General features: G+C 39.3%; 1 protein-coding gene and 1 pseudogene across 7 annotated transcripts; one reads left to right on the top strand and one right to left on the bottom strand.

Moving 5' to 3' along the window:
• The first annotated feature begins 750 nt into the window (after window positions 1–750).
• ERCC6 (ERCC excision repair 6, chromatin remodeling factor) lies at window positions 751–111,917 on the top strand. Of its 7 annotated transcripts, XR_008426581.2 has the most exons (24): window positions 755–1,241; window positions 6,073–6,508; window positions 8,334–8,454; window positions 10,380–10,491; window positions 13,295–14,015; window positions 34,709–34,837; window positions 39,519–39,677; window positions 47,458–47,593; window positions 59,917–60,087; window positions 60,560–60,736; window positions 67,099–67,215; window positions 70,751–70,846; window positions 73,725–73,940; window positions 74,365–74,475; window positions 74,848–74,967; window positions 75,694–75,788; window positions 77,090–77,235; window positions 77,321–78,022; window positions 79,519–79,723; window positions 80,272–80,350; window positions 101,515–101,649; window positions 106,593–106,697; window positions 109,854–110,029; window positions 110,989–111,917. XR_008426581.2 is itself a non-coding variant. In XM_053922052.2 (22 exons), exons 2-22 carry the CDS (start codon window positions 6,087–6,089, stop codon window positions 106,725–106,727), a joined length of 4,305 nt encoding a protein of 1,434 aa, XP_053778027.1. In that variant the 5' UTR covers window positions 755–1,241; window positions 6,073–6,086; the 3' UTR covers window positions 106,728–107,666. The 7 variants fall into 7 exon arrangements, 6 of the variants coding, with proteins under 6 accessions (XP_053778026.1, XP_053778027.1, XP_045051884.2 ...); XM_053922052.2 differs by lacking the exons at window positions 109,854–110,029; window positions 110,989–111,917 and having other exon boundaries at window positions 106,593–107,666; XM_053922051.2 differs by lacking the exons at window positions 106,593–106,697; window positions 109,854–110,029; window positions 110,989–111,917 and having other exon boundaries at window positions 751–1,241; window positions 101,515–104,642.
• LOC112305616 (microtubule-associated protein RP/EB family member 1 pseudogene) lies at window positions 14,024–22,324 on the bottom strand (annotated as a pseudogene).
• Window positions 111,918–121,896: the final 9,979 nt, after the last annotated feature.

Raw genomic sequence — 121,896 nt, 5'->3', positions numbered from 1 at the left:
GTTTTTTTAAATCCAATGAACTTTTCCCTTAATTCCAAACTCCTTACCTACATTTTGTTCTTATGAAAAGGGCCATTTTAAAATGGCATTTAAGACGTTGTTAGCATACAAACCGGCCGTTGAATAAAGTGCCCATAAAAGTTCAACCCATGTTTCTGCATATTGGGTCTGGTAGGTGACAGGCAGTAGGAACACTGGCTTTTCCGGTTTCAATATGGTGATATTACTGAGCATTTTCAAGTTCGCTTTCCAATTCCCTTTCCTATTGTAAGACTTCAGTCTTCAAAATGAGTAAGGCACTTTCCTACTCAGGCCCCAGAGGTCTTTTCCATAGACCCCTGTCATTCCCAAAGGACTTTCTGGTTCTGGATGCTAGAAGATCCACCCTCTCCTAGCGGTGGAATCCCTGGGCCAACCGCTGCCACTTGGTAGGGCTCCCACAATCAAGGCTACTCCTTCCTCAGGTGAATCTCAATTTCCTCCGTTTCTTCTGAACCTATGAGTGGACATTTTATTTCTTCAGATGCTCCACGCTAAAATTCTCATCTGGCTTAAAATCTTCCTTACCTTTTTGACATGAGAGCAAATATTAAATGATTGATTCACTAATGCAATCAAAACATTCATGTAGGCCCGCTGAGTACACACCGCTCTGGGTCAGGGTGAAGGGGTGCGGGTGTGCGTGAGCCTGCGAGACGGAACCCAGATAAGTAAGTCCTCCCCCTATTTTTCACGTGCTCTCAGGTGTACCAGGTGACCAAGGGAGATCACAACGCCTGCGCCTGTTACTGAAGCCGGCGGCGCTGCAGCCAGCTCCCTTCCCCAAGCTTACTTTCCCTTTGGGGTTCACGCTTGTAAGCATTTACATTCGTACAGTCTCCTCAAATACTTCTCTCTCCGAAACCTGTCTTTAAATGCTTGCAACTGCCTTACTACAGAGGCACTTCGCCAGGAGTGAAGCGCCGATGAGATACACGCCCGACCGGAATCCGAGTCCTCATTCACATCCGGGTCAAAGCTGGAAAGGCGGAGCTGCAACCTGCCCTCAAGCCAAGTGATCTTGCCGGCTTTCCCAATCAACTTCGGGGCTGGACGCGGGCGCCATTGGCTCCACCCCCGTCAGCAGGTCTGATCACTTTTTGGGGGCGGGCCCAAGACGCCTGCGCCTTTGCAGCTGCCGGTAGAGGTCCTCGGCTGCTGCTGTGCTGGCGTTTCTCTACAGTCTACTTCTTGGCCCTGTGGTGAGTGTCGGCGCGGCCTGGTTGAACGTCGGGCGGGTAGTGTTTGGGTCTCGCTCGGTGCCCCAGGCAGTCCTTGGTCTCCGGTCTCTATCACGGAACCCGGCTGCGCCGGAGGCCGGGACCCGGCCCTCCGGTCCTGCGCGCGCCCTCCAGGCCTGCTCACCTGCGGTCGGAAGTGACGTTGAGGCGAGCGCTCACCCTGGCAGCGGGGGCCGCAAACTCTGGCCGGGCTTGGGGTGGGTAAGCCAGCGAGGAGGCATCAACTTCTTGGCTTTGTGTCAGGACCCCGCGCGCAGGGGGTCAGCTTGGCCCAGTCTGATCTCGATTTAATACTAGAGTGGTAACTCTAGAAATTCTTGAAAAATAAAATAGGGCTAACTACAAGTCAGGTTTTGGGCATTGATGGTAGTCAATGTTGTGAAGGAGGATTGAATAGTCTGTTTGTTAGTGCTGTAACAGTGATTTCTTATGTAGCATCCATCTTCACTGCTGTCACCCTGTACCACGCTGCTGTCCCTTTTCACCCGTGTTTCCCATCATCATCTTGTTGCACTGTTTCCTCCAATCCATTATCGATGCAGTAGCCCGCAAACATCAGTTGGGTCGTGCTATCATCACCGTCTTTAAAACTCTTCAAAGTCACATACCATAGCACTTGTAGTAAAATTCAAGCTCACTTTTAACCCAAGCCCCCTGGACCTTGTCCTCACCTGCCCCTCGTTTTCACTTACTTCCGGCCCCTCAGCTTTGTGTATGCGCAGCCAAACCTCCAAACCAGAATCCAAGTCGTTCCACAGAAACCCCAGTGCTCAAAGGGGACCACAATGAAGATACTGTTTTTCCAGATGATTTAAGCCTTGCAGAACATTAGAAGATTTGCAGATGAATGAAGTCTTTATCAGGTTCTTTAATTCAGTATTTATGTAAAATAAATTCTCACTGTGCTCACTTCTTCCATTCTCCCAAATGCACCAGTTTTTACCAGCCTTAGAAATTACACATATTGTTTCTTTGCAAAAAACGTTCACTCTACTTGTGCCCTGATTAACTCTTACTCATTCTTCAGATACTGGCTTAAATATCACTTTATCAGAGAGGCCTCCCTGACCTCACACCCATCTTCACAGTGTTAATTAATTAGGTTCCTCTGTTGTTTTGTCATAAGGAATCTTGTGCTCTCCTTTTATAGCAGTTACCACAATGACATTTGTGTGGGTGTGTGTACAGGATGGGGCAAAAGTAGGCTTATAGTTGTGAGTGCATGAAATAGTTTATTCATGTATTATATATTTTTCCATATGAACAACTGTAAACCTACTTTTGCCACCCTTGTATATTTTTTATATATAATTCTTAACGTATGTGTCTTCTCCTAGAGACTAAGCCCTATGGGGACTGAAACTAGCACATTGCCTGGTGTAGTTGACCTCAGTAAATATTTGTTGAATGGATGATTTATTTCACTTCTGAATCTCTTAACCTTCTAATGAGAATCTTCTGGTTTTTAACTCTCACTCTAGGAATTGTGTTCTTTGGTCCACAGACTCCCACCAAGTAGCTTTTTGATGTCTTCTTTTAGTTCTTCATTCTTCCTTCCTCCCTGTCTTCCTGGTTTTTTTGCCCTTCCTCCTCTAGTCCATTCTGGCTTTTTTTTTTTTTTTTTTTTTTTAAATCTACCCAGCTTGGATCCCAGGGTCAGTAACTTGAAATGTTCTCTTCCTTAGCATCTTTCTCACACACCCATCTGTCCTTTTGCTACTTCTGCTCTGAAAACCCCAAACAGTGGTATCTCCCCTGGGATTGTTAATTACTGAAGAAAGAAATTTTACAGCCTTGACAATTGTTAACAGTGGTTAGTGATCTATGGTTTTGGGTGTCCAACATTAGATAGGCCCTCCACACCTGTCACCATTGTGTGTTTCCAATCAGCTTTTCTCTTCTACAGGACATTTATTCCAGATTCTTACTCTTCTTCATCCCCGATCCCAAGTCTGTCGCCTGACTCATGAGATGCCCAAACTTCTACCTGATTTAAGGTTCACCTCAGCTTCTCTCCTCTGTACTCCAATTTAAGTACATCAGAAGCCAGAATCGGAGAAAGCCGTGCTGTGCCTTTTGTTTAATTCTACTTTTATCTTTTCCTGTTTCTGACTTTTGCACAATCTTCTGTGTAGGGTATCTCCCTACTCCCTCTCCAGTTATTACATTTTATAGTTTTTCTTGACCTAATTTTCCTCTCCCAACCCATTATTTTATCATTCCAGATGTTTCTCTTCCATAGGAAAGATCCTTAGAGGGTAGGCTACCCACTTGTGGCCTCTGTTTCCTCACCTACTCATTTCTTCATTCACTATATTTGGTTTGTGTACCCGTTGCTCCACTGAAACTTTTTTTTTACTGAGATAACTAGGGATCTGCTAATTCCAAATTCTCTGGACTCTTAGTTTCTTTATGTGAACTTGCCATATTCTTTTCTTTTCTTTTTTAAAAGATTTTATTTATTTATTTTTAGAGAGGGGCAGGCTGGGGGAGAAAGAGAGGGAGAGAAATATTAATGTGTGGTTGCCTCTCATACACCCCCTGCTGGAGACCTGGCCCACAACCCAGGCATGTGCCCTAGACTAGGAATCGAACCAGTGACCCTTTGGTTCTTAGGCGGGCACTCAATCCTCTGAGCCATACCAGCCATGGATATTTTCCACTTTTAACTATTCCCTCTTCCTTTTCTGTTAGAAGTTTTTTGCAAACATCATTATTTTAACCTCCTCTTTATTCTACAATATTATTACTTAGTATATTTGGTTGAATTAATGTCTTTTTAGCTGAAAAAGAAATCCTAGCATACATACAAATAAGAAAAATGAAGATGATTGTTAAGTTCCAGCTAGTATTAAGAATCTGAGGCAGAATCCTGCCTTCTCTGTTGAAAGGGGAGACTAGTTAATGATGGTGCGCTAAGCTAATTCTTTCTCCTGAAAATATTCAGAAGGACAAAAAAAGGAGGAACTTTCTTACTCAGTTGTTCACTTTTAATAACCATTTCAGTGTTAGTTTCCTCTTACCCTCTGAAAGGATCTCTGGTACTTGTCATATCTTTAGGGTTTCTGGCTGTTCACTCTAGTGATGTGTCCACATTTCTTTCTCCTGAGTCCAGATTTGCACTTGTGACTGCATCCTGGAATGTTGCTGGCAGTTTGTAAGCTCCTTACCAGCCCATCTGCCTGGTCTGTCTGCTTTCTTTTCAGAAATTTCATTTTTGTGATTGTATTCACCAGTGACTCAGTTGTCCAGGCCAGATTTGTTATTTCAGACTCCTCTGTGAATCTTTCTTTCAGCATATATTGAGCACTTCCTGTGTATTAGACCCTGGGCCAGGTGTCCAAATCTTAGCCTGTACATGTTTTTTGAGCTCCGCACCCAATGCTGTCTCATCTTCTGTTTTCACGTGGCCTCTTGCCCATGTCTCTTCTACAGATTTGTCCCACTGTGTTGTTTTTGACACTCTCCTTCTCTAGAGAGTGAGCCTTTCAGGGCAGGGTGATGCTAAAAGTTCTGGCATCTTTCCCAGTGCATGGCCTCTGAGATCTTTTTGTTTAATGAGGAATGAGTGGGGCTTAGTGGGGGAACTTGTGGTCATTTCATAGAAACAAAGTTTCATTGCTGAAGGAAACCTTAGTTTATTCAAGTTAAATTAAAAGCAGGGCTATCTCTTGGTCATTGTGTTGCTTAATAATCTATTTATTATAATTAGGCAGGCAATATAGTGAATACTTTTTCATTCAGGAGTTCCTGACTACTTGAAATGTGAAAGTTTCTCTTTATTCTTCCTTGTGCTTTCTGCTTCCCACTCCCACCTATTGTAGGTTTAGTGTGTATCTCTAGATCATTTTCAACGCATTCTGTACATACAGATACAAATAAACAGTTTTTTTCAACATGAATGTGTTTAGACTATGTGGCTTTTTTCAGTTTACAAGACTTATATCAGTACCACCAAATGTGCTTAATACCTACATTAAACTATTCAACATGCCACAATAAACATGCTTGTACATAGGTATTTCTCTGGAATAAACACCCAGTCGTGTACATTTTAAACCTTAATAGGTATTGCTAAGTTGCCCTCCAAAGGAGCTTTACTAATTTATAATCTCACTAGCATTGTGTGAGGGTGTATCTTTTTTGTCTATAATGGGTAGTATCCGATTTTATGTTTTTGCCAACCTGCTGGTTGAGAAATTATATCGCACATTGAAATGGAGTTATTTTTTTAGGATATTTAAATTTTTCTGAGATTCTGATTTGGGTGGAGCTATGATTATCTCTTGTTCAGAGTTTTCTGTTTATTAGAGTGCATGTTCAAGCTGAAAGTTTCTAGTGTCAGATTCATATAAAAGCTCTCTTATATCACTAAATCTATATATTACAGTTGATCATACACTGTAATGTAAATCATTTGTGCCATAATGCAATGAAGATGCTAACTTGGAGAACATCAGTCAGATGACTTCAATTGATTTGGGGCAGACTCTAGGTGTCACTCAGGATTTTGGTTACCAACTTTTTTAGCTGGCTACCCAAATGTCCTCTGTTGATGATGCTGCATTTTTTCTTCTGGGTTTTCCTTTTGGTCAGTTTTTCTTATTATGAGAACTCAAGAAGATATATAGCTTTAAAGAAAAATCATACTTTGAAACTTCAATTTGTATGATTGAAGGATTGTTACTTGATCTTTTGAGAAATCAGTCTGCTTCATAAAATATTTAAGAAACTATATAACTATCAATTCTATATAACCAAAAGGCTTATTGAAAAAATATTTTCCTTTTAGGTAGTCTGAGGAGGATGTCAAATGAGAGAAGCCCCCACTCAAGTCAAACTCAGGAGCAAGACTGTTCACAGAGTCAGTATGTTGGTGATAATGAAGAAATGCCAATCAAGCAAAAAAATGAAGGTGATGCACAGATGGAAGACAGCCTCCCTTCCTGTTCCTCTCCAACTGAGCCACCCACTTCTGCTGGGAGGTGTCCATCAGAAGTTCCGAAGAGAAGGCCTGCCTTGCTGCACATCGACAGACGTCAGATCCAGGCAGTGGAGCCAAGTGCGCAGGCCTTTGAACTGCAGGGGTTGGGTGTGGACGTCTATGACCAGGACGTGCTGGAGCAAGGTGTGCTTCAGCAGGTGGACAGTGCCATTCATGAGGCCAGCCATGCTGCCCAGCTTGTTGATGCAGAGAGGGAGTATCAGTCAGTCCTAGATGACCTCACGTGAGTTGGACTGTCTTCTCTCTAATTGCAGACCTGTGTTTACATATGATGGAGAAATTCAGGTAATAGCTGTAGTATTCCAGAAATATTAGGAGATTTATAGGATTTCTTATTTGGGGGATAGAGTTAGTAAGGGCCATCATTGACCTTGTGTTTGAACCTTAGTCCCTTCCCTCTAGAGCAGCATTGTACATTGTAGTTAGGGTCTCAGTCCAGCTTACAATAGTCTGTTTATGCATAAGGTCTTGGGGAGAAGTGACCCAGAATGACCCAGAACTCACAAGCATATGCACAAAATTGTTCTCAGGTGAAGTATACCTACAGTTCTCATGTGTCCTACTCTAGATATCGGAACACATCTGTCCCTTCACATTTTTCTCTGTCCTATAATTTCTTTCCAGTGTCTTGTCTCTAAACCAAATATCAGTCTTTTGGTAATTTTTCAGATTTTGCATTTCTAGAAATGAGAAACATCTTTCTGCTTTTTCTTTTTTCTCTCCTACTTTTGACTTTGAGGGAAGATGGAGTCTCATGGAGATTTCATTTTTGTTTTAGAGGAAACACCGACTTGGGCTCTGTTGAGCATAGCACATTGGTAGAGATGGGACAGGCCCTGGACCTGGACTAAATGGAGGGTGGAGGGTGTGAAGGACTAGGTTCGTTCTCCATTGCCAGTCTTCCTTCCCTTGGCCATGTTTTAGGCAGTGTCAGGCAAGCAAGAAAGATGATTGAGTGGAGGGATGACTCAGTCTTAAATGGGGGTGGATGGGGGAGGGGAGAGGAAGGAGGAACATGGAACTGTTGGCAAGTCCCTGTGGAAGGCTGTAGTACAGGTGGCTATTGGCACTTAAAAGACATGTTTTCTGGTGTGTTCTCAAATAGGTGTAGTCTGACCTTAGGTGTGAAGACCTTGACCCTTTGTAATGAACATACCTTTTACATTTGACCTTAGAAATGTGTCCAACTGCTTACTGAAGTGACAGTGCTGCAGAGTCACAAGGCAGGTTAACACTAGACGGATGGTGACATGTCGTGTTTAGTCTGACAGTAACTTGCATTGATAACATCCTTTTATGCTGAGATCCATAAAGGATGCAGCAGCAAATTACACAAGTGTCAAGACTGAATTTGTGTTTTGAAAATTGGGAGCTATAATTCAATGGTGTAAAATAATCCTATTTTAGGAACAGTGTATTATAAATTAATTTTTTCCCCTTTGCTCCACATAGGGTAGTACTATAGCAAATATGTCTTCTAGTCTCATGTAAAAGAAAAATATTGTCATAGATGTCTGACTTATATAAGAAATGTTTAAGCATTTTTAGTACTTTTCCAAACTTTGGAAGATTTCCATAATGGGCTTGTTGATAATGGGGATAGGCTGTGCATGCTTAAGGCAGGGGTTATGGGAAATCTTTATACTTTTCTCCAATTTTGCTGTGAGCCTAGAACTGCTCTAAAAAATAGTCTTAAAAAAACCATATGTGCATTTTTTTCATATTAAAAGACAATTTATTGCACATTATTTTTAGCACAGTCTCTGGAATAAAACAGACACTTAAAATGCTTATGGAATAAACTAATCTGATTATAAAGCAAGATGAACTGATTTAAATAAGTCAGATAAAACACTAGTAGTCATCTTAAACTTCTAACAGCCCTTCAAGTTCTATTTGTGGCCAAGAAGAATATTCATTCTGGTTTAGTTTCTTTTATCTTAGTTAATAAGAAGTAAAAGGGACATGTTTTTCATATTTTTCTCTTTATATTATATTACTAAAAATGTTACCAGTGTGGAAAATAGATATTTTGTCTTTTTTTTCAGGTCATGTACGACATCCCTAAGGCAAATCAATAAAATTATTGAACAACTTAGCCCTCAAGCTGCCACCAACAGAGACATCAACAGGAAACTAGATTCTGTAAAACGACAAAAATATAATAAGGTGATTTGAAATAACCCTTGGAAATGTCACTTAAAATTTAGACATCATTTAGACTCATTTAATATTTAGAAAGTATTCTGAGAAGTACTTATAAGATGTGAAGCAAATATGTATAGTAGGAAATTTTGAGGTTTATTTTTTGTTTAATTTTTCAGCTGTTTCTCTTTAATATCCTCTGTTAAAGAATATTTTTAAAAACACACACAGACATACATGTATACATATATACATATTTTAGAGAAGGTTCTGCTTTTATTTTGCATGACTCCTCACTCGTGTACTTTCATAGTCTTTGCTCCACCCTTTTCTTTTACCTAGCTCAGGCTTCTGTTTCGTATGCTGGCCTCTGGTCAGTCTCCTTGTTTTGTATGAACTTTTTTTTTTTTCCTGCTTGGCTCCTGCTTAGCTTAAGCACTGATTGTTTACACTTTATTTCATATTGATACAGTCATCAGCCCTCGCACACTCAGGCTCACTGTTCTGAGAGGCTGGCCTTAGGTATTACATTCATCACCCAGCCACATTGTGTCTGCATTTAGAGTTGTAAAACTTAAGGGTAGGGAATACATGTTACTTACGACATTGTTTTTATAAGATTTGAAACACTTTTTAGAATTTACATACAGTTTATTGAAATAACATTGCAGAAAATAGGAATGACTAGTTTTGATCATTTTTTTCCTACCATTCAAAATGACTAACATGTCCTCGAGCTTGCAGTTGATTCACTGGAGTGAGTAGAGTCTGTGCATCTTTCATTTAAACTATGCTAGTGGGGATGTGTATAGATTTAGTTCTTCCTTTTGCTTTCCACTCACCACTCCATTATCTTTACCACCCATATTCTCTCACTTCCAGAATAGTAACCCATAAGTCACAGTTAGGAGTGGCTTGAGGTATCTGTTGGTATTCCCAAATCAGAGAGGGAGCTCCTGGCCTCTTGTGGGAGCATGTGAATTAATGTGTAGAGACCGTCTCTGACCTTGGGCCTCTGGTAGGCTGGAGTTTCAAGGAAAGGAGAGCATCATACTTTAGGCTGCTTTAGGTAATAGTCCAACTCAATTATATATTCCTGTCTTTCTTTAGCAGCTCTTTGATATTTAGACATAGACTATTCAGAGAGAAAGGCTGTTTTAAATTAGATTGTGCTGAGAAAGACTGCAAGAGAATCCAAATTACAAGTCATTCTAACATGACCTTTATATGCAGGATTTCCCCTTTCCTCACATTTGTATTTGGTATTTAAACCTTCTTGACCTTGGGAGGAATCAGGTACTAGAGGCCTAGTTAATTGGTGAGGCCCTAAGAATGACCTTATCTGAGCTTTGGTGATATAGAGAGTGATAAGACAAAGAGGAGTCTGGGGTGAGTGGGGTAAAAGGATATGTCAAAATATATTTTCCTTTTAAAATTTTGTGATTGGGTAGAATACTATAATGGACAATCATAAATAATGGTAGGTTATCAAAGGAGACTGACTTTTTCAACTTTTGAACATTCATTTTTATGTTTCTTATCTCTGTAGCCTATTGATTGAATAGCCCATTGGCTAATAAGGTCCAGAACACAAAGAAGTATGGTGATTTACCCAGTTGTGATGGGGGAACCAAGAGGAGCAGTTCCACCTCCCAAATCAAGGAGAGTCAGTACATGTGAACATCAGTACTCGGCACATAGAAAGTTGTGTCAGGAGAGAGGGTAGGGACAGGGATGCCTGCCTGTTAAAAATGCTTTGAGGTCTACTTCCTGCTAGGAAAATGGCAGTTGCTCAAATAAGGTTCTCTGTAGTAATAGTAATGTATGGAATTTGTTTTATTTTTATTTTGCTCTTGATTAAAGTTTTTAAATTTTATAATGCTGTTTTATATTTACCAATAAATCACTACATTGCTGTTTTGTGTATTATTCAATATTTACCATTTAAGGAACAACAGCTAAAGAAAATCACAGCAAAACAAAAACGTCTCCAGGCCATCCTTGGAGGAGCGGAAGTAAAAGTTAAAATAGATCGTGCCAGTCTGGAGGAGGAGGACACAGGTGACGATACTGGGCATGGTGTCTCTGTGTTGTTGAATTGATGTGTGATGCCTGTAGTTAGTCCTGACCTAGGTTTTGCGAAAAATATATTGCTTTGCCGTAGTGTCAAAACTGATTTAGGAAAATTTTATTCTTTACATCTGCAGAACCAAATCTCTTAATTTAGGGAGTGAAAGTAAAATTTTAAGTCAGTCAAATGTTGACTGCTGGTGCACATTTAGTATTATGTTTAATAAATTAGATATCTTAAAATTTCTATATAGTTAATTTCATAAAGATGACTAACATCTTGATTGAATTACATTTTGTAAGCCCAGCATCATGGATCAGCATTTATAGAATTGCTTTCTTTCTGAGACATATTTGACAGGTTTTACAAACATCAGTTCTGTTGTTTAAGAAGAGACGCCTTCATTCCAGTTATACCATGGCCATGATTTTACTTAAATCACTGCCTTGGATGGCCATCTTTAGGAATACCTTTTGAAAAAATGAAGTATCTCTGTAGTCAGTGGGTGTATATGTGTGTTTAGAAATTATTGGTAGCTGTTCATTCATTTACTACTCAAAGTAAAGGTGAAGGCTTCTTAGCATTTAAGCTCTTCCAGCAAATGTTTTCTACTAGCTCCAGAAATTTATTCAATAAGACAAAATTATGAAGAATTAATTGAGGCAGTAGAGGAAATATTAGATACGCTTCTAAAGCTGTTGTTGAGGTACCATATTTCTCATTGGTAACAAATAAATGGGGGGCACAAACTGTGATAGTGGATCAGAAGACTTGGTATTGTAATAATGTCAGTTTTATCCATCTATAGTTTCAGTGCTGCCCCAATATAAATTTCTAGGGGGCCGGTTGAGGAAGAGGATATGAGGTGGGAAGTATAGGGTATAACATAGGAAAATATTTTCATGACCTTGAGGCAAAGACTTTATGAGACACAAAAATGCTCACTGTGAAAGAAAAGTTCTGGTAAATTAATTATGTTACAACTAAGTTCTGGTAAATTAATTATGTTACAACTAAGAACTTCTGTACGTGAAAAGGTAACATTAAGAGACTGAAAAGTGGCAGAGTGGGAGAAGATATTGCCAATACATGTATCAGTCAGAGGACTTGAATCCAGAATGTAAAAAGAACTAGAAGTCTATGTTTTTTTAAAGGCAGACCACCTATGAGAGAAGTGGACAAAAGACTTGAACATATTTTTCAAAAGAGGTTATCCAAAAGATCAATAAATCTATGAAAAGTTACCATAGTTCAGTAGTCATCAGGGAAATAAAAATTATGACTTAAAGTGGTACTACTATGTGTCAAACAGAGCAGATAAAATGGAATGGCAAGAATGTGGACCAGTTGAGATTCACAAACACTATTGGTGGAATGTAAAATTGGTGGGCTCATTTTGGAGAACTGTTTGGTAGTATCTACTAAAGCTTAACATAACCAAAGAATTGTAAGCATAGTACCAAAGGATATGTGCCACAGTATTCATAGCAACATTATTCCTAGTAGCCAAAACTTGGAAACTACCCACCTGTCCGTTAATTGTGGAATGGAAAGACTGTAGTATGGGTATGTAATTGAATTCTAACAGCAGTGAGAATCAACAAACTGCAACTATATTCAACAAGTGTAAATCTTATAAGCGTAATGTTTAGTAAAAGAAGCCAGACATAAGAGTATGAACTTTTCCATTTACATAAAGTTCAAAGTCAGGTATACTTGTCTTTACTATTGATAGGTCATTATCTTGAGGTGGGGTAAAGGCTTGGAGGCGTCAAGAAGGGCACATTTTAGGGTGTTAGTAATGTCTGTTTCTTGATCTGGATGCTGGTGTATGTGTATGTCTTTTCCTGAAAATTCATTGAGCTGTACATTTAGGATTTGTGCACTTTGTGATTTTTTTTTTCTTTTTAGTGCAGATCTAATGAGAAACTGGCCATGGTATTATTGGCCTATAAGAAATGTAGAGTTTAGAATATGGACTTCTACTGTTAAGCCTTACTTCTTTTGGTATTTTGGTGATGGGTAAAGTGATCTTGCCAGAGATTATTAATTTCAATTAACAAAGAAGGATGATTTCTAGGTCACCTTATAATTGTTATGGCATAGCTTCCAATTTTAGTCCATCCCTTTAGTCAGTTAACTTCATATATATAGCCCAGTGCTGTCCAGTAGATTTTTCTGCAATGATGGAAAAGGAGTCTGTGTTGTCCAGCCATATGTGGCTATTGAGCACTTGAAATATGGCAAGTGCAACTGAGGAACTGAATTTTGAACTTAAATTTAAATAGCCATACAATGACTATTATATTGGGCAGTGCAGATCTAACATTTATATTTCACCTTTAGGTGATTCTTTAGATGTCTGTTTTCAGTTTTATTGTGTCTTGAATTTAGGTCCACCTGAATGCTGGTTTAGCGATCACATGGCAGTTTGGGAGATTGCTTCCTCCTGGGTTACTCTTTAACTGATAAGGAAACATAGCTAAATGTATCTATCTATTTTATGTTACAAATGACTAGTTCTGTCTTTGGATGCACAAGATTATAGTTATAATGCAATATTCTGGAAAAAGTTACTGAGAGATCTCCTTTTTGAACAGGAGTATATTGAAGGTGGCATGATGAATGCTATAATAAATTTTACTCTGTTCTTCATAGATAATATGCTTTAGTACATTAATGATATATTTTTTAAAATGAGTTATTTGTAGGTACCTACTATTTATTGAATAAGTGAATATATTCCTGGGAAGTGTTACGCTAGTGCCCAGTGTATTGTTATCCCTCTTTCAGAAGCGGGGCCATCCTGTCTCAGCAGCATGTTCATGCCTGCTCAGGAGATTGTTTGGGAAGAACTCATCCGCACCGGCCAGATGACACCTTTTGGTACCCAGATTCCTCAGAAACAGGAGAAAAAGCCTAGGAAACTAATGCTCAATGAAGCATCAGACTTTGAAAAGTATTTGGCAGATCAAGCAAAACTGTCTTTTGAAAGGAAGAAGCAAGCTCGTAATAAAAGGGCAGCTAGAAAAACTCCAGCCATGGTCACTTCTGAGCTCAGTCCAATGGTCAGTGAAAACAAACCAAACAGTAGAAGCAGCATTCTCTCGAAAACAGACAAGCGCTTGAAAAAACACATAAGGAAACTCCAGAAGAGGGCTCTTCAGTTCCAGGGGAGAGTGGGATTGCTGAAGGGAAAGAGACACTTGGAGTCTGATGTGAGGCCAAAAGAAGAGGGAGACTCTGAGGGTGAAGAGTCAGAGTACTTCTTACCCACTGAGGAGGAGCCGGAGGAGGCAGCAGGGGTTGACCTGTCTGCAGAAGGCACTGACTCTGAACTGGGGCCTGTGCTCAAGCGCCGGAAATGGCAGAAAAGAGTCACAGTGCAGGAGACTGATGATGACTTTTTTCCAAGTTTTGGGGAAGAATCTGAAGCTACCAAAGGAGGAGGAGGTTGGAAAGTAGTGAGATGCCGAGACGATGGAGATGAAGATTATTACAAACAGCGGTTAAGGTCAGTCTGCAGAGATTATTATAAACAGATTGTAATTCTTGATTTATCTTAGGCAGCAGGTGTATTAGTAAATGAGAGTTCTAGATCCAGCTTAATATATTACACCGTCATGTATTCAAAGGTTGGACTTCTGCAGCCTTAGCCTTTTAGAATCATCAAAGCCCCTGAGTTCTTGATGGAGATGATCCAAAATGCTTCTATTTCTGGATCTTCACTCAGATTTGGGGGCAAGTCTACAAGAAAAGCCTTGGGGGAAGGGCTTGGACAAGAGGGAATGCAGAGGCCTTATCCATGAACTGTGTAAGGGGTTGTGCTGAGACAGGGTTAGGAGAAGGAAAAGGTTGACTTAGGCAGTGTTTGCTAGATGGTTGGTTTTTTCTTTTGAAGCACTAAAGTAATTTTAGAGAATTTTCCTTCAAATAAGAGGCAAAATGCAAGCTTTAGCATGTGAAAGAAATGAGCTTGGTTTCTAAAAGTAGTTATCTATAGGATTATAAACCACTGTTGTGCTAGAAATGTACTTTGTATGCACAGCATACCTTTCCTGTTCACTATCATTTTTAATATTAGAGACATAGCTTGGCTTTTATTTCCCTGACTTTGTTAGTATATGATGCAAATAAGATACAAAATAAAAGGGAAGGTGAATGTGTTCCTTCTAAAGTCAATTGCATGTTGCCACACATTTTCTGTGAGCCAATGACAGTGTATGCTGCAGGTTTCTCCACTATTTCTCCCTGAGCATAGCACTGCCGCCTCTCCAGTCTCTCCAGTCTCTCAGTGTAGCTTACTAAGAGCACCAAGAAACTCACAGTGTAGAAGAATCAGATTAACAGATTACTTTTTAAATATTTGCTCTCAGGGTGGCTTTTTTCCCAGTCATCAACAGGTTTTTCTTATTTCTCAAGGTAGGGAGACCTAGTTTATTGTATTTATTTGTAGCTTTCCACTGACCTGATAGCTTTTCTTTTTTTATTTAAAAATGCTGATGATTCACATCCAGACTGCTACATCCTCTTAAAAGAGGATGCAACATAGTTCTTTTCACAAATAATTTGAGGATCTAGACCTCAATCCAATTGTGTAGAGCTGTTACACTCACATTGTAGTAGTGCCTCCAGTAGTATCATAATACATAGTTGAGTGGTTTAAATTTGTCATTTCTCTCTGCAATTTTAAACCTATTTTGCATATTTGATATCTGAAATTTTTGAGGGGTATTGCTCAATACTCTTGAACAGTGAGCAGTGTCAGTCTTTTTCTTAACTAGTATAGAGAATTAATAAAAGTGTTAATGTCAACATATTGATTAAATGGAACAATATATTCTTCCCATTAAATTGGATCAATATTAAGTATATTTTAAATAATCAGTATTTTGATCAAGAGAAATTTGTTTTAATTGAATTTTAAATAATGGGTTTAAATTCTGACTTTTTCTTAATAATGTTAAGATTGTAAAACAATATTTTCCAAAGCCGTAGTCAGTTTTTTGCTAAAGTTACTGTAAAACCTCAAATGAATTTCAAAAATGTCAATAACTTAATTGCCACCAAAATACTATAGCTCTTAAAACTGTGTGGGTGTAGTTAAACTGTTAAAGGCCGTTACCGTTAAGGCTGTTAAACTGCAGATGTCCACATTGACATGTTTGTACATCTCCCTTGGTATTCTTCGAATTGAGGATGTTAAAAATAAAATACTCAGGATTTAGAAGCATATTGAGAACATTTTAGAACTGCCAATCGCTATATTTTGTTGCTGCTTCTTGATCTTTGTAGACAGATTGAAGTCATAATGGTATTCCCTTGAGTAAAGAAAAAGACTGTAGGATTTCTTATTTTAGTAATGGTATGATGGTAGGTGATCAGAAAAAGCCGCATATAGTTTGCAGCATAGGAAATGGGGTTTTTTTTAATGCTTAAAATTTAGGAATATGTACCAAGGATAGTCACGCCCCCACCATTTTTTTAAAATACAGAATTTTATGTAGAAACTGCTTAATATAGAAAAAAAACCCTGTCTTGAAAGACCAGATGGAAAACGGGTCTCCAATAAAATGGAATTTTAGGACAACAAAAGTCTAAACATAGCACCACTGTTCTTGAACAATGGCTAGTTACTTGCATTTTTGGCATTGTTAGTCACTGAATCTGGGTTTCCTCTGAATTCCACGCAGAGCATGCGCTACACAACAATTTATCTTAAAATACCCGCTTTCTACGCACATTTTTGGACATGCTAGCACCAGAAACAAATACATCAGGGGCCGAACAGTCTCAGTAGTGGGTGACACATTTTGCAGAATTCCGCCAAATGAACTGAATAGGCTGTGGGCAAAGCAAATGAGAGAGTGTAAAGGAGTGGAATATTTTAAATATAATAATTCAGATACGGAACTGTATTTTCTGTAAAAGAAACTTAACATTTAGTAACATGCTAATGAATTTTATCTCCAAAGAGATTAGTGCATTGGTAAAGTATTCCTATAGCAGTGGAGAGCTGTGGAAATAGGTACCAAAACACCAGCCTTGCAGATCCCAAGGTAGCGACAGCCTTCACTTAACACTCCTTTTGTCAAAGGTCCAGAAAGAACTTGCAGAATGATCACCTGCCTGCTGAACTTCCACTCTATGCAGCAAACTTTAAGGAGCCAAAGAGGAATCCCCTGTGGCTAAGGGGAGCAAGAAAGAGAAACATGTTAAATGTAAACTTAGAAGACATTAAAATGGGACACAACCCTATTCAGATCCTAGAGTTAAAGCAGATACATACACAATAAATAGAAATTTCAAGGGTAATTGGAAAGGTTTTCACAGAAATGCTCAATGAAAATCAAGCTATTGAACTCAAATATCTCGGGGCTGAATCACCCTCTTTTCATTCAGGCAACAATGCCTCTTGCTTCATAGTAGAGATGCAGTTGCTCAAGGACACCAAATGGCTTTCCAGAACAAGCTTTTAAACTTTCCTTCTGGGCCAAGGTTAAGTCTATGAAGATTCAGGCAGCCCTGCAAGTCCTGTGAATAGCAGGTTCCAAAGTTCCAAGGTCTGGCCCTTCCTTCACAGATACAAGAGCAACATACTAACTCTCCTTTCAGGTTACATTTTATGTTTGGAAATATGGAAGCATATTTTAAAAGGTATTTATTTATTAAAATGTTCTCTGCCATGATTATGTATTAGTTCAAAATTCAGGTTAGTCTTTATGTTTCCCTACTAAAGTCTCCACCTCAGCGTATCAGATAAACAACTTCTTCAGCAGTCAGTGTTACCAGCGTCCCTACCGTAAGCCCCGTGGTCAGCCTTTTTGTTTCCAGGCTGAACCAGCTGGATGTTCATAATGCTCTGCTGCAAGGGGAAAGCTCCTAACTCAAACTTACTGGAAAAGGAATGAAACTTCTGCAAAGTGCACTTGAAGAAAAGGTACTTTTTTTCTTTTGAAACCAGTGAATCTTCTAAGAGTACCGAGAGGATATTTCACAGTTAAGTGCATGATGTAGAGTGAAGAGTTTGGATGTTCTCCTGGTCCAGGCTGCTAATACTCTTCTTGTGTCTTCTATGGGCCCCCTTCGTCAGGTATCACAAAGCCTTCATCTGTGGCATAGAGAGTGTCGACAATCCTTTGCAATACAAGGTTGTTTCCCCTCTCCTTGCACATCAATTTTACATTCCTCAGCTTTCCAAGGTAGAAATTGCTGTCCTCCTCCAAGTCTTTGATGGTAAGTTTCAACACATTGAGCTGCATCGGTTTGGCTGCTTTGTCATCCCCGTTGCCCACACCAGGATTCCTTGGCACCACACCTGGGCCAGCCGTGGGGGCTGCAGTAGTTCTGTTTGTCTCAGTGGGCCTCTGTGGAGGCAGCTGCAGTGCTGCAACTGAGAGGTTTCTTGGGTTTGTTCAGAGCTGGAGCAACAAGGGAGGGAGCCACTGCTGTTATTTGACCTTATCTGGCAGCTACAGGACTTTTCCATCATACTTTACATCCAAACCTTCTTGAACCACTGAAGGAATTCAAAATTTTCCTGAAACTATCCTTTTACTAATTTGTCCACAGGAATTACTTGTCAGTACCCATCCTCTTAAAAACTGCTTGTATTTTGAAGTTGTCGATGTATTCATGTCCTAACTTAGCTTGCAATACCACTTTTTTAAGGCAGTGGAGTCAGGGAACAGCATGTTCATAAGCTGACAGTAGGCAGCCCCTGAGCACAACTGTTGGATCTTCGTCAGGTTCAACTGCACAGGCTCATTGATCCAGGCCAGCATGTCACGTCCACTTAGGTTATTGTTCATGACTGATGCTGAGTATGTGTTCACTGCCATCTTCATTCTTGGCAGAACCGTGCTGCCGGTGCCTGGCTGCAGTTCCGTCTTGGTCTTGTTTTAACGACCCAACCCTGCTCGATGACCTCACACACACCCGCCTTCTCCCCATTACATGCCAACTTCTAGGCACATTTTTGAACTTAAGTATGTATTATAGCCCTGTTAATTATAATGTTCTTTTAAATTCTTAAAAGTGAAAGTGGGTGACTCTAGACATCTTTATTCCCTCAGATTGTATCATAGGTCTCATTAGCTCTGGGTTAATCCTAGCTAGCTACCTTTGTTTTTAGCCGATGCTTAGTGGGAATTTGCTAGCAGCTCTCCTCTACAGTTTAACCTTTTCTGGGACTGGATATTAGCACTTAACGATCCAACTTTCTGATTCAGCCCAAGACCTTAGATCAATCAGTCTTTGTAGTTTTAACCATTTCTTAAACTGCCCATGTATTTTGCCTTTCCCACATTTTTAGCCTGCTTCCTTTGCTGCACTAAATTGCTCTCAGAGGCTGTCTCTTCAGTGGTCTTCACTGATTTTCCTATCTCGTAATGTGTCAGGATGGATGAGCATTTCTTAGAAGTAAATATTCGGTCAGTTCTTTCAAAACATCCATTATTTCCTAATTTTAATTTTGTGGTACCAAAGTTTCCATGAAGGTGTGGTTCTTAGTAGTGAAATTTAGCTCTTAAAATTTACTGCTGTTTTGGAAAGCTTGAGTCTGGGAGCTCCAGGAGCCAAAAAAAGACTTAATACAAGTAACACATTTTCAGCATTTGAGTGACATGTGTCCCTGATGTACACGTACATGTCTCTTATCTAGTCCAGTTTGTATAGCCAGGACAGCCCTTTAGCGGCCTAGAAAACCACATGTTCCAAGGTGTGCATTTCTCCTCAAGGTGATCAAAGATCAGGGGTCCTTGTGACTTCTGTTGTTGACTCAGTTCAGGTCAGCCGCCGCTGCTTTGTATTTGCTCTCAATGCATGAATGCATGTCTGCATTGGAGGACTAGCTTCTAGGGTTTTCAGCAAAGAACTTGGAGTATTTTAGGGAACGTGTGTATAGATAGGACCTAACCATTGCGAGGGAAATAATGAATTCAGACCAGGTATTTGGGGAAGAGTTGGTTGGCAGGTTCATCCCAGCACAGGGCCTTGTCTGATGGCTACTTCAGATACTCTGATATGGACCTTAGGATGCAGGTCAAATCCTTGCACATTTGCCCATAACTTCAAGTGCATCATTGGAAAGGAAAATGCTTTCTTTGCTTGGAGGCACATTCTTTCCTTAGGACTCTCATTAGATTGCCTTGGATATTGGTGTGGTCATGGTCTGCAGAGGCTCAGTTTCTAAGCTGTCTGCTTAGAACAGGGAGGGCAGGGAGGGCAGAAGCCCTCACCTTAGTGTATGGAAGCAGCAGCATTCATTGCAGCTGTTTGCCAACCTTGAGATAGAACACAAGAAATGTCACCAAGTCTTGTCTCTTTCCCAGTAGCAGTCAGCACTACATGGGTCAGACTTGGGGCATAGGTCAGGTTACATCTTGAGTGAGAGGACGCACTTTCAAATGAGTTTTGTCTTGTGTTGGTGCTACTAGAGTTAGTGTTTATCATTTGGCTTAAACCCATACTCTGAAGCTCTTGTTACTATTTCCATTTGTCAGCGATTATTGTTTAACTTGCTAACCTAACAGCCTGTATTTCCTTGGCAGTGAGCATAGACCAAAGCAAAGGTTCCCAGTCCATAGGCTGACTCTGCAGAATCACCTGCGAGCCCCACCCTTGGCGGTGTGGATTCAAGAAGTCTAGTGTTGAGCTTCCAGGCAATAGTTTTCAAAAGCTTTCCCAGGTGATTCTAATGCAGTGTCAAGTTTGGGAACCAGTTGATGTATGTAAGTAGATTTATGTGTTATTTTCTTTTTTGAGGCTGTAGCTTCTGGCAGATTCAGTTTGTACATCAGTTTTTCTAAAATTCTTTTATGTACCCTGAAAATTGTGTCTATATAGGAGAGGTTTTGGAGAGGACCTTTGGGGCAATTCATTCAGTTAAATGCCGTACATAGTAGATCATCTGGTTCTTATTAGGGTGTTTGCTTCAGAATCACCTGAGGAGCATCATCAGGGCTCAGCCTGGAGCATCTGAGGTAGCAGGTCAGGGACAGGAGGAGCTGGGCCCTGCTCTTGCACTTTGACTGAGTTACCACTAATTCTGAGGTGAGGTTGGTGTCATTCTTCATTATCATAGGCCCTTAATGTTCCCAATTAGGAAACCTTTGAGGCAATTGGACTGAATTGTTAAGGATGTTGCAGTTTGAGAATGTAATGGTCTCAACTCTAGCACCACTCCCTTTCCCTTCACCCCCTCCAGTCACTGAAACTCAGTAGATCATAGAATCAACTCTTTTGTAGGTGGTGCCTGAGTCTCCTCAGGTTATTTGGTACTTTGGGCCAAGCTGCTGAGATCACAGCTTGAAATTAATTTGAGTTGGTACCTTCAAATGGTTTGAAGGCTTCCCTGCCGTCCCTGCCTTTCACTTTTGATGATTCCTTGTTTTTTGAATAATAAAATTATAAGAGGAAAAAAACTACCTACACCTTTTAAAAAAAATTTCAATGACAGTTTATATTTAATATTATATTACTATAGTTTAGGCATAGAATATAGTGGCCAATCATATACTCCACAGAGTGGTTCCCCAATACTTCAAGTACCTAACCCATACACAGTTATTACAGTATTAATGATCACATTCGCCGTGCTGCTATGTACATCTTGGTGACTGTTCTGTAACTACTAACTTGTACTTCTTAATCCCCTTGCTTTTTTTACGCAATCCTCTACCCCTCTGGCAACCATCAGTTTGTTCTCTGTACCTGAGTCTGTTTCTGCTTTGTTAGTTTATTTTGTTCTTTAATTCCACGTAGGAAATCATGTGGTATTTGTCTTTCTCTGACTTATTTGACTTCGTGTAATATCCTCTAGGTCCGTCCATATTGTGGCAAAGAGTTAAGATTTCATTCTTTCTTAACAAGCTATAGAAATGATCCCTGAAAGTATAGTCTTTCATTCTTTTTTATGGCCAAGTAGTATACATCACAACTTTTTTTATCCATTCAGCTATTGATGGGTACTTAAGCTGCTTCCAAATCTTAGCTACTGCAAATAACTCTGCAATGAACATAGGGGTGCATATATTCTTTTAAAGTAGTGTTTTGGTTTTCTTTGGCTATATACCCAGTAGTGGAATTGCTGTGTCATAAGGCAGTTCCATTTTTAGTTTTTTGAGGAACCTCCACACTGTTTTTCAAGTGGTTGCACCAGTCTTTATTCCCACCAACAGTGCACAAGGGTTCTCTTTTCTCCACAATCTTGCCAACACTTGTTATTTGTTGATGTATTGATGATAGCCATTCTGACAACCTATACCTCTTTTTCTACGTTTTATTCTAGTCTTTGATTCAATATATACAAAGCTTTCAGTTGCTATAATTGTTGTAGGAAGTACAAACACTTTATCTTGGCCCTTTCAAGTTGATCAGCTTGCCCATGATCTCACTGTTAGGAGGTAGAACTGGGATTGGGAGCCAGGACAGTATTGTGTAAATAGCAGTTTCCTTCCACTTGTGAAATTATGTGGAATGTGCAATATCTAGATGTGACCACAAGGTGGTGCCAAGAGTCAGCACATAGCTGCCTTCACCTTCCTGTCTAGAAAGCAAACTAAACTGTGTTGGATGGGCATTTGGGGAAAGTACTAGAGTCTAGACCTGACAGGTTTGGTGTGGAGATGGATAGAATTTGCCTCATGGTCTGGTGTAACCTGAATCTGTAGCTTTGATGCCTGCTGATGTAACTGATTTTTGATACATTTTTGCCTTAAAGATATTTCTTTTCTTCTGCCCTACTTTTCACTTTATTTTACAAGAATAACTTTGAGCTAAAAAGGACCGATGACTCCATTATGTAAATCTTACAGAATACCTTCTAATACTCTGTAAGCCTTAATCATTTAGGAAAACAATGTTTTCATTGTCCTCCCCCTTGAGCATTGGGGCTTTTGTGATCAGGGGTGAGTCAGATCCTGGTTTAGAGGGCTGTACTATATACATGCCTAATTCTAGAAGGGGAACACTCAGCATTTTCAGATGCTGAGAGGGGTCATGCTAAGTAGGATAAATGTTGAAAAAAGTCCTTTGGATTTGGAAATTTGGAGGACTCAACGGCCTGAGCAAGGGTGGTGTCACTGGGGGATGAGAGAAGGTTGTACGAGAACAACAGTGATAGCTGACATTATTGAATGTTTGCCACTAGGCAGTGCTGCATGTTATGTGAGTTCATTGGTTTAATCCTCACACCTCCCTAGGAGATAACAATCTGAGTCCAAAAAGTGGAAGTGATTCGGGGTCTGAAGGTAGTTTGGGTCAGGTGGAAGGTATGCATCAACTTGGTCTGGTGTGGTGCACTCAGAAGAGCATTGCCTCAGCAGCCGGTTCTCCCACCCCTTCATGGAGGCAAAGGGCACACCTGCCCATTCCCCTCAGCAATGCTGCTAAGACCATGGTCCCAAGAACCACTCTCCCAGCTGCTCTCTCCATTTTATTGTCTTCTTGGAGCCTCTTTCTCCTTCTCCTTTTCTTCTCTTGCCTAGAAGTGCCTCCCTTTGCACTGGGGTTGCCCTGTTTGTCCTTCAGTTGGAGTTTTGTTTGCACTAGATGAAGATTCAGCACCTTCAGGTGGCACTTAGACAAAGGCCAAATTACATAGTGGAGCATGATTTGCTTGTACCTTTAAACACACACAAACACACACACAACTGAACCTGATTTTTAAAAAATATATTTTATTGATTATGCTATGACAGTGGTCCCATTTCCCCCCTTCACTCCCCTCCACCCTGCATACCCCCACCCACCCACATTCTCCCCCTATAGTTCATGTCCATGGGTCATACATATAAGTTCTTTGCCTTCTACATTTCCTATACTATTCTTAACCTCCCCTTGTCTATTTTCTACCTACCATTTATGCTACTTAGTCCCTGTACCTTTTCCCTCCTCTCTCTCCATCCCACTCCCCTGTTGATAACCCTCCATGTGATACCATTTCTGTGATTCTGTTCCTGTTCTAGTTGTTTGCTTATCACTTTTGTTTTTGTTTTAGGTGTGGTTGTTAATAACTGTGAGTTTGCTGTCATTTTACTGTTCATATTTTTAATTTTCTTTTTCTTAGATAAATCCCTTTAACATTTCATATAATAAGGGCTTGGTGATGATGAACTCCTTTAACTTGACCTTATCTGAGAAGCACTTTATCTGCCCTTCCATTCTAAATGATAGCTTTGCTGGATACAATAATCTTGGATGTAGGTCCTTGCCTTTCATGACTTGGAATACTTCTTGCCAGCCCCTTCTTGCCTGTAAGGTCTCTTTTGAGAAATCAGCTGACAGTCTTATGGGAACTCCTTTGTAGGTAACTGTCTCCTTTTCTCTTGCTACTTCTAAGATTCTTTCCTTATTTTTAATCTTGGGTAATGCAGTTATGACGTGCCTTGGTGTGTTCCTCCTTGGGTCCAACTTCTTTGGGACTCTCTGAGCTTCCTGGACTTCCTGGAATTCTGTTTCCTTTGCCAGGTTGGGGAAGTTCTCCTTCATTATTTGTTCAAATAAGTTTTTAATGTTTTGATCCTCCTCTTCTCTTTCTGGTACCCCTATGATTCAGATGTTGGAACGTTTAAAGATGTCCTGGAGGTTCCTAAACCTCTCCTTATTTTTTTGAATTCTTGTTGCTTCATTCCTTTCTGGTTGGATGTTTCTTTCTTCCTTCTGGTCCACACTGTTGATTTGAGTCCCAGTTTCCTTCGCATCACTATTGGTTCCCTGTACATTTTCCTTTGTTTCTCTTAGCATAGCCTTCACTTTTTCATCTAATTTGTGACCAAATTCAACCAATTCTGTGAGCATCCTGATTACCAGAGTTTTGATTTGTGCATCTGATAGTTTGGCTGTCTCTTAATTATTTAGTTGTATTTTTTCTGGAGCTTTGATCTGTTCTTTCTTTTGGGCCATTTGTTTTGTCTTGGTATGCCTGTTACAAAAAGGGGTGGAGCCTTAGGTATTTACCAGGGCAGGGCAACCCACATCGGTTGGTCGGTCGCTGCACTGTGATGCTGTATGTGGGGGAAGGGGTCCGAGAGGGAACAATGGCGCTTCTCTCTCTGCCAGATTTCAGTCACTTCCCCCACTACCCACAAGCAAATTTGGCCTTTCTGGTGCTGATTCCCCCGGGTGGGTGGGTTTGTGTACCTTCTAGGCCCCTGAGGGTCTCTCCAACGAGCTTTCCTGTGAGGCTGGGAGTTTCTCCTGCTGCTGCCTCAACCCCCACAGGTGTTTTCAATCAGAGGTTTGAGGCTTTATTTCCCCACGCTGGAACCCTGGGTAGTGACCTCCATCCCCGGGTCCTTCAGCTGCAGCCTTGCCTGCCCCACTCCACATTCCACTGCCTCACTGGGTCCGCCAGCCACCATCTTGCAGCTAGTCCTCTCTGCCGGGCTGCCTGTGTCTGCCCCTCCTACTGATCTGGATTAATGTTTCTTCTTTAACTCCTTGGTTGTTGGACTTTCATACAGTTCGATTTTCTGTCAGTTCTGGGTGTTTTTTGTTTTTAAATTGTTGCTGTTCTTTTGGTTGTGCGAGGAGGCACAGTGTGTCTGCCTACTCCTCCTCTTGGCGGGAGGTCTCCTGATTGATTTCTAAAAGCCTGAATTTAGTGAAAGTTTAACCTAGACTTGATCCAGAAATATAAATATAATCAGTTTTGGGAGTTAATTTCTTTCTCAAGAAATAAAACTATGTCCTTTTTTTTTGTTTTGTTCTAAGAATCTGCGTTTTAAAGAGAAGAAAAAGTTACTCCCTTAAGGAATTTTCTTAGAGTGTGTCTTGGCTGCTTTTAAATGTCGAAGCTAAGACACAAATGAAGACTAATTTTGCTTTGTTCTCTGCACACACCTCTCTTTCTCAGCTCCAGTGCATAATTGTCTGCATCAGTCTTAATTTACTCTGTGAGATCTGGACTCCTAACTGAGGGTATTTCATCTACTTACATGTGCCAATTAAGTCCACCCAGATAGACCATAAAAAGGCAGATAAGAAAAGTAAGATACCAAGTACCTCAATTTAGCAAATTAGACTAATCTGTAAGGAATTCTTAGCTGTCTGAAATAGGAAACCTGGTGCACTACAGAAATGCAAACTATATTAAATACCCAGCTTGGTGCCTTGAATATGTTTTTAAAAATCAAATTGAACTTATTGTGCTTCTGTTGTAGAATTTCTTTCATGGATATTGCAGTAAGTGGAGAATGATCTGCAGATTGAAATTTTATCCTCTATTAAGAATGACTTAACTGTATGATGTGTGACTTTTTCTCGTAGTCAGTGTAGAGCTGAACTGCTCTGGGCCTGGTGGCCCTTGCGGTGTAAAAATGAGGACAGAACAGTAAGGCAAATTTTGAATTTTAAGCTGCTCAGTAGTGACCTCCTTGAGTTTTTGGAGAGTGCATATTCATTGTGTTAATACATGATCTCAGGTTACTGATATTTAACAATTCCAGTTAATAGGTACATTACATTTTTGCAGGTTGGTATAGGCAGTTGAGTATACTAGTTTGCTGATGTTAAGTGTATCTTAAGTGTTTGTTCACCAGATCATCTGTAGTCAAAACAACTAAACCGATTTTGCTGTTCCTTGTCAAAGACCCAGGGATACAGTGAAAAGTGAGTTTGGACTCATCTGTACAGTACTGAGGTAAGGAAGAAATCATGTTATTGTTCAAACATGAAGGCCATCTTTCCTTAAGCTTTAGCACTTGACATTTTTTTGTGACAAATTTAAATGGAAGTTTTAGAATTTGGTTTGCTCTTATGTAGTTCTGTCCATTTTAAGGTCAGTGTTCCAGATCCTTCTGTTGTACCTTGTAAGGCTTGATTTCTACACTATTTCTATCCTAGGTGTGTAGGATGACATGCCCAGAGTGGTCTATAATAATCTAGATTTTGGCTGACAGTAGGGATGGGGTAGTATGATGTCCTTTAGACTTCAGGACTCCAATTAACTAAAATTTCTTAATTTTACCTTTTTTGTGTAATCTCCTGCCAATAATTATAGGACCATCTGACATGTATGTTGTGGTAAAAAAAGAAACAAAGGGTATAATACTTATGTGATTGTGTTTAGTTCTATTAGAACCTAGTATTTGGCTCATTTTGTGGTGAAGGAAGCAAATGCAGCAATTGTTAAATGATGTTTTAACTTTTCATTTATTTAATTTATTTTTATTGTATTTTTTTCCCCATTACCATTTACCCCCTTACACCCTCTTTCACCTCCACCCTTAAATGATGTTTTTAAAATTCAGATATCTCTGCCCTGGTTGGGTGGCCCAGTTGGTTGGAACACTGTACCTTGCACCAAAAGGTTGCAGTTCAAATCCCTGTTTGGGGCATATATTGAGATTTCTGTCTCACATTGATGTTTCTCTTCTCTCTCTTCCCCCCACCCCTTTCCGTTCCCTTCCCCCCACCCCTTTCCGTTCCCTTCCTCCCACCCCTTTCCGTTCCCCTCCCCCCTTCTTCCCTTTCCTACTTCTCTCAAATCAATAAAGTGTATCCACCTGTTATAGACATATAATACAACTCTCTGCCTACATCTAGCTTTCACTCAGTGGATATCTTAAATCTGTGTTTTTTGCTGGGTTCTCCTCTGGTGACTGCCACTGGAGGGTACTATAGGAGTTAGACTACCACCCCCAAGAAGTGAATAACACACTCATTTTATTTGCTTGCAGATGTGACTGTTATATGTATGGATTAAAAAGATGAAGGTTGGAACATCAAAAACTCTTATTTCCTTTTTACTAAAGTAAATATATTGTACTCTAGGGCTAGTCAAACATCTTTTTTCCTCTATCAGAAGACAAATTCCTTCATAAAAAGTTTAATCTTTTGCCCAGCCTTTCTGACTGGTCCTAGGGAAGCTTGAACCCTAACTTGGAGTTTATGGTTCTTCCCATCAGCTGGTATGGAAAACCCAGTTGCAAAGTGAATCCATTGGGAAAACCTAAAAACAGAACTCTGGACTTGAAAATAACTTACAACATTTTTATATTCAGTATAAATTTCTTTCATTATAAAATTCTAAATTAATAATTTCTGTGACTTTGCAGTTGCTGTTTGCCATGGCTGACTCTTTGTAGTGGACCTTAACCCTCTTTATCCTGTGGCTACAGCCAGGAGTAGTACCTTAAAGTCATATGTGTAGAAGGAGTAAGAAATGCATCAGGAGGTAGGCTGTAAATGAGATAGAGCTGGAAGTTTCTTCATCCATTTCTGAGTGATTCACTTTGACCATTTTAACACATGCTTCTCATTCCCTGATGTTTTCTTTATCCCTGGCCCAATTCTTAACCTTATTCATTCATTCATTTGGCAGTCAGCATTTTTTGAGTGTCTGTGGTGAGGTAGGAATTTATACTAGCTTCTAGGGATATAAAAATGATTAAGACAGTCTCTAATTCCAAGTGGCTCCCACTCTTAGAGGTAGGCAGATAAGGATTTCAAAAGATGCTAAACTTGATGAGTGTTCTAGTAGAGATACCAGGTTCCCCAGGACTGGGGAAGGAACATAGAGGACAGGGTGGCTAACTGGCTGGTCAGAAAAAGGTTTTCTTCGCTGGAGGCACTGCTTGGGCAGAGGTCTGTAGGATCCATGGAGTGTGTTGGGTGTGTGTGTTGGAGGGAGGGAGGTTGGGGACAGTGCAGGAATGCAGATGCACAGATGTGAGGAAGCCACAAGGTATAACATAATGCCAGCTAGGTGTGTTTTTCTGCTTGAACATCTTTAACATGCTGGAAATCCTCTTTTGAAAATAAGTTAAATGTAAGTGGTGGCAGCTAGCTCTCAGATGCATTAGTTTCATTGCCAGGGTACCCCAGTAAGTTACAACTGGAGGAAGTATTTATTGTGTCTGGTGCTGTTTCAACTGGTTATGCAGTGTCGTGTTGCTTACTGTCTGGCCCTGGGTCCGAGTTACTTCTGATAGATTGTTATTGTATTGTAGTATCAGCCCCAGGCCCCACAGCCTGAGCCAGGTTCTCGTTCTTGCATGAATGTAGGGAAGTAAGGGAGTGTTTTCTCTGCCTGCATATGATTGGAATTGCAGTTTATGTTTATTACTGGGTTCTCACTAAGTGGCTACCAGTGGAGTCAACAGCGGGCTGACTATGGTAGTTGTGTGAGGAGTTAGAGACACTGCCAGAAACACCATGCCCGCTTGGTTTTATGTGGCTGCAGCTGTGACTATTACATGTGTGGATTTTTTAAAATGAGAGAATATAAAACAGAAAAAAAGTTACTTTTCCAAAAATGTAAATGTGGAATGCTTACTGTCTCCTTCTACTTTAAATCAGTTATCTAGCTTATTTATTGAAGTAACAGAATATAGACATTTTGGAGCCATTTTTAATTTTTAAGATTTCAGATCACTTGGACCTGGATAATATTTTCCCACCATCAACTAATTTTAAGTCTTTTTGTGTCCTTTTTTTGTTACATTATATAAAAGATGGCCATTCTTTATGACAATTCACTGTTTACAAATCTGAGCATTACACACTTGTATTCCAGCAGGTACCCTGTGATGGCTAGAGGTCTTTATTCATGGTGATCATGTTATTCATAGTAATTTACTTAGCATTCATTTGATAAACTATTTTAGTTTTTAGTTCAAATATACACGTTCAGGGAGTTTTGTCAAACTTTGTGGTGCTTTGCATTATCACATGGGATTGTACTTGGCTATGTGTTGCCTTTGTTTTTCCCTCTGTAAGTGAACACAGTAATAGCTCCTGCCTCAGGGTTGTGTGAGGGTTTTGCCCATGTAGGTAGCATTATATATTGAGTATAATAGCATATTAATTCATTTAGCATTACTTTATTTTAGGCTTATGCTACTAAATTTGACACCTCATTTAATCCTCCCCCAAATCTAGTGAAGGGGATGCTATTCTCTCCATCTCACAGTTGAGGTAACTTAGATGCTGAAGAGGTTAATTTACTTGCAGTGGGTTAAGGAGCTAATAAACTGCAGTCAGGATTTGATTCTAGACTGCCTGAGTCCCAGATTTTATGTTTTGGCCTGTGCTTACAGCATTTGTCCAACTCAGCTTTTTCATAGCACAGAATCCCCCTTGACATCTGCTGGCCAGACAGATCACTCAGCTTCAGGCTGTAGGAGAGGCGGGTTAAGCACTCTAAAAAGAGCATGTGATCCTTGATGGCATTTAGGATGGGAAAAGCCCGCTCTGTTTCTCTCAGAATCTGGCTCTCCTCTACCTGTACAGTGTGCCTTGTACTTGTCAGCTAGCACTTGGTGCTGCTCTGCTTTAGTGGCACTAGTGAGATGGTCAGGTCTGTTCTGACTACAGACCACATGAGAAATTGCTCTTTTATGTAACAGAAGAATCTCTTAGTCTGAGTCACATATGCTTGTGGTTTATAGCTGGTATTTTCTGTCTTTAATAATATGTATGTGACTCTACTGGGATGATTTGTCTTCACAATGATACAAATATTTGTAGGCAATAATGATTTTTCCTTACCACCTTTAGTTATCCCTTAGCCAGACTGAATAAATGATTGTTTCTTTTCATCTTTCTTTGTAAAGCAGAAGATGCTGGGATGCAGTCATTTCTGTAATGGCTCATGGGGTTTCCCAGGTGCTGTGTGTTCTGTGGGGACATGATGCTTGTATTTGAGGAGGGAGAGAGGGAGGAGGAGGAGGTGGAGGAAGCTGAAACCCTCTTAATACTGAGTGATGGGGTGGGAAATTTAACAGCCATAGAGAATTCCTGGCTATGTCTGAGGAAATAATGATTATCTATCAATGAAGTTTATTTTGTGATCCTCTTATATGTAAAATAGTTAATGACCTGTTGTGCCGTACTTCTAAAGCCAGTAACTTCTGGTGTTTTTCTTTTTCTTCTTATAAAATTGTCTTAAGTAGCTGTGATAGGTTTTGTGATTTTCCCTCAAATTTTGTATTGTCCACAAATTTACTAAATAGAAGTATCTTTTGTTATGCAAATGTTTGGTTCTGAGCTCTGATAAGTTTGGGTACTGAGGAATATCTCATCTGAATTTGCTTGCTTGCTAAATTTCAGGTAGTGAGTAGCAAGAATTCATACACACACACACACACACACATATATGTATATACACACCCATACATGCATATCAGGGAAATGATTAAACATTTCAGTTCCACTTTGTAAGGGATACCTGTATACCAGGGTTCCTTATCCTTGGCACTATTGACATTTGAGATCAGATAACATTTTGTTGTAGAGGACTGTCCTGTACATCATAGGATGATTAGCAGCATCCCTGGCCTCAGCTGGCTAGATGCTAGTCGGATATCTTCCCCTCCCCCAGCAATTATAACAACCAAATATATCTGTAGGCATTGTCAAATGGCTCTGGGGGCCAAGGAGAGGGCAGCATAAGATGGTCAGCTTGCCCCTAGTTGAGAACCACTGCCATATGCCATTGCTTGTAAGTAAATTTCTAGATTATGTGAAACTCAGAAGAATAGCAAAGACTAATAAAGCCATAGAGAGGTACTTCATTTTGTCAATTGTATGGAAATGATTTTAAGGAAGAAAAATACAAATAAAAGAGAGGAAGAGATTTCCTTTACAAGGTAAGCACAAAAAGGTCTATTTTTTTTTTTTACATGAAAAGACTATCACATATTAAACCTTACATGATAGCAATTTCCTTATACTTGACCATTTACTGCCTCTTCCATTTGCTGTTCTTTAGAATTACCAGCAGTGCTGATTCGTAGATTCTCTTAGTGCCCTGGGAGGCAGTTTCACATCACCGGTTGGTTCTTCCTTACCGGTTAGCTGAAGTTCAACTTCAGCTAACCCTTTTTGTTACTTTGAGGGGTTGAAATTTCATTAAGGCAAACATTTATCAGAGGATGTGCTTTAAGCAGCAATCTGGATGGGGTGGCCTGTCAGTCTTTTCAGCCTCTGCTGGTTTAGTAATTGGTACTGGCAAATATACCATTCCTCTAACCCGGCAGTGTATGCAGTGTTATCCTTCCATTTTCTTTTTTCTGCTTCCCTTTTATTTTTAAAAATTATATCTTATTAATTATGCTATTATATTTGTCCCAGTTTTTCCACATTTGCCCCCCTGCATCCAAACCACCTTTCTTATCCCCCAAGCAATCCTCACACTGTTGTTCATGTCCATGGGTCATGCATATGTGTTCTTTGCCTGCTCTATTCCCTATACTGTACTTTACATCCCCATGGCTATTCTGTAACTACCAATTTGTACTACTTTATCCCTTCACCTCTTTCACCCATCCTGCTGATGCCCTCCCATCTGGCAACCAACAAAATGTTCTCGTGTTTATGATTCCATTTCTCTTCTTCTTTTTAAAAATTTTGTTTTTAGATTCAGTTGTTAACAGATATGTATTTTTTTGCCATTTTGTTCATATTTTTGATCTTCTTAAAGAAGACCCTTGAACATTTTATGTAATGCTGGTTTGGTGGTGATGTAGTCCTTTACCTTCTTCTTGTCTGGGAAGCTCTTTATCTGTCCTTCAATTCTAAATGATAGCTTGATGGATAGAGTAATCTTGGTTGTAGGTCCTTGCTTTTCATCACTTTGAATATTTCTTGCCAACTCCTTCTAGCCTGTAAAGTTTCTGTTGAGAAATCAGCTGACGGTCCTATGTAAGCTCCCTTGTAGATAACTGCTTTTCTCTTGCTGCTTTTAAGATTCTCTCTTTGTCTTTAACATTTGGCATTTTAATGATGTGTCTTAGGGTGGACCTCTTTGTGTTCATCTTGTTTGGGACTGTCTGCACATCCTGGACTTGAATGTCTGTTTCCTTAACCAAGATAGGTAAGTTTCTGTCAGTATTTTTTCAAATAGGTTTCCAATTTCTTGTGCTCTCTCTTCTCCTTTTGGCACCCACATGACATGAAATGTTGGTTCGCCTGAAGTTGTCCCAGGGCTTCCTTACATTATCCTCATTTCTTTTGGATTCTTTTTTCTTCTTGCTATTCTGATTGGGTGTTTTTTGCTTTCTTATATTTTAAATTACTAATTTGATTCTTGGCTTTATCCACTCTACTGTTGATTCCCTGTAAATTGTTCTTTATTTCGATTAGTATATTCTTTGTTTGTGATTGGATCTTTTTTATGTTTTCCATGTCCTTTTTTATGCTGTGGAAGCTCTTACTATGTTCCCTGAGCATCCTTATAACCAATGTTTTGAGCTTTGCATCTGGAAGCTTGCTTGTCTCCATTTTGTTTAGTTCTTTTTCTGGAGTTTTGTTCTGTTCTTTCATTTGGGCCATGTTTCTTTGTCTCCTCATTTTGGGAGCCTTTGTTTGTTTCTGTGTACTAGGTAGGGCTGCTACGTTTCCCAGGCTTGGTAGTATGGCCTAACATAGTAAGTCCTGTAGGGTCTAGTGGCACAGCCTCCCATGTAACCCAAGCTGGGTACTTGAGGTACACCCACTGTGGGCACTGTGTACACCCTCCTCTTGTAGTTGAGCCTTGGTTGCTATTGGCACATCCAAGGTCAGCCACCACCTGTATTCTGTCCTGGGTCACACAGCATAATTTACAAAGCAGTCTGCAGGTGGCTGTTACTTGTACTGGGGCTTAGAGGTGACCAGGTGAGGCTAAGCAGTGAACCAAAGCTGGCTACTGCTGGTGCCAGGCCTGGGGCCACTTAGCAAGAGGTACGAGGCTTGCTGAGGCTACATGCTGCTTTTTTGAGAGGATTTAGGAAAATCTGAAGCATGAGCCAGGACAAGCCATTCATATGGAAAAGCCACTGGAAACAGCTTGTGTTATCCTTCCATTTTCCCCTTTAACTTTCCTCATGTGTTCTCTATTATTCTTGCATAATAAATGGCAGATAAGTGCCTTCTTATATATGTTGCTGTTCTCATTCCCTTCCTGTTAGCTTTTTGCTTCAAAGGCATTTATCTATATTGCCTTCATTAATTTCCACCATTTTGTGAAATTCAAAATGTCACTCGCATGCATAAAGAAAAAAGTCATCCATTTTGGAAGTGAATAGAGTGTGAGGCTGTTGACTTTTTTTTTTTTTTTAAACTCATGACACCAGTGTCTGTTATAGTTATATGAATACAGAATTAGAATGGCTAAATGGCTACCCCTTCCCAACAACCTTGGTGTATTGCTAAGACTTTTAGATCTTTAGACATTTTTTCTTTTATGCATACTTGGGATTACCCTTCTGAAATATAAATACTTATTTTATTTTATATGTGAAAAGCATCATATTACTAAATTTGTAACTTAGGTTTTGGTTAACATGCTTTTTCTCAGTGGTGCAGTTGTCAGTACTTTTATATTGATTTTTCTACTTTTTATTGAATTTATTGGGGTGATGCTGGTTAACAAAATTATACAGGTTTCAGGTGCACAATTTACAACACATCACGTGTACACTGTATTGTGTTTTCACCACCCCAAGTCAAGTCTCCTTCCATCACCATGTATTCCCCCCTTTACCCTCTTCCACCTCTCTCCACACCACCACCCCGCTCTGCATTCACCACACCGTTGTCTGTGCCCGTGAGTTTTTTCTTTTTCTCTCTTTTGCTCTATTCCTACACCCTGACCCACCCCTCCAACAGTCCCCCATAGCTGTCATCCTGCTCTCTGTCTGTGAGTCTGTCTCTATTTTGCTTAGTACTTTTATATTATTAATGCCCTGCCCCAATTAAGTAATCAATATATGAATGAGATGTACAGTAATTTTGACCAAAAATTTGCTTTGTGTTCAAGATACTGTGCTGTTTTATACTATTACTAGCATATTTTTAGCACAGAAATAGTAATTATAAATAAAGTCTATTTTTTTTATATTACCATTTTGGTGATACTTCTTATATTGAAATTTTCACTGAATTAAGTTCATATATTTCTCTTCTTAGGAACTAGAAGAGAAGTTTTCCCTATGTGTATGCCAGAAGGGGAGCACGTAGTTTTGATAATGAAATGGGACCTTACAAAACTATCTCTGGTGCAGCTATAATAATTAAATAAGAATTGATTTTAGAAGGAAGGAAAAGAACACTAGTTGCTTTTCTTCTTTGAATATTGGTGTTTTGGGTAATGATGGCAGCAGAAAGCTACAGGATTATTCTAATTTGCCTGTTTTTTTTTCTGTGCATTATCTAGAACTATTTATTTTAATTTGTCCTATAATCAAAATAATGGCAATATGATTTTTATTTTCATGGTAGGAGATGGAATAAACAGAGACTGCAGGACAAAGAGAAGTGTCCGAAGCTTGAAGATGATTCTGAGGAAAGTGATGCTGAATTTGATGAAGGTTTTAAAATACCAGGTTTTCTGTTCAAAAAGCTTTTTAAGTATGTGCCATGTGTTTTTTCCTTTATCTCTGTCATCAAGCCATTGTGTGATGATTAATATTTTAGGAATTACACAGTAGTTACCTGGGGGCCCTTAGGTACTTGCAGCAGTTTATTGAAAATGCAGATACTGTCAAATGAAATTTTAGCTACATGCTGTTCATTAAAATTAGATGATAATAAATTGACTAAAGTGCGCATTGGGTGTGTTTGTAAACTGATGAATCTATATGGACCTACCTTAGCAGACTAAAAGCAACGTATTTAAAAGCCATCAACATTGAGTTACTTCTTTTGTTCTTAGTAATTTTAAGGAACCAAACTTCTAATTTCTTCAATAAGATTAATTATGAGGAGTTGTATATTAAAATCAATATTGAGAGGTTTTCTACTGTTTAGATTATTTTCTGAGTGCCCTATATTTTACCTAAGGGTGTAATACTGAGCTGACCGAATGTGCATCTAAATATTTTATGTCTACGTTCTAGTGTCAAAAAAGATGTAGGCAAACACCTTCAGGATTAAGTTGTTATTTGAAACTGACTGTGTTTCATATGTGAGGTGGCCGCAGCACTATAGATAACCAGATGCTGCAAGACAGATGCGTGCCTAAAGACTACAAGGTCTGGGCAAGTCTCCCGTGATGAATGTAAATACTGAGGCACATTTTCAATCTCATCACTCTTGAGACTTACTTAACCAAGGTACTTTAGGAAGGCTTTTTAGGTGCATATAGGAAGTTAAATGATTAAATAGCTTCTTTTTGTCTGTTGTGTCATCACTTGGTAGTTGGGTGCAGAGTGCAAACTTCCTTCTTCAAGATGGTTATGTTTAATCTTGTTCATAGATTTACCTGTCAGCCATGCTTAAAACTTTTGCAAGATGTCTATTTAAAAAGCATGCTTTTTATATTTCAACTGAAAGAGTTTTTATTTATTTTTTGAAGGTTTTACTTATTTTTTTTTATAGCGGGGAAGGGAGGAAGAAAGAGAGGGAGAGAAACATCAATGTGTGGTTGCCTCTCACACGCCCCCTACTGGCGACCTGGCTTGCAGCCCAGGCACATGACCTAGACTGGGAATCGAACCACGGACCCATTGATTTGCAGGCTGGCACTCAATCCACTGAGCCATGCCAGCCCAAAATAAAATAAGAGTTTTTATTTATAGTTTTAATTTTTATTGAGTGTGGGGGAGAAAACAAGGATGGGGAGAGTTAATTTAACCCACCAAACATATAGGAAAGCTGATTAAGATGTGAAGTGTCTTGGTTGGGTTGCCAAACTAGATGGAGGAACTGTAAAGGAATTAAAATCTGATTCTCTCTAGTAATTTTTATAGATATAGCTTGGAGAGGTGGCTACTTTGTTTATTGCTTTTCCCAAATGAAAATTAACTATGGAAAGGTAAATACATTTATTTGCAATTCTTTTCATCTTAGCTTTCTTCTCCACAGCAGCTGCTTATTAGTAATAGGCTAGATAATATCAGTGTTTTACTAGCAAAAGGAATACCTCAATTACAGATTAAATTGACTTACCAAAGACAAGATAATTCTGCATGTATAGTAAATGATTTGGCAAATATCCTCAACACTAAAGTTGAATGTTCATTTTTTAAATACATGTGACATTTTCTAGACAAAAAATTTCAGTTAGTACAACCAAACTTTGCTTACCAAGAGTATATGTGAATCAGTGATTTGACTCTTAACCTTATTGTAGTTAATTTAAACACATATTTGTTAGTTTTTTAATTTATCTTGATTGCACATTCCTGGAAAGTATTTTGTTTTTGTCTTTCATCTCTCAAAAACAAGATTTAAATATTTCATAAATGTTATACAACTTCTTCTGTTCTGTTTCTTCTGCTGTATGAGAAAATTGATAGGATTGATTGTCTATTTTTCTTTTATGATTAAATTTTAGGTAGGCCAATTTAATTTTAAACTGTAGATATATATTTTTACTGTATTTACTGCACTCTGTGGAATTAAATTAACAGGATATTGTACATAAGGGAGTCAGAAGTTACAGTTATCCACTTAAGTGCTATTTTCTGCAAGATCATGTTTAACTTTTAAAATTCTGTTTTTGAAAGTTTGCCCAGCAAATGAATTCATCTGTGTAATCGAGCAATTGAATGACAAACCTCACTCTTTTGACCTTTTAGCCACACTAGTAAATGCAATCTTGGATTAGTGTGACAATGCCAAAATATACCAATTATCTATGGTTATTTTGTGATGTTTTGGTCTCATGGGAGAAGTAGTGCATAGTAATTTCTTTGCTGTTGTACAGTAGTTCATAGAAATGTTTAACTTGCCCTGAAGACTCCCACTAGATGCCTGAAACTGTGGATAATACCAGACTTTTACCTTTTCTCATCTCTTTGGCATATCTGAATTGCCAGCATCACTACTCTTGTGCTTAGGAGCCATTGTTAAGTAAAATAAGGGTAACCTGAACACAAGCACTATGAGATATTTCTCAACAGTACATGTGGTGACTGAGAGAGCTAAGTGACCAGTGGGAGGGGAGCGCTTATAGTGTGTGTACACTGGACAAGGGGATGATTTATGTCCCTGGAAGAACAGAGTGGGAAGACCTTAGATTTCATCATGCTAATTAGAATGGTATGCCAATTTAAAACTTATAAATTGTTTCTTTCTGGAATTTTCCATTTAATATTTTTGCACTATGATTAACTGCAAGTAATTGAAACTGTGGAAAGCAAAACCGCAGGTAAGGGGGGACTACTATACATCAGGGGTTTTTTTGGAGAGTTTTTTGAATACATCTTTTTCCAAAACTGGGAGTAGTGTATTTTAGCCAGTTCACAGCCAGCTTTTTTCCTAGATCTGAATTTCTCACCTTCAACACAATTTATATTTTGGGCTGTGAATAATTCCTTGTCATCCGCAGCATTCCTTTGCATTGTAGGATGTTGACCAGCATCTTCGTTTTTACCACTAGATAACAATGGCACTTCCCCAGTTTGTAGCAACCAAAAGTGTCTCTAGGTAGTGCCAGATGTCCCCTAGGGGGGAGCAAAATATCCCCCTCCTTGAGAACCATTGGTCAAGATTGTCTCTAAAGTGGTTTGGAATCTGAGGTTCTAGATTTCAACCTGGCTTGCTCATTTTTTTCCTATCAGTGTGACCTTTGGCAAGTTATTAACCTCTCTGTGCGTTCATTTCCTAACTGTAAAATGGATTGGTCATCTATCTCCCTGCAGGGTGGTTTTGAGACTATATCCAAACCACATGGCCTGGTGCCTCCCTGACAGTAGGCTCTAGGCTTCTGAAGTGGTTGCCGCCATTCACTGGTTATGTATGACATGTTAATGGAACTTGCACTTCTTCCCAAATTAAATGATCTTTTATCTATATTGCACATACTGTGTTTTGATTTGTAATCCTGTTTTTCCAGGATGCAAGCAGCAAAATTATCCTTCAAAGGTTTTCTTACATGATAGATAATTGTGGCAACAGTTAGAGTCAAATTTTTGGAATTGATTTGCAGAATACTGGGGGGAAGTTAATTATAAGATATTTACTCAAAGAAGATTAAGTAAAATTGTTAAACTAAAGTTCATAGTGAGGTTTTAGGTAGACATACTATGTGCCAAATACATAGTAAACATTTGGGCAGTACCACAGTAAAATCATTTTCTTTTGAGGTGGGAGGCTCATTAGTCTTAGTGTTTTCCTTGAAAACAAAAATCCTTTGGATTTCATTGTTTTTTTTTTAACTCAGGTGTGTTTTGCTTTAGATTTTTTTTTAACTTGGCATATAATCTTTATACCATTCTATGTTGTTAAATCTTTCACTCCCCCCAGAATTTTTTTTGCCTTATTTCTTTTTTAAACTTCATCTTTACATTGTAGATTAAGCATGCCATTGAGAAAGGAAAATACCAACTTTTTTTTTTAAGAGGGGACTATGTTATTCTCTTTGGCCTGTACTCCTTATTTGTAAATTTTAATAGCTCAGATGTCTTTGTAGCTATGAAAAGGTCCCTGAATCAAGTTTTGCTTTAAAATATCAAAAAGCCCTTTTGTATTGTTGAGTAAAAGAACAAAAAACTGTTCTTTTTGCATCTGCTAGTAACATGACAGAATAATCTTTTATGTATTAATTTTGTGAGGAGCCCTATTATTCAGACTTGTTTATGGCCTTAAAATTTAATTGTTTTATAAAAAATGATATGACTACCAAGTGACTTTTTAACAGTATATGCTGTAAATTATGGCTTTCTCTGCCCTGCTTTGTGATGCTGTTCATGCCTGTTTGTATCATAGAAAAATTATTGGAACTTAAAAAACTAATTATATTTAAGATATTTTCCAGAAGGATACTGAATAAAAGATAGTGAGTTTATGCTTGTTTACCAAGCTATTTTTAATGTTGTAAAAGAAATAAAATAGTCACTAATTTCCCTTTCTGTCAGTTTAATTAGAAATGTGTTAACATTCTGTAAAGAAAAAAATGTGCTTTTATGCCTAGGTAATCAAAAATGTATGACCTTATAAATATAATACTCATGTAAAACACACATCCGGCGTGTTCCTCTGACTGTTACTAGAACTTAGTGAAATGATTAATTCATGAGTACTTTCTGTTATGATCTGTATCATCCACCATTTGCCATTTTCTTTTTCTTCTTGGTGTTTGTTGTAGGTACCAGCAGACAGGTGTTAGGTGGCTGTGGGAATTGCACTGCCAGCAGGCAGGAGGAATTCTGGGAGACGAAATGGGATTGGGCAAGACCATCCAGATAATTGCCTTCTTGGCAGGTCTGAGCTACAGCAAGATCAGAACTCGTGGTTCAAATTACAGGCAAGTGCTCCACTGCAGACTGTCAGTCTGTGGAGCTCAATTAATATTTCATCAGATGTATTGCTGTGGAGGAGGGTCTTGTGAATTATTGATGACATTTCAATTACAATATTCCTTTAATTCTTTTAGTGGGGGACATCAAAGGAAAATTTTTACGAGACAATGGAGCTGTAGGGCAGGGGAAATTAAACATGTAACACTTTTAATGAATTCCAGGCATTGAGCCTTCATTTTGCAGATGAGCCCCACTAGATATTTTGGGTCAATACAGTTGTCTAAGGTTAGCTTCTACAAATGGATTATTTACAAACTCAATTATGTTAATATCAATAGTTTACACAATATGGAATTTTAAATTAGACATGATACTTTTAGTTCCACTTATTAAATTTTATATTAAAATATTTGTTTTGGCAGGAGACCAGGTGAACATTACAGTAAGTACCAAGTCTATTCATGGGGAAAGTTGGAGCTTTGGAGAAGCCATTTTCCTGAATTTCTTTTATAATCAGTATGCATGAGAGCATTTGTAGAGTGATTTCTTTTTAATGAAGTTACTTATGTGCTCACTATGCTTTCTATCCCCTCTCCAAATCTTTAAGAATTTTATATAAATTCTAAGGCCAAAACCTAAATGACTGTCTAAAATCCTAAAATGGTAGAAAACTATGTTGAGATTTTAGTTTTTAATTTCTTTAGGAGTTTAAATAAACTATTATAGTTACAGTATTCTGAAAGAAGCATTTTAAACTGTTAACTCAGCATGGTTGGACTGAAATACTTTATCTTGTAATCAATGCAGTGACTGTTTCCATATTTAAGCTTTAAATTTATGTGATTCAGTATTGGTAAAAATAATTCTGGGTAAATTATGTGGGTTATTTAATCTTGAACCCAGTTTAGTCTGAGAGCTTCTTAGATTCCAGTAGGTTTTTCTAAGGAGTAACAGCAAGATATTTACCAGATTGTTATGCTGTACAAGCCTCAGGCACTCTCTGGATAAGATTTGGAGACACCTTCAAAACCGCATCTGTGTGCCTGAAGTCAGTGACTGCAGGAGGCTCCTGTGCTGTAATCTGGTTCACCAGCAGACAGATGTTTACCAGCGACTCAAATACAAATCACAAGTTATTGAGTGAAGAGCTTTTTATTTTAATTTTCAGAGTTTAGTGGTTTGTTTTTAATCCCTTACTCTTGTATTAATTTAGCAGATGAACACTTCTCATGAGGCATATTTAAAGTTTTAGAATATTTTAGAAATATTTATATACATGCGGGAAAGGGGGAAAGACATTTGGAAATTTTAAAATACTAAATATTTTGTTGTTATTACAAGTAGTTTGCATGGAAGCAGAGGTTTTTCTTCAAATATTAGAATTCTATTACATTTTGCCTGGAAATGTGTGAAGTCATTGCAGCCTAAGGGAAAGTCAAGATGAAGATGTACATTTCATGTTTTTTTCCTATGACTGCCATTAATTAGCTCATTATTTATAAAAACACATTTTCTGTTCTAAATAAGTTCTTAGGTGAGCTTGATTCTGTAACTCTACTCATTTTTTATTTTAATAAGTAGAATGCCCTGAGCTGTCCCAAATGTTTTCTAGCACCGTCTTTTTTTTTTTTTTTTTTCCTTAAATGATTTCTGGGATTTTCTTATTTCCCTTGTCTTTTCTTCCTTTCCTTTTCTATTATCATGAAACTTGTGTGGAATCTAGTATTTTGGGCCTAGGAAACCTGAAATCATCCCTGCAGTGTAATTTTGATCTAAAAATTAAAACATGCTCTCTTGAGTAGTGACAGTCTTACTAGGAGTGAAGTCAGGGCTAATAATGAGCAACAGCTGTAATCAATTAACTATCGATGCTCATATCCTCTTTTTCCATAATGAAATAGTGTGGCGTGTTGGACTGTAGCCCAGATCGTCTTCATTAAAATAGTAGAAGTGACTGCCCAGACTGTGGTTATAATATATATCACGAAAACAACTGGGCTTTTTATGGGGAGAGGTGTACTGAGGTGTCCCCTCCACTTTGTGTGCCAGAGCAAATTGTTTAGCAATATTATAACATGTCCTCCTTAGAAGCTAAATGAATTTGGAGTTTTCCTCTATGTTTATGTCCTAAAGAAAAAGAGTCAGATGAATAGTCAAATGAAGTTCAGATAAAATTGAATTGTCAAGTGCTGTGAGTTGGCATTACTTCATTGGCTGTGTACATTTCCTGTGAACCCATACAAGCTATAGGTTTTTGGGCTCTAATTTGAGATGGTCTTAGTGTTGAAATTTTAAGGTCTATGATCATTAAAATAGTGTAAGTCTCTGGGATACCAAGAAGAAACTTTATGGCGAAAGAAGTTTTTGGGTTTTTTTAAGTGTGTTTTGTATGTGTGTTTTTAAGAAGGACATGCGTATTGCATGCAGTTATTAAAAATATATCCTGGGAAATATATTTCCCCATTCATAATGTTCATACTGTCTCATTTTCACTTTGCTGTTCATACTATGGTAGACTGCCCCACCCCCAAATTTTATGATGGAGAGGAAATAAATTATTTATCTTTCAAACTTTAGTTAATACTTTAAAGTCTTGGATATCATTTAGTAAATTCCTAATTACAAATAAATGGCCTAAAAAAGTTAATAAACTTTCAATGGTAAATATTGTACTTTGTAATTTCTGGAAAGCTCTAGGCTATGAATAGCAGATTTCCGTCCTGCAGGTTGAAATATTTGACCCTTGGATTATTGGCTTGCCCTAAATTCATTAGGTGTAAACAGTGGTAATGAGAGATGAAATGAATTGTAGCCAGTTTGGTAATTGATGCTCTAATCACTCTAGTACATTTAGCCATTTCTAATGGTCATCTCACCAGTGTTGAGGGTTCGAAAAGGGTGGTATAGTTGACATGACTGTTAATGGATTTGATGCCCCTTCTGTGGTTCAGGAACAATGTACGTCTGCTCCTAGGTGTCCACTTAGCCTGAAACCTCCATCGTCTTCTAATAATGGGAAAACAGAAATTAAAGGGCATAATAATACTGGATAGATGTTTGGCCAGAATAAAATACTGGCCTTAAATGACAAAATGTGAGTCATCATTGTAGCATTTTGCAGAAAGCATGTTATAAAAAGAAAAAAAGGCTGTATAACCTTTTAAAAAAAAAAGGCATATGTGTGTATTTATTCTTATTTGAAAGTGAGTTTGTTTTTAACTATTTTAGACAGGCTTTGATCGGTTGTTTCCTAATCCCTACTAAGTACATATTGATGATAACTCTTTTGTTTCCTTTGGAGAATAATGCTGGTGTATTTAATCCTTTTAAAAAGGAATATTATCTTGGAAAGTGCCAGGGTAGAGTCATGTTCTCCCCAGGAAGCCTGCACAGGACCTGTCTTGGTTAGAAGCAGAGAAATTCTTGGGAATTCTGCAGGAAGTGTCAGAGTCTGTTGCTTCTGCACTCTCAGCCTATAGTCAGGGGGGCCACTGACTGTAGCTGGAAGGAGGTTCAAGGGATTTAGGAGTAGGTGGAGGCATTTTGTCATATTGGAGTGTAAGAGTAAGCCTCATTTAAGTTACGGATTGTTTTTCTATTAGAACTACAAGGTATTTTCAGTTTGGCAGAAGATTTAAAAAAGGTATTTCAAGCACTCTGTGATTTAACTTATAATTTTTTTTTAAAGTTTAGGTATCATTTATTGAGATGTAGCAAGAAAATAAAGACGACCCATGATCCCCCAATTCAGAAATCATCTCTTTGAACATTTCAGCATATTATAACCTTCTGAAAATATTTTCATTTATTAAAACCAGTATTCATTAATTACCTCCTGTGGTTTAGGCATTGAGATCATTTAAAGAAACTGTCTCTCTCTACCTTCAAGGAGCTTAGGAAGGCTCTAATACACAATTATAATAGGAGATATAGTAGGGTTACTCTGGGGTTGTAATTAGTGTGGATACACTGAGGAAGGGTCCTTAGCCCTCTAGGAGAGAAAAGGACAGGGGAGATGCTATAGAAGAAGCTGATGTTTGAAGGAGAAATAGAACAGTAGCTAGGATGAAGGGTAAGAAGGGACAGGGCAAAAGGTGAGAGATCAGGATTATGCTCTTTGTATTAACTGAAGACAGTGCTGGCAGGTAGAGTGCTGAACCTCAGGGGCAAATATTGGGATGGGGGCTGTGAGAGGTAATGCTGAAGAGGTAGATGAACAGAGGTCAGATCCTCATGGGCTCACAGGCCAGGCTACAGTGTTTAAACGATCCCAAGAACAACAGGCAAACATTAAAAGACTTTTAAAGCAAAGGGATGAAGCATTCAGATTTTGCTTTTGGAAATGATCATCCTGGAATGTGCAATAATCCAGGTAGGAGATGATAGTGGCCCAAACTATAGTATCAACAATGCAGGTGGAGAGACAGGGTGGCTTTGAGAGGGATTTAGGAGTCAGATATTACAGGCACTCTGTAGATGGTTGGATATGGTAGAGAACAAGAGGGGCTGACCAGGGATGAGGCCAGGATTTCCAATTTGGGCACCTGGAGAATAGGCGACAGTTCTTTTGTTTGGATTAGGAACCATGGAAGGAGGGCAAGGTGGAGGAGGATGACACCGTGGGGACAGCCAGCAGTTAGACTTCCAAGTATGTGGTACTTTGTTCAGGAAAGAGACCTGGGCTGGCCTGGAGACCTAGATTTGGCATCGTTAGTGTAGCGAGAGTAATTGAAACTGTGGGAATTGAGATAACATGGGGGAGGTATGTGCAGTGTGCATCTAACTTCAGATAGTCAACATCTATGTTGGACAGAAGAAGGTGGGGAGGGGAATAATGACAGTTTAAAAAATGGCAGTGACTGTTTTAGAATGAGGGAGAGATGGGCCGTTTGGATCTGTAGTGTCCCTCAACCAGTCTTGGGTCCCAGTTGACTCTTGTAACAGGAGTTGAGTGAGTCCAGTGTTGAAGAGATTCCCATAGTTAGTTTGACTTGCTTAATATTCATCTTATGCATTTAGATGAAGCAGCCACAGTAAGGGGAGTGTTGCTGTAGTGGGGCACAGGCTCACAGCAAGGCAGAGTGATTGGTTTCAGACAAGAGAAGGGACACTTGTTTCATTGTAAGGAGAGAAGAGGAGGGCAGGACGGTATAGATTGAGTCAGGTACCTACAATGTACAATGCATCAGGATATTTTGACTGTAATTAAATAAAACCTGGTCTCAAATGGGGTTAAATGTTCACAATATGTGTGATATATCTAGACACCACAGGAGTGGGCTATACACACAGCATGATCAATACATTGGAGATGTCATCAGGGACCCAGGTACTTAAATTTTCTCCTCAGGCCAGTTCTCCTTGTGGCCATAGATCTCCTTGCACTGTAGCCCAACTGCTCAGTGGCCTTTGGGCTTCTTCAGCCTGAAATATTCTTTGTGATATTCCATCTCATTTAATAAGCCCTTATATTATTTACTGTGTAGTATTGTTGTAAGCACTTTATAGATATTAACTGATTTAATTTTTATATAACCTTATATGATCAGTATATTATTATTCCCACTTTAAGATGAGAAATTGAGTTTCAGAGAGATTAAATAATGTTTCCTTATTCACAAGCAGCAGGAGAGACCAACAGAGAAAACTCTCCTTTAAACCTAGAAGGTACAGTAGTCCCTCCTCATCAGAGGAGATTATGTTCCGAGACTCCAGTAGATGGCTGAAAGCTTGGATAGTACCGAACCCTATATATACTGTTTTTCCTGTATATACATACTTATGATAAAGTTTAACTTATAAATTAGGCCCAGTAAGCAACTAATAATAACTAATAGTAAAATAAAATAATTATAACAGTATATTCTAATAAAAGTTATGTGAATGTGGCCTCACTCAAAATACCTTATTGTACTGTACTTACCCTTCTTTTTCTTGTAATGATGTAAGATGGTACAGTGCGTACGTGATAGGATCAAGTGAGGTGAATGACGTAGGTATTGTGTAGGCTACTGTAAGTGTTACTTGAACTCAAGTACTGAAATACCATCACAGTCGATCTGATAACCCAGAAGGCTACTAAGTGACTAATGGGTGGGGAGTGTATACAGTGTGTATACAAGGGACAAAGCGGTGATTCACAGATAAGCCAGACTGAGTGAGATTTCATCATGTTATTCATAACAGCATGCCATTTAAAACTTATGAATTGTTTATTTCTGGAACTTTCCATTTATTTTCAGACTGAAAGCATGGAAAGCAAAACCACATATAAGGAGGGGACTGCTCTTAAGTCCTTCCTTACACTGAGTGAGCCAGTCTTCTCAGGCCCCTTAGTGAACTGGTGAACATTGCCAGGGGAATGGTGTGTGCTGACAGTCTGTAGAGGAACCAGGATTCCTGCTTCTCCCCTCTTCGCTATAGCCAGACAGTGATCAGAGGCCCATCAGTTACATGCCTGGGAAGGAAGAGCAGACATCTGCACAAATCGTGGTTCTGTTAGGAAGGAGAGATAGGAGAAAGCGGTCACGACAAGTCTGTTGACTACCCATGCATAAATGAATTGTGGTTATTCCATAAATAATTTTGTGTTTTAAAAGACTTAACTGTGAACATTTTCCTGGTTTTTAAATATTCTTCAAAAGGAATATTAATGGTTATGTGATATTCCGTCTTATTTAACAAGCCCTTATATTATTTACTGTGTAGTATTGTAAGCACTTTATAGATATTTACTGATTTAATCTTTATGTAACCCTATATGATCAGTATATTATTATTCCCACTTTAAGATGAGAGGTTGAGGTTCAGAGAGATTAAATAATGTGCCCATGATCACGGAGTTAGTATGTACAGAGCTGGGATTCAGGCCCAGGCAGTACTCCTAACCACTAGCCTGTGCTATATTAAAGAATGGGATGGTTTAGTCAACCCTTCTCTTTCTTGTGGATGTTTAGGTAGAAATAGGAAATAGGGAAAATAGGGCCACTTTTTCCACAGTGCAAATAATGCTGCAATGTGTATTTCAGTACATAAGTGTTTCTTTGGGGTTGCTGGGTGAACATGTGACTATTGTGTTAAAGCTCTTGCTATGTAGTGCTCAGTGTTTCCTACAAGAACAGAGAAGGCTGCAGTTGACTGGCATGGGCTTGTTGCTAGAAATGAGGCTGTGATGTTCTTCCACTTGTTCTTTACCATATATATAGAGGAGCAAGCAGCGTGATGTTGTAGAATAACACTCTGCAGCCTTCAGAAGAATGATTTGTAGGTATTTCCCCCATCTCCTGGTAACCATACTACATTGGACACATCAACCTTCTGGGCTCCAAACACTGGAACATTTCTTTCCTGCTTATTTCCCAGGGCTGTGAGATTGGTTGAAATTCTGGTGGTGAAAACTTTTGGTAGGCTTTAAAGGGTCAAACAAATGGAAGATACTCTTATGTGCATTTAGTTGACGATACATTGTGTAATACCTTCACTAATTTGGAATAGAGGAGGAAAGAAAAGTTTTTATTACATAATTTTTGTTTGAAATTGTTTTACTTTAGATGTTACCTTTTTAATGTATTAGCTTGTTTTTAATGCCTGCATTCATTAATTGATGAATGGGATTGTAGAGATTTCACTTACTGGGTTTTAACTTCAATTATCAATAAATTTCCATAGTAGCATTGTCTTTTTAAAACTTGAAGTTTTTGTGCGTTTCTTTTTTGTTTTTTGGCATTTGATCATTCATATGCTGTCATTTATGGCTGTATTTTCTTCTTGGATGTTTGGATGCAGGTTTCAGGGTTTGGGTCCAACTGTAATTGTCTGTCCAACGACAGTGATGCATCAGTGGGTGAAGGAATTTCACACGTGGTGGCCTCCATTCAGAGTGGCAGTTCTACACGAAACCGGCTCCTCTACCCACAAAAAGGTAACATTATAGCACTTCAGTATATTTTTGTTTGTTTTGTCCTGAAACCTTCCATTTTACATACTTGTTTTTTCTTTGATTCATTTGTTTCTCAAATGTGTGTTTTTATGTTTCTTTTCATGCATTTAAACTTGTTACAGGTTTAATTTGGAGTTCTGTATTTGATAGTCACTAGTGGTGTTGAGACATGTTGTCCAGGGAAACAACTGGGCACAGGCAGTGTGCACAGCCTGAGAGCACAAGTGGGACCATAAGTCAGGGACCTATGGGACAATTAACTGGCTGGATTGAGGGGCATTAACAGCTTTAAACAGTTTTAGGAAGGTAGGTATAAAATGTCATAACAACTGGTAAATGCATTTGTTGATATGCTTTTAAAACATGTTTTTAATGAACAAAGGAACAACCTGCCACTTTGAGAATTTAAAGGTTTCCATTGTTGCTTTTTAGTTGTCTTTTGTTTTTTGAATCCTTGATCATTATATAAGCATTATCACTATGTTTTGATAGTTTTATTTCCCCACTTATTCATAGTTTTAGCCATATTATCTAAAAGGAGGTTTATCTGTGCTCCTGTGGGTGGCATAGGTAAGTTGTATTATGCTTTTTTTATTTTCATCTGTCTCATGATCTGTAAGCTCTGTATAGTAGGGACTGTGTCTTCCTCATGTTTGTATCCCAAGTACCCTCTACGTGTTTGCTGAGTAAATAATAATTACATTTTCACTGTTGGTTTGCAGGTTGTTTTATTGACAGGAAGTGGCAATTTACGATAGACTTTCTTTCCTGAGCCTTGGGAGCTTTGAGTGAGCGCTCGTGCACCCTGTGAAAGAGCTAGTGAAGGTTGGCCTTGCTGAGTTAGACACGTGAGCCACTAAGCTCCAGTGTTTCTGTGATTTTGCCAATACCCCTTCTTTCCAAATGGCCATCTTGTTTGTTATTATGAGTAAGCAGAACTTTTGACAGAAGTGAATCAGGAATATCTATAGTTTGGTAACTCAAGTTTGGTGGGATGGAATCTTGTACTAGTTGTTGTTAAAACCACCTGACTTTGCCTTGAATTTTAAGTGATAAATGGAAAACAAACTGAGTTAAAATATAATGCTGTGATTAAAAAAGTGATTTTTTTAGAAGCATGGTAATAACAGTTTATATTGTTTTTTAGTCAAAATAAATTGTGACCATCCTGTTATCAGCTTTGTAAACATTTTTATTCCTTTTTTTTCACTTCCATTGTCTATTGACATCTCTTCGCGTTTTGTATTACAAAATTCTGTAGGAGGATATTTTCGTTGATGTTTGTCTTTAAAAGGCAAATTTTTCATATGCTCATTTTTATCCTTTTATTTCCTTTGGGCTATTGAAGTATATATATTTTTCACCTTCACCTGGATCATGGCTCACCTGCATTTTCTCTGTAATTATAACCTGAAGAACTACCTTCATGTAAATAAAATGCATTGACTCATACTGGAAATAGAATTGACATTGGTCAGTGTTTCTTGGAAAGGTTAGCTTCCTCGTTCAGAGGACAAAACTTTACAGAGTAGGTATTTCACTTCTGTTTACAATGATGCCACCTTCTGAGGTTGTTTTGCACACACAGACACATGCATACATATGATTTTTAAATTTTTTCAGTGCTTTACAGTCCACCAAGGACTTGAAGTTTGTTGCTTAGCTTTTGAGCAAAAGCAGTAGACTTGTGCTTTTCCTGACCCTTAACTCTTTCTACTGTTCCTTTTTTGTTGTAAAATATCTCAGACCTCTGAAGATGTAAGTTGTCAAACAAAAGATCAAAATGATGTTCTCTTGCATCTTTCAAACCATACCTCTTGATTTAGATATACAGTTTATTATTTGTTATTAATGCTAATATTTTATTATTTGTGATGATGACACATCAAATGTGTTAATTCCCTGCAGAGACCTTATTAGTAACACTTCCAAGGTCAGAACTCCTGCTTCTGGATTCAAGCACCCTCTGCTCTGTCCCTTTGTACTTATATATACAGATCTTTGCCACCCCATGCACACCTGTTAGCTTACAAGTGTGTTAAATTGCAATAGCATTTATGTTTCTTAATCATATTTCAGATATTCCGTCAATGCTGGTCTGATCTATAACCTAGTATCTATTGTCTGACCTTCTTTCCTTCCTATTGACTGAGATTCCTTCACTCCATGTGGAGCTTTCTGTGCCCACTGGCTATCCTATCTAAATGTAATAGTGGTGCTCTGGCATATGAACATTCAGTGCTGGGGAAATAGGGGAGAGGAGAGAAATTCTCCTTAAAAATACTTCAAAGAGTAACAATGCCAGAATTGTTCTGTTTATCATCCAAATAGATTATTTCCTAACGGTTTTTATAGTCAGTATGACATAAAATTTTGAAATGTTTGCACTTAGAGGACACATTAAATAATCAAACAGTTTCTGAATGGAGCACATCTATCCTTTTTCTTCCCTAAGTAGCCTTTTACAGTAGCTTCCCATATCTCTCACTGTTTTATCTTATATTATCTTTGTTAATATTCTCTTTGACAGAATAATTGAGAATTATCAAATAAACACCCAGCAACCATGCAAAAAAAATGCGGCTAATATTTTCAACCAAACGAGCCAATAAAGACATTTTAGTCCCTTGAATCTCCTTCAATGGTCAGTTGAAATCTTATTTAACAGGAGTCAGAGATTTTCCCTTCTCATTATGTTTATGATCCCTTTTTTCTAACGTGGAGAAACTTAATGTGTTAGTCAGTTAGTATTTATTTTTTGAATAACTGTAAACACAATATTCCAGGTTTTTGATACTGTTAGAGCTCCCCAAAATGGATGTGTTGTTTTTAACAACCCTGAAAAACTAACCATTTTTTAAAAGATTTTATTTATTTTTTAGAAAGGGGAAAAGAGGGAGAAAGAGAGGGAGGGAAACATCAATGTGTGGTTGCCTCTCAACTGCCCCCAAATGGGGACCAGGCCCTGCAACCCAGGCATGTGCCCCAGACTGGGAATTGTACCGTTGACCCTTTGGTTCACAGGCCATAATTCAATCCACTGAGCCACACTAGCCAGGGCAAAAAAGCTAACCATTTTTATGGGGAAAGAAAATATTGGGTTGGCCAAAAAGTTTGTTTGTTTTTCTCTAAGGGCTTTAATAGTACTTAGTTGTCTTTACCTTCATTTGAAACAATTTTGTTAGATTGTATTGTGACAGCTATCATATCAGCATGCATTTAAAAAAAACACCTTACATCAAAATTGGTGAATTTTTGTGTAGCCATTTTAATATTGAAGATGGAAGAAATATGCAACATTTTCAGCATATTATGCTTTACTATTTCAAGAAAGATAAAAATAACTGAATGTAAGAAAATATTTGTGCAGTGCATGAAGAAGGTGTTGTGACTGATTGTACATGTCAAAACTGGTTTGCGAAGTTTCATGCTGGAGATTTCTCACTGGATGATGCTCCACAGTTGGGTAGATCGGTTGAAGTTGATAGCAGTCAAATCAAGACACTAATTGAGAACAATCAATGTTATACCATGTGGGAGGTAGCTGACATACTCAAAATATCCAAATTAATAAAGTTATTAGTGAAAAAGAAAAATGCATCTTTTATTTTATGGAAAAACCATACAGACTTTTTGGCCAACCCAATGTATGAAAAGATAATAAAAGAGGACATTTTTGTGATACTAATGCAATAACTTACAGTAGGTATTGGTATCTTTAATATTCTGTTGCAAAGTTTATTTAATTATTAAGGACCCCTTTTTCCAATTTGTTGGAAGATGTGTAATGAGAAATTTCTTGCTTATATTCTGCAACAGTTGTCACTTTATGTCTCTCCCACCTTCTTATTCTGTGTAAGATACAGTAATTCTATAGAATATTTTAGATAATTCAGATCAATTCATGGCATTTATTTTGATCAATTCCTGGCACTTAGAGGCTTAAGAATGAGAAATACAACAATGGCATAAAGGGCTTAAAGCATAGATTTTGTAATTACCAGGGTTTGAATCTTGGATCTGTCATTTTATAATGTTGTTTGTGATCTTGGGCAAGTCACTCAGCTTCTGTGAGACCAGTTTGATCTCCTGTAAAATGGGATTTTTTAGTAATTTTGTGAGGATTTGTTGGGTTATACTATGTGTTCATAAAAAGCTTACATTTACTATACAAAGTGTGTCCAGAAAAAGTCCAGTCATTGTTAATATAACAAGAACAGTTAGGGTAACATTGATGTAACCTGGCAGCCAAGGAGAGTGGACTGGAGTGCGCATGTGTGAACAATGATGACTTCACTGTACTAGTCGGGGGCGGGGGGGGGGGGGGGGGTAGATGCCATTGAGTGAGCATGTGCACTGTGTGGCCTTAACATTCAAAATGACTGAGTGAGTAGAGCAACGAATCTGCATCACATTTTGCGTTAAGCTTGAATATTCCTCCATGGAAACTATTCAGATGATTCAGAAGGCCAGAGCTATGGGCAGCCGGTGATTGGCAGCTTCATCACAACAACATGACTGCTCATGCATCACATCTCATGCAGAGCTTTTTGGCAAAACATCAAATCACCCAGGTGACTCAGCCCCCCTACAGCCCAGATTTGGTGCCCTGTGCCTTCTGGATTTTCCCAAAACTAAAATCACCTTTGAAAGGGAAGAGATTTCAGACCGTTGATAAGATATAGGAAAATACGATGGGGCAGCTGATGGTGATTGGGAGAACTGTGTGAGGTGCCTACCTTGAAGGGGACTGAGGTGTCATTGTCCTATGTACAGTGTTTCTTGTATCTTGTATCTTCAATAAATGTCTCAATTTTTCATATTACATGGCTGGATACCTTCTGGACAGACCTTATATATTAGAAACAAAGACTATTATAGACCTCCTTATCTCAGTGTTTGGGACAAAAAAGATGCTCTGGCATTTCTTATTGATTCCCTATAAATACATCAAAAATGTTCATGCTTATTTATGGATGGACCTTTTCCCCTTGCGTCCAGACACATTTCACTCCAAATAGAAACAATGAAATAGAATATTAAAATTTTGGTGGGGAGTGGGGGCAACTACAAGGTGTGATTAAGGAAAAGACCACACAAAAACATGGACATTTGATGAACCTATTTCGGCATGTTCTTTAAAAGGGCCTGTTTTCTAAAACAATGGAGTAAAAAGACTTGGCTTTTTAAAAAGCTGGGAATAAAAACATAAAGAAAAGAGCCACAGTCCCTCAATTATTCTAAATATTTCAGACCCATTCTGAGTACACATTATTACGCAAAGTGATGTAATTTCTATTAACTTTAGAGATGGTATATTCACCTGGTATAAGAAATGATAGATGTTATGCTTGTTCTGTGAGGTATATTGTAAAATTATGTTGCTGGAGTCCCTTTTTCTTCATTGTCAGCACAAATCCTTGTTTATTAAAGATTTAGCTTGAAGGAAATTTTAATTAATTACAGGTGCAGTAAGTCCTGCCTGGGAAGCTGCCATGCTGCGTTTACCGTGAATGGCCTTCATGTGCCGGTGCTCCACTCGCTCTCCCACTGCCTGACAGTGTGATTTATGGCTGTTGTTTTCTACCAGTCCACTGTTTGCCCTCTAGGAGCGATTGGTCTCCTGAGCCTCTGTAATAACAGTAGTACTTTCACAGACATCTTTTAATGACAACAGCTCTGCATTCAGTAAGTCTGGCTAATTGCAGACATACCCTATTAATTGCAAAAACTAGGAGAGAGGTTACATATTTTACAAGCTTTTAATTTGAAACCGCCCGAGATAATTTGTCTTAAGTATTTGGATAGAGACGTCCATAATATTCAACAATTCACCATTATTGAAACTCCTGTCTAAGCAGTTACAGAATTCTGTGATTGAATCAGGACACAACAGTCTTAGATGTGTTTTTACCCAGTGGCTATTTAGTAAGTGGAGGTTATCTTTTCAATGGGGACATTTTCAAAATATTATTTTTATAAAAGTGTTTTCTTAATTCTTATTTATTATTACACCTCTATAAGCTAACATTACAGAATTTTAAAAATAAACTTCAATCCTTAAACATACAAAAGAAGCTGAACATGGTTCCAGTGATATATATTCGAGAGGCCTGGCATCTCATTTGTTTAATTTGGAGAAGCGATGTCCAGAATCCGGCTCACGGCGGTGATCCTTGGAGGCCAATCAAATGACCATGGTGATTCTGTGCATCCAGCAGTTAGGAGCTTCAGGGTCCACATTTGTAGAGTTTGGCTATGACCCAGTGGTAATTTTAACTTTTGTGTTTCAGACTCGAAGCAGTTGTAGTTGTTTTCATCTCCCTTTTCTCTGTGTATACACACAGTTCTGTGCCTGGAGTTAAATGGGTCATGGAACACTCTGGGTTTCAGTTTGCTGTCATCTCTGTCATGACTTCTAGCAGATGGTGCGCTTCTGGAGGGAAGAATGGGGGCAGAGTCATGATATTTGCCCGCACAGATTCTCCATGGAAAAATTAGATGTGGAGGGACTATTGAAATCATCACTGGCTTCTAAAGGTCCTGGGACTGGTGGGATGTGGTGGTGCCTGCTGCTTTGACAGCAGCTGTGGCAGGGCAGGTGGCAGGGCAGGTGGCAGTGTGGTCAGGGGGAGGTCAATGAAGGCAAATCCTGGGAGAACTGGTATGTATGTTTGTAAGGCTGTGAGCCCTCAGGTATTTACTGCTGTATTCATCATTAGGTAGAAAGTCAGGAAAGTCATTAAAGGCGTGGCCTTTAATGTAGTATTGTGCAGGCACTGAAAATTGTGAATAGGAAGATGGGAAAATAATAGTCATCATAATAGTAGCTCTCACCTCTTGAACCTTCAGTAGGAGCCAGGTGTTATACTTATTCTCTAAAGCAGATGTTATTGACTCTGACATGTTAAGTGTATTATGACATATAAGAAGATAATTTCTTCATCTTCATTTTTATCTATCAAAATTTTCTTGGCCCATTTAATACCCTTTTGTACTTTATTTAATTAAAAATATTCTAATCCTAGTTTATTAAGATCATTTTTGAAGATGTTAAACTTTATAAAGTTTTTATGATTGTGATTATATGTATTAGATTTCCTGGTATTCTTATATTCCTGCAATAGACTTACTAGGTTAATATATTATTAAATTTTATTTATAAAGTAATGGATTTCTAATGTGTTGAGTCTATCAGTTTTGAAAACACCTTTTACTAGCTTAACATGAATGATTTGGAGTGTGTTTACTTTTTCTGTATTTTGGACCAGATTAAATAACAGAATCAATTCCTGCTTCATTCATGAAACCCTTGGTATGGTAGACTTTGGTGGGAAGACCATAACATCTTTTTCAAGTTCTTCAGTATTGGTCTGATTGGTGTGTTTCATTTTTCTTGGATTCATTTTGGTGATTTGTTAACAGTCATCTTCTGTCAGATGTTCAGATTATGTTGGAATTAGGTCACACGGTATTGGTTAACATTTTGTAATCTCTGCACCTGTGGAGACAGTTCTCATGCGAAGTCTCTGTGTTCTTTGGCATGACTTTTTAGAGATTTGTCTGTTATGTTTGCTCTTTTTAAAGAATTGTTTAGTTTTTTTACTTTATCATTTCTACCATTTTGTTTCTTTAAGATTCACTAATTTTTGTTTTTGTCTTATTAATCTTCTCATTTTCCTTTTTTAGCAGATTGCATTGACTAATGAGTTTGATTTCAGCCTTTCTGAATATTATAAAGAATGAGTATTTCTTAAGTGGTCTGAAGCACTGCTGATAGCTAGTAAAAGGAGCTCACTAATTACGATAACTCAGATCCTTTGTATCTTAATTTTTTTGTATTTCATTTTATTTAATTTTTTAAATTATATTTTATTGTTTATGCCATAACAGTTGTCCCAGTTTTTCCCTCGTTGTCCTGCTCCCCACAGTACCCCCAACACCCTCAGGCAATCCCTACACTGTTGTCTATGTCCATGGGTCATGCATATGTGTTCTTTGACCATTCTATTTCCTGTGCTGTTTACACCCCCATGGTGATTCTGTAACTACCAATTGATACTTTTTAATTCTTTCACCTTTTTCACTCATCCTTTTAACCCCCCTCCCATCTGACAACCATCAAAACCTTCTCTGTATTTATTTCTGTTTCTGTTTCTTTATTTTTAAGATTCAGTTAAAGATAGATAAGTGTGTATTGCTCATATTTTTTATTTTCATCTTCTTAAAGAAGACCCTTGAATATTTAATATAATGCTGGTTTGGTGGTGATACAGTCCTTGACCTTCTTCTTGTCTGGGAAGCTCTTTATCTGTCCTTCAATTCTAAATGATTGCTTTGTTGGGTAGAGCAGTCTTGGTTGTAGATCCTTGCTTTTTCATCACTTTGAATATTTCTTGCCAACCCCTTCTAGCCTGCAAAGTTTCTGTTGAGAAATCAACTGACAGTCTGTGGGAGGTCCCTTGTAGGAAATTCACTGCTTTTCTCTTGCTGCTTTTATGATTCTTTCTTTGTCTTTAACGTTTGGCATTTTAATTATGGTGTGCCTTAGGGTGGGCCTCTTTGGGTTCATCTTGTTTGGGACTGTCTGCATGTCCTGGCCTTGAATGTCTATTTCCTTCACCAAGTTAGGGAAGTTTTTTGTTGTTATATTTTCAAATAGGTTTCCAATTTCTAGCTCGCTCTCTCCTTCTGGCAGCACTATGATGTGAATGTTGTTACACTTGAAGTCCCAGAGCCTCCTTACACTATCCTCATTTCTTTTTTTTTTTAATTAAACTTTTTTTATTGTTGTTCAATTCCAGTTGTCTGCATTTTCTACCCATCCCACCCCTATTCTCATTTCTTTTGGATTCTATTTTCTTCTTGCTGTTCTGATTGCGTGTTTTTTGTTCTCTTATGTTCCATATCACTGATTTGATTCTTGGCTTTATCCACTGTACTTTTGATTCCCTCCCTGTAAATTGTTCTTTGTTTTAATTAGTGTATCCTTCATTTCTGACTGGATCTTTTTTATGCTATTGAGGTCCTCATTAAGTTCCTTGAGTATATTTATATCTAGTGTTTTGAACTCTGCATCTGGTAGCTTGCTTGTCTCCATTTTGTTTAGTTCTTTTTCTGGAGTTTTGTTCGGTTCTTTCATTTGGGCCATGTTTCTTTGTCTCCTCATTTTGGGAGCCTTTGTTTGTTTCTGCATATTAGGTAGAGCTGCTATGTCTCCCAGGCTTAGTAGTGTGGCCTAATGTAGTAAGGGTCCTGTAGGGTCCAGTGACACAGCCTCCCATGTAACCCAAGCTGTGTACTCGAGGTACACCCACTGTGGAGGCTGTGTACACCCTCCTTTTGTAGTTGAGGCTTGATTGCTGTTGGCACATCCAAGGTCAGCCACCACCTGTGTTCTGTCCTGGGTCACACAGTGTAAGTCATCTGTGGACATCTACTTGTGCTGGGCTTGGAGGTTCCCAAGAGAGGCCAAGCTGTGTAGCAAGGCCAGCTGCTTCTAGTGCCAGACCTGGGCTAACTTAGCAAGAGGTACAGGGTTTGCTAAAACCAGGTGCTGCTTTTTTGAGAGGATTTAGGAAAATCTAAAGCATGAGCCAAGACAAGCCGTTCATATGGAAAAGCCACTGTAAAAAGTTTGGGTGGGCCTGAGAGTTGGGTAGGGCAGGGCCTCAGGGAATTTCTAGGATGGGGTAAACAGTCTGAGCCAGGTTGATGCAGTCTCAGATACCGTGCCTGAGTGCTGACTCTGTGGCTGTGTTGGGGGAGGGCTCAGAAAGGAACAGTGGCCTCTGCCGGCACTTCTGTGTGAGAGGAAGCTGTGTTCCAGCTCTTGCCCTAATGCCAGACAATTCAGTTCCTTCCCATATGTCTCTGAGGCCTTTCAGTCTGCTGTCTCAGTGCTGGAGCTCAGAGGTAGTGAGTCTGAGAAAGTCTGTGCTCAGGCCCTTTAAGAGGGCACTGTCTGGGATTCCAGCAGTTTCTGTCTTCCAAAGCTTCAATCTCCACTGGTTTTTACAGCCAGAAGTTATAGGGACTTACCTTCCTGGCACTCGAACCCTGGGCCGAGGGGCCTGGTGTGGGGCTGGGACCCTTTGATCCTGAGATAGCCTTGCTGATTTTTATCCACCATGTGTAGGTATGGTACCAGCCTGTTCTACATCTCTGCCCCTTTTACCATTCTCAATGTGATTTCTTCTTTAATTTCATAGGTGTAGGATTTCCAGCCAGCTCGATTTGTGATGGTTCTGAATGATGGTGGTTCTCTAGTTTAGGTTGTAATTTTGATATGGTTTTGCAAGGAGGCAATCCCTATTTACTTACATATGCTGCCATCTTGACTGGAAGTTGTATCTTAATTTTTTAATTTTTGTTTTCTTTAATGTGTTCTGTCTTCTGATCTATGAAACTCTGAAAGGCTGTGGGTAAGGTCCCTGCAGTTCTAAGGTCTTTGCTTTCAGGCTTTGTTGTAATGCTTTTTTGGTAGGTAAAGGCTAGTGGCTCTTCTTTCTTTAGGTTGTCTCCTTTAAATTATAAAATATCCCTCTTCTTTCTATTCATTTTTTTTGTCTGATATCTATATTTCTTACCCTTCCCTCTTTTTGTTTGCATTTCCTTGATGTATCTTTGATAATTCCCATAATTTCAACTTACGATGCCAGTCTAGTTTGGGTCTCTTTTAAACACAAGACTAGGTTTTTGCTGTACTTACCCAGTGAGAAGTCTGGCTGCTAATAACCTGCTGTCACATGGAGACCCTGGCATGTTCAGTCTTTTTTTCCCTATAGTGGTTTGCTAGTTTTATAATCTATTTCTTGTGTTCTATTTATGTCATAAGGTAGCAACTGTTAATCAGTAAGTGGGCATAAAAGCTTTACAAATATATTTTAACCTATTTTTCTCTTGCAATTGAGAATTAAACAGTATCTATAACTTATGCCTCATTCTACCTTGGACAGGGTGGGATTTTTAGTACATTTTCATTTTCTCCTCACTCTAGGTTTTCTTAAACTGGAATTATAATAAACTTAAAAATATATCCAATTTTAGATCATTTTTAACAGTTTCATTAATATTTAAAAGTATTTTAATGTTAATTATTGTTTTAATAATTTTAAGAACTGTTACATATATTACATGTTAATTTCCCTTAATTTTTTTGCTTTTGTAGTAAATTAAGAGGCAGTGTTGCCTAATATTTAGTTAATACTAACTAGAGTTTGTTGCCTTTCTCTACTTCAATCCTGTCTCCACCACTTGTCAGTTCTGTGACCTGATATATTATTTACTATCTCTAAGCCACAGTTTCCTCATCTGTAAAATGGGTGTTAAAAAGGACCTCTGTCCTCTTTCAGAGTTGCCCTCACACTATGTGCTGAGCTTTCCAGTCTGGATGTTCTGTTGTCTACAGGCAGCCCTGTGCTGGCTAGGTGTAGCGACCTATACCTATCCCATCCTTGCTGCTTTATTTTCTGACCTGACCTGTCTGAAGGTAGAGTTTGTTTTCCTCTCGAGCATGGATACTAGTTTGGATCAATGCAGAATTCCAGACTCACTGCTTTCCCCTAGAATTATGGAAAAGATTTTCCTTTTGTTTTCTGAAATTTTTAATATTTCAGAAAATGTGTTCAACACAGGTAGAGTCTTTCCTCTGAAGGGAATCTTTTCTGTTTTGATGAGAAGCTACGGTATTTTCTCTTGTTTTTCTTTATTTTTGGAATTCAAACATTTAATAAATACATGCCTAGATCTATGTCTTTTTTCAATGTTTCTGCCTGGTATTCTAGTATTTTTTGCTCTATAGACCCAGTGTCTCTTCAGAATTTTTTCTACCATTTTTTAAATGATTTATTTTATATCCTTTCTACTCTGTCCTCCTGGAATTCATGTTACCAGTCATTAGAGTGCTTGGATTTGTTTTTCTTGTCTCCTTGGCTTTTCTCTTATTTTCTTGCTTATGTTTTAAAATAATCACTTTTTATCTACCTTGTTTTATGTTTAACAAAGATTGACACAAAGTATGTTTTGGAAAAATAAAAATTGAGTGTATATTATAACTTTTGGGGGTCTTCTTTTGAGCTACCCCCCAATAGTGGATATGTAGTATTTACTTCTTACAGATGAATGAAACATGCAGTAACCTTCCATTGCTGATAATGTACAATTACAATTGTATGTATTGTGTTTGTATACATAGTTAAAAAGTGCTTTAGATTGCATCATGATTGGAAGATTGTCATTTAAGAGCCATGATTATTTAATTTAACTTATTTAAGCCTGGCTTTATCATTTCATCATCATTTTAGGAGAAACTAATTCAAGATATTGTTCATTGTCACGGAATTTTAATCACTTCTTACTCCTACATCCGACTGATGCAAGATGATATCAGTAGGCATGACTGGCACTACGTGATCTTGGATGAAGGACACAAAATTCGAAATCCAAATGCTGCTATCACTCTTGCTTGCAAACAGGTATGAACTCTTATAACACGGGAGATTTCCAGGTGGATAGTAGTATTTAATTGAGAGTAAATTCCCTGATTTTAGTAACACACTTACTTAATCTTTCCTTGTGCCTTTGCATGAGGAATTTGAAATATACGTTTTGCCTTAATGCACAAAATACTTTATTCTTGCTCTTAATTATGTTTTTAAAAAAATTCTAATTGTTCATATTACTTAATGTCTCTTGTAGGGTACAGTTACTAGAATGTAACCAAAACCAACTCAGGTCCATAGTATTCAGCATGAACAATAAGAAAAAATTCTTCCCATATGTAATTGAAGAATTAAAATCATATAGAATGTCTTCTGTGTTTTGGAGAAGACCAAAATGATATGTAATGTGTTAAATAACAAGATTGGGTGGGGGTGTTTGGGGTAGGGTTGGTGATTATCTGTTAAAAGGTGAATTTAATAAAAAATATTTTCTTTCCCAAAATAGTTCCGTACTCCTCATCGCATCATCTTGTCTGGCTCACCAATGCAAAATAACCTCCGTGAGCTGTGGTCACTCTTTGACTTTATCTTCCCAGGAAAGTTAGGCACATTACCTGTATTTATGGAACAATTCTCGGTCCCCATCACCATGGGGGGATATTCAAATGCCTCCCCAGTACAGGTAACACTTTTAGTATTTTAATGTTATACTTTGTAGCCAAGTCGTTCATAATATAAGGGAAATGGCCAAGCTTATAAATTGGTATCTGATAAAATTACAAAATTATTTTTGCTTGATAGCTCATTTTTCCAGATGAATTTTTAAAAATCATGTAAAATACTCCAGAGCAGTCAGAAATTATGAAACAGGAGTGAATCAGTTCTGGACAACATACAATTTAGTGCAAATTGAGATAATATGTCTTATAAAGTAGTATAAAGTTGTAGAAAAGGGGAAACCAGCGAGAATTGTTCAAGGAAGACTTAATGAGTGAGACAGGTTCCCCTTACCTTGATTCTGGGAAAACACACTCAGAAGAACAAGGGCAATAGGTTAAGGCAACAGCCACATTATATCACCATAGGCAGTGAAGAGACACACTTGATTGGACTGGAGATGCTGTGGGGAAGTAGCAGGAAAGCTGTGGATTCTGGAAATGGGAGCCTTGAAAAGGAGGCAGAGGTTCTCAGGCAGGAACAGCCACTGAGGTTGTCTGAGCAGGACACTGGAAAGGGCAGTTCCTCAGAGGGTTAGTCAGGCTGCAAGTAGTTTTGGAAGGGGGGCTGGCATTGAGGGATCTGCAGGAATCATTGAGGTGAAGTGATGAGGACCTGGACCTGGACCTGGGTGGTGGTCCTGAGAAAGAAGGTGGAGACCAAGGGCCCCAGTGGCAGGTTTTTAGGCAGAAAAAATAAGACATGGAGGCTGATAAGATAAAGGAAAAGGCATAGGTGGTAGTAAGCTTGCTGCAGCTGACCCCTGAGATTTTAGGCCTGGGTGACTGGTAGAATGGAGTTGTCACAGACAGGAACACCAGGACATGAAGCTGACCTAAGGGCAAGCTTCCTCTTGGTGAGAGCCAGGGTTTCTGTGCAGCTCTAAGGTGGGGCCTGCACTGGCCAGATCATGACTGAGCCACAGAGAAAGCCTTTCACCAAAGGAAACATTCACATGTTTTGACATACTTAATTAGAAAAAGAATTTTAGATCTTTAAAATTAGAGGATTGTCAACAACAGTCTTAATACTTTTACATTTGAATGATTTTTAATTAACTTTTAAAGAAAGGGCTCTCTTTCTCCAGTGAATCCCTATTATTCTTCATTTATGGTGTTCTTTCTGAAACTTTATTTTGAAATAATTTCAAGTTTAACAGAAAGTTGCAAGAATCATAAAAACTTCTATGTACTCTTCACCCACATTCACCAGTTGTTAGCATTTTGCTCATATTTTGCTACATTTGCTTGATCTTTCCTTCCCTCCCTCTCCCCACCTCTCTATACATGCACACAAATTTATGAGGGTTTTTTCTGAATCATCTGAGAGCAAGTTATAGAAGATGGCCCTTTCCTCCAAATCCTTCAGTGTGTATTTCTTCTTTTTTTTTTTTTACAGAGATTTTTTTTTACTTCTTTTTTTAAATATATTTATTGATTATGCTATTACAGTTGTCCCATTTCCCCCCCCAACTCCACTCCATCCTGCCCACCCCCTCCCTCCCTCATTCCCCCCTATAGTTCATGTCCATGGGTCATACTTATAAGTTCTTTGGCTTCTACATTTCCTACACTATTCTTACCCTCCCCCTATCTATTTTCCACCTATCATCTATGCTACTTATTCTCTGTACCTTTCCCCCCCTCTCCCTCTCCCACTCCCCTATTGACACCCCTCCATCTCTATGGTTCTGTTCCTGTTCTAGTTGTTTGCCTAGTTTGCTCTTGTTTTTGTTTTAGGTATGGTCGTTTGCTGTCATTTTTACTGTTCCTATTTTTGAACTTCTTTTTCTTAGGTAAGTCCCTTTAACATTTCATATAATAAGGGCTTGGTGATGATGAACTTCTTTAACTTGACCTTATCTGAGAAGCGCTTTATCTTCCCTTCCAATCTAAATGATAGCTTTGCTGGATACAGTAATCTTGGATGTAGGTCCTTGCGTTTAATCTTGGGTAATGTAATTATGATGTGCCTTGGTGTGTTCCTCCTTGGGTCCAGCTTCTTTGGGACTCTCTGAGCTTCCTGGACTTCCCAGAAGTCTATTTCCTTTGCCATATTAGGGAAGTTCTCCTTCATTATTTGTTCAAATAAGTTTTCAATTTTTTGTTCTTCCTCTTCTCCTTCTGGCACCCCTATAATTCGGATGTTGGAACGTTTCGAGATGTCCTGGAGGTTCCTATGCCTCTCCTCATTTTTCCAAGTTCCTGTTTCTTCATTCTTTTCTGGTTGGATGTTTGTTTCTTCCTTCTGGTCCACACCGTTGATCTGAATCCCAGTTTCCTTCGCATCACTATTGGTTCCCTGTACATTTTCCTTTGTTTCTATTTGCATAGGCTTCATTTTTTCATCTACTTTTCGAACAGATTCAACCAATTCTGTGAGCATATTGATAACCAGTGCTTTGAACTGTGCATCCGATAGGTTGGCTATCTCTTCCTCGCTTAGTTGTATTTTTTCTGGAGCTTTGAAGTGTTCTGTCATTTGGGCCTTTTTTTTTTTTTTTTTTTTTTTTTTTTGGTCTTGGCGCTTCTGTTACTTTAAAGGGCGGAGCCTTAGGTGTTCACCGGGGCGGGGTAACGCTGGTCGCTGTGCTGTGATGCTGTATGTGGGGGAGGGGCCGAGAGGGAGCAATGGCGCCCGCCTCACTCTCCTCCAGATTTCAGTCTTTCACTCCGATACCCACAATCAAACTGGGCCCCTCTGGTGCTGGTTCCCCAGTGGGTGGGCCTGTGCACACTCTAGGCCCCTGTGGGTCTCTCCAGCGACCTCTCCCGTGAGGCTGGGAGTCTCTCCTGCTGCTGCCCCAACCCCCACGGGTGCTTTTAATCAGAGGTTTGAGGCTTTATTTCCCAGAGCTGGAGCCCTGGGTTGCGCAGTCTGCTTCACTCCCCGCCATTCGTCCTGGTTTATCTGTGTGTGAATGTGGGGCCCCGGGGTGCTACCCGCTGCTCTGCCTGCCCCGCTCTCCGCCACTCTGAGTCCGGCCCTCTCGGTTTATCTGTGCAAATGTGGGACCGCAGGGTCTGCTAGTGCTCGGACTGCCTGCCCCGTTCATCCCACACTCCGCCAGTCTCAGTCCCGACACGGCCATGTGAGTCCTCTCCACCCCGGTGCCCGTCTCCGCCCCTCCTACCAGTCTGGATGAATGTTTATTTTCTATTTCCTTGGTGTTGGACCCCCTTGCTGTTCGATTTTCTGTCAGTTCTGTTTGTGCGAGGAGGCGCAGTGTGTCTCCCTACGCCGCCATCTTGGTTCTCCTCTACACCCAGTGTGTATTTCTTGAGAATAAGAATATTATCTTATAGAATCACAGCATAAACGTTAGAATCAGGAGGAAATTTAACATTGGTATAATTTTGTTATCTAAAGTATATGTCATTCACATTTTGCCAGTTCTTCTAATAATATCTATGCCTCTTTAGTTTCCTTTAATCTGGGACATTTTCTCTAATTTTCCTTATGCCTTTCAATCACCTTGACATTTTTTGAAGAACGCAGGCCTGTTATTTTTATAGAATGTGCCTCACTTTGGATTTGTCTTCCATTCTTTGTGATGTGACGCAGGTTATGCTTTTTTGGCAAGAATATCACAGAAGTGACATGTCTTTCTCAGTGCTTCCTATCTGGAGGCACATGCTGTTGGTTTATTCTTTTGTTGGTGGTATTAATTGGCAGTGGTCTGATTACTTAGATGAGGTAGTATTTGCCAGATTTCTAAACTCTTTGAAGTTACCACTTCTCCTTTGGGATAAATAAGTCATTTGTGTGGAAGTACTTAGAAACCATGTAATATTGTCTGTTTCTTCCCTGAAGGTCTTGTTTCAGAAGTTTGTGCACTTACCTGTTTTTTTTCTTGTTAGATTATAAGGTCCTTGGGAGCAGAGGTGTTGTTTTTATTTACTCCTTTCTGTTTAAGTTCATGGCTGCCATGCATTACTGAATCCCAAGAAGATAGTCTGTCAGCAGGTATTTATTGTGTTAGTCTGGGGCTAAAATGATGGGAGATGGCTGGCAACCAGAACCTCCCTTTAAATAATATTCCCAGTTTACTGTGGGTGTGCGGGGGAAAGTGGTAGACACGATCAAGTGGTAATAAGGCCTGTGATCAGAGGAGACAGCCAATTATCAGAGCTTGTGGGAGTCAAGAAAGGCTTCCTGGGGATGCAGTGACTGTGCTAGGACCTAAAAGGTTGGGGAGGGAGAACAGGAAGCAAAGTAACTACCAAAAATAGGGACTGGTTTCTTAGATTTGTATGTTAGACTTGTGCAGAAGATTTTAGAACTGAAAAGAACCTGAGAAGTCATCTAGTTGAACCTTCTTTCACTCTGTAGGTTATTGAGACTTAGCACTTAGCTCTGGAAAAAGCAAAGTTGTGAAGTAAGTATCACTCTGCCTTGTCAGAAAGAGGAAGGAAGTATGGGTATGCTGAGCTAGGTATCCATTTTCCACAGCACTGGGGAGTTGGGAGTAATAGAGAAATGCAGTTGAACCCCCCCCCCCATATGTTTTTCAGTTACAGAGGAAAAGACATCAGAGGTAGAAGAGAATTAATACAGAGTCGACTTTATTGCCTGAAGCACAGGATTCCCCAAGAGCTGACCTGGAAAATGTGGCTTGACATGAAGGCTAAAATAGGGTTTCTTAGTCATTCCTGCTCTCCCATCCCCACCCCAGTCTAGAGCTTAACATTATCCTCTAGGGAGTTTTGTATGAGAAATAGACCCAGACCTGTGTCTAGCTGCTCTGGGCTCCGACCTTTGTAAGCTCATCCCAGTGGCCCAGGAGCAAGGGAGCTCTCCAGAGGGGTGGGCAGGTGGGAGAAAGAACAGAAGTTAGTGGCCAGGCCATTCAGCAGCCTGGCGCTGGTCTCCCAGCATAATCAACTAGCTTACTAGTCCTTCTGGAGGAGACAGTTTAGTCTCAACACACTGTATAGCTTTTCAGGAAGAATTGAAACAAGTACTTGCTTCTTTGGTGTGACTGTAATATCTTTTTAAATTCTGAAATTTAATTATCTCTGCATTAAAAACCCACAATATGTATCTGATCGTCATCTTAAAGGTAATTCTAATCAGTGTCTGAATGATATTGAGCTTCTTTATTGTTGTCTGCTATTCTAAGTAAAACCTATTATTTATGTTTACACACTCATAAACACATCAGGTAAACACACATACATGAACATACATATATACATACTTGAGGTGTTCTTTGGGTCTTTTAAAATGTTTTCTTTTTTACCATGTTAATTTTGTTATATGAATTTGTCTTTATTATGATCAACCTCTCATTCATTTTGCAGCTTTCTTAAATTTAACCTTTGGTTGGAATTTTTCTAGTTCCATTAAAGAATAATTTATTAGGTTGTTAAGCCTATTTAGATTTTTTTTAAAAATATCAATAATGTATTGAATTATTTGCTTGCCTTTAAGTGAATTGCAGAGAGAGTGGTTTTCTGTGCTGTGGGTCTTTGTTTTTCTACATACAGTTAATACCCATCTCGTGTGGCTGTGCTCCATTACAGAACCATATGCTCCATTGTAGACTAGAGTGACCTATTATTTCTGGGATCATGGGGCTTTTCTTGAACTTACTCTCCAAAGTCTCCAGTGGGCAGTAATCTCTGCTGATGATCTGGTTGCTCCCATTGCAGCAGCTTCCCCCATAGTTGGCTTTTGATCTTCAGCTTGCGGAGCAGCAGTTCCTTTGTAGCTTTTGGAGAATACAAGACTATAAATGGAGATTTGTTTGAAAGCAGTTTTTTCTCCAGAGGGTTTAACTATGCAGTAATAATTAAAGCAAAGTATAGAAGAGGAATAGGATACAAAATTATCAGTTGCTCTTTTCATTGTATATTGTGATTAATTTTTTTCACTGATATTATTATGAAATTATTATAATGCTCCACCTCCTAGAGCATTATATTGGAGCAAAAACTTATATTAATTTTTCTAAAGCATTTTCTAACCATTTCCAACCAATTTTGTATAATCATTGGTTATTTCTTTTTAAAAATTTTATTTATTTATTTATTTTTAGAGAGGATTAGGGAGGGAGGAAGAGAGGGAGAGAAACATGTGTGGTTGCCTCTCACCTACCTGCCCCTCACTGGGGCCCCGGCCAGCAACCCAGGCATGTGCCCTGCCTGGGAATCAAACCAGCGACCTTTTGGTTCACAGGCTGGGGCTCAATCCACTGAGCCACACTAGGCAGGGCTGGTCATTTCTTTTGAAAATGATTTGTTTAAGCATTGGAATCAATTGAGAGGTAAGAAAGAATGCATTTCTTAAACATGCAGTAATTGTTTTCCTTTTGTTTTACTAAAGGTTAAAACTGCTTACAAGTGTGCCTGTGTCTTACGAGATACCATAAATCCGTACCTCCTGCGGAGAATGAAGTCAGATGTCAAAATGAGTCTTTCTTTGCCAGATAAAAATGAACAGGTCTGTAAATCCAGGACTCACCAAAATATTCCTAAAGCATGGGTGTGGTGGTAGGAGCTTTGGGACAGGCTGATCTACATTTGTATATGCCAGTATGTGATGTGACAGATGAGACTGCTGTGGCATCTGCATATACCAGTATGTGACAGGTGAATCTGCTGTAACACTTGCTCTCAGCAGAACTCTTCCCCTAGTCCACAGACTTAGGCTTCTCATTAACATGTGGATCCCCACAGCTGCTCTCTTTAAACTCTATTTCCTTAAGTCCCCAGTTCATTTGTGCTACAAATTGTATTAGGTGCCAACAACATGCCTGGGGGAGAGAAGTGAACGAAGAAAACACTTGTTCTTACGGAACTCACATTCATTCTTGAGGCAAGACAGTCATAAATAAATATATCAGATGGAGGGTGGTAGTAAGTATGAAGGGGGGGGAGATGAGGGCAAGGATATATGGAAACAGATTTTTATAAGAAGAGGTCAGAGAATACCTCTCTGATAAACTGTCAGTTGAGTAGAGGCCTAAAGAAAGTGAAAGAGGGAGTTACAGGGGATTTTGGAGGAAGGGCATTCTAGATGGAAAGTAGGGGTGTGTTGGTATATTCACAGAGGCCAGAGTGGCTGGAAGGCAGGAGCAAGGAGAGGGCTGAAAAGAAGCAGTCAGATTTCTGGCCAGATCACTAGGGCCACCTGGTCATGGTGAAGACTTTAGAGGAAGTTCACCGGAAGTTATTGAACAAAGGAGTAATATCATCTGACTTAGGTTTTAAAAGGATTATCCTATTGAATTTCATCCTAGTGCTCTATCATCTTAATAGATGACCACACTGTTCAGCATCTAAAAGTAAATGCATTGTAGATTTTGAATGTTGAAACTCTAAATGATTTGGGAGATTTGTCATCAAGGCTATTGACATCACTGCCCCTTCCCTCCCCGCCAAAACTAAATTTACTCCTTGTCTTAGCATTCCCCTTACAGTTCTCCCTTCCCTGCCACAGGGTTACTGAGGCCACAACCCTGTGAGCTGTCTTTAGTTCTAGATCAACCAGTTGCTGTGGTGTTTTATTTGTCCTTTGTCATTCCCTCACATCTCTGCTTCACATCCTCATAAATTAGTGCAGTTTAGTCTGACTAGTGCAATTAGTGTGACTGGTCTCACAACTGTTGGCACTTCCCACTGCATTCAGTATTGCAGTTTTGCTGGATTAATTTTCTAAGGCTTCCTACCAACATACCTTTGATATCCCTTTCCCCACCAAGTATATTGACTTATTTTTACTGTGGAATCTTAGAATACCTCTTATATTCTGTGCAGTAGCCAAGGCAAATTGCTTCCTATTTTTTTTAAATGTTCCACTTTTCCTTTCATTTGCATTTGTTCCCTCCACTTGAAAGTTTGCCCATCCCACAATCAAACACACACGTAGAGAAGTACATTCGAAGACCTCACAAGGCGCTCCACTAGAGCCTCTAGGTGACTGGAACTCCCTGAGGTCAGGATTTTGATTCACCTATCTACAGATTTTGCATGACACCAAAAACAATAATTTGTACACCCTAGGTACCAGGTGAATAATTTGTTCAATTAACTTTGTGATTGAGAGGTGAAGCTTTTCTGTTGCCATTTTTAAAGGACTGAAATATGAATTTAAGAAGTTAAGAATTATAAGCATTCATGTTCTTATTTTAGAAGGATTACTCAGGTAGCATTTGAAAGCATTAATAAGGAAAGAAAATGGATGCAAAGGAATGAATTAGCCAGAACCTGGAAAGTCCTTAGAAGAGATGTGGGCCTGAACTGAGTGAGGCAAGGGTGGGGCTAGCAGGAGGAAGCTGAAAGGCCTAGCGACTCCCAGGTTTCTCACTGGGATGCTGGGATGGATCTGCTGCAACAGAGGCTTCAGAAGGACGGACTCAGAGAAGATAGCTGATGAGTTTAATTTAGGTTACATTTGAAGTGTTCATGGAGTGTCCACTTACAAAAAGATAAAAGGAGTTAAACTCTGAAGAAAGTTCTAGGCTGGGATATAGATGGCCTATGAGCAGAGAATGTGTTAAAGTTAGAAGCAGCAGTGAGTTTGCCCAAGGAGTCCATGTAGAATGAGGATCAGTAAGCAGCTCAGGGGAGCGCAGCATTAAGGAGAGGATAGACGAGGAGTGAGCCGGGAACACAGGGGGCCTGTGTAGAAACGCAAGAGGTGGGTTAGGGGAAGTGGAATCATGAGGCCAGGGATCTGGTGTGTGGCAACCAGGAAGTTATTAGTGACCTCATCCATAACAGTTTCAGTGGTACTAGCAGAAGTGCCTTCCAGGGTTGTGCTGGTTCATGAGTGGCGAGAAAGAGAGGAAATGGAAATGGTGATTATACATGATACTTTGAGGGAGTTTTCCTCTCAATTTTTGGAGAGTCTAAGGGGTAGAACTCTGTCCTAAGGAAGATGGGAGGAGGGTTTTCAGATCTGGTGGAAAGGTTAAAGCTTTGCTCTTGATATCATTCAGGAACCAATTCCTCTGGGAATAAAGGAAAATAAGCTGAGGCAGATGAAGAAGTAGATACATTTTAGGGAGTGAAAACTAGAGCATCAATCCTGATAGCCTCAGTTTCTAATTTTGCTGTTTTGTTTTTTATTGTTTTTAAGTAGAGGTTGAGACAAAGGTAGGTAGGTGGGTGGGTGAGCAGCTTGGGGAGAGGGACGTGTGTTGTCTCAGCCATTCTGTTGGGCGGAGAGTGCACAGGACTCCCCTGGAGACCAGGAACTGAGTGCTGCAGGATGCTGCCCGGGGGCGGTGAGGTATGTCGTGACACACTCTCAGTGCCCAGCACTTAACAGAAAGGAGTAGAGAAGCAGACGGTTGAGGTAATACACATTTGGAAGTTTATAGGGTAGAAGCAGTGGGTAGTGAAGGGGTGGCTGAGGGAAAATTCCTTGGGAGTATGACTAGCCAAGGAATAAAGTCAAGCTATGAGGTGGTGGTGGTGGACTTGAAAGAGAGGAAGGTTGAGAAACAGAGTCAGAACATGATGGCGTAGAATAATCGCCACAGGTGGTCTGGGAGGTTAGGTGTACCTGCCAGAGATGAGTCTGGTGACCTTGTGGACCGGCAGTTAGAACTCCAGGAAAGGGGAGTACAGGTGAAATTAAGGTCCCTGGTTAGGTTTGCTGAAGTGCAGTGTGGGTGAGGGCCATAGGAAGTGAGTATTCCTGAGCACTTGTTGGCTAGGATGGAGGAAGGTCTGTGCAACTAGTCCTGTACTTTTCCTCTGAGCAGGAAACCAATCTTCAAGGACTGTCAGGACAGTGGGGTGGGGACCAAGAGGTGGACAGATGAAAGAAATGGGCCTGGTTAAAGCAGGGAATTGTCCTCATTGTTCAGCTCTGAGTGTGGCTTCATTTTGGTTTTTTCAGACAAGAGATACATTGTTAAAATTGCATACATTGTGCTGTTTTGATAGAAAATTCTGTTGGTATTTTAATTCTGTTAAAAAGGTTTTTGAAATTATAGTTGCTCCACTTTTATTCCCCTCCATCCTAGGTCTTATTTTGCCGTCTTACAGATGAGCAACATAAAGTCTACCAAAATTTCATTGATTCCAAAGAAGTTTACAGAATTCTCAATGGAGAGACACAGGTCAGTTAAATGATGGAAGCATGATGGAAACCAGTGAAATTAAGGGAAGCAGGAAAAGAAAGGAAACTAGTATTAATCAAGGAGAGATTCACTATTACTCTCTTGAAAACATTCAGTGGAACCTTCACTTAATTTGGAACCCTTACAGAAGTAACAGCCACATGGTTAAATTCAGCGTGCTCCCTTTGTGTCTGTGCTGAAGCACTGTTACACTTGAATCCAACACTGCATAGTCTAGTAATAGAAGAACAGCACTAGACAACAGGATATGCAATGGTGAGTCCTTCAGGGACTGCTGATCCTATGCATAATGTAGGGAAGCAGCCTCAGACCTCTGGGGTTAACAGGAGTAAGGAGGAAGAATTATTGTTACAGTTTTTTCTAGAATAACATTTTAGTTATTGGCGATGCTCAGAAATCTGTGGGTAAATGTCTGTTCAATAAGTATATACAGTAGCCCTGGCTGGTGTGGTTCAGTGGATAGAGGACCAGCCTGTGAATAGAAAGGTCTCAATTCCCAGTCAAGGCACATGCCTGGGTTGTGAGCCGGGTTCCTGGTTGGGAGACATGGGAGAGGCAGCCAACTGTTTCTCTCTCACATTGAAGTTTCTCTCCCTCTGTTTCTCTCTCCCTTACCCTCTCTCTGAAAATAAATAAAATCTTTTTTAAAAAGTGCATATAGTAGGTTTATAATCAGCATTTAAGTCTAAAGCTTTGTGTAAACTATTCAACCTGTGTTTCAGTATCTTAAAATGTGAATTGTGTTTTACTTATTTGACATGTTTGACTTTCTTAGTCCTTGATCTATGCTCGTTGGAGGGACAGCTGAGTAGTACGGTATGCTCCAACATCCACACTTTCCTCTTTATACGTGGAGGTAGATAAAGAGATGAATGCAGGTGACGTGGCTACCTGTGTTCCCTAACATCTACATGCTTTTTCCTCCAGATTGTCATTTCAGTTCTTTAACCATCTCTCATAATTTATTATTTTGTTTTATTGGAGATTTTTAAATTATTCACATTTATTCAACCCTTCTAAATTTCTCCTTATCTACATATGCCTCTTAAGTTGTGAAACCGTAGGTGGTCTAGGTCAGCACTATCTGGTAAATATAGAATGTAAGCCACATGTGTGAGTTTAAGTTTTCTAATAATCACATTTAAAAAGATAAAGAAAAATGGTGAAATTAATTTTTATATTTGATTTACCTGATATGTCCAAAATACTTTAATATGTACTCAGAATTTTAAAATAATTATTGACATATTTTACTCTTTTGTTGTTGTGTGTCTTCAAATTTGGGTACAATTGACCCTTAAGCAACTCAGGGGTTGGGGCACTGGCACCCCACTGCATACAGTCAGAAATTTCCTTTTTACTTTTGACTCCTCAAAAACTTAACTATAGTCATCCCTTGGTATCTGAGGGAGATTTGGGCCAGGACCCCCTGCAGATACCAAAATTCAAAATTGCTCAAGCCCCTTATATAAAATAGCATGGAGCAGTGCATACAGTTGGCACTCTGTGTGGGCAGATTCCTAGCCTCCGATCAAAAATAGTGTTTTCAGTCAACAGTTGGTTGAATACGTGGATGCTAAACCCATGGATATGGAGGGCTGACTGTATTTATTAAAAAAAAAATCTCCCATAAGAAGGCCCTCTTCATTCAGTTCAAACCTATGTTGTTCAAGGGCCCACTGTATTTTACATTTGTGGCACATCTGAGTTTGGACTAGCCACACTTCTTGTGCTTAGTAGCCACATGTGGCTTTCGACTGCGTGTGTTGGCCAACACAGGTCTAGGGAAAGGAAGACGAGTTACAGATGACTCTTTGGTGATTTTTGGCAGTGTTCCTGATTAATTGAGATCTTTTGTACTGTACTTGTTTAATTGTTGTTTACTGGCCAGAACTATCATAGTCTTTGATTACTGGCTTAATTTATGATTCATCTTTTTCTGCTTGAGCTTCTATACTGGTGAGCTTGATTTGAGTCACACTCTGGAAGCTGTGCATGATGTCCCCCTGCTAGTCATGGAAAGCAGGTACTCACCCTTGGTCTGTCCTGCTTAATGGACTGTCCACATCTTTCCCATTTGTATATTTTCCATGCAGATATATTTTCTGATGTAATACTACAGATATATTTCTGATGTAAAGGTAAGTTGAACTTCAACCTCTGACATATTAAACTATAGAACTTTTAGTGAGGTACTTAGGTGTGTAATATTTTCAAAAATATTTATTTATTTATTTTTAGAGGAGAAGGGAGGGAGAGAGGGAGGGAGAGAAACATCAATGTGTGGTTGCCTCTAACGCACCCCCTACTGGGGACCTGGCCCACAACCCAGGTATGTGCCCTGACTGGGGATCCAACCAGCGACCCTTTGGTTCTTAGCCTGCACTCAATTCGCTGAGCTACACCATCCAGGACAGGTGTGTAATACTTAAATGCATTTGATAAGTCACATGACTGATTTCTCCAAAACTTAGATGGGTATAATATTTTTTATTTACATTTAAAACATAAGTCAGTTTTATATATAAAGTTTTTCTAATGTTGTGAGCTGCATACCTTTTTTCTAGTGAGGGAAAAAAATAAGTCATCATTAATTGAATATGACCCTTATAGACATGTTTGGCCCAAAAGAATTGTTTCGTTTCAAAAGAACCTGCACTATCAGGAAAAGAAGATGAGTGAAGGTTGATTTCCTCCAACTCCAAATATGCTGTGATTAGGGAGGAAGTTAAGAAACTAGTGAAGAATTCCTTCTTAACCTTTGTTACATATCAAACAGCCTCCTTCCCTTCTTTCCTGAGTGAACATGAGTTTACCAAGAATAATCTTGGGTGCACATAATTCTTTTATACCATAGATTTTCTCTGGACTAACAGCCCTAAGGAAAATCTGCAACCACCCTGATCTCTTTTCTGGAGGCCCCAAGAATCACAAAGGTATTTCAGATGATGAACTAGAGGAAGATCGGTTTGGATACTGGAAACGTTCTGGGAAAATGATAGTCGTTGAGTCCTTGTTGAAGATATGGCACAAGCAGAATCAACGAGTATTGCTATTTTCTCAGTCAAGACAGGTGAGCATGCATATCTCATACAAGAAACAATATGGGAAAGCATCTAAAATAATGATTCCAAAAGCAAATCTACCTGCTGATACTGGGGTTGCAGCCTGCAAATCTCTTTAGGAGCTTAGATCGTTCTTTAGATTTAGTGCCCAGAAGTTGGCTTTTTAAAAAGACTTAACCTGTGATTCTGGGGTGCGGGTGAGTTTGGATTTGAACTTAAATAAGTGCCCAGCTATTTATAAAAGTTGTACGAATTAGCAGCAGGGAAATACCAAAAATACTCTTGTAGCAATTATATTTATCTACCTCAAAGCAAGAAACCCCCTTAAGACTGTTGGGAAGGTGTGACTGTTTACACAGATGTAGAGAAACACTCAATGTGGGTATGTTTTTGATTTTTAAACTCTTATTCCCCATCTTCTCTCCCAAACAGATGTTGGACTTACTTGAAGTATTCCTTAGAGCTCAGAAGTATTCCTATCTCAAAATGGATGGTACTACTACAATAGCTTCAAGACAACCCCTGATTGCAAGATTCAACAAGGTAATGAGTGAATATAACAGTAAAGTCTGATGGTGCTAGTGTATGCAGAGTGTTTCCGCACCCACCTGAGCAGTGCTTATATCTGGACTGGGCAGTAGGTGGAGAGGGACATTTTGCTCTTAATTTTATGCATTTATGGATTATTGATGTATGTGTGTATTTTAAATTGAAAACCCAACTTTTACATGTTACTAATATTGAGATTAAAAGTAGGATTCATGAGATGGCATCTTGACTGACCAGAGGTCTTTAGAAAATAACCCATTCCTTATGTCAGGAATATTTTCCATGTGTAGAGTATGGAAAGGCAGAGGTGAAGAGTTCTAACTGCTCTTAAATGTGCATACTAAGTGTTGTATGTCTTACCTCTAGGAGACATCCATATTTGTGTTTCTTCTTACCACTCGGGTGGGTGGCCTAGGAGTCAACCTGACGGGGGCAAACAGAGTCATTATCTATGATCCTGACTGGAACCCAAGCACAGACACACAGGTCTGTTTATTTTTAAAAGGAGTGTATTGGTGACATATAGTTGATCCTTGCACAGCATGGGTTTGAACTGCGTGGGTCCGCTTATAAGTAGATTTTTTTTTCAACAAATACAGTAAATGTATTTTGTCTTCTTTGTGATTCTTAGTGATATTTTCTTTTCTCTAGCTTACTTTATTGTAAAAATACAGTATATAATGCATATACAAAATATGTGTTCCTCAACTGTTCATGTTATAGATAAACTTCCTGTTAACAGTAGGCTCTTAGTAGTTAAGTTTTTGGGGAGTAGAAGTTACATGAGAGTTTTTGACCATGCGAGGGTTAGCTTGTTGTTCGAGGGTCAACTGCAGTTTAATGGCACTTGGGAGTATCCTTCGTGCTCCTCTTAGCTTCAGCTTCACATCTGGGTTGTTGCTTAGTCTTCAGCACAAGGAAGATGTTCTCCAGTATCACAGACAGGAAGAGTTCCAGTGGTTTGTTCACAGCATCCATCACTAGATCTGAGGTAAAAAGAGTATGTGACATTACACTCATTTTTTTTTAATAGAGATGTTGGTCTCTCTTTGTCACATGCCTGTTTATCTTCCTTAGATAGGCCTTAGATGTATTTAGCCTCATTAGACAAAATTCTGATTTTGGGAGCGGAAGGAAGCAACCAGTTATCTCTCTTTTAGTCAGTACTTGCAGTGGGAAGGGCCCCTGTTAAGATGTATATCTCTGCCGTAGGCCCGGGAGCGAGCGTGGAGAATAGGCCAGAAGAAGCAGGTGACGGTGTATAGGCTTCTGACCGCGGGCACCATTGAAGAAAAGATTTACCACCGGTCAGTCTGCCCACCCCTTGATTGACATCTGCCCTCCTGGCTGCAGTGTGTGCAGGGTATACAAGTACACTGCCGGGGTTACAAAGAGGGGTTTTTTTTTTTTTTTTTTTTTTTTTTTTTAAGCATTGTTTTTAAGAAGTCTTTCCATCTTGGAACAGTAGTTGCTATAACTTGAGGAATAATGTGATTTTTAAAAATTCTTGTTTTTGTATTTTTTCTTACTAAATTAACTGGCTGATTTGTGAGTTTTTAAAAAATGTTTTGAACAAGGTTATTTTCTACCTTATTAAAGTTCAAGGACTGCTTATGTTTAAACTTCATGTTGTTTGAGAGAAATGTTGTTCCTGCCTACTATACTGTGCCATCTTTGTTCAGAACAATTTTAAGAAGTGACAAAATTAAAATGCTAACATACTGGTAGGGGTGTTCTGTTAGCCTTGGCTCAGATGCCCATAGAGAAAGGTTGACCAGGACACCTGTCTTTTCCTCCATCTTTCTTTCTGTAAAGAGTAGGGGATTTAAGCAAGGATAACTTCAACAGTAGAATGGAGATGTTGCCAATTTCTCCCCCTCCTCTGCTGAAGACCTTATTTAGCCACATCCCAGCTCATAGAGGGAGGCCCCTTCTTTCCACCCTGTGCTGGTCCACTCTCGGGGTGGCCCATGTTCTTCAGGGTCTAGTGTGAAAGTGCTTGAGGCAAGCTGAGTCCTGATTGGGAGAGCTTCCTCTGAGAGAGACGCCTTAGCCAGAAGAATAAGCAACCAGGAGGAGGAGAGGGCGGGGCTACCTCATGGAGCTATCTGGGCAAGAGTGACCATGGTATGGTACTCTAGCATAGAGTGTGAATCAGCAGGTGGAAGCTGGTGAGATACCTCCAAGTGAAAACTTTGCAAAGCCCGGGTAAGAGCCCCATCACAGGGAGGTTCTGCCTAGGGCAGGGTAGGAAACCCTTGGTCTAGGGGTCAGGAGGCTGAGTCTTTGAAGTTTACAGATGGTATGAGTCATTTAAATGTATATGACAAGGTGTTTCTTAAAATGTGATGAATCTTGGAAATTGCAAAAGCCTATTGGGTATGAATAATAATAAGGTATCATTTCTTACTTAGATTCTGTGAAATATGGGAGACCACCTGATGTTTTATGTACTTCCTGAATTGTAATTTTCCAAGGCTACAAGTTCTGGGGATTATTCAGACATCTGCACAGCTGCAGCTATCATGTCTCTCTTACATTGTTTTATAATTAGAATTTTGAGATAGAGCTAACATTGTTTCATACTAGTTTAATTTTTATCTCTTAGACAAATTTTCAAGCAGTTCTTGACAAACAGAGTGCTAAAGGATCCAAAGCAACGGCGATTTTTCAAGTCCAATGATCTTTATGAGCTGTTTAGTCTGACTAGTCCTGATGCATCCCAGAGCACTGAAACAAGTGCTATTTTTGCAGGTATTACATAAAGTCATTTAACTTAAAGGAATAAATTACATAAGAATTATGTAATGTAACATTAGTGTGTTTCTTCCTTTTATAGGAACTGGTTCAGATGTGGAGACACCCAAACGCCACTTAAAAAGAAAACTTCAACTGGCCTTTGGAACAGGGCATAACATTCCAATGTGCAAAAAGTTCCCTGATTCTAACGCATTTGCAAATGAAGGCACATCATCTGAAGAGAAATCTATAGCTATTGGATCTAATGGAAATACAGTAACTTCTAATCAAGATGATCCTTTGAGAGATGCCCCTCAAACATCCAGGAATCTAACTAGCAGGAATAGACTTAGAGAAGAGACAGATGCAGTGTCTCAGCTGGAGGACTCATCAGAGTTAAGTGGAAACCGGGAGTGTTCAAATTCTCCAACAATCAGTAAAATGGACAGGACGGCTGGTGAGGAAAGCACCGACGAAAAGCAAGGTCTTTCTGATAAAAGAGAAAGCTGCCAGGTTCAAACAGAACCTCTTTGGGAGAATGAACAAGTGGAAAATAATTTTCATAAGCACAAGTCAAAAAGAAAACATACTGTGGCAGAAGAAGAGACCCAAGAGAAACTTCTGAGGACAAAGCAAAAGCCTAAGAACTGTAGGTGTTGCAGAGATGCTAAGTTTGAAGGAATGCGAATTCCACACCTAGTGAAGAAAAGGCAGTACCAGAAGCAAGACAATAAAAATGAGAGTGAGAACAAGGAGCAGAGCAGTGATGATTATGTTTTAGAAAAGCTTTTCAAAAAATCAGGTAATCCTTTTGCTGAATTTGGCACAGGTGTTCTAGGAACAGAACATGAATAGGTCGTTTCTAGCAATAGCAGCTTTTACTGACAGTGCAGAGAAGGCTTTCCGCTGGAAGTATTTTTTCTTCTAAAATTAAGATTTGAAATTTATTGACATTTTGAAAAATCATATTTACCTCTCTTCTTTTTAAAACCTAGAGAAGAATTTGAAACTTTGGAGAACAATAGAACTTCTAACCACTTATGGGAAGCTACAATACAGTGTTTTAAATGGATTTGTACTATCTAAACATTTAGACAGTTTCTCTACCTGCTATATTTATCTGATTTTCCTGCTTCCAACCCTGGGGAAAGAGACCAGGGGTATGTCCAGAGGCAGGCACTCTGGAAGCAGGGAAACTGATAGCTAATACTAAGGGAGAAAAATCGGGACATTTTGCTCAATAATTGCTCAGGACTCTGGAGGACAGGCAGTCCTGCAGTTAGTCACCCCTGGGAGTGTCATTTCATTCAGGCCTGGGCAGTCATTGTGTTCACTGTGATGTGAATTTGGACTTTCCTAAGATTACTGTTTATGGTTCTCTGTTCAAGAAGGCAGGCTTATGTATGGCATTTCAGAAAGAAGCCATCTGGGCCTGATGCTCTCTTGTAACTTGTTAACTTGTCTTTTTTCTACAGTTACTGGTCTGTTTTCTTAGGAAATTACCTGTTTTGTCTAGTTTTCAAGTTCATTTGCATAGAGACATAGAAAATACTCTTGTAATATTTTTTAAAATTTGCTTCTGTTTCAAGATAATTTTTCCCTTATCATTTCTAATTTTGTATGTTCCCTCTGCTTTTTTCTTTGACCAAATTAAGCTAGTGGCTTGTCTTTTTTTTTTTTTTTTTTTTCAGTAAACCAGGATTTTGATTTATTAATTAGATCTGTGGTTGTTCTCTGTTAACTTTCACTTTTATCCTCATTACTTTCTTCCTTGTGCTTTTGTTTTTGTTGTGTTTTGGTAATTTTTTTGGCTTAATTTTCATAAAACTGTTTGACTTGAAAATTTAGTTATTTTATTCTTTCATTTTTATTGATGTAAGTATGTCTGTATGCATTTTCCACTGATAACTGCATTAAATTCTTCTGTTATGTAGTGTTTTCATGGTCATTACATTTTAGGAATTCTATAATTCTGGTTTATATTTTTCCCTTAAATAAAGAATTCATTAATAGGAGGTTTCAAATTTTCCACATAGGTGGGAAGAGGTTATGTTGAAGTTGTGATTGAAGGATTATGCTTCGATTATTGTAAATCAGGGATAGTACTATCTGTCCCTCGTAAGGTGGTGATGAAGATAAATTGCAATAACATTTGTAAAGTTCCTGGGTCTCAGTAAAAAGCAGCTAAAGTATTCATTATTTTTCTCCACCCACAACATGCTAGACTATACAGAGAAAAAAACTGTGATTGTTTACATCCTGAAATAACACATTCTCTGTTTCCTTTGTTCTTACTAGTTGGTGTGCACAGTGTCATGAAACATGATGTCATCATGGATGGAGCCAGTCCAGATTATGTGCTGGTGGAGGCAGAGGCCAACCGTGTGGCCCAGGATGCTCTGAAAGCACTGAGACTCTCTCGTCAGCGGTGTCTGGGAGCAGTGTCTGGTGTGCCCACCTGGACCGGCCACAGGGGGTTTTCTGGTGCACCAGTGGGAATAAAGTAAGAGATTACTGTCCTACCATACAGGCTTGGAATAAAGTCTGAGCTGGTATGGATATTTGTCCTGTTTACATGCAGTAGTGGAAAATCTCTCAGGGAGGGATTAGATCAGCCAATCTGTGCGACTTGGGGAAACCCCTGCTTTCCAAAGCCAGTTTTTTAGGGGAAGGAGAAATGATCTGTTTTGTTTAAGAGATGATGTTAAAATAATAAGATTCAGAGTCACAATAAACCTTTATAAGATGATTAGCTACTTTTCAACAATTAGTAATTGCTATCCTATTCAGTCTACTCTTTTGGGAGGATTTTCCTACCTAAGATTGAGGGTAGTTTTCATCATATGTCAAACTAGGGTCTTGAGTGGTTCTTAACTCCAGATGGAGTAGTTATTTCCCAGGAGAATAAAGTAGAGGAATCAGTTTATGACTATGAAAGAAGAATCATGCAGAAGAAAATTTTTCCAGGAAGAGTTTTGTTGTTGAAAGGACATTTCATCTCTTAAGCCACAAAAATAAACATTTTATTTACTATGATTCTTTTCCATTTAGGAGTAGATTTGGTCAGAAAAGGAATTCCAGCTTTTCTGTGCAGCATCTTTCTTCAACCTCTCCAAAGGAGAAGTGCCAGGTAATATGATGCCTGTCTGCTTTTCACGTGAGACTTACTTGATTGAATTGGCATGAAAATTTAACCAGATTACGATGTGAAAAAAATAGCTGGCATAATGACATCTGATATTTGTGCTCAATGCTCTGATTTATAAAGCACATTTATTTGAATGTAAAAGGAATTCAAATAAATGTGCTTTAGGAATTTAGGAATTAAAGGAATTCAGCTAATTCCTAAAAGAAAAAGTCTTTAACCTAAGATCTGCAGCAGAATCTCTTTTGCTCTTAGAAACTTAATATGGGGTGGGAGGTAGGAGTGGGGTGGGGGTTGGGGAAGAGAGTTAATACAGGGATAGGTGACATGTGAGTCATTGCCCATACAGTCTGCCCCACCCAGTACTAGTTCTTGGAAGTACTAGTTCCAAAGACCACTTCCCTCTAGAATAAAGGTCTAGAAGACTGCCTTGAATGTTTGTAATTCACTAACTGCCAGAGGATGTGCCCATCTCTCCCTGAGTGCCCTGAGAGTAACTACTAGGCCAGAGTCAACACTCTCTTTGGTCTTTGCTGGTTAAGGGTTATGTTACTGATATAATTTGAAAACTCCCAGATTCAGACTCCTATTTTAGATTAATATGAATGCAGGAATAGGGAACCTTTGTTGTTTTAAGGAAACATATATCAGGTATAAAGTAGTAAAGAATAAAATAATTTACAAGTGAAGAAAAAGAAGTGCACCTATGATATTGTTCCTTACCCCACAGTGCCAGCCTAGATCAGGGTAAATTTGGGAGGAAGAACAGGAAAAGCCCATTGGAATTTGTTCCTCCTAAAGGCAATTTCCTAGAAGCCGCCTCTGGAAGCCTGTTCCCCAGCCACTTGGCTCTCCCTCCATCATCATCACTCAGAATGGCAACCGAGTGAATAGTGTAGTTTTGGAGATTTTTGTTCGTTTTTTAAAGAAATATTCTTTGGTAGTGGGTGGCTTTAAATGCTTGACTCTGCTTTCCCTCTGTGGTAGATACTATTTCATTCTTTCCCCATAACTTTCCCACCCTGGCCTGGGTACATGTGTTATTTAAGGCCCCTCAGAACCTTTGGGGAAATTAGTGGGGCCATAAATTAGACATTAAATGTATCAATGCAGTGATCCTCTTTCTTCAGGACAGCATCATAAAAAAGGATGGAAAAGATAATGTTTCTGAGCATGTTAGTGGAAAAGTGGAAGATGCAGAGTCCTCATCTGGGGCCCTCACTTCGTCTTCACTGCTGGCTAAAATGAGAGCTAGAAACCACCTGATTTTGCCGGAGCGGCTAGAAAGTGAAAATGTGCACCTTCAAGAGACTTCTGCTCCACTGCCCTCCACCACAGAACATGATGACCTGCTGGTGGAAATGAGGAACTTCATTGCTTTTCAGGCCCATGTGGATGGCCAGGCCAGTACTCAGGAGATACTGCAGGAGTTCGAATCCAAGTTATCAGTTTCACAGTCTTGTGTCTTTCGAGAACTATTGAGAAACCTCTGCACTTTTCATAGAACTTCTGATGGTGAAGGAATTTGGAAACTCAAGGCAGAATACTGCTGATAACATTAATTTCTAAACTTTTAATTGACTTTTCTATTGGAAATTTCCAATTATAATTAGTAATCATCATGTTTGTCAACAGAGGTTGGCTGTATTTGGTGTTTACTTTGAGGATAGCTAGCTCATAATTAAAACTTAAGGAAGAAGAAATTCTTTGAAACTTAAAAGTTCTCAGAATACTTGGGTTAATTTTTTTGGTTCTACGCATTATGTTATAAAATCAGGGGCCTGTCTGGCTGGGTGCTAAGTTGGTTGGAGCATCATACCATACACCAAAAGGTTACCAGTTTGATTCCTAGTCAGAGCACATACCTAGGTTGTGCGATCCCTAGTTAGGACACACATGGGAGGCAACTGATTGATGTCATCTTTTAATCATTTTAATTGCCTTTAAACAGTCTTTCTTTTAAGGTGCTATTAAATTGGCAGGTATTTTTGTTAGTAAAGCATAAAATAGCTTGGCAATAAATAAGACATGTTTGTAGAAAGTTGTTGTATACTCAGTTTTATACTGACTATACTTTAGGAAAATGAAGTTGGTTATCTTAAAAAACAAAAACAAAAAATAAGCAGAACCAAAAGTACATACAGATAAAACAACCAACACACATGCACACAGACATCACTGTAGACCACAGTCAGGTCCACCATCATTACTGCGTAGTGACCACCATTTCAGTCCTCCCTGCTTTCCACGATGGAAGGTAACTGAATGTTTTCATTGTAATCATCGTTTGCTTTCCTCATGATGGTGACTGCTTTATGTCAGACAGCACTGTTCTCCTTATGTGTCTTTTTGTTTCCATCTCCTTTTCCTTTGCATTCATGATAACTCTTGTGTTTTAAGAGGTTTGCTTTTCTGCTGCATGTTTCCAGCTGTTACGTGTTTTTAGTTTTCTGATGGTGATGTTTTGACCCACAGTTTGTTTTCTTATCCTTGTTTTTCTTGTTTCCTTCTCATTGTTTTGTTAAGACCTCAGCTCTGAAGTCTTGTTTTCTTAAATTCATTGTATTCCTTAATTATTTTTCTAGAGCTGTTACTGTGCAACTTGTTTTTTCATTGGATATGTTTTCTCTGGCTTGCTCTTTGCATCTGTCTGATTTTTCTGTGTTATGCTCACCTTCCTCTCATTCCGTGTTTTCATTTCATATTCCTGCTGAAGGTGAGCAGCCCTGTCCAGATCTCTGTGCTCCTCCCTGCCACCCAGAGAGGAGGGTTCTGGGTTTGGATCTTAGGGAGGCGTCTGCTGGGCAACATGAAGCTGTGGTTGGAGGACTTGGGTGTTACTGTATCTTGCTGTGTGTAAAGTGCATTTTTCTGCCCACATTTTTGAGGGAAAAGTAAAGATGCACATTATACATGGGTAGTACCTGAAATGCCTTATATCAGTTCTTGTGTTTTGTAATTATTTGTTACATAGAATTTCTTATACTATAATAGGTTCAAAAATAAATGCTCAAATTCTCTTATAATACAAAAAACAAGTATCTAAATATAAATAAATAAATAATTGAATTAAAAAATTAAAATGAAAGACCTTTTTCTTGAAATTTTGGGCCAAAAATGTGGGTGTACATTATACACAGGGCGTATTATACACACAAAATATGGTGCTTTTCCATTCTGAGATTTTGTTAAATAGCTTGGGCCAAGAATTCTTCTCCTTTGGTAGGAGATGTCATAGAGTGAGGATTAACACAAAGATTTTCTGCTGATTTTTTAAAAATTATTCTGGCTTGTTCTTTTTTTTTTCCCCCTTTTTTGGGGGTGATTCATTATGTATTAGATTTTAGAGGAGGAAGATTCTATTATTGTGCTCCTAGCCATCATTGTCTAGAAGTCATAGAAGGGATTTTTAAACAGGTCAATAAATCTTAAGCTTGAGAACTTGGCTCATAAGGGAGTCAAATTCATGACTATTTTGTTTCTGAGAAGTGCTTTTTTATTTTTATTTTTATAATCATTAGCCTATAAGAGAATTGCGTCCCCCTTATTCTGAGATTGAGGTCCTAATGCAGTTAATGAGTGTGAAGAGTTTGGGCATCATATTATATAAAATCTAAAAGTATACTGAGCTAGAGAAATCATAACCTTTTTGACAAGTAGAAAATGCTGTAAAAAGTTAGGATGCAGTGAAAGGAAGGTGGTCTTCAGCACAGTTCTTGTCTCACCTACTGGCATGCTGTGACCTTGGCTAGGTCACTGCCCTGCTGTATCTCAGTGTGACTATCAGTAAACATTGTCATTATGTTTCCCAGAGTGAGAGACTTAGAGGAAGAAGCTCTAAGCATAATGATTTTAACGATGTAGAGTAACCTACTCATTTAGATAAAAATCTAATTTTGGGAACTTTAAAAGCTTTGTACAGTATACATTAGAAGCCATTTAGTGCAAAAGAAAATAGTAAAGGAGGATATGAGGAACAAAGAAGACGAGACACAACAAAAAAAATAAAGGAGCAGATATAAACCCAACATACTAGTAATAAACGTGAATGAATTAATCCAAAATCTCTCCAGTCAGAGATTGTCGGATTTAAAAAAAAAAAAAAAAAAAGTCTAACTTGTCTGCAGGAGGGTATACTTTATTATTTCTTTTGAAAGTTTAAATGTTTATTTAAAACAAATGCCAAATCACTCACCCTCAACCTTTCAAACATCTGGCTAACAAAAGGTAGTTCTTCAGCAACAATGTTAAAGGAGAGAAGTAACCCAGACTATACTGTAACTCAAAAGCATTACTACTGGAAAACTTAAATCACCTAGCATTGCATAGAGAAGAGAAGTAGCAAATTAGCTACAGAAAACCATTGAAAGGCATTTCTACCTCATCCTTCACTTTTTATCTAATGCATGGCTGCCACTTTTGAACTGGTTTCTGTTTGCACAGCTGTTCGGTGGGAAAAGTCATGTGACTGTCCCAGGCACAATTTGGGAAAGTGCACATTGTTTCTAAGGCACAGCAACCATAGGAAAGCTGAAGTGCAATACTAATATCAGGCAAAATAGACTTCAAATTTTAAAAATTGTTACTAGAGATAAAGAGAGACATAATGATAAAAGGATCAACCCATCAAGAACATACAATGATTATAAATGTATGCACCTAATAACAGCACCAAAACATGAAGCAAAAACTGGCAGAAAAGAGAGAAATATTAACAACAATAATAGTTGTAGACTTCAGTGCCCCATTTTCAATAATAGAGCCACTAGGTAGAACATCAGCAATGAAACAGAAGATTTGACCAACATAATAAGCCAACTAAATCTAACAGTCTATAGAACATCCCAGCCAACAATTATAGAATATACATTCTTCTCAAGTACACATCGGACAATCTTCAGTATAGGCCATATGTTTGGTCATAAAACAAATCTGAGTAAATGTAAAAGGATAGAAGCATGACCTAAAACAATAGAACTCTTAGAAGAAAATAGGACAAAAGTTTTGACATTAGATTTGGTAATGATTTCTTGGATATGACACCAAAGACACCAAAGAAAAAAATAGATAGTACCATGAAAATGTAAGAAGTGCTTCAAAGATGCTACCAACAGAGTAAAAAGGCAGCCCACAGAATGGGAGAAAATATTTGTAAATTATATATCCTTGAAGGGATTAATCAATATATAAAGAATGTAAGCTAAAAAAAATTTTCAAATGGGCAAAAACTTAAATAGACATTTCCCCAAAGAAGATAGGTAAATGGCCAATAAACACATGAAAAGATACTTAACATCACTAGGGAAATACAAATCAAAATTACAATGAGGTATCACCTCACACCCATTAATTAGGATAGCTACTAGCATAGAAAACAAAAGTTGACAAGGTGACAAGGATGTGGGAAGGTTGAAAATCTTGTGCACTGTTGGGAATGTAAAATGGTACCACCACTGTGGAAAACAGTATGGCAATTCTTTAAAAAAAATTTAAAGTAAAATTACCATATGATTCAGCAATTCCACTTTCGGGTATATACCTATAAGAATTGAAAGCAAGGTCTCAAAGAAATATTTGTACATCCATGTTCATAGAAGCATGATTCACAATAGCCAAAAGGTGGGAGCAACCGAAGTGTCAGTTACAGATGAATGGATTAAAAAAATTGTAGTATATCCAAACAATGGAATATTAATCAGCCATGAAAATGTATGAAGTACTGATATGCATTACAAAATCAAGAAACTTAAAAAATAATTTAAGTGACAGAAATCAGACACAAAGACTACATATTTTATGATTCCATTCATATGAAATATCTAGAATAAACAAATCCATAGAAACTGTGGATAGTAGGTTACTAGAGACTGTTAGTTGGGGAATGAATGCAAACTGCCTGATAGGTTCACAGTTCTCTTTTGGGGTGATTAAAGTGCTTTGAAATTAAATACAAAAGGTTGCACAAAATTGTGAATGTACTGAAGGCCACTGAATTGTACACTAAAAACCATTTCTAGGTGTCAATAACGCGTTTAGTCAATTTAGGTAACATTTTTCTATAAAGTTTTCTATTTTATCTAAATTTTTGAAGTTCTTTTGTGGATATTGTCTCTTTGTCATTATAGTTTGGCATTTTGCTCTGATTTGTGTAAATTGATTTTTATCCTGTATGGGCCTTTGGCTTTCTGAATTTTAGGATTCATGTTTTTCAACAATTCCGGAAAATTGTAGGAAATATTTCTTTGAATATTGCCTCTTCCAGTTTTATCTATTCCCATCCATCTGGAACCCTTTCTAATCTTCTATTTAAGCTCTCCATCAAATTTTGAGTTCTATAATTATAACATTTATTTCTAAAACTGCTTCCCCCTACCATAACCTTCCTGATTTTATTTCAACATCTTTCTTTTTTCTTACTGAATATTTTTATGGTTAAAATTTTAAACATAATAGTTTTAGAGTCTCCAATTATTGTGTTACATGAAATTCTTGTATTCATCCTGTTCTTCATTGTGTCCATTGGCTTTCCTTCATAGTGGATTTTTTTTTAATTGCATTAGGCTTACATGCACTATGACAACATATTCACAATCCTTTCTTTGTTATAATAATCTTTATTTTTCAATTACAATCGACATACAATATTATATTATTTTCAGTACATGTACTGATTAACATTCATATAATTTATGAAGTGATTGCCCCTACCTGATACCATACATAGTTATTACAATATTATTGACTCTGTTCCCCATGCTATACTTTACATACTCATGACTATTTTGTTTCTGTTTTTGTTTTTAATATATTTTTTTGATTATGCTATTAGAGTTGTCCCATTTTTTTCTCCCCTTTATTCCCATCTGCCCTGCACCCCCTCACACCAGTATTCCCCTCCCTTGGTTCTTGTCCATGGGTTGAACATATAAATTCTTCGGTTTCTCCATTTCCTATACTATTCTTAACTTCCCCCCTGTCTATTTTGTACCTACCATTTATGCTTCTTATTCCCTGTAACTTTTCCCCTATTCTCCCCCCGCCCCCTCCCCACTGATAACCCTCCATGTGATCTCCATTTCTGTGATTCTGTTCCTGTTCTAATTGTTTGCTTGGTTTGTTTTTGTCTTTTTTTTAGGTTTAGTTGTTGATAGTTGTGAGTTTGTTGTCATTTTACTGTTCATAGTTTTGATCATCTTCTTTTTCTTAGATAAGTCCCTTTAACATTTTATATAATAAAGGCTTGGTGATGATGAACTTTTTTAACTTGACTTATCTGGGAAGCACTTTATCTGCCCTTCCATTCCAAGTGATTGCTTTGCTGGATAGAATAATTTTGGATGTAAGTCCTTGCCTTTCATGACTTGGAATATTTATTTCCAGCCCCTTCTTGCCTGAAAGGTTTCTTTTGAGAGATCGACTGATATTCTTATGGGAACTCCTTTGTAGGTAACTGTCTCCTTTTTTCTTGCTGCTTTTATTATTCTCTCCCTCATTCAGTTTTGGAAGATTATATTTTTCTAGAAATGTGTCCATTTTACCTAGGTTTTCAAATTTCTTGGCGTACAGTTCTTCGTAATAATTTCTTACAATCCTTTGTATTTCTGTGGTATGAGTTGTAATCTCTCCTCTTTCATTTCTAATTGTGTTTATTTGGATCCTCTTTCTTTTTTTCTTGATGAGCCTACTTAATCAATAGAAGAAAAAAGGAAACAAAATATAACCAGAGACACTGAAGTTAAGAACAATCTAACAATGGTCAGGGGGGAGTGGGGAGGGGACAGTGAGGAGAGGGGATTACAGGAACTGCTATAAAGGGGACACATGGACAAAATCAAGGGGGAGGGTAGAGGTGGGGGAGGGAGGTGGTTTCAGCTGGGGTGGGGTGGAGGGATGGGGAGAAAAGGCATACAGCTGTAATTGAATAACAATAAAAATTTTTAAAAAATTCTCTCCCTATCTTTAATCTTGGGTAATGTAATTATGATGTGCCTTGGTGTGTGCTTCCTTGGGTCCAACTTGTTTGGGACTCTCTGAGCTTCCTGGACTTCTTGGAAGTCTTATTTCCTTTAACAGGTTGGGGAAGTTCTCCTTCATTATGTTTTCAGATAAGTTTTCAATTTCTTGGTCTTCCTCTTCTCCTTCTGGCACCCATATGATTCGGATGTTGGAACATTTAAAGTTGTCCCAGAGGTTCTGAAGCCTAATTTTTTGAACTCTTGTTTCTTCATTCTGTTCTGGTTGAATGTTTATTTCTTCCTTCTGATCCAAATCATTGATTGGAGTCCCAGTTTCCTTCCCTTCACTGTTGGTTCCTTGTGTATTTTTCTTTATTTCACTTTGCATAGCCTTCATTTTTTCCTCTATTTTGTGACCCTACTCAACCATTTCTGTGAACGTCTTGATTACCAGTGTTTTCAAATCTGCATCTGATAGGTTGGCTGTCTCTTCATCACATAGTTCTATTTTTGGAGTTTTGATCTATTCTTTCATTTGGGCCGTATTTTTTTTTGTTCCTGTGCCCCTATTACATTGGACAGGGCAGAGCCTTAGGTATTCACAAGAGCAGGGCAACCAAACTCACTGTGTTTGGTGCTATGTGTGGGGAAGGGATCCAAGAGGGAACAATGCCACTTACTCGGCTCTGGACCTGTTTTCATTCCAACTATCCACAAGCAGATTGGGCCCTTCTGGTGCCGATTCCCAGGTGGGTGGGTTTGTGTACATTCTAGGACCCTGCGGGTCTCTCCAAAAATCTCTCCTATGAAGCTGGGAGATTCTCCCACTGCTGCAACCCTCACAGGTTCTTAGCCAGAGATTTTGAGGCTATTTCTCCATGCTGCAACCGTGGGTTGCGTGGTCTGTCTCACTCCCCAGTTATTTTCCCCGGTTTATCCTTATGCAACTGTGGGACCACCTGGTCCTCCAACCGCTGCCTTGCTGTGAGTCCTCTAACCCCGGCTGCCCATCTCTGCCCCTCCTACCAGTCTGAATGAATGTTTCTTCTTTAACTCCTTGGTTGTCAGTCTTCCATATAGATCGATTTTCTGGCAGTACTGGTTATTTTTTGTTTTTAGATTTGTCCTTCTTTTGGTTGTATGAGGAGGCAAATTGTATCTACCTATGCCTCCACCTTGGCCAAAAGTCCCATGACTATTTTGTAACTACCAATCTGTATTTCTTAATCCCTTCACCTTTTTCACCCACCCCCCTAACCCCACTCCCATCTGGCAGCTGTCATAATGTTCTCTGTGAGTCTTCCGATCAAGATGGAGATGTTGGTAGACATGCTTCACCACACTGAACAACCATATTAAAAATGAAAAACACCCAGAACTGCCAGAAGATCACCCAGAAAAACATCCAGAACTGTACAGAAGTCAAACAACCAAGAATTTAAAGAAGCTATATTCATTCAGATGGGTAGGAGGGGTGGAGACAAGGAGTCAGGGTGGAGATGATGCTGTGTGGTGATGGCAAGCTGGGGGTGGTGAGGCAGCAGCAGCCTTTGAAGCTGGTAGTCCCACATTCACAAGTGGCAGATAAAAATCAGGGGGACACCTTGTGAGTGAGCGAACATAGCCCCAGGCCAGACTGTGCAGACCAGGGTACCAGCCCAGGGAAAAGTAAAGTATCATAACTTTTGGCTGTAAACCCAGTGGAAAAAAATGGTTTCTCAGGAGAGCCCAGAGTGTGTACAAACCCACCTACCTTGGGATCCACAACCAAGACAGCAGCTGGAGGGGCACCAGGCACATTCAGGAAGTGGATGAAGTGACTAGAAATAGGGTGAGTGCCAGACAAGACCCCAGCAGTCAGCTATCAGCATCATTGTCCCCTCTTCCACCCTTCCCTCACACAAGGAGCCACAAAGTGTCAAGCAGATGCCCTGTCCTGGCAAATACCAAAGACTGTCCCACATAACTTAATAGGTGTGCTAAGATAGGAAATAAAAGCTCTAACTGGTACACAGACACAGGGTGGCTGCCAAAATCAGGAGACAAAGAATTATAGCCCAAATGAAGGAACAGAACAGAACCCCAGAAAAAGAATTAAGTGATGTGGAGCTAGCCAGCCTATCAGACGTAGAGTTCAAAACACTGGTGATCAGAATGCTTAAAGATCTCATTGAATATGGCAAAAGCATAATGGAAGGAGTGAAGACTATACTATGGGAAATAAAGAAAAATCCACAGGAAACCAAGAGTGAAGGGCAGGAAGCTGGGATTCAAATCAATGATTTGGAACATAAGGAAGAAATAAACATTTGACTAGAACAAAATGAAGAAACAAGAATTCAAAAAAACAAAACAAAACAAAACGAGAGTTTAAGAAGACTCTAGGACATCCCCCAAAGGGCCAACGTCCTAATCATAGAGGTGCCAAAAGGAGAAGAGGAAGAACAAGAAATTTAAAACTTACTTCAAAAAGTAATAAAAGAAAACTTCCCTAATTTGGCAAAGGAAATAGACATACAAGACCAGGAAGCACAGAGAGTCCCAAACAAGATGGACCCAAAGAGGTCCACACCAAGACACATCATAATTAAAATGTCAAAGATTAAAGATAAAGAGAGAACCGTAAAAGCAGCAAGAGAAAGGTAGAGAGTTACCTACAAAGGAGTTCCTATAAAAAAAATCAGCTGATTTCTCAAAACAAACTTTGCAGGTGAGAAGGGGTGGGCAAGAAGCATAAAAGTGATGAAAATCATGGACCTACATCCAAGATTACTCTATCCAGTAAACCTGTCATTTAGAATGGAAGGGCAGATAAAATACTTCCCAGACAAGGTAAAGTTAAAGGAGTTCATCACTAAGCCCTTATTATATGAAATGTTAAATGGACTTATTTAGGAAAAAAAAAAGGTCAAAACTATGAACATTAAAATGGCAACAAATTCACAACTATCAACAACTGAATCTAAAAAAACAAACTAAGCAAACAAGTAAAACAGGAATAGAACCATAGATATGGAGACCATTTGGATGGTTATCAGCTGGGAGGGGAAAGGAGGAGATTGGGGGAAAAGGTATAGGGATTTAGAAACATAATTGGGTAGGTACAAAATAGACAGGGAGGTGTTAAGAACAGTATAGGTAATGGAGAAGGCAAAGAACTTACATGCACGACCCATGGTCATGAACTATGAGGATGGATTGCTGGTGGGATGGGGGCATACCAGGCAGAGTAGGGTAAAGGGACAACTGTAATAGCATAACCAATAAAGTACACTTAAAACATTAAAAGTAAAAAAAAACAGTGGCCCACTTGGGGGAAAAATGTTTTCTGTATAAGTTTGTTCTGTTTTGTTTGTTCAACTATTTTTTTTTTTTTTTTTTTAGATTCCACATATATCATCCTTGGCCTTTGTCTTTCTTTGACTTATTTCACTAAGCACGATACTATTTCCATCCATGTTGCAGATGACAAGATTTCATTCTTTTGTATGGCTGAGTCAGATTCCATTCTATATATGCACTACTTCTTTACCTATTTATTGATGGACACTTAAGTCACTTGGCTATTGTAAATAATGCTGCAAAGAACATGGATGCATATGTTTTTTCAAATTAGTGTTATGGATTTCGTGAGATAAGTACCCAGAATTTAAATTGCTGGGTTTTTCTTTGTCTCTTGTAGCCTTTGTTTTAAAGTCTACTTTGTCTGGTATAGGTATTGCTATACCAACTTTTTAGTTGTTGTCGTCTCCATTTTCATGAAATATATTTTTCCATCCCTTTACTTTCAGTATGTGTGTGTCTTTCAATCTGAAGTGAGTGTCTTGTAGACAGCATATTTAAAGTAAGGGTCTTGTTTTCTTATCCGTTAAGTCACCCTCAGTCTTTTGACTGAGTTATTTAATGCATTTACCTTTAATTGTTGGTAGATAAATAGTTTTTGCCATTTGATAATTTATATTTTTGATCTTCTTAAAGAAGTCCCTTTAACATTTCCTGTAATACTGCCTTGGTGGTGATAAACTCCTTTAAGTTTTTCTTGTCTGGAAAGCTCTATATCTGTTCTTCAATTATAAATGATAACTTTGCTGGGTAATGTTAGTTGTAGGTCCTCGCTTTTGATTACTTTAAATATTTCATGCCAATCCATTTTGGCTGAAATGTTTCTTTTGAGACAGCTGACAGACTTATAGGAGCTCCCTTGTAGGTAACTAACTTCTTTTCTCTTGCTGCTTTTAAGATTTTCTCTGTCTTTACCCTTTGGCCTTTAAAGGTGTGTCTTGGTGTGTGGGCTTCATTGGACTCACCTTGTTTAGGACTCTGTGCTTCCTGGGCTTATGAGGGGGAATCCCAGAAGAAAAACAAAACAAAACAAAACAGAATTATGTTCTAAAAGGCAGCCTCCTTGTCATACAGTCTTCTCCTATCAGGTGAGTTTTCTAGGAACCCATCTGTATCAGTGTACCAGCTTCCATTGTTGTGAGAGGCTGCGCTTGGCTTCAGTGAATTTTTCTGAAGACTCTGAACGTGCTTGGCCATTTCATGATGGGTGATTTATGAGTGCACCTGCTTACAGCATGTTGAGTGTTCAGCAGTTTTTGACCAAAAACAGCATGACCCCCATGTTCCACCTTTCCTATTCACCTGATCTCACCGCAAGTGACTTTTTTTTTGTTTCCCAGATTAAAAAATAAGTCCTCAGGGAAACATTTTGCCAATGTGGAATAGGTGAAACAAAAAATGGCAGAAGCACTAAGAGATATCAAAATCAATGAGTTTGAAAACTGTTTTGAGCAGTGGCAATAACATCTCGATAGGTACATTGCATCAAATGGCGAGTGCTTTGAAGGTGACTGAAGTTCAAACATGTAAGAATGAATATACCATTTTTTATAAATAAATTCTTTTTCGAGGTCCCCCTCATGTACTATAATATATAAAAATACTGTTTCAATATCTAATATCTGTAACATTATGATGAGGCTTGAATATGAAGTAGAAATTCCACCATCCCCATCTTCAGAATGGACTTGGCTTTTCTTGGTTCTTTTTTTCCATTGGAATTTTAAGATCAGCAGTTCAGGTTATATGAAAAATCTTATTTGGAGTTAATTTAGAATTAGATGGTATTTATATATTATTTTAGTGAGACTGTGTTTTTGATTTTGAATAGTGTATTAAAACAGTATGCTCTCCATTTATGTAGGTCCTTTAAATTCATCTGTGAAGTTTTATACTTTTAGCAGTAAAAGTTCATGAACACTTTTTGTCAGATTTGTTCAAAGGTATCCATATATTTTATTGCTATTGTGATTAATACCTTTTTAAAAATTACATTTCCTAGTGGATTGTTTATGTACTTATCAGTTGGTGATTGAATCCTCTATAACATCTATTAGTTTTACCTGTAGATTCTGTTTTTCCCTTTTTAAAAAATTCTTATTCCTTGTTTTAAAGGTAATGATTTCAAAGTTTCACTATTATATATGATGTTTCCTTGGCGTTCTGATAGCTAGCCTTATTTAGACTAAGGAAATTTCCTTCTCTGATTTTACTAAGAATCATGATTACAAATGGATATTGAATGTTATCAAATGCTCTTTCTATATCTGTTGAAGGGACTGTGGCTTTATTTCTTTCTTAAAGATTTTATTTATTTATTTTAAGAGAAGGGGAAGGGAGGGAGAAAGAGCAATGTGAGAAACATTGGCTGGTTCCCTCTCATACATGCTCCAATCAGGGACTGAACCTGCAACTCAGGCATGTGCCCCAACAAGTAATTGAACCAGGACCTTTCACGTTGTGGGACTGTGCTCAACCAACTGAGCTACAGATCAGGGCTCTTCTTTAATCTTTTAATGTGATGGAGCACACTGTTTTGTTGTCTAAGATAAAGCTATTTATTGTGTTCCTGTTATAAATCCTACTCTGTCACTTTTTTGAATATACTGTTCAATTCCATGCACCACTGTTTTATGTAGGGTCATTGTATTTGTGCCCATAGGTGTATCTGGCATATAGTTTTCCTTTTTTGTACTTTTCTTGTTTAGAACATATGTTCCATTGGGAGAATTATCCCACTTTTCAACTTTTTGAAGAAATTTGCTTAAGATTATTTGTTCCTTGAAGTTTTGGAAAAATGCACGTGTTTTACTGTGTATATTTGTATTTGTGGGAAAAGTTTTCACTACTGGTTCTACTTAAATAACTTGATATAATCTATTCTGCATTTCTATTTCTTCTCATGTTACTTTTATTAAGTTCTATTTGTATAGAGCATCTTATTCTTAAATGATTATTTAAATTTTGACTGTATCTATAATTTTCTTTATATTTCTAAGGTTGTTTTTGTGCCTTTCTTCATCTTCATATCATGCTAGATGTTTGTCTCTTTTGTCTATTCAAAGAACCTTTTCAAAGAAAAGATTTATATTTTATCATTCTCTCTATTATTTCTTTGATTACTATATTATTAATTTCTAATGGACCTCAGGTGCCCAGAATTGGATGTGAGAATTCTTGGCTCAGGATGCCCATCATTATCCTGTCATGACCTATTTTATTGTGTTTGTGTATAAGAATAAGCTCGTGAGAGCCCACTGCTCCACATGACAGAGAGGACACCTCCAATACCTCTCATCTACTTATTTTATTCTGCCCCAGCCCCCACTTCTGGCTTCCCCAACTGAGTAACCACTGTTCTGGCTTCTGTGCTTTTTGTTCTCTTGCGTCTGTGTTTTTGTGTGTATTTCTAAAAGTACATTACTTATTTTGAGTTGTTCTTAATAAAAAGGACATCTTGCAGTACATTATATTCTGGGACTTGTTTTTATTTTATTTATTTATTTTTTAATTTTTATTGTTACTCAATTACAGTTGTATGCCTTACCTCCCGATCCCTCCAACCCACCCCAGCCGAACCAACCTCCCTCCACCCTCTCCACCCTCCCCCTTGATTTTGTCCATGTGTCCTTTATAGTAGTAGTTCCTGTAATCCCCTCTTCTCACTGTCCCCTCCCCACCCCCCTCTGGCTATTGATAGATTGTTCTTACCTTCAGTGTCTCTGGTTATATTTTGTTTGCTTTCTTCTTCTGTTCATTATGTTCCTGATAAAGGTGAGATCCTATGGTATTTATCCCTCACCGTCTGGCTTATTTCACTTAGCATAATGCTCTCCAGTTCCATCCATGCTGTTGCAAAGGGTATAAGCTCCTTCTTTCTCTCTGTTGCATAGAATCCTATTGTGTAAATGTACCATAGTTTTTTAATCCACTCATTTGCTGATGGGCACTTAGGTTGCTTCCAGCACTTGGCTATTGTAAATTGCGTTGTTATGAACATTGCGGTGCATAGGTACTTTTGGATTGGTGTTTCAGGGCTCTTAGGGTATAATCCCAGCAGCGGAATTGCTGGGTCAAAGGGCAGTTCCATTTTTAGTTTTCTGAGGAAATTCCATACTGTTTTCCACAGTGGCCTCACCAGTCTGCATTCCCACCAACAGTTCACTAGGGTTCCCTTTTCTCCGCATCCTCTCCAACATTTATTTGTGGATTTGTTTATGTTGGCCACTCTGACCTGTGTGAGATGGTACCTCATTGTGGTTTTAATTTGCATCTCTCTGATGGCTAGTGATGATGAGCATCTTTTCATATGTGTCTGGGTCCTCTGTATGCCTTCCTTGGAGAAGTGTCTGTTCAAGTGCTTTGCCCATTTCTTAATTGGGTTGTTTGTCTTCCTGGAGTGGAGTCATGTGAGTTCTTTATATATTTTGGAGACCAGGCCCTTGTCTGAGGTATCATTGGCAAATATGTTTTCCCATACTGTTGGTTCTCTTTTCATTTTAATGCTGTTTTCTTTAGCCCTGCAGAAGCTTTTTATTTTGATGAGGTCCCATTTGTTTATTCTTTCCTTTATGTCCCTTGCTTTAGGGGACATGTCTGTGAGGATGTTGCTGCATGGAATGTCAGAGATTTTCCTGCCAATGTTTTCCTCTAGGACTTTCATGGTGTTATGACTTATATTTAAGTCTTTTATCCACCTTGAATTTATTTTTGTGTATGATGTAAATTGGTGATCGAGTTTCATTTTTTTGCACGTAGCTGTCCAGATTTCCCAACACCATTTATTGAAGAGGCTATTTTTGCTCCATTTTATGCTCCTACCTCCTTTGTCACGTATTAATTGACTGTAAAGACTTGGGTTTATTTCTGGGCTCTGTGTTCTGTTCCATTGGTCTATGTGCCTATTTTTATGCCAGTACCAGGCTGTTTTGATTACAGTGACCTTGTAATACAGTTTCATATCATGTATTGTGATCCCTCCTGCTTTGTTCTTCCTTCTCAAAATTGCTGGAGCTATTTGGGGTCACTTATGGTTCCATATGAATTTCTGAAAGGTTTGTTCTGTATCTGTGAAATATGGCATGGGTCTTTTAATAGGGATTGCATTGAATTTGTAACTCGCTTTGGGTAGTATGGCCATTTTGATGATGTTAATTCTTCCAATCCATGAGCATGGGACATGCTTCCATTTGTTTGATCTTCCTTAACATCTTTCATCAGTGTTGTGTAGTTTTCTGAGTACAGGTCTTTGACCTCCTTGGTTAGGTTTATTCCTAGGTACTTGATTTTTCTTGTTGCTATATCAAATGGGATTTTTTTTTCCTGATTTCTGTTTCTGCACTTTCGTTGTTGGCATACAGGAATGCCTTTGATTTCTGAGTATTGGCTGTGTATCCAGCTTTTTTGCCAAATTCATTTATTAGGTCCAGTAGGTTTTTGGTGGAGTCTATAGGATTTTCCATGTACACTATCATGTCATCTGCAAACAGTGACAGTTTCATTTCCTCCTTTCCAATTTGGATGCATTTTATTGCTTTTTCTTGTCTGATTGCTGCAGCCAGGACTTCCAATACTATGTTGAATAGGAGTGGTGAGAGAGGGCATCCTTGTCTTGTTCCTGATCTTAGTGGGAAAGCTCTAAGTTTTTGTCCATTGAGTATGATGTTGGCTGTAGGTCTCTCATATATGGCCTTTATTATGTTGAGGAATGCTCCCTCTATTCCCACTTTGCTGAGTGTTTTTATCAGAAATGAGTGCTGTACCTTATCAGATGCTTTTTCCGCATCTATTGATATGATCATGTGATTTTTGTCTTTGCTGTTGTTGATGTGATGTATTATGTTTATTGATTTGCGAATATTGTACCACCCTTGCATCCCTGGGATGAATCCCACTTGGTCATGGTGTATGATCTTTTTAATATATTGCTGAATGCCGTTTGCCAATATTTTGTTGAGAATTTTAGCTTCTATATTCATTAGCGATATTGGCCTGAAGTTTTCTTTCTTCGTTGTGTCTTTATCTGGTTTTGTGATTAGGATGATGCTGGCTTCATAAAAAGAGTTTGGGAGTCTTCCATCAGTTTGGATTTTTTCGAATAGTCTGTGAAGGATAGCGGTTAGCTCTTCCTTATGCTTTGTAGAATTCTCCTGTGAAACCATCTGGTCCAGGACATCTGTGTGTTGGGAGTTTTTTGATGACTTCTTCAATTTCGTCTGCTGTTATTGGTCTGTTCAGGTTTTCTGCTTCTTCTTCATTCAGTTTTGGAAGATTATATTTTTCTAGAAATGTGTCCATTTTACCTAGGTTTTCAAATTACTTGGCATACAGTTCTTCGTAGGAATTTCTTACAATCCTTTGTATTTCTGTGTTATCAGTTGTAATCTCTCCTCTTTCATTTCTAATTGTGTTTATTTGGATCCTCTCTCTTTTTTTCTTGATGAGTCTACTTAAAGGCTTGTCGATTTTGTTTATCTTTTCAAGGAACGAGCTCCTGGATTCATTGATCCTTACAATTGTGCTTTTAGTCTCTATGTCATTTAACTCTGCTCTGATCTTGGTTATTTCCTTCCTTCTGCTTGCTCTGGGCTGTCTTTGTTGTTGTTCCTCGAGTTCTTGTATGCGTAGGGTTAGGGTGTTTGTTTGAACTCTTTCTATCTCCTTAAGGTAGGCCTGTATTGCTATGAACTTCCCTCTCAGGACTGCCTTTGCTGTGTCCCATAAGTTTTGGGTTGTTGTGAGTTCATTTTCATTTGCTTCCAGAAAGTTTTTGATTTCTTCCCTAATCTCGTTCTTGACCCATTCATTGTTTAATAGCATGCTATTCAGTCTCCATGATTTTGAATGTTTTGGGTTTTTTCCTTTGGGGTTGGTTTCTAGTCTCAGTCCCTTGTGGTCAGAGAAAATCCTTGATATGATTTCAATTTTCTTGAATTTGTTGCGGCTTGCTTTATGTCCTATCATGTGGTCTATCTTTGAAAAATTTCCATGGACACTTGAAAAGAATGTGTAATTTGCTTCTTTGGGATGAAAAGCTCTCTATATATCAGTTAAGTCCATTTCATCTAGGGTATTGTTAAGTGACACAATATCCTTCTTGATATTTTGTTTGGGAAGATCGGTCCATTTTTGACAGTGGGGTGTTAAAGTCCCCTACTATAATTGTGTTGCTGTCAATATCTTTCTTGAAGTCCTCCAAGATTTTCTTTATGTATTTCGGTGCTCCTATGTTGGGTGCATATATATTGACAATGTTTATGTCTTCTTGGTGGATTCTTCCTTTGAGTATTATGAAGTGACCTTCTGGGTCTCTCTTTATGGCCCTTGTTTGGAAGTCTATTTTGTCTGATATGAGTATTGCTACCCCTGCTTTTTTTTTCCTGTCTGTTTACTTGGAAAATTTGTTTCCAGCCCTTCACTTTCAGTCTGTGTAGGTCTTTTGTCCTGAGATGGGTCTCTTGTAGGCAGCATATGTGTGGTTTATGTTTTCTTATCCATTCAGCTATTCTATGTCTTTTGATTGGAGTATTTAATCCATTTATGTTTAAGGTTATTATTGATAGGTAGTTATTCATTGCTATTTTTTCCTACCTGTGCTCCTCTCTTTCTCTTTTCCTTCCTTTCTTTAAAGCAGTCCCTTTAGCATCTCTTGCACAGCTGGTTTGGTGGAGGTGCATTCTTTTAGACTTCTTTTGTCTGGGAAACTCTTTATTTGGCCTTCTATCTTGATTGAGAGCCTTGCTGCATGAAGTGGACTTGATTGCAGGCCTCTGATTGTCATTACTTGGAATATTTTTTGCCATTGTCTTCTGGCTTGGAGCGTTTCCATTGAGAAGTCAATTCCTAACCTTATCAGGGCTCCCCTGTTTGTTAGTTCCTGTTTCTCCCTTGCTGCCTTTAGGATCGTCTCTTTGTCTTGGAATTTTGCCATTTTAATTATGATGTGTCTTGCAGTGGGTCTCTTTGGGTTCCTCTTGATAGGGACTCTCTGTGTTGCCTGGATTTGTGTGACTTTTTTCTCTCATCATATTAGGGAAATTTTTCTTCATTACTTTTTCAAACAGGTTTTCTAACCCTTGCTCTCCTTCTTCTCCTTCTGGTATCCCTTTTATACAGATATTATTACATTTCATGTTGTCCTGCATTTCCCTTAATCCCTATTCATTCTCTCTGAGCCTCTTTTCCTTTTCTTGCTCTTTCTGGGTGTTTTTTTCTACTTTTCCTCCAGCTCGCTGATGAGATCCTCTGCTTCATCAAGTGTGTTTTTCATTCCTTCTACTGTGTTCTTCAATTCAGAAATTGTATTCTTCATTTACTCTTGGCCCTTGTTGACAGTTTCTATTTCCTTTTTCATGTTGATTATTTTGCAGTGAGTTCATTGTAGTTTCCCTATAGTTTCTGGTAGTTCTCTGTGAGCTCAGTGAGCTTCCTGATAACCATTGCTTTGAACTCAGTATCTGATAGTTCACTTGCCTCTATTTCAGTTAGCATTCTTTCTGAGGCTTCCTCCTTTCCTTTCATTTGGGGATTTGTTTTTGTTTTTTTTGTCTTCCCATTGTTTGTGAGACTGTTCTTGTTAGCCTCTGCTTCTTAAATTGATCTGTTGTGACTCCCTGGGCTTATGGTATGAAGTTCTATGGTAGAATGCCTGTGAGATTCAGTTGTGCCCTCTCCTTAATCTCCTGAGCTCACTGGTCTGGAGCTGACGTTTATGGGTCTAAAAGGGTTAATTATGGTCGTTTTAGAGCTCCAGGTTTTATTATCTCACCTGTGGGAATAGGAGAAAGAAGAAAAAAAAAAGGAGAAGGGAAGGAAGGAAAAAGGAATAGAAAAGGAATGGAAGGAAGGATTGAAGGAAGGAAGGAAGGAAGGAAAGAAAGAAGGAGGAAGGACAAAAAAGATTGGAGGACAGATAAGAAGATGAAATTTTAACATACATACATACATACATACATACATACATAAATAAATAAATAAATAAATAAATAAATAAAAGAAGGCAGTAAGAAGGCATAGAAACGTAAAGATGGAAGGAAGAAGGAATAAAAGAAAGAAGGACGAAAAGGAATAAGGAATTTAGGGGGAAAGGAGGAAAAAAGAAAGTCTTCTGCTTACTTTAAACTGGTCAGGTTAGTTTTGCTGGTCTTCTTGTCTGTGAAACGGAGGGGGTGGTTGGAAGGATTGGTTTCACTTTTCTCCCTTCCTGAGCCACACTCTTCGCTGTTGTTCAGCCTCCAGTCCAGGTCCTCAGGGTCCTTCTGCTCCCCACTAGGCCTTTAGTTCACCAGTTGTGCTGTCCTTGAGTTGCACCCATTAGGGGCAACTCACACTCCCCCTTCTTGCTCTTTGCTGTCTTAGATGCTAGGGGCTCTTGGTGCTGCTATGGGGAGTTCATCCCCCTACTGGGTCGAGTCTTTCTGGGGAATGCAGTCTCCCCTAGCCCTGCAGCTCCCCTCTGCTGGGTGTTCTGCTTTAGTCCTAGACAGCCAGTAGGCCCTGCAGGGTTCTGTGGGCAGGGGCTAGGTAGGAGTTGTTCAGAACTGGTGCTTCTGGTGTGGTCGCCCTCCAGCAGTCAGGCCATTGATCAGGTTGTGCAGCGATCCCCCCTTTGGGCCTGTGCACCGGGGCAGCGGAGCCAGTGATGCGGGTTCGCACCCACCTGAGGTTTCAGATGTGGGTGCCCAGTCCACTGATCTGGGTGCGGGCCAACTGGGCTTTAGGTGTGTGCTGGGGCTGCTTGTCCGGCATTCACAGTCCAGGGTCTGAGGGGGTAGGGGACAAGAGGCCAGGGCTGCTATGGAGAGTTCTCTAAATAGCTGCTGATTACCCCTATTTTCTCTTTTTCTTTTCTAGAAGTTCCTCCTATTCAAGCCCCCCTGGTCCAAACAAGCACCTGGCCTCTCACACAGCCCAGCCTGGCTCTCTCCCAAGAATCCTGCAGCAGACCCTGTGCCCCCCACTGGGGGCTTCAGCTGCCCTGGTCCCCAGGTTGGTCCCAGGGACCTTATTATCCTTAGGCACTCTTCTTACCGTCTGATCTTTCAATGTCCTCTATCTTTGGTATCCGATCTTCATATATGCTGGAATACCGTTGGCTGTTCGCTCTGTTCCTCAGAACAGCTAAGCATTTCACTGGTGCCGAGGGTAAGTGGACTCTGCTCCCACCTATCTCGACACCATCTTCAATCTCAGCTGGGACTTGTTTTTAAAGCCAGTATTATACTGCTGTGTTTCATTTGTTACTGCATGTAGCTGTATTTTAATTTTTTCTGTGGTACAATATGCCATTTTGTGAACATTTATCTATTTTGCTCCTGAAAGTGTCAACTGAAGGTCACTGCTGCCAATTCAGTGCCAACAGGAATCCCAATTTGGTGAAGGGGGAGACAGACTATTCAGTGCAAACAGCTCAATTCTAAAACAGCTCAGTTGTTGAACAGCATGGCTCTGAGGCAGCCCTGGTGTTACAGTGCTGCTCCATTCTGAGAGTTTGGCAAGACAGCTTCAGCTCTGATGTTGCCACTGCAGCTGGGGAAACACAGTCTTCAATGAACACTGAAAGTGTGCTCCACGGACATAGAGGTGAAGCTGACTTATAGAGGATTCCCCACTCCTGGTCCTTGATTGGTCAGTTCTCATGCACTGAGGACTCCAAGTCAGCACAGTTTGAGCAGTCCAAAAGGCACTGTCCTGATTATTTGGAATGCAGTTAGTTATTCTCGTTGGTTGGTGAAGATGCAAATCAGGATATAGCAGTGCAGTCCCAATGGCTGGGGCAGGTCTTCAGCCCATTGGTTGATTTATAATCTTTTATAAGGGCTGACTCAGATGGCAGGAGCACAGCGCTGAAAGCTTGGCAGCCCAGCCTGTGACTTCTTTGAAAGTTACAGGCTGGGACCTCTGTAAACAATGGGGGAGGGACCTCTGTATACAATGGGTGCTAGAGTCTAGTTATGAATTTGAGTCCAATTAACCATGAGAAGTCCTTTTTGAGTCCTTTTGTAGACCCCTTCTTTGGGTCAACAAAAGACATTCAGTTTTTATATTATAAACACTGCAGCTATCAACATTCTGATATATACAAGTAAGACTCTTTTTCAGACAATTTTACTGGACATGTAACCAGGAATGGCATTGTACCAATTGTACCAAGTATCACCCCTTCGAACAAAGTATACCTAATTCATATCAACACTTGATGCTGACTTCTTAATTTTTGTAGATCCAATGAGTATAAAATCTCAATCTGATCTTCATTTGATTTTCCTTATCCCTAACAATTTTAAACATTTTTTCATGTATGTTACCATTGTTCATTTCTTTTTCTTGTTTATTTTTTATTTTTTATTGGGTTGTTTGTCCTCATATTCTTGGTTTTCTTAAAAATATATTTTATTGATTCTACTATTACAGTTGTCCCAATTTATTCCCCTTTGCCTCACTCCACCTGCTACCCACATTCCCTCCAGTAATCCTCCTCCCCTTTAGTTGATGTCCATGAGTCATGCATATAAGTTCTTTGGCTACTCCATTACCTATACTGTCCTTAACATCTACCTGTCTATTTTGTACCTACCAATTTTCGCTTCTTAATCCCTGCACCTTTACCCCCATTTTCCTTCTTCCCCCTTCCAACTAAAGACCCTCCAAATGATCTCCATACCTATGATTCTGTTCCTGTTCTGAGTGTTTTTGCTTAGTTTGTTATTTGGATTCAGTTATTGATAATTGTGAATTTATTGCCATTTTAATGTTTATCATCTTGATCTTTTTCTTATATACTTCCCTTTAGCATTTCACATAATAAGGGCTTGGTGATGATGAACTCCTTTAGCTTTACCTTGTCTGGGTAGCACTTTATCTGCCCTCCCATTCTAAATGATAGCTTTGCTGGATAGAGTAATCTTGGTTGTAGGTCCTTGCTTTTCATTATTTTGTATACTTCTTGCCAGTCCCTTCTCACCTGCAAAAGTTGTTTGAGAAATCAGCTGATAGTCTTATGGGAACTCCTTTGTAGGTAATTGTCTGCTTTTTTCTTGCTGCTTTTAAGATTCTCTCTTTATCTTTAATTTTTGGCATTTTAATTTTGATGTGTCTTGGTATGGACCTCTTTGAGTCCATCTTGTTTGGTACTCTCTGTGCTTCGTGGACTTGTATGTCTATTTCCTTCACCAAATTAGGAAAGTTTTCTTTCATTATTTTTTCAGATAAGTTTTCAATTTCTTGCTCTTCCTCTTCTCCTTGTAGCACCCCTGTGATTCATATGTTGGTACATTTAAATATGTTCCAGACATTCCTGAGCCTTTCCTCATTTTTTGGAATTCTTTGTCCTTCCTACTGTTTTAATGAAATGCTTTTTCCTTCCTATATTCCAAATCATTGATTTGATTCTTGGTTTCATCCCATCCACTGTTGGTTCCATGTAGATTTTTCTTTATTTCACTTATGCAACCCTTATTTCTGCCTGGGTCTTTTTTATGGTATTGAAGTACCCAGTGAGTTCCTGGAGCATCCTGATAACCAGTGTTTTGAACTGTGCATCTGATAGGTTGCTTATCTCCATTTCATTTAGTTCTTTTTCTGGAGTTTTATTCTGTTCTTTCATTTGAACCCTATTTTTTTGTCTCCTCATTTTGGCAGCCTCCCTGTGGTTGTTTCTGTGTATTAGGTAGAGCTGCTGCTTTGATTCCCTTTCTTAGCACACCTGTTAAGTTGTATTGGGAGGAGCCTTAGGTAATCATGAGGGCAGGGCAACCCATGTCACCACTCTGTGGCTCTGTGTGGAGGAGGGCTCACAGAAGGGACAATGGAGGGCCTGGCCTCTGGAGTTTTGCCTGGGAGGAAGCTGTCTCCCCACTTGCACTTCACTTTCTCCCCATATGCCGCTGGTGGCCTTTCAGCTGTTGTCCTGTTGCTGAATCCAGAGGGGGTGGGTCTGTATGAGTCCTAAGTCCATCCCCTTTAAGAAGATGCAGTTTCTTCCACCACCCCAACCCCCACTGGTTTTTACAGCCAGAAGTTATGGCTACTTATCTTCCTGGTGCTGGGACCCTCGGCTGGGTGGTCCGGACTGCGGCTCGGATCCCTTGCTCCCAAGGTATCCCTCCCATTTTTATCTACCACTTGTGGATGTGGAACCACCATTCCTATCTCCATGTCTCTCTGCATCATACCATGTCTCCATGCCTCTCTGCATCTCTGCCCTTCCTATCTGTCTGGATGAATGTGGCTGCTTTAAATCCTTGATTGTCAGACTTCCACACAGCTTGATTTTCTGACGATTCTGGGTGATATTTGTTTTGTAGTGTAGCTGTATTTTTTTGCTATAGTTGTGCACGAAGGTGAGGCATGTTTACCTGTGCCTCTATCTTGTCCAGAAATCTTGTCCTTCTCATATTCTATACCAGTCTGGTGTAGGTTTTACATTTTGCAATATTTTCTCCCAGTTTGTAACTTGTTTTTGCTTTCTTTTTTAAGGTGTTTATACTGATGAACATGAATTCTTAGTTTTGATATAGTCAAAGTTATCAATATTTTATTTTAATGCTAGTGCTTGCCATGTCCTTTATAAAAAAACTTTTTCTACTGTAACTTCAGAAAAATATTGACTTAATATTTTTACTAAAAATTTTACTTTTGCTGTTTAACCCAGCTGGAATTGACTTTTATTCATGACATGAGGTAGAGGTTCAATTTCATTTATTTCCCCAAACAAACATGATTCTTATCATTTTCTTCATTCTAGGATGTACATTTTTTCTACAGTTTTGATCTGTTCTTTCATTTGGGTCATATTTATTTGTCTTGGTGCACCTGTTATGTTTTAGGGTGGTGGGGCCATAGGTATTCACCCAGGTGAGGCAACCCTCTTTGCTGCGTTGTGGCGCTGTCGGCCTGGTGACTATTTCTTTAACTCCTTGGTTGTCAGAGTTCCATGCAGTTTGATTTTCTGGCACTTCTGGTTGTTTATTGTTTTTAGATTGGTTGTTATCCTCCTTTTGGTTGTGAGAGGAAGCAAAGGGTTTCTACCTATGCCTCCATCTTGGCCAGAACTCTCCTCTTTATAAATCTATTGACTTTTTCTTGATCTGTTTTGTAACTGTGTTGTTAGAAACACTCAACTTTGGATTTTTAAAATAACTTGATGGTGAATTGCTCCCATATCACCATGTGATGATGCTTTTTGTCTTAATGTTTGTTTTGTCCAATATATATATAGCTGCTACAACTGCTGTTGTTTTTTTCCTAATCTTCTCAAAGTTCCCTTTTCTCATATATTTTCTGATCTCTTTAATAATTTTAAATAATGTTTTTTTAATAAACTTTTAAAATAATGTTTTACTAACTCAAGTGTGGTTGGAATAGGGGAGGCTAATCCTGTTTGGTTTCTGCTAATTTGTACTCAATGTAGATTATTTCCTTCTATATTTTGAGATTTTTAAATTGGAACCTCACATATAGCAGGGGTTTAATTTGTTTGTTTTTAATGCAGGAATCTTAGGGCTGGGAAATTGTTCCTAAAGATTGATTTTGCTTTTATTTCCTCTAGGATGCCAGAGATCTCACCCAATTATAACCAATTCTCATGTTAAAATTTCACTGTAGGGATTTTCACACCTCCCTAATTGTGTACATGGGGACTGCAAACCTGTGCATGATGTAAGCTTAGGTTTTCAATTTCCCGCCAAAGAACCCTTCTTCTTCCCTACCCCATCTGGACCCACTTCAGAGTTCTGGGGAGATACCGGCCTCTCTGACCTTCATGCTGGTGTGCAGAATTTTCCTTGTTCCTCTTTCACTGCAGCCCCCACCTCCATCCCCCATGGATCCCAGTTTTTCTTTATTTTTTAAAATATTTTATTTGTTAATTGTCATGAGTGTATGTTTTGCAATATAGTCTTTCCTATAAGTCAGTATTCTGTCTCCTCTAGGGTCGTCTGGCCTGGGCCTTAAGAATGGAAAGTGCCAGGCCACCTATACAACCACCAGTCCTGCAGGTGACACTGGCACTGAGGAATAACAGAAAGTCAACACAGGTGACTATGCCATTCACTCAGCTTTTATAATGCAGGTTCAATACAAATTCATAGTAAACTAATAACAATAATAATCACTCAGAAACAATCACCAATAACATCACACAAGAGAATTAGGGGATAAAAACCTGTGTCCTAAGAGTCCAGATCAGCTACACTTCCAGGAAGCAATTGGACTGGGCCGTCAACATCTGGCAAGGCAGAGTCAGAGGGACAGAAGTGCAGCATAGCTCTTAGTCTCCTGAGGTGGAACGTGCAGGATGTCTCAAAGTGCCTCACTCTCTGGTTGCGTCATGGTCTGAAGTCCTCTGCTTTTATTCTTCTTTTGGTTGCAAAGTCATGTTGACTTGGCACAATTTCTCATAAACGCATTTTTCTTAATTTGGATGAGCACATGGTGTTTTCCTTAGTCTCAGTAGGCACCTATTGTATATATCAGCTCTGTTGGGCACATATTATTTATGTCAGCTCTGCGAGACATGTGTTGTTTTACATCACTCTCTGAGAGAGTGCTGTTACCACTCAGATAAGCACATGTTGTCTGCCATGCTGTACTCTGCATCCTGAGGGGTTACATTATTTCTCTGCATCATTGCTGCACTACACATGCTCTAAACATGGCTTCAGGTCCTGGTCTCCACATTTATTTATTTGTTTATTTTTATTTTTTAAAGTATATTTTATTGATTATGCTAATATAGTTGTCCCATTAATTTCTCCTCTTTATTCTCCACCACCCTGCACCCTCCTCTCACTGACATTCCCCCCTTTGTTCATGTCCATGGGTTGTACATATAAGTTCTTAGGCTTCTCCATTTCCTATACTATTCTTAACTGATCCCCCCCCCCATCTATTTTGTACCTACCACTTAGGCTTCTTATTCTCTGTACCTTTTCTCCCACTCTGCCCCCTCCTCCTTGCTGCTGATAACCTTCCATGTGATCTCCATTTCTGTGATTCTGTTTCTGTTCTAGTTTGCTTAGTTTTAGTTTTAAGGTTCAGTTGTTAATTGTTGTCATTTTACTGTTCACAGTTTTTATCTTTTTCTTAGATAAGTCCCTTTAACATTTTGTATAAGGGCTTGGTGATGATGAACTCCTTTAACTTGACTTTATCTGGGAAGTACTTTATCTTCCCTTCTATTCTAAATTATAGCTTTGCTGAATAGAGTAAACTTGGATGTAGGTCCTTGTTTTTCATGACTTGGAATACTTCTTTCCAGCCCCTTCTTGCCAGCAAGGTTTCTTTTGAGAAATCAGCTGATAATCTTATGGGAATTACTTTGTAGGCAACTGTCTCCTTTTCTCATGCTGCTTTTGATATTTTCTCCCTATGTTTAATCTTGGGTAATATAATTATGATGTGCCTTGGTATGTGCTTCCTTGGGTCCAACTTGTTTGGGACTCTCTGAGGTTCTTGGAGTTCCTTGGAGTCTATTTCCTTTAACAGGTTAGGGAGATTCTCCTTCATTATGTTTTCAAATAAGTTTTCAATTTCTTACTCTTCCTCTTTTCCTTCTGGCACCCCTGTGATTTGGATGTTGGAATGTTTAAAATTGTCCCTGAGGTTCTGAGGCCTCTCCTCATTTTTTTGAATTCTTGTTTCTTCATTCTGTTCTGGTTGAATATTTCCTTTTTCCTTCTGGTCCAAACTGTTGATATGAGTCCCGGTTTCCTTCCTGTCACTGTTGGTTCCCTGCATATTTTTCATAGCTTTCACTTTTTCCTCTATTTTGTGACTGTATTCAACCATTTCTCTAAGCATCCTGATTACCACTGTTTTGAACTTAGCATCTGAGTGGTTGGCTATCTCTTTATTACTTAGTTCTTTTTTCTAGAGTTTTGATCTGTTCTTTCATTTGGACCTTGTTTCTTTGTCTTGATGCACCTGTTAGGTTGTAAGGGGCAGAGCCTTAGGTATTCACCAGGGTGGGACTACCCACTTGGGTGTGTTGTGGCACTGTATGTGGGGAGGGATCCAAGAGGGAACAATGCTGCTTACTCAGCTCTTGGCTGGTTTTCAGTCACTTCCGCCACTACCCACAAGCAAATTGGTCCCTTCTGGTGCTGATTCCTGGGTGGGTGGGTTTGTGTACATTATAGGACCCTGTGGGCCTCTCCAATGAACTCTCCTGTGAGGCTGGGAGTTTCTCCTGCTGCTGCCTCAATGCCCACAGTTTTTACAGCCAGAGGTTTTGAGGCTTTAGTTTCCCGCACTGGAACACTGGGTTGCATGGTCTGTGTCACTCCCCAGTTGTTCCTCCCAGTTTATCTGCACACAACTGTGGGACCACCCAGTTTACCAGCTGCTGCCTTGCTACACATCCTCTCCATCCTAGCTGCCTGTCTCTGTCCCTCCTACCAGTCTGAATTCATGCTTGTTCTTTAACTCCTTGGTTGTCGAACTTCCATACAGTGTGATTTTCTGTCAGTTCTGGTTGTTTTTCTTTTTTAAATTTGTTGTTGTCCTTCTTTTGGTTGTATGAGGAGGCAAAGTGTATCTATCTATGTCTCTCTCTTGGCCAGAAGTCTCTCCACATTTATTTTTAGAGAGAAGGGAAGGGAAGGAAGAAGAGATGGACAGAAACATCTATGTGTGAGAAAAACATCAATCTGTTGCCTCTTGCATGTGCCCCCCTTGGGGACTGTGCCTGCAACCTAGGCATATGCCCTGACCAGGAATTTATCTGGCAAGTTTTCACTTCATGGGATGATGCTCAACCAAGTGTGCTGCACTGGTCAGTGCTCAATCCCAATTTTTCGTAGTAGTCTCATTCCAGCTCTCTGGCTTGAGTTGGCGCAATGATTTTTCTTCTCTCTCTTTGAGTGATGTTAAATCACAGGAGTGTAATTATCTCTGGTGAGCAATAAAATGTTCCAAATACAGGTATAACTCTTGTTTAATATTAAATCAATGGTGAAGTGAAATGTAATTTCACTGTAATAAGGGAACAGTCCCGCAGAGAGGTCACTGACAGTTGTGAGCACATTCCTTCATCCCAGGGTGGGTCTCTGGAGGAGGAAGAGAGGTGTATGGGTGGGAGTGTGGGGAGAGCACAGAGAGTTGAAATTTGTGCTATAACCATTAGGCATGTGTGCCTGTAGAATGCCTGAGATGTGGCTAGTACCTACTGACATGTGCTTCAAACTCAAAAGATTTCAAAGACTCAGGCTGGCAACAAGATGGCGGCAAGATAGGTGGGAGCGGAGTCCACTTCCCCTCAGCACCAGTGAAACACCTAGCTGATCTGAGGAACAGAGCGAACAGCCAATGGTATTCCAGCATATATGAAGATTGGAGACCAAAGATGAGGACATTGAAAGATCTGATGGTAAGAAGAGTGCTTAAGGACAATAAGGTCCCTGGGACCTGCGCGGGGGAAATGGGTGGCTGAAGCCCTGGCTCAGGCATAGGGTCTGCTGCAGGATTCTTGGGAGAGAGCCAGGCTGGGCTGTGTGAGAGGCCAGGTGCTTGTTTGGACCCGGGGGGCTTGAATAGGAAGAATTTCTCGAAAAGGAAGAGAGAAAATAGAGGCACTCAGTGGCTAGTTACAGAACTCTCTGCTGCAGCCGCTGCCTCTGGCGCCCCTCCCCACTCAGCCCCTGGACTGTGAAGGCGGGATAAGCAGCCCCAGCTCTCACCTGAAGCCCGGTTGCAAGCACCCAGATTAGTGGACTGGGCGCCCACAAATGAAACCCCGGCTGGGCACCCACACCTGAGACCCCGACGGGGTGCCCACACCTGAAACCTTGGGTGGGTGTGCACCGGGAGCAGAGGCTAGCTGCACCGTGCACAGGCCCAAAGCAGAGGACCCCGCAGCAGCGCAACTCAGGCCCAAAGTGGGGGATCGGCTGATGAATGGCCTGGCGGTCTGTGAGTGACCACACCTAAAAGCACCAGTTCTGAACAACTCCTACCTAGCCCCTGCCCACAGAGCCCTGCAGGGCCTACTGGCTCTCTAGGACTAAGGCAGAACACCCAGCAGAGGGGAGCTGCAGGGCTAGGGGAGACTGCATTCCCCAGAAAGACTTGACCCAGTAGGGGGATGAACTTCCCCATAGCAGCACTGAGAGCCCCTAGCATCTAAGACAGCAAAGAGCAAGAAGGGGGAATGTGAGTTGCCCCCAATTGGTGCAACTAGAGGACAGCACAACTGGTGAACTAAAGGCCTAGTGGGGAGCAGAAGGACCCTGAGGAACTGGACTGGAGGCTGACCAACAGTGAATAGTGTGGCTCAGGAAGGGAGAAAAGTGAAAACAATCCTTCCAACCACCCCCTCCCGTTCCACAGACGGGAAGACCAGCAGAACTAACCTGACCGGTTTAAAGCCAGCAGAAGACTTTTTTTTTTTCTTTCCTCCTTTCCCCTAAATTCGTTCTTCCTTTCTGTCCTTCTTTCTTTTTTTTATTCCTTCTTCCTTCCATCCTTTACCTTTTTTATTCCTTCTGCCTTCCTTCCTGTATTTATTGTTTTGTTTTAATTTTTGTTAAAATTCCTTCTTATCTTGCCATGATCTTTCTTTATTTCTTCTTCCTTTCTTCCTTTCCTTTTCTATTCCCTTTTTCCCTCCTTCCATTCTTTATTCCCCCCCCACACCCCCCGCTTTCTCTTTTTCCCACAGGTGAGACAATAAAACCTGGAGCGCTCAAAAGACCAGAGTTACACCATGTTAGACCAATAAACATCAGCTCAAGACCAGTGAGCACAGGAGATTAAGGAGGCAGCACCACTGAATCCCATTGGCATTCTACCATATAAGTTCATACCATAAACCCAGGGAATCAGAATAGATCAATTTAAGAAGCAGAGGCTAACAAGAAGTCTCACAAACAATGGGAAGACAAAGAAACAATCCCCAAATGAAAGGAAAGGAGGAAGCCTCAGAAAGAATGCTAACTGAAAAAGAGGCAAGTCAATTAACAGATACTGAGTTCAAAGCAATGGTTATCAGGAAGCTCACTGAGCTCACAGAGAACTAGCAGAAACTAAAAGGAAACTACAATGAACTCACTGCAAACTATATCAACATGAAAAAGGAAATAGAAACTATCAACTAGGGCCAAGAGTAAATGAAGAATACAATTTCTGAACTGAAGAACACAGTAGAAGGAATCAAAAACAGACTTGATGAAGCAGAGGATCGGATTAGCAAGCTGGAGGAAAAGTAGAAAAAAACACCCAGAAAGAGCAAGAAAAGGAAAAGAGGCTCAGAAAGAATGAAGAGGCAATAAGGGAAATGCAGGAGAACATGAAACGTAACAATATCCGTATAATAGGAATACCAGAAGGAGAAGAAGAAGAGCAAGGGATACAAAACCTGTTTGAAAAAGTAATGACAGAAAATTTCCCTAATCTGATGAGAGAAAAAGTCACCCAAATCCAGGCAACACAGAGAGTCCCAAGCAAGAGGAACACAAAGAGGCCCACTGCAAGACACATCATAATTAAAATGGCAAAATTCCAAGACAAAGAGAGGATTTTAAAGGCAGCAAGGGAGAAACAGGAAGTAACATACAAGGCAGCCCCAATAAGGTTAGCAACTGACTTCTCAATGGAAACTCTGCAAGCCAGAAGACAATGGCAAGAAATATTCCAAGTAATGAGAACCAGAGGCCTGCAACCAAGAATACTTTACCCAGCAAGGCTCTCAATCAAGATAGAAGGCCAAATAAAGAGTTTCCCAGACAAAAGAAGTCTAAAAGAATACACTTCCACCAAACCAGCTGTGCAAGAGATAATAAAGGGACTGCTTTGAGGAAAGGAAGGAAAGAGAAAGAGGAACACAGAATGAAAAAATGGCAATGAATATCTGTCGATAATTACCTTAAATGTAAATGGATTAAATACTCCAATCAAAAGACATAGAATAGCTGAATGGATAAGAAAACATGACCCACACATATGCTGCCTCCAAGAGACCCACCTCAGGACAAAAGACCTACACAGACTGAAAGTGAAGGGCTGGAAACAAATTTTCCAAGTAAACAGACAGGAAAAAAAAGCAGGGGTAGCAGTACCCATATCAGACAAAATAGACTTCCAAAGAAGGGCCATAAAGAGAGACCCAGAAGGTCACTTCATAATACTCAAAGGAAGAATCCACCAAGAAGACAGAAACATTGTAAATATATATGCACCCAACATAGGAGCACCCAAATACATAAAGAAAATCTTGGAGGACTTCAAGAAAGATATTGACAGCAACACAATTATAGTAGGGGACTTTAACACCCCACTGTCAAAAATGGACAGGTCTTCCAAACAAAATATCGAGAAGGATATTGTGTCACTTAACAATACCCTAGGTGAAATGGACTTAACTGATATATAGAGAGCTTTTCATCCCAAAGAAGCAAAATACACATTCTTTTCAAGTGTCCATGGAACTTTTTCAAAGATAGATCATATGATAGGACATAAAGCAAGCCTCAACAAATTCAAGAAAATTGAAATCATATCAAGGATTTTCTCTGACCACAAGGGACTGAGACTAGAAACCAACCCCAAAGGAAAAAACCCAAAACATTCAAAATCATGGAGACTGAATAGCATGCTATTAAACAATGAATGGGTCAAGAACGAGATTAGGGAAGAAATCAAAAACTTTCTGGAAGCAAATGAAAATGAACTCACAACAACCCAAAACTTATGGGACACAGCAAAGGCAGTCCTGAGAGGGAAGTTCATAGCAATACAGGCCTACCTTAAAAACATAGAAACATTTCAAACAAACAACCTAACCCTACGCTTACAAGAACTGGAGGAACAACAACAAGGACAGCCCAGAGCAAGCAGAAGGAAGGAAATAACCAAGATCAGAGCAGAGTTAAATGGCATAGAGACTAAAAGCACAATTCTAAGGATCAATGAATCCAGGAGCTGGTTCCTTGAAAAGATAAACAAAATTGACAAGTGTTAAGCAGACTCATCAAGAAAAAAACAGAGAGAGGATCCAAATAAACACAAGTAGAAATGAAAGAGGTGAGATTACAACTGATAACACAGACATGCAAAGGATTGTAAGACATTCCTACGAAGAACTGTATGCCAAGTAATTTGAAAACCTAGGTGAAATGGACACATTTCTAGAAAAATATAATCTTCCAAAACTGAATGAAGAAGAAGCAGAAAACCTGAACAGACCAATAATAGTAGACGAAATTGAAGAAGTCATCAGAAAACTCCCATCACACAAAAGCCCTGGACCAGATGGTTTCACAGGAGAATTCTACAAAGCATTTAAGGAAGAACTAACCCCTATCCTTCACAGACTATTCGAAAAAATCCAAACTGATGGAAGACTCCCAAACTCTTTTTATGAAGCCGGCATCATCCTAATCCCAAAACCAAATGAAGAAACAACGAAGAAAGAAAACTTCATTCCAATATCGCTGATAAACATAGATGCTATAATTCTCAGCAAAGTATTAGCAAACCGCATCCAGGAACACATTAAAACGATCATAAACCATGACCAAGTGGGATTCATCCCAGGGATGCAAGGATGGTACAATATTCGCAAATCAATAAACATAATACATCACATCAATAACTGCAAAGACAAAAATCACATGATCATATCAATAGATGCAGAAAAAGCATTTGATAAGATACAGCACCCATTTCTGATAAAAACACTCAGCAAAGTGGGAATAAAGGGAGCATTCCTCAACATAATTAAGGCCATATATGAGAGACCTACAGCCAACATCACACTCAATGGACAAAAACTTAGAGCTTTCCCACTAAGATCAGGAACAAGACAAGGATGCCCTCTCTCACCACTCCTATTCAACATAGTATTGGAAGTCCTAGCCACAGCAATGAGTCAAGAAAGAGCAATAAAAGGCATCCAAATTGGAAAGGAGGAAATGAAACTGTCACTGTTTGCTGATGACATGATAGTGTACATGGAAAATCCTATAGACTCCACCCCAAAACTACTCGACCTAATAAATGAATTTGGCAAAACAGCTGGATACACAGTCAATACTCAGAAATCAAAGGCATTCCTGTGCACCAACAATGAAACTGCAGAAACAGAAATCAGGAAAAAAATCCCATTTGATATAGCAAGAGGAAAAATAAATTACCTAGGAATAAACCTAACCAAGGACCTAAAAGACCTGTACTCAGAAAACTACACAACACTGAAGAAAGATGTTAAGGAAGAGACAAACAAATGGAAGCATGTCCCATGCTCATGGATTGGAAGAATTAACATCATCAAAATGGCCATACTACCCAAAGCAATTTATAGATTCAATGCAATCCCAATGGAGTATCAATGACATATTTCACAGATATAGAACAAACATTTCAGGAATTCATATGGAACCATAAACGACCCTGAATAGCTGCAGCAATTTTGAGAAAGAAGAACAAGGCAGGAAGGATCACAATACATGATATCAAACTGTATTACAAGGCCACTGTAATCAAAACAGCCTGGTACTGGCATAAAATCAGGGACATAGACCAATGGAACAGAATAGAGAGCCTAGAAATAAATTCAAGTCTTTTGGGTCAGTTAATATTTGACAAAGGAAGCAGGAGCATAAAATGGAGCAAAAACAGCCTCTTCAACAGATGGTGTTGGGAGATCTGGACAGCTACGTGTAAAAAAATGAAACTCGATCACCACCTTGCGCCATACACAAAAATAAACTCGAGATGGATAAAAGACTTAAATATAAGTCATAACACCATAAAAGTCCTAGAGGAAAACATTGGCAGGAAAATCTCAGACATTCCACTCAGCAACATCCTCACAGACATGTTTCGTAAAGCAAGGGACATAAATAAAAGAATAAACAAATGGGACCTCATCAAAATAAAAAGCTTCTGGAAGGCTAAAGAAAACAGCCCTAAAATATAAAGAGAACCAACAGTATGGCAAAACATATTTGCCAATGATACCTCAGACAAGGTTCTAATCTCCAAAATACATAAAGATCTCATAGGACTCCACTCCAGGAAGACAAACAACCCAATTAAAAAAATGGCAAAGGACTTGAACAAATACTTCTCCAAGGAAGACATACAGAGGGCCCAGACACATATGAAAAGATGCTCAGCATCACTAGCCATCAGAGAGATACAAATTAAAACCACAATGAGGTACCATCTCACACCAGTCAGAGTGGCCAACATAAACAAATCCACAAACAAATGTTGGAGAGGATGCGGAGAAAAGGGAACCCTAGTGCACAGTAGGTGGGAATGCAGACTGGTGAGGCCACTGTGGAAAACAGTATGGAATTTCCTCAGAAAACTAAAAATGGAACTGCCCTTTGACCCAGCAATTCCGCTGCTGGGATTATACCCTAAGAACCCTGAAACACCAATCCAAAAGAACCTGTACATCCCAATGTTCATAGCAGCACAATTTACAATAGCCAAGTACTGGAAGCAACCTAAGTGCCCATCAGCAAACGAGTGGACCCAAAAACTATGGTATATTTACACAATGGAATTCTACGCAGCAGAGAAAAAGAAGGAGCTTATACCCTTTGCAACAGCATGGATGGAACTGGAGAGCATTATGCTAAGTGAAATAAGCCAGGCGGTGAGGGACAAATACCATATGATCTCACCTTAACTGGAACATAATCAACAAAGGAAAAGCAAACAAAATATAATCAGAGACATTGAAGTTAATAACAATCTAAAAATAGCCATAGATGATGGGGAGGTGATAGTGGGGAGAGGGGTTACATGAACTACTATAAAGGACACATGGACAAAATTAAGGTAGGGTGTAGGCGGGGGGAGGGAGGTGGGTTCAGGTTTTGTGGGTGGAGGTTTGTGAAGAAAATGCAGACAACTGTAATGAGTAACAATAAAAATTAAAAAAAAGATTTCAAAGACAATAAGAAAAATAATGTAAACATGGAATGTATGTAAAATATTTTGATTCATTTTTATATGGATTACATGTTGAAATAATATTTTTCATACATTGGTTTAAATAAAAAATTTAACATACATAACTATCACCTCTTTTTTAATGTGGCTATTAGAAAATTTATAATCCAATTTGTGGCTCAAACTGTGTCTTTGAGAGCCTTACCAGTCAAAGTGAAGTCCTTCGGCCAGCAGTATTGGCATAATCTGTGAGCTTGTTAGACATGAAGACCTCAGGCCCCAGTTCCTGCATTTTATCAAGATCCCAAGGTGATTTGTGTGCAAGGTAGAGAGCATTGGCTCTGAAACTTGAGCAGGTTTCACTGTCACCTGGGGAGCTCTTTAAATCAGAGTGCTGGCCCTTCCCAGAGTTCCTAATGTAGTAGGTGTGGCCTAGGGCCCACAACATACATTTCTAACAAGATTCTGGGTGGTACTTAGGCATCAGTCTAAGAACCTTGCTTTGGGAACCACTACTCTGTTCTCTGGAGGATAATGGCAAGATCTGTCCCTAGGACCTAAATTAGGGGTTAGAGCAAAGTCCTGAGAATTAGCTGTTCTGGAATTTATCTTCCAACAGTGGGATGTTGTCCTCTTTCTTCTCCTTCACACCTAAGCCCTTTGAGAACCATGTAAGAATTCCCAGTCTTTCAAATGGATTGGAGAAAAACAAATCGTTCCAAGGCGATGTGAAAAATCACGGGAATGGTGAAAGTCTTTCTTTTACTCAGAGGTCGGAAAGGGCTTCCCAGCCTCCATTTGTTATTTATTCCTCCACCATTCACCATCCACCATCTGCTATGCACCATCCACCACCCACCATTTACCTCCATTCATCATTCTCCATTTATCACTGACATCCCTGCACTCCCTTGGTCCTTATGGCCTGCATGAAATTTCTTTTGTCAAAATAAAGAAGAAGCTGAGGTAACAAGATGTGAGTAGTCTACCTACTCCAGGGACAGAGTGGACATTTGAGCTCACCAGGAAGAGTATTCTTTCTTTACCTCTTTTCAGAGCCTCCCTTCAGCATCACTATTGAACCTCAGTGCATTGACTGCCATTTCTTAATGCTCCACACTGCCATTTCCAGTGCCTTAATCTGCAATGAGAGAGGTTGTCCCAAAGCCAGTGCTGAATCCTGCCCACACAACACACCAGGACACTTGGGTCATTGAGCACTTTAGAGCATTTTGGGTCTATGGGTGCCTGACACTCTGCATTCTTGGCTTATAAGGTGGAACTCATGCCCAGAGAAGTTACGGAACATTCTTCAAAGTGATATAACAACTTGGAAAATGCACTGAGACCTCCAGTGAGAAAGGAGGATTGATGTTGCAGTGACCTCCATTCTTCCTGAAACCATGGTGTAGATTCTCAGGAAACGAGAACAGAAGAAGAAACAGTGGATGATACTTTCAAAAAGAGAATGCAGATTCAGGAGGATAAGTCATTTAACAGAATAAAGTTGAAGAGGGAAGAATACAGTATGCTAAGAATGGCTGGAAAGGCTCAGGATTAGAAGTACAGGGACTGCTGGAGGCTAAACACAGGGAAATTACCTCCAAGTCTGAAATCCCAGATCCCCTGTGTCACCCAGGGGAGCAGAGGAATGTTGATGCTCTGCAGGAATAAACTGGAGGATCTGTGGATTTCAGGCAGAAGACACAGCAGAGGTTGGGGTATGGAGATATCAGCAAAATGGAAATCAAGTGGATGTCTGTGGTAATAATGAGAGCCAGGCCACCTTCTCTGGACACAGAATCCCAGTGGCCAGATTTAGTTCCCTAGCCAGGAAATTGATAGATTGTTCTCTGAAAAAAAGCAAATGAGTCAGAGAAAAGACCTCACTAGTCAAGTCCTCCAATATGGTGGGACGCCAAATGGTGTGTCCCTTCAGGAAGGCCCATCAGCCAGCCAGCTATGTCCTTGCACACAGAACTTCCAATTTTTAAAAAAGTATATTTTATTGATTATGCTATTACAGTTGTCCCAATTTTTCCTCCTTTGCCCCCTTCAACCCAGTTCCCTCCTGCAATCTACCCCCTTAGTTCATGTCCATGGGTCATGCATGTAAGTTCTTTGGCTTCTGCATTACCTATACTGTTCTTGACATCCCCCTGTCTCTTTTGTATGTATTAATTATGCTTCTTTTCCCCCATTCTCCCCCATCCTCCTCACAGCTGATAACCCTCAAAATGATCTCCATATCTATGATTCTATTCCTGCTCTAGTTGTTTGCTTAGTTTGTTTTTCTTTTTTAGATTCAGTTGTTGATAGCTGTGAGTTTGTTGTCATTTTAATGTTATAGTTTTGATTTTCTTTTTTCTAAATAAGTCCCTATAATGTTTCATATAATAAGGGCTTGGTGATGATGAACTCCTTTAGTTTTACCTTGTCTGGGAAGCACTTTATCTGCCCTTCCATTCTAAATGATAACTTTGCTGGATAGAGTAATCTTGGATGTAGGTCCTTGCTTTTCATCACTTTGTATACTTATTGCCAGTCCCTTCTCACCTGCAAAGTTTGTTTTGAGAAATTTGCTGATAGTTTTATGGGAACTCCTTTGTAGGTAACTCTCTACCTTTCTCTGGAGGCTTTTAAGATGCTCTCTTTATCTTTAAACTTTGGCATTTTAATTATGATTTTCCATAATTACCATAATTAAATTTAATAATTTTATTATGGTGTGTCTTGGTGTGGACCGCTTTGGGTCCAACTTGTTTGGGACTCTCTGTGCTTCCTGGTCTTGTATGTCTATTTCCTTTGCCAAATTAGGGAAGTTTTCTTTTATTACTTTTTGAAGTAAGTTTTAAATTTCTTGTTCTTCCTCTTCTCCTTCTAGCATCCCTATGATTAGGATGTTGGCCCTTTTGGAGATGTCCCAGAGTCTTCTTAAACTCTCCTTGTTTTTGTTTTTGGTTTTTTGTTTTTTGAATTCTTGTTTCTTCATTTTGTTCTAGTCCAATGTTTATTTCTTCCTTATGTTCCAAATTGTTGATGTGAATCCCAGCCTCTTGCCCTTCACTCTTGGTTTCCTGTGGATTTTTCTTTATTTCCCATAGTGTATTCTTCACTCCTTCCATTATGCTTTTACCATATTCAATGAGATCTTTAAGCATTCAGATCACCAGTGTTTTGAACTCTACGTCGGATAGATTGGCTATCTCCACATCGTTTAATTCTTTTTCTGGGGTTCTGTTCTGTTCCTTTATTTGGGCCCTATTTCTGTGTCTCCTGATTTTGGCAGCTTTCCTGTGTCTGTGTACTAGGTAGAGCCACTTTCATTTCCTGTTTTAGTGCACTTGTTAAGTTGCATGGGATGGAGTCTTTAGTGTTCACCAGGATGGGGCAACTGTGGGTCCGTGTGTGCAGGAGAGGTAGAAGAGGGGACAATGCTGCAGGTGGCTGATTTCTAGGGGCTTGCCTGGCATTCACCCTATTTCCAGTCACTTCACCCACTCCTGTATGTGACTGACACCCTTCCAGCTGCTATCATGGTTATGGTTCCCAGAGTGGATGGGTATGCGAATCTTCTGCCCCCCCGCCCTGCCCCGAGAAACCAGCAGTGTTTCCACTGCCCCAACCCCCACTGGGTTTACAGCCAGAAGTTACCAGGCTTTCTTTTCACAGTGCTGGAGCCCTGGGCTGTGCATTCTGGCCTGGGGCTGTGCTCACTGGCTACAAGGTGTCTCCCAGATTTTTATCCACCACAGGTGAATATGGGGCTGCCTGTGCCTCTGGCTGCCACTGCCTCACTGCCTCACTGTCTCACTGCCTCTCTGCCTCTCCTCTTCCAGCTTGCAGCCACCACACCAGTCTTGTCTGACCCAACTCCCAGTCTCTACCCCTCCTACACGTCTGGACTAATATAGCTTCTTTAAATCCTTGTCGTACTTCGGTACAGTTCTGGTATTTTGTTTTGTTTTGTTTGGTTTGTTTTTTTGGGTGATTTTCTGGCAGTTCTGGGTGTTTTTCATTTTTAAGTTAGGTGTGTTCCTTCTTATGGTTGTGCAATGAGGTGAGGAGTATCTACTTATGCCTCCATCTTGACCAGAGCTTCCACTTTTGGTGTCTCCTCTCACTGCAATAAAGATGGGCTCCGATGTTTGAAGACAAATGTGTACAGCTGTATATCCCTACCCCAATGCAGGCATAGGGTGCTAATGTTTATTAACAGCTTTAGTGTAGTATTTGATTGTTAAAACATGTATTTCTTTGTTAAAAAAATAAAGTTAAATTAAAGAAAGTCTCTCTGAGGAATTCTTCCATCTCTTCCACTTGCACGCTGACTACCCTGCGTGAGTGGCCCTGACACAGCTTTGGTCACCATAACACACACCCACAGGGCAATCACAGTGAACTGAGTGTCTACAGTCTCTTGTCTTTGGCTGGGCTGGTGCTGAGGATTGTAAGGGAAACCCAGGGCTGAAGGGCAGTGGGGTAAGAAGCCAGGGGTTTGTTGGTTTGGTCTTAGTCCCAAATGAAGGCTGACTGTGCATGGAGAAGTAGGAAGTGCCCCAGGAAAGTGATTGGAAAGTGTTCCTGTGTCCACTTGGTTTTCTCGCCCTTCTGCCTGGACTGCTGGGAGCAAGACCTGAGCTGGGCTCTTGGGGAGCCTGAGAGGCAGGGCATGTTTCCAACCCTCAGGAGCTTGGGGCAGACAATCCTAGGCCTGAAGGCCCCTGAGCTTCTTCAGGAGGCATGACAACCACATTCTGGAGTGAGTTCTGAGGTCCTGTGGGAAGAACACAAAGAGGGGCTTGGATCAAGGGGCACAGCCTATGTAATCAGAGCAGGTGGGGATGGGGCTGGAAGACAAAAGGTAGGTAGGGTTGGCAAGATCAGGAGGGAGGGTAGGAAGTGGCTGGATGAGGAGAGGCAGGAGCAACTCTGTGTTACAGAGGGGGCAGGGGACCATTTTGAACTTGTAGGCTACTGCAAAGACTAGTTTTTATCCTAAGAGAAGAGAGGAGGCAAAAGGGATTAGCTTTGTATTTTGAAGAGACCCAGAGGCCAAAAGCCAGCACTGGGGTTTCCCTGTCTGTAAGGAGACCACTTAGAAGGAAGCCAGGCTGGGTGATGGCCCAGCATCAGGTTGGGGGAGTCAGTGAGATGCTCAGGATGGTGATGATGACAATGAGGATGATGAAAGTAAGATGTGACAAGAGAACTTATACAAGTCTTAGCACAGCACAGGTGCTGTTTCAATACTTTCCAAATACTGCCTTATTTAATCGTCAAAACAACTATATGAGATAGGTTTAACTGTTGTCTGATCTGTCAGGCAAA

Source organism: Desmodus rotundus, chromosome 4 (assembly GCF_022682495.2).
Source record: "Desmodus rotundus isolate HL8 chromosome 4, HLdesRot8A.1, whole genome shotgun sequence".
NCBI classification, from domain to species: Eukaryota; Metazoa; Chordata; class Mammalia; order Chiroptera; family Phyllostomidae; genus Desmodus; species Desmodus rotundus.
The sequence above is the reverse complement of the archived record's forward strand: the minus strand, read 5'-3'. Positions and strand labels throughout refer to the sequence as shown.

Bases quoted from the DNA above. Each gene is read 5' to 3' on its own strand.
- ERCC6 (XM_053922050.2), top strand. From the start codon at position 6,087: ATGTCAAATGAGAGAAGCCCCCACTCAAGTCAAACTCAGGAGCAAGAC. The intron at 14,016-34,708 runs GTCAGTCTGCAG...TTTTCATGGTAG, and splicing joins TATTACAAACAGCGGTTAAG to GAGATGGAATAAACAGAGAC. The intron at 77,236-77,320 runs GTATTACATAAA...TTCCTTTTATAG, and splicing joins AACAAGTGCTATTTTTGCAG to GAACTGGTTCAGATGTGGAG.